General features: G+C 40.0%; 3 protein-coding genes and 1 long non-coding RNA gene across 8 annotated transcripts in view; 3 read left to right on the top strand and 1 right to left on the bottom strand.

Annotated features, from left to right (window-relative positions):
* The window catches only part of mlip (muscular LMNA-interacting protein), a 51267-nt gene extending 45860 nt beyond the window's left edge, over window positions 1-5407 (top strand). For all 4 annotated transcript variants that reach the window (XM_084093591.1, XM_084093594.1, XM_084093592.1 and 1 more), the window contains one exon: window positions 4108-5407. In XM_084093591.1, coding sequence (XP_083949717.1) covers window positions 4108-4263 — 156 coding nt within the window. In that variant the 3' untranslated portion in view covers window positions 4264-5407. The remainder of the gene's footprint in view (window positions 1-4107) is intronic.
* Window positions 5408-50270: 44863 nt separating this feature from the next.
* fam83b (family with sequence similarity 83 member B) lies at window positions 50271-89134 on the top strand. Its single transcript, XM_084093590.1, has 5 exons — window positions 50271-50471; window positions 54648-55140; window positions 75138-75302; window positions 82266-82390; window positions 84557-89134. The coding sequence occupies exons 2-5, from the start codon at window positions 54694-54696 to the stop codon at window positions 86580-86582; spliced, it is 2763 nt and encodes a 920-aa protein (XP_083949716.1). The 5' UTR covers window positions 50271-50471; window positions 54648-54693; the 3' UTR covers window positions 86583-89134.
* A 9471-nt stretch (window positions 89135-98605) lies between these two features.
* Window positions 98606-99121, bottom strand: LOC311069971. The gene is made up of 3 exons (XR_014603591.1): window positions 99020-99121; window positions 98880-98944; window positions 98606-98716 (listed from the first exon to the last, which is right to left on the bottom strand). It is a non-coding gene; the product is annotated as an uncharacterized lncRNA (long non-coding RNA).
* Window positions 99122-106773: 7652 nt separating this feature from the next.
* hcrtr2 (hypocretin (orexin) receptor 2) lies at window positions 106774-143786 on the top strand. Of its 2 annotated transcripts, none has more exons than XM_084093596.1 (7): window positions 106774-107046; window positions 126823-127001; window positions 129153-129396; window positions 135543-135658; window positions 138723-138943; window positions 141244-141365; window positions 142632-143786. In XM_084093596.1, the coding sequence occupies exons 1-7, from the start codon at window positions 106776-106778 to the stop codon at window positions 142799-142801; spliced, it is 1323 nt and encodes a 440-aa protein (XP_083949722.1). In that variant the 5' UTR covers window positions 106774-106775; the 3' UTR covers window positions 142802-143786. The 2 variants fall into 2 exon arrangements, with proteins under 2 accessions (XP_083949722.1, XP_083949723.1); XM_084093597.1 differs by lacking the exon at window positions 142632-143786 and adding an exon at window positions 141473-142241 and having other exon boundaries at window positions 106778-107046.
* Window positions 143787-144179: the final 393 nt, after the last annotated feature.

Below are 144179 nucleotides of genomic sequence, written 5' to 3'. Positions count from 1 at the left end.
TTGCACTAACGGTCAAATAGCCTACACACGAAAACATTGTCACAACGTCCGTCTTGCCGCGTATTCACAAACACATCGGTTATGTCCGTACTGTTGTCAACGGTAACGCGTGCGATTCATGTTTTTCAGTTTAACGCGTTAAAAATATTTAACGCAATTACAGCAGCATCCGTTTTTTTCTTTCATCCTTTGGCTAGCGTTACATTATACAATCACGTTCTTCTTCATGCAAATGCTTTTAAACCATGCAAGCGAGAAAACACAAAAGAGAATGCGCTGAACGCAGACGCACAGAACGATGCGCGCCAGAATCGACTTCTCTTTCACGGTTTCGCTTTGAGTATCCTCATGAGAGCCGTCTTAAACTAGTTAAATAAAGTCTTAAATGAACGTTAAGAGTTGTGAGAAAATGGGACGCGTGTGGGATCCACATGTGCAGCACTGACATCAGAATCAAATAACACTTCATTCATAAAAAGATGCCATTAAACAATTATTTGAAATATACTGTCTTTATGTTGTTTCTACATTAATTTGGAGATTAACTGTGAAATTATTACATAAAATATATTAAAAACAAGCTATCTTGTGCAATTATAACAAAATTATCCCAATATAAAAACACAAATACACTGAGTGAGCAAACATTTAGGTGAGATTTGCAATGGTAATTGAGCAATGTTTATATATGAATAAAAGCCTTAATTAAATATGTCATCATGTAAAGTGATCTCTTCAGAAGAAATTAATGATTTCCTAGACTTTAAATGGATGGACAACATTTTTTTATAATATTAAAAATATCTATATGACAGTAGGCCTATATGGCAGTTCTTTGTTAATTAATACATTTCAAGGTATAGTATCGTGACAACACTAGTGTAGGGTGCCACACATTTCTAAAAATTTTCAAAGGGTGCCTTGACTGAAAAAAGGTTGGGAAACACTGAACTAAATTAATAACATTTTTACAACAAAAATGAACCATCACTGAACTTACTTAAGCTGGACTTACTATTTTCTTCTAGAAACAAACTTTGTTGCATTATTTCCCTGTTATCACTGTAAAGCTGCTTTGAAACGATCTGTATTGTAAAAAGCGCTATAAATAAAGCTGACTTGACTTTTACTAACCGCCACTAACCGGACATTTCAATTCAGAACTGCGTTGATACGTACAAACACCAACGTAATGAAGCGTTGCCATATTCATGTTCATTTGTTCCGGAAAAAACGAAACATGCTTTTGGCACCACTGGACATTTCACTTAGAGACTGTCGCGAAACGCGCACAATGTTGTTAAATGTTGTATACTGTAAAATGTTGCCACAGATATGTTTTTCTAATGAGCCTGGGCTGTGAAAAGTATTGTGCTTTTGAGACGGCGGTGCCCAATTACATCTAGGAGAAATTATATATTTTTAAATTATAATTTTTATTTCACTGTAAAGGTAAAAAAATATAATAATAATTTGTTCCATTTGTTACATTTATATAGCGCTTTTCTCAGCACTCAAAGCTTTAAGCTTTTAGTAAGAATAATGCATCTCTTTGACAAATAAATGGTAAATTAAATAAAAAGCATAATTAAGAATATTTCCTTATTATTATTTCATATCAGGGTTCAGTGACATTGAATGCTTTTTACAGCTTTTTGATGTCTTTATGATGATATTTCTGTGCTCACAATGCTGTCATTATGATGCAGACAGAGAAATCAATATGTGATTGTAAATGTGTCATGAAAAGCTCCCAGTATCAGATCCCTCTTTGACTCCCTGTAGGGCTCTGAGGTTGAGATGTGATCTCATTACTCCTGACTGATGGCTTGGATGACATGTGGCTGAGAAAGTCTGATAAACAGCTGGTGAAGTGGTGCTGTAATGAGGGATAAGATGGATAGGGAAGGAGAAGAGTGATTGATAGCCTCTCAGATTGCTCAGAAGTCCATTTAGACACTGGAAGTAGGTGAACAATATTCAAGAATAACTTGTGAATATTATATTAGTCAAAGATATTAGAGAACTGAATTTGACAGAGAAAACTTGCACTGAAAAAGCAAATGCATGATTTATAATAATTATAAAAATAATATAATTTTGGCGGCTGCTGTTATGCAGTATAGGTCTAAATGAGTCTTTATAAATATATTTATAGAATAGTAATACTTACTTATAAATAAATAAATATAAATGGAGCTATAATTCATTATAAGCATGGACTTCACAGAAAGTGTTGCCGGAGGGGCCAGAACTCAATCAGAGTATTTCAGTAAACTGAAGTGCTCAGAAAATGTATAGTTTGTTAAAAAATATACTTTTTTTATATTATAGAATGTTAACCTATTCAAGTAGACCCAAACAAATAATAATGTTTTTTTTATTTTATTTTTTTATATCATCATATGGGCTCTTTAAAGTTTCGGTTCTAAATACATTTGCGGTGTATGAAAAGTTTCTGCATTTGCTTTACTGTAATCAGTCCTGTAGCTGAACTTCTGAGAAAAGGCATTTATTCCTATTGATAATTCTCACTCTCTCGCTCAAAAAAAGAAAGAAAGAAGCTATCTTGCCTCTGTGTCATGTAATAGAAAGATGTCCTCTGTTATGTAAATGTCCAGGTCTCTCATTATTATTGAGTGTGTGAATATTGGTGACGGCTGATATTCTCAGGCCACTAGAGATGGAGATGAGGAGCGCTGAGCTTCTCTCGAGGATTAGCTGATTAAGTGCTTGTGGATTGGCTCAGAACGAGCGACGAGAGCCGTGCCCAGTGTCTTTCTTCAGCCGGACTGAGGGGTTTCAAAGAATTAGAGGGACACTCTTTCTCTGTGTGAATGTTTCTTCCTTTTATACTTGAATCTTTCAGAAAGACTATTATATATAGTCCTGCTGCTATTTAATCTTTTGTGTCACCAAGAAGAATATAGAGTGAATGATTCAAATTTGCATCAATAACAAAACAGTTTTTATGTATAAATGAAAAAATATTGGTAGCATCATGGTAGTCTTTGATGTAAATACTGGTACTTGTGTTCGATTATACTTTCTGCACTTCAACCTCGGGTTATCATCGTTCTAAACCCTGCTTTTAACCCCACGTAGAGGAGCGTTTCACACTTTTAATGTAGAAGAGGGTTAGCATTGTGTTTTACCCGGGGTTATGAAACTTTTGTGCTGTTAAACATGCATTGCAGTGCTAAACTTGTACAGTGTGAAATATTGTTACGGCTTGATGCTTAGCAACCGACAGCCAATCGCGTGCCTCATATTCACGTGCTCTGGAAAGTCACAGAAACACCACGCTTTGTATAACCAATCGGCTGTGATTCAGTATTTGCACAAAGCTAGAACCTTTATGTAAACATATCTTTTACAGCATTCATCCAATCAATGACACTGACACCGTAAATAAGAACGTCAAAGATGTAGTACTTCAGTTCACATTTACACCCCCCCACGTCATCCAAGATGTTCATGTCTTTCTTTCTTCAGTCAAAAAGAAATTCATGTTTTTTTCTCCATATGGTGACTTCAATGGGGTCCAACGGGTTGAAGGTCCAAATTGCAGTTTCAAAGACTTTCTCTCAAAGACTCTGAAGCTGCACTGAAACTCACATTTGGACCTTCAACCCGTTGGACCCCATTGAAGACACTATATGGAGAAAAATCCTGGAACGTTTTCCTCAAAAACCTTCATTTCTTTTCGACTGAAGAAAGAAAGACATGAAAACATTGGATGACGTGGGGGAGAGAAAATCATCAGGAAATTTTGATTCTGAAGTGAACTAATCCTTTAACCCAGGGTTTAAGAGTCTAGCGTGAAATGGCAGCGTATGAACACCCAGAATTAATTCTTAACCCCGGGTGAATCATGAGCAACGTGAAACATGTATCATGGTGTTACCATTTGCAATCTCATTAAATATATCCCAGGTTTATCAATATTTGCATTATGGCATGGTTAATTTATTAATAGGTGGTGTGTTAATGTCACAATCCAAGCGTTATTTTCTTTTTATAACATTAACGGTTTTGTGGTTCAGTGGTTTGATGATACACAGGCTCTTGATTAGTAAGATTAGTAAGCAGTGCGTGTGTTTTCAGTTTTCCAGCGGTGGTGAACCCCGAGCAGAAGCTGGAGGAGCTTGTGGAGAGCGGAGAGGAGACTGTAAGACCAGGCTGACGTCTCTGATCACGCAGACCAGGATCTCCACACAAGATCCTCCCACTGCCATCAACACCCAGGAGACGCACATTTGATGCCGACAGCGGAGCCTGATCTGACTGTGACTGTGACCGCACATCAAGACGGCTGTTCAATGCAGCACACGCCAAGCATTCATTCCACTATTAAAGGTGCACAGAAGCAGTTGAGATGAATTGTCCCTTCATGGTGGAACATTTAAATCAAAAGGCAATTTGATATCATTGACAAAACACCAATAATCTCCATCAGAACCTCATCAAGAACATGTCAAGTTCAGATTTCATCTTAAAATCAAAATAAATATATATTTTGCTAACAGAAAATTTAGATTTTTTGGTAACACTTTATTTTACAGTGTTCTTGTTACATATGTTACATGTACTTACCATAGTAGTAACTGTAAATTATGCATAATTACATCAACTAAACCTCAACCAAATCCTACCCTAACCCTATAGTAAGTACATGTAGTTGCTTAATATTACTCAGTACTTAAATATATAATTACACTGTAACAATGACACCTTAAAATAAAATGTAACTGATTTCTTTTTTTCATTTTTTTTTCATATTTGATACAATTTAATAAGAGTTAAACACCCTTTTCTCAGTTATCCTTTTCGGTAACACTTTACTTAAAGTTTTATATATAATGCATTATAAAGGTATTTTTAATGCAGCATTTTTTTATGCACCTTATAATGCATTGTATAATCTCATTAATAATTAAAACCACAGTTATAATACTAATATATTCATTGTTACTCCTTTAGAAAGTGTAATGCATTAAAACTCAAGACAAACAACCAAGTCTGCAAATATTATAATGCATTTTAACTCTGGTTACAATTATTTATGAAAACATGTAATGCTTATATATTGTATAAGCATAATGTTTACACTAATAATAATTATTGGAATGACAGGCTTACATTTATTATTATTTTTTTCTTGTTGCTTTTGCTGTGAAATGTGACTCATTTTTGTAACATTCTCCGAATAAGAGACTTTAAATGATAGACATGTAATTACAGCCATCCAGGCGAAGAGAGATTGCTCTGAAAATGGCCTTACTGTCAGCATCACATCTACACAGTCAGCTAATAATGAATATATGCCATGTCTAAGACATTTCTTTGTACTGTTTGAACTCGAAATGCAAATTCATATTATAAATTTTATTCTCATGCCTGTCTAGTTTGTGGTTTAGATTCGTTGGGTTTTTACATCCATTTCTTACGGCTTCTTTCTCCAAGCACTCAACTCAAAATCACCCTTGCTTGCAAAAACCCCAAAGACATTTCATATGTATCGTATGATTTTTGTTTTGGTTTTGACCTTACCATCAATTTTCATTTAGAGCACAGAATAGGTCTGATATTTGATTTGTTAGTAAGCCATTTACTGCAGATATGCAGTTCTGTCAAAACCTGCATTAATGGAGCCTGGAGAAAATCAATATCAGCCCTGTCAATACTGGACTTACTCTATAGGGTTTCCTAACTGTGCATTCTCAACTATCTACAGAACATTTTCCCAGAAGTGTTGTGGACCATCCAGACTTTCACAGTTTGTAGTTTTCTGGAGGTCAACATGATCTCAGTTTTGTTGCAGTCTCACACATCTGTACAGGTAAGTTTAAGCCATGATGGATCAGGCACACATATTTTAGCTTGTTTAACAGAGGCTCAGTGGTGTTAAGGTCAGGTAAAACACTAGTATATATGATGTATAGAGTCATTGTCATGTTGAAAAAGTGCCCAGCAATGCAGGGAATGAGGAGAGGGTATACCATCTTCTGTTTCAAATTTTTCATTACATGTGTAAGCTCGCGCTCGATCATCACGGCATCCGACCAGCGCGGAAGGTCTTTACGTGTTACTGTCTTTTCTCGTGGCAAAGTATTTTTGATTAAATGCAATACATTTTCTCATATGTATTCACTCGTTATTTCATCATAAATGAAAAAGTTTTAATGATATCTTGTGCATCATTAAATGTGAGCAAATGTGACTATTCTTTTTAACTCTTTAATGAAAATGTCAAAGTCAGTTAGAATAATCAGTGTAACAATTTATTATGTCAGGTAAATGTATCATGCCAATTACATAATTCAAAGATAATCAATACAAAACATCAAAAGCTCTGGATTAAAGAGAAGAGATGCGAACCCGACATTAAGAAATACATGAAGCTGAGAATCTCGGCCGCTCTCAGCCTCACGGGCTGATCTGAAGTACAGAAAAAAGCCAAGAGCCATTTGCTGCATTTCATTATATAGACAGAACCTCTTTCACATGGAAACATCTGCTAACAATGGTAATTTGCATTCAGAGGTTACACCTTTTGGGGGTAGAAGACCATTTGCCTAGAGACCACCTTCCTTTGTGTGCCATGTAACCCACTTCAGAGTATGTACACCCTAGGTTCGTAGGAGCTGAGAAGTACAGTAATAACCAAGCAACACAGGTGTAACGTTTTGAAATGTGTAAACTTTTTAGTTCAACAAAATATTTCAACACTTCACAACAATTGTGTGCACACTACCTATGCGCCCAAAATAAATGTAGAATAAAATAAAATAAAAATGTCCTTTTTGAAAATGTTCCTTGGAAATTGTTCTTAGGGGTCCCAGAGTTCAATCCAGAGTTCGAGTCAGTTAGTCAAAAGGGGGATAGTCAAAGTCAAGGGTAAGTATTCGAAAGGGAAAATCTCGTTGGTGTCGGTTTGTTGAACTGACACAATCCTACCACAGGCTTCCGGAATGCTGTGGTGAAGGTTCACAGTTCATTGGAAAGGCTCGCCATCTATGGTTCAATGGTTCACCTGGTATGATCCAAGGACTGGAGCTTCTGGAACTTCTGCTCGCCTCATGAAAAGACCTGACCAAGAGAGGATTTTCAGTATGAAAAGCCAGGACAGATAAAAGCGATTTCTGGATGGCTCTCCAACTTCTTTTCTTCTCAGTTTTTTCAACTCGTGGGAGAAACCGAAGCAGTGCTCCATCTGATTTTAGCGATGTGAAGCTAACGGAAGTATTTTAGCGCGCTACTTCCGGTTTCCCACAAAATAAAATGTATTTTTCAAAATAAAACCCCCATTACTCATAAACTTGAAGTGTGGACAAATAATGATACAATTATGATACAAATACAATTAACTGGTTAACCACTTTTTAGGCGGGTTACAGCCAGTTATCTCTAAACTCTTAAAAACCTTATTACCTTTTGTTTTACTTATTTGGAAATGAGACATTTGTACCAGTCGCACTGAGACATTTCAAATGATACCAAACATGTTTAATACTCGATGATAATCATTCACATTAAACCATTTAGATTCTTGGGTGAGTTTTTGGTGATCTTCGCATGGGGGGGAAGGAGTGGGGGATAAGGGAAAGAGATGTAGATTAGTATCGAAGGTGAGACTTTCGTCTCGATAGTGCACAAGGGTGAGTTCAAATGTTAATTTACAGAGAGGTCCTTTGTCCTTTCAGGGCCTCAAGTAGACTGCCTGGCATTTATCTAATTTCTCAAGTCTTTCAGTCTTACACATGTGTGAATTCAAGACGCCATTGATACAGCACACATCTGCTCCCAACCTTCAACACTCATTCATCCCTATAGTTGAAGCTCGCTACAGAAAGCATCACTCCAGGGTGACTTTGGTGGCTTTCGGCATGCTGTGTCATCGTCACATGCGTTTTGGCAATGTTTTTGATGTAAACATCAAGAGTAGGAAGATATGGAGCAGGAGAGATGAGAAAAAGATAAGTTAGCAATATCAAATTTTATAAAAATGGGACAACTCCACTCACCTATTTTTACACTAATTTTGTGCATAAAAACACTGGATGGAAGCGTCAAGATGTGCATAAATTCTAAAAATTCTGTATATCATTTGAAAAAATTCCAAGATCTGATTTGGACCCTGTTCATGTAAAGCTGATACAAATAACATTTGTGAATTTCTGTTCATGCAAATGAGCTAATCTGACAATTATTAAATCTCAAATTGATTAAAATAGAACTTACTCCACAACCTGTGTGCCCTCATAAACGAAAACTCTACATTGTTGAACCAACATGATTTGAACAACGAATGTGTGACAGATACACAATGTCAGGAATGGTTGTGACTACACAGGCAATTTTTTTCAATGATCGTACTATGGTGTTAAAACACCCTGGTCTTGAGTTTATGTTTTCTAAAGTGACTTGAATTTAACATTTATCTTGAATTTGACATTATATAATTGACATGAAATGCAAATGAGAAAAATAAAATCATATGTGGCCTTGTAGTAATCTATATAAATTAATTTCCTTTCTTATTGTGGTATTTTGAACAGGTTACAGATTTAATTTTGAGTCAGTGATTAGTCATTAGCACTAGAATTAAAGTCACACTAAGTAGAAATTGTGTTTTTGTCAAACAACGACCCCTAGAGTCGCTGTGGAATACTTGAACTGTCGTAAATATATTATATTATAACGTTTTTACATGATTGCAGCTAAATCACAAGTAAATAGTCTATAGTCCAGGCCTACTGTATAATTTAATTTGTGTTGTTTTTATTGGAATGTAAACATTACAAAATGCCAGATAACATCAATTAAGTTAAATGTAGCCTACGTCGCATTATTTCATAACATTGGCCGTTATGATGTCATTAGACATGATTATTGCAATTTATCATAATAGTTTGCAAATTGTGCTCGTTTACACTATTTACAACCTCTACGTTAGGCTTATTTATGTCCTGATAATTATGTGAGATATTGAAAGCTGTTCTCATGATAATCGCAGGAATCAACGTCAACAGCGTCGTCTGATATCCCTCAGGACTACGTGATAAATACACCTCACAACACCTGAGTTCAGCTGGCAAACTAATTCGTGAGGCATAGCTATCTGATTTATCAAAACGATTCCATTTACACCTGGTCACATAAATGTATTTTTGCGAAACGGATTTAAATTCGATCTTCAATTCTCGCGCTATATGCAGAATTAATGAAGTGCACGTCACCGAATATGAGCTGCATTTTATAGATCATCAGCTAAAATTTCAAAATCAAAGACCGCAATAAGAGAGAGCAGTAACAACCCTGGTAAGATCATTTCGTTTTGAAGGATTAAAATTTAAGAATATGTTTTTAGATCTGCTGATCCTATTTCCCTACATAACATCACATAAAAAACTAAGGTGAACTATACTGTATTGGGCATTCAAGGTGAACATGAGGGCATCCATTTACTGATTAGATTTAACAGTTTCCTTTGAAGGGGTTTTGTTAGTCTTTGATCTTTCTACTTAGAGTTGAACTATGTGTGAATGTTTACCTAGTCTTGGTTCTCGTGACCATGTGTTGTTTATACAATTTGGGGGTACCATTATCTCAGTTGGGGGTAATTGCCTCTATTGTCTTTAGATGATTAGATTCAGTAGTCATCTCTAAGGCTGTGTGTAAGTTCAGCACCTTTAAGGACAGCCCACTGAATGGCCTATAAGATACCATGTAAAGTTCCCTCAGTCAGATCATGTTGGAAGTTTCTACAGCCGCGTACAGCAGAGTTCTCAATAAAGAATAACTTCTGTTGAACGCGATCCCGACTGTCTCACTGGTCTATGCTTCGAACAAGAAAAACTTTACAACAGTTTCTTTACTTTTAATGATGAAGATTAAGCGTCTGCGACTTACTTTCACTTTGATTTGCGATAGTTTACACGTTGGCTTGATGCAGTTGCTCATCTGCGGTGATGCGTGTTCCAGCGCGTCGTCATATCTGGATATAACATATAGCCTATAACACGCTCTCACACGTTTTTTTTTTTTTTTTTTTTTTAGCATTTTTGGGAGGAGTACAATTTACATATGTGGTTTCAACAACCATATGCATTTACACTTGTCCAGTTTCGTCTGGAATGCTGCACAGACCTCCTCCTGAAGTGGTTTGAGGGATCGGATTCAAATCTGTCTCAAATCCGTTTCGGAGGGCATTTAAACCTGGACTTTTCACGATCGGATAGCTATCCGATTTGAGAAAACGCATGAAGTGGCCAGGTGTAAACAACCCACATGACAAAAACATACGCACGAAAGCCGAAAACAAACGCTGGTTGGCCTCTCACGTCCAAATTTAACGAAGTGGTGAGGGAAGTGACGTATGCCGTAAAGCAGTCGAATTTTGTAGTTCTTTTTGTGCTCTGGTTACTACCCGAACCCCGAAGTTACATAGTGCCAGTAAAAGCGATACAGACCCTGTCAGGCTATGGCAGACGTGTCATTCAACCTATTGTAAGTCGATGTACCATCACAAGGATCTTGGAAATATATTATGAAGGTTGAAAAGCTACATAGTGTTGCTTTAAGAGTCTGACTTGCAGTTGGATCTTTTCAAATGCTCCCCACGGGGTCATATCTTAGGCCTGGGACACACTAGACGATTTTCACATCTTAACCCATTTTAAAACTGTGGGAGACCACAGACATTCGTTATAATCCTACGAATGCACACACTAGAAGATTCGTCCGGACCGCGAGACCACACACCTGTCGTTTTACCATTTCCAAGAGTTGGGAATAGATTCCAAAAATAATAGATAGGCCTTGGGAATTGAGAGTCGATTCCAAAAGTTGGATTTATTATTAATTCGCCTCTCGCTCGCTAATAGTGATTAGAAGTCTGATTCATTTCCACGAAAAGGTTGTTTCGGTGAAACTGGTTATGCTGTTCACAATTTTGAGCATTGCACAGACTTGTACGAGATAATAGATCATGACATGATCGAGGGTCTTGATCTTATTTCTATTTGAAATATAATGTTATTTTTTTTATTTATTTTTTTAACCTTTTTGTCTATTAGCAAATGATAATTCTTAAAGGAACACACTGACTTTTTGGGACTTTAGCTTATTCACCGTATCCCCCAGAGTTAGATAAGTCCATACATACCCTTCTCATCTCCGTGCGTGACTCTGTCTGACGCACCCACTGCTAGCCTAGCTTAGCACAAAGACTGGAGGTAAACGGCTCCAGCTAGCATACTGCTCCCAATAAGTGACAAAATAACGCCAACATTTTCCTATTTACATGTTGTGATTTGTATAGTCACAGTGTGTGCAAATAACAAGGTCACATGAGACACAGCCATCTTCTAACCGTATACATACTGGGAACTATATTCTCAGAAGGCGAAGCACTGCTACTTCTGCGGAGTGAACACAGATCTGTGGCAGAGAGCCTATTGCTATAGTAAAAAACACAACTTCCACATGCATCTGATTGACAGATAAACCACACCTTATATCAGTGTTGTTGTTAATGTTATTTTATTTCAGTGTACAGTTTAACTGTGTAAAGCATACAGTTAAAGTAAACTTCATTCAACTGAACTGTGCACATGTATTTTAGACACTTCATATCTTGTTCCATCCATGCAATAAATGCATGTCCACGAACAAGTTTTTTTTTCTTCAGGATTAGGATCCTGCAATCAAAAAAAAAAAAAAAAAAAAAAAAAAAAACAAGAATCGAAAAAGAATCAAAAACAACAGTGAGGAATCGATTCTCTGAATCAACTCCCATCGGTTCAGAACCAGGAATCGGAATTGGACTCGGACTCGATTCCAAAAATTTCGGAATCTAACAACACTACTATTTCCACAGCAAGAGGAAATCTCACGGAGACTCACAGGATCAAACGTGACTTGAGAAGAAAAACAAATGGAGGACAATCGACATCATCAGCTGAATCTGGTTAGACAGCAGACTCACATGGAAAGGGCATACTGAGAAGATAGAAGATAAGTGTAAAGGAGTGTTGAATATAATGAGATGTGTGGCCGGGCAAGACTGGGGGGCAGACAGGCTGGCATTGAAAACTATTTACATAACATTAATCAGATCAGTAATTGACTATGGAAGCATAGTATATGGATCAGTGGCAAAAACTTGTCTAGATAAATTAGAGCGAATTCAAGCAAAGGGATTAAGGATTTGTTGTGGGGCATATCCGTCATCCAGGGGCAGAGCTACGGGTGGGCCTTGTGTAATTAAAATGTATTAAAGCTGAAATCCTAAAAAAAAATAAAGATAAAACATAGGCTAACTTTTTCTCGCGTGTATGTAGCCTAGCAATATGGCCAGGCCAAGATTGAACATTTTCGGTTTGTTTCTCGTCAAACCCAGTATACATTCAGAACAAATATAGCACAATTTGCATGGGATTATTTTATGACATTTGAATCCTCTTTTTTTTTTTTTTTAAACTGCATGAAAGTGCAGCAGGGATTTTTTTTTTAAAAAAAATGTATTTTTGTGTTCTGAAAAAAATGTAAAGGTAAATAAGGCTTTAAAACAACATCAAGGTGAGTAGGCTAAATAATTAATGAATTTCCATTTTTGTGTGAACTGTCCCAAAGACAGTTACAGAAAAATAGTGAAGGGGTAAATAAACTTTAAACATACATTAAATACATTGTTTGCTAAGTGACATAGGCCTATGCAGTGGCTTTTAAACCAACCGAAATCACTTATTTTTTTTTATTTTTTTATTTTTTTACTCCTTCATATAGCTGCCTGTTACAGGCACGGCGCCAGGATTCCAGTTTTGGATGTTTCCTTCAGCAAACGGCCACCAGCTGCTTTTTAGATACATCCTTACACTCGTCTGCTAAAACAGCATAGAAAGATCCCTCATGCAGTTCACCTTTAATCCGTCGCAACAGGAGAGTGCACGCAGCATCAAACAGGTCATTCTGAATTTCGTGACTGAGCATCTTTGCATTGCTAGCATCTAGTCGCTCTTGAGTTGCTCTTTTGGAGCATGTTTTACTTGACAGATGACGTTGTCAATGAACAAGTTCTGTGCCCGAGTATTGATTGAAACTGTCGGGCAGTGTTGTTGATCTGTATTGTTGAAAACTTAAAACAATTAAACAGAATTAAACAGGCATAAAACACAAATACAGATGCATCAAAAAACCCAGATAATGAACACGTAGGGGTAGCATTTGTCATTCAAAAAATTCAAATATACAGAAAAGTAAGGATCTCAAATAAATTATCAGTTTTTTCAGGGGAGTTAATTGCAATAATGATGGCATTAAGATGGATAAGTGAGTGTCACGGTTTATGAATTCACTGTCTCTCTCTCGTCTGTGTGTGTGTGTGTGTGTGTGTGTCTGTGGGCGTGGTCACTGATCATCAGTGATCAGTAGTGCCAGCTGGATTCAATTGTTTGTCCCTTTATATGTTCAGTAACTGGTGTCTCATGTTGTCAGATCGTTGTGGTTTCCCGGTGTGTTTCCTGTGCCTGTTCCTGTTCCTGTTCCTGTTCCTGTGTCTTTCTTTGTGGATTTGGATTCCCCTTGTCTTCGTCGTGTTCGTCTACAGATTCTCTGCACCCTGCACTGGATCACCGCGCACCATCACGAGGGATTATTCACTGGATCTGAGCACCGTCACGAGGGATCATCACTGGACTAGAGCACCAGCACCTGTTGTCCACCGAGGTCCCTGCGTCACCATTCCACCCAGCGTTTGTGTCCGTCCGCCTGTCATGCTGTGTTGGCAGCCGACTGTGTTATATGTTCTGACCAGTGTGCTGAGTACCAATAAAGAGCGTTATTGCATTTACATCCTGTTTCTGTCATCCGTTACAGAACGATCTGACCACATTATGGATGTAGCAGGCGCCACGTCTTGGAACGAGTTCGCGATGCGAAGCATCGCTAGAATGGATACTCGTGTTGGAGAGCATCTCCAACACAGGACGGGCGGTCCAAGCGCTTGTGATGCAGGTGTCCGAGCTCACCCTACAACTACAACAGCTAAGAGTTCCCACTGCGCCACCCACACCGCCCGTTCATCCCATTCCACCAGAGCCGCACCAGCAGCGTGAACCGAGACTGCCGACACCAGAGGGATATGCAGGTGAACCGGAGTTTTGTAGAGCATTTCTGACCCGATGCTCTATGCACTTTTCATTACAGCCACTGACGTTCAATCAGGAACAGACCAATGTGGCATTTGTCCTAACGCTGCTATCAGGCAAAGCGGCTCTCTGGGGAACGGCGGTGTGGGAGAATCAAGATCCTTGCTGCGCCTCGTTCCAGGCACTCTCCGAGGAGATGAGAAGGGTTTTCGATCGTGCGGTGGCGGGTAGGGAGGCGGCCAGACTACTCGCGGATCTCCGCCAAGGTAACGGCTCGGTGTCGGAATATTCCATCCAGTTCCGCACCCTGGCTGCAGAGTGCCGATGGAACGAGGAGGCGCAGTGGGATAGATTCCTGCATGGGTTGGCTGACCATGTCCAGAGGGAGATTTATATGCTGGACCTTCCTCCCAGTTTGAATGGACTTATTGAGCTGGCGCTACGAGCTGATGCTCGGTTGAGCAGAATGGGTCGCTTCCAACAGAACCATCCGGTTCGCGGCACGGAGACCCTGCGCTCCGACAACCTGGACACGGTCAGTCTCGTTTGCGATCCCGAGCCCATGCAGGTGGGTAGAGCTCGGCTTTCCCGGGAGGAGAGAGAACGGCGGAGATCCCAAGGACTGTGTCTATACTGCGGGAAGGCGGGTCACTTCATCCACTCATGCCCGTTTAAAGGATCGAGCCCGGTAGTAACAATGAGGCTACTATCGGGTGGGATCTCTGCCGAGAAGACCTCATCATCACCATCATCATCTACTCTCCTTCCGGTAAGACTAAGGTGGGCAACCCACACACACGACACCAAGGCTTTACTGGATTCGGGGGCAGAGGGAAATTTTATGGACTCAGGACTGGCTCATCGTCTTCACATCCCTGTCTCACCTCTCACGTACAAGATTTCTGTCAATGCTCTTAATGGACAACAACTTCCCAACATTTCACACGCTACTGAACCCATCACTCTCATTACATCTGGCAACCACACTGAGACAATAACATTCCTCCTCATGAACTCCCCCTCGCACCTGTCGTACTCGGTCACCCCTGGCTGACACAACATAATCCCAGAGTCGATTGGGGTCACAATTCTGTTTCTATGTGGAGTAATACGTGTCACGAGTCTTGTCTAGTGTCGGCGTGTTCGTCTGTACCTGTGTCTGTTTTCCAGGAGGAGGCGGTGAATTTGTCTAACGTGCCCGAGGAGTACCAGGACCTGAGAGAAGTGTTCAGTAAGTCTCGTGCTGCTTCTCTTCCTCCTCATCGTCCCTATGACTGTGCCATAGACTTAGTGCCAGGTGAGTCTCTGCCTAAAGGCAAGTTATATTCACTTTCTGTTCCAGAGAGGGAGGCTATGGAGAAATATATTTCTGATTCTCTAGCATCCAAATTCATTAGACCTTCCTCATCTCCAGCGGGGGCGGGGTTCTTTTTTGTGGGGAAGAAGGATGGGTCTCTGCGACCGTGCATTGATTACCGAGGGTTGAACAACATCACGGTAAAGAATACTTATCCTTTGCCGTTGATGTCTTCAGCCTTCGAGCAATTACAGGGAGCATCCATCTTCACAAAATTGGATTTACGTAACGCTTATCATTTGGTTCGCATAAGGAAGGGTGATGAATGGAAGACCGCGTTCAATATCCCCAGGGGCACTTTGAATACTTGGTTATGCCATTCGGGCTGTCCAACTCCCCAGCGGTCTTCCAGGCACTCGTCAATGACGTGCTGAGAGATATGGTTGACCAATTCATATATGTCTACCTGGATGACATATTGATTTTTTCATCTTCTCTCCAGGAACATGTTCAGCACGTCAGACGAGTGCTTCAGAGGTTGCTAGAGAATGGGCTTTTTGTCAAGGCGGAGAAATGCGTTTTTCATGCACAGTCTGTTCCTTTTCTAGGGTACATCGTCTCGTCTGAGGGAGTGCGTATGGATCCTGACAAGGTTAAGGCTGTGATAGATTGGCCAAGTCCAGATTCCCGTAAGGCCCTACAGAGGTTTCTGGGGTTTGCCAAATTGTATCGCCGTTTTATTCGCAACTTCAGCCAACTAGCCGCACCTCTGACTGCCTTGACCTCCCCCAGAACGACGTTCAGGTGGTCCGATACAGCGGAGGCTGTATTTGCCAAACTCAAGAGCCGCTTCGTTTCGGCTCCCATCCTCGTTGCCCCTGATCCATCACGTCAGTTTGTGGTGGAGGTCGACGCGTCATAGGTGGGTGTAGGAGCAGTTCTTTCCCAACGTTCTTCCACAGACGACAAGATGCATCCTTGCGCGTTTTTGTCTCATCGTTTATCACCTGCCGAGCGTAATTATGACATTGGTAACAGAGAATTGTTGGCAGTCAAGTTAGCGCTGGAGGAATGGCGTCACTGGTTAGAAGGGTCAGGGGTACCTTTTATTGTATGGATCGATCATAAGAATCTAGAATATATCAGAACCGCCAAAAGACTCAACTCTAGGCAGGCTCAGTGGGCACTTTTTTTCGGACGTTTTGACTTTTGTCTTTAGTACCGCCCGGGTTCCAGGAACATCAAACCCGATTCTTTATCTCGTATTTTTGACCAATCCGAACGCCCCTCTACTCCCGAGTGTATTTTACCCGAGACATTAGTGGTCTCCACTCTCAGATGGGAGGTCGAATCGAAGGTCATAAAGGCCTTAGAAGGGGTAACGCCTCCGCCCGATTGCCCACCGAATCGTTTATTTGTGCCAGAGGGGTATCGGTCCGACGTCATTCAGTGGGGACATTGTTCCAGCATAGCGTGTCATCCAGGGGTTAATCGCACCAGTTTTTTGGTGAAGTAACGATTCTGGTGGCCATTAATGGCTCGCGACATCCGCAGTTTTGTTTTGGCTTGCTCGGTTTGTGCCACTGGTAAGACTTCCAATCGACCCCCAGATGGGCTACTCCAACCACTGTCTGTCCCTTCGAGAACCTGGTCCCACATTGCACTAGATTTTATTACCGCCCTCCCGCCCTCCCAGGGCAAGACGGTCGTTTTGACCGTCATGGACCGGTTCTCGAAGGCAGCTCATTTTATTCCCTTGCCCAAATTACCCTCCGCCAAGGAGACAGCGGTAACTGTCGTAGATCACGTCTTTTGCTTACATGGCCTCCCGACGGACGTGGTTTCCGACAGGGGACCCCAATTTGTGTCCAAATTTTGGCAAGAGTTTTGTAAGTTACTGGGGGCGACTGTCAGTCTCTCTTCGGGGTTTCATCCCCAAAGCAATGGTCAAACGGAGAGAGCCAACCAAGATCTGGAGAGAGTGTTGCGATGTTTGGTTTCCAAGAATCCTTCCTCCTGGAGTCAACAACTTTCTATGGTGGAGTACGCCCACAATTCGTTACCAGTGTCATCCACGGGCCTTACTCCGTTTGAATGTAGTTTAGGTTACCAGCCACCAGTTTTTGCCAGTACGGAATCCGAAGTCACGGTCCCCTCCGCTCACGCCTTCGTCCAGAGGTGTCACCGTACTTGGACTAGAGCCCGTGAGACTCTACTCCAAGTGGAAGCGCGCACCAAGGCTAAAGCCGATCGCCACCGGTCGAAGCCTCCCGTATATGCCGTTGGTCAAAAAGTGTGGCTTTCAACCAAGAACATTCCTCTCCGCTCCGTTTCTAATAAACTTGCTCCCAAATTCTTTGGCCCGTTTCCTGTCACCAAGATCATTAGTCCGGTGGCAGTCCGACTCAAACTTCCTCCTGCATACAGGAGAATTCATCCCGCCTTCCATGTGTCAAAGATTAAACCTGTGTTTCATGCACGCATTAATCCGCCAGTCCTGGTTCCTGGAGGGGGTACTGTCATGGTTTATGAATTCACTGTCTCTCTCTCGTCTAACGTGCTGTTGTGTGTGTGTGTGTCTGTGGGCGTGGTCACTGATCATCAGTGATCAGTAGCACCAGCTGGATTCAATTGTTTGTCCCTTTATATGTTCAGTAACTGGTGTCTCATGTTGTCAGATCGTTGTGGTTTCCCGGTGTGTTTCCTGTGCCTGTTCCTGTGTCTTTCTTTGTGGATTTGGATTCCCCGTGTCTTCGTCGTGTTCGTCTACGGATTCTCTGCACCCTGCACTGGATCACCGAGCACCATCACGAGGGATTATTCACTGGATCTGAGCACCGTCACGAGGGATCATCATTGGACTAGAGCACCAGCACCTGTTGTCCACCGAGGTCCCTACGTCACCATTCCACCCAGCATTTGTGTCGGTCCGCCTGTCATGCTGTGTTGGCAGCCGACTGTGTTATATGTTCTGACCAGTGTGCTGAGTACTAATAAAGAGTGTTATTGCATTTACATCCTGTTTCTGTCATCCGTTACAGTGAGATAATTAAAAGATGTGTTGGTTTGTTCAGACTCCAGTTCTGCTCTTAAGAGCACTGAAGCACAACAATCAGACACGAGACAGGATTTAGTAGTGGAAATTCTGCAGGAATTATATCTATTACAGCAGAAAAGTGTAAGGATAATATTCATGTGGGTTCCAGCTCACGTGGGGGTGAAAGGGAATGAAGCAGAAGACAAACTGGCGAAACAAGCTCTGTAGGACACTAGAATAGAAATGGAAATATCATATAGTAGATATGAAATTAAAGCTATAATTAAAAAATAAATAAATCAAAGATGGCAACAACAGTGGGAAACAGGAAGTAAAGGTAGACTTATGTAATACAGCCAAAAGTGGGGAAAAGTAGGTACTCAGGTGAAAGTAGAAGAGAGGAAAGCATTTTATCCAGACTTAGGCTACGTTTACACGGAAACGATCTGAAGAGAAAACGCAAATGTGATCACTTTTTATTCTGCGTTTAGACGAGCGTTATCGGGGGGAAATCTGCGTGCATATGGTAACGCAAAAGTGTGTGAAATTCAATGTAGTATGCACTCCAGGCGGCTAGGTGGCAATGTGAAGCACTGATCGGTGCCTTCACTGTCTAGCAAACTTTTGCGTTTTTACCATTTAGACGGAAACGCGACGGTGGAGCATTTTTAAGATTTCCACTCTGGAGGGTGGTCGCCGTCGCCGTCTAAACCAGGGTTCACCAATCTCGGTCCTGGACGGCCGCTGTCCTGCAGAGTTTAGCTCCAACCCCAATTAAACACACCTGAACCAGCTAATCAAGGTCTCACTAGGCATACTAGAAACTTTCAAACAGGTGTGTTGGAGCTGGTTGGAGCTAAACTCTGCAGGGACAGCAGCCCTCCAGGACCAAGATTGGTGAACCCTGGTCTAAACGAAAGGCACATCTGATCAAATATTTTTACGTTTTCACCCGCGAGCATTCTCGTGTAAACAGGGCCTCAGAATAGGACATACAGGACTTAATAAAACAATGCAATTAATGTCAACGCATTAATAAAGCGATGTGAATGGTGTGGAGAAAACAAAACAGTAGAACACGTATCATGTATTGTGAAAAGTACAAAGATGACAGAGAAAAGTTATTCGAAGAGGTTCAGAGGGAAGAGGAGATTGATAATAATTTGAGGTACCTATTAAACCCCAAACAAGACGTAATACAGGTTTAATTAACAGGATTTGAGAAATTTTGTGTGTGTTTTTTTTCTCAAGTCAGAGAAGCTGAACTCGCAGCGCTGGCTGAAGCATAGATTTGTATTGAGCAGGGGAGGATGGGAAGTGGGGAAGTGTTAGAAGTGTAGTGGTTAGAGTCTCTTGATCGAGTTCACAGTAGGTGGCGGTAATGCGTGAAATTGGTGCGAACCGCCAAAAAAAAAAAAAAAAAAATGGGAAGAAGAAGAAAAAAAGAATATGGGTGATCTTCTTTCTCAGTACTCCACTTTTGTGGCATGTTTGTGGCAGCCAAGTTCAGTTATAGAGGCATGCAACATCCGGTAGGTGATGTTTGCTTGCTCTCATTGGCTATCGCGGGTATCAGGCAGCCCGATCAAGAGTCGTAATATCAAACATGATCATGCGGGCTACGATGAAATCGGGAGCAGTAAAATAATCGTAATGACACCATTTCGAGGACACTTTTTCACCACAGTTGAGAATTTTTTTGGACACAAAGTCGGTTGCGAGAAACCTCGAATCAGGCTACGCCCCCGATCGTTTGGGGCGCAAATCGGGCTTAAAATATCAGAGATGGGAAGTAACGAAGTACAAATACTTTGTTACTGTACTCAAGTAGATTTTTCAGATATTTTTACTTTACTATTTATTTTTGTGCTGACTTTTTACTTTTACTCCTTACATTTTTAACACGAATATCGGTACTTTCTACTCCTTACATTTTACAAAATTGGCTCGTTACTTTAGTTTAAAATAATTTCAGTGGAGTTACCGTTATTATTTTTTGCATCATCAATATCGAATTCAATCTAATTGGATGGGAATATACGTTGCACATGGCGCACCACTACAAGACGACTCGACAGATTCGGCGGCAAATCATTGCAGCTTGATGCCGGTAACGTTAGCGCATAGTATGGACGGCGACATTATAGAAAACGGAGATCCCAGAGATTCGGCAGACAAGCAGCAAGACATTCCCAATCATCCATGGCCTTATCTTGAGGGAGATGTTTGATATAGTAGGCATCAAGAATGACTCCTGGCGAATGTGCTGCAAATTGTGCCAACCGAAATACCACGAACTGCTGGCTTTCAAGAATTCACCATCGAATTTGAAAAAACACATAGAGGTAAATGCATCTTTTTGTTGTTATCAAAAGCTATTTGTTGTTTGTTTCAGTAAATTTATTAAGTTTATGTTAATCGTTAGTTGCATTTGTTCTCCTGCTAGCAATGACGATGCATTGGTTCGCTAGCATTTAGTTAGGTAACCAAAGTAACGTTAAGGTTAGCGAGTGTTCAGTTTATTTGAAAATAATCTAATACTAGCTGATACAATATCTGCATGTATAGAAATTAAGAAATTATTAAGAAATAATTATGGGCTATATACTGTGATATGTTGCTAGTTGAAATTATAGCATGATATAGGTTTTAGGCCATGGTGCCTAATGTTTCACATTTCATAGTAAGTTATAGTGGTGTGCACAATTTTTTTTAATATTCGATCTATAATTATTATTCAAAAAATAAAATACTATTTGAATTTGACTATGTCGCAGTACATGTGAATCCATGATAAATCCCAAGCACTAACTCACAGTTATAATTAAATGCACTGGGTGGTGCTATATATACTATATACTTTAATATATATTGTATTTAAGGCCGTGTGTATATTGCCTAATCGTAAGCTTCTTCAGAAATGGTGACAAAAACGTAAAAAACTTCAACTTAAAAAATAACGTCTTTTTCGTTAAACATCATTTACTCATTCACTCATATTCGATTTTTATGAGCCCGAATATTCGAATGCAATATTTTAGAAAAATGCCCATCCCTAGAAAGTTATGTCAGAGGGTCTTGGCTACATCACTGAACAATTTGTTGTGTGTGTTTGTCTGTATTTTCACTCACAGAGAAAACATGTCAATCACATGGAGAGATACAGAAATCTCACTTCAGTTGTTCAGAAAAGAAAGTCAACCCCGGATGCAGGCCCATCACCCAAACAACCAAAGTTATGGGAAGCCAAGAGAGTGTCACAGGTCTGTGTGGATAAAGGAATCATTAATTTGTCAATTAGAGGTCTACACCCACTCAGTGTAGTTGAGCAGCTGGGATTCATAGACCTTCTGCTTCTCCTCCAGCCCAATCTAGCAGTGATGTCTCGTGGCACTCTTAAAAACAAAGTGGAGAAAGCAACACAACAAATGAAAAATAATCTGAAATTGGCCTTGAATAAAGTTGAGTTTATTGCAACCACCACAGATTGCTGGACCGTACACAGACGGGGTTTTATAGGTGTCACTGCGCATTGGATAGATAGTGCAACTCTGCAGAGGTGCTGTGCTGCCCTAGCGTGCAAACAGCTAAAAGGGTCACATACTTTTTCTGCCCTTGCTAGTGCTCTCAACGATATACACATGGAGTACAACATCCGTGAAAAGATCGTTTGCACAACAACTGACAATGGTTAAAATTTTATAAAGGCCTTTAGAGTCTATGGTGAGTTGGATGAAAATAACACATCCAAATACTGCACTTCAGGGTGCGAGGGCAAGTACGGGAGAAGGAGAGAGTGATGAAGAAGAAGAGGGGGGAGATATGGCTTGGAATACCAGCTGCCGAAGCATCAACGTTGTGCCTGCCACCTTCTCAACCTGATCTCCATGTCTTGAAAACAAATGGAAATCCAGTGTACAAGCGGCTGTCTCGTTCAGCATCCTCCAAGTGTTCAAGTCTGTGGAGCAAAAGCTCAAGATCTTCCACAGCTGCTGAAATCATAGAGGATAACTGCAAGCTTCAGCTCCTGAGGCCCAATGTGACACGGTGGAACTCCCTGACACTGTGAGAATCCTAAGGGAACAAGGAGAAGGAGCAATTACAGCTGTCTGCAGTGCGCCAAAGATACCTATGTATGTACCTGCCTTTTTATTTTGTAGATTTATTGACTGCAATATGAGGTAGCCTCATATAATTAAATTAATGCAGTTAAGGATGGGTTTAAATTGGCTTAATGAATACTTTCCCACTATGAATGAAATGCTATATTCATTAATCGCTCAAATTTTCTAAATTCTTACTTTTTTTCTCGTCAGGTTCACTCCTGTTGAGCTTGCTTTTCCAGCAGAGTATACAAAGAGCATGAGCCCATTTTCAAATGCGCTTGATGTTCTTCAGCGAGAGGCCAATGTGCAGATGGGATGGTTGGTACCTACAATAACACTTCTCCAGGCGAAGCTCCAGCACTTCTGCATTTCCTCCAAGTCCTGTAGGCCTTTGACTGAAGCACTTCTAGCAGGCCTTGAAAAACGTTTTGGACAGATGCTCACAGATCCAGAGCTAATTGCCGCTGCCATTCTCGTCCCCAAATTCAAGACCTGCTGGACAAGTGATGAATGTATCCTAAAACTGGGTAAGTCTTGCACTGTTTGCTTTACGCTTATAATAGTGAAAAGTCCGGCATTTGAAGTATTCCTAACTTAGTGCAAACAAAATGACAATATTTATTAAATCCTTATATTTTGTGTTCAAAATAATGTTATAAACCATCTTAGAGAATGTTGACATCTAATTTGGTTTTGTAGTCCATAGGCTTGGACTATATCAAAAGTCACCTGAAGGAACAAGTTGTGGTGAATGAAGGTGATACCTCCCATTCTTCTTCTTCTTCGGAGGAGGACTTTTTTTCTGCAATCAAGCAGTCCAGTTCCCAAGAAAATACAGTTGGAGACTTACCTGGGGTCCACAGGTGATACAATGGAGGTACCGAACTCTTTCCCGGCAGTATGCCACCTGTCATTGAGGCTTAACACTGCACTGCCAGCCTCCGCTGCCGGCGAGAGACTGTTCAGCACTGCAGGGCTGATTTTTACACCAAAAAGGGCATGTGTTGATTCCAAGAACTTTGAAAATCAGCTTCTTTTGAAGCTAAACAAAGGTTTCTGGTAATTTTGGATCATGCAAACACACATTCACACTGATACTCATGTGTACATACATACACCCACCCACACACACACACACATTGATGCTAAAAAAGAAGGTTCTGGTTGTTATGTTAAGTATGCCTTGAAAGTTATTCCACAGGTTTTGAAGGGTCTTAGGGTTTCACCCAACATCAAGCACACACAGACTTTGAGGTATACATTTGATCACTTGCGGTCTCTCTCTCCCTGTCCATCCTAGACACACACACCCGTTTTTTCACTCACTCACTCACTCACTGTCCTACGTTATGACACGTTACGCATTACAGAAGGTGTGTATATCTGTCCTATACACAATTACGTTATGACACGTTACACTATACAGAAGGTCTGTATACCCTAGTTGCTCCCAAGTTCTTGAAGGGATTCAGGACAAATCCATGCACATCTACAGATTTGAGAGCATACACCACTTGCCATTTTTCTTTTGCTGGATGTCTATTGTCTATTTGCATATCAATAAAGATTTTTAAATACAATGCACATTGAATTTGTAATTTCTCCAACTTTTAAATTGTGAGCCTGACATATTACATTTATTATTATTAGCACTCCATGTTCAAAGATTTACTAGCTGTCAGTTCATTTCTTATACGCTGCTGTATAGTGGTTGTTAGTTGTAACTCTAAAAGTATGGGGAACTTCTTAATTAATGTCTGTTTAGTAATTCATATTTTATCCTTTATTTTCTTTCCAGAAGCCATATTTGAGCACACACACATACATGTAGATTCATTTAAATGTTAAGGGGACGATTAAAAAAGAGAAACTGGATCTGGATCACAATTGAATTCATATCTTGCTACTGAGTCAGAATCTTATTACCGGTAACCTGGAGTCTCTGTCACAATAACCATATATGTGATGTTTTAGGCCTATTGGCCATACCTATGTATGTACCTGCCTTTTTATTTTGTAGATTTATTTACTGCAATATGAGGTAGCTTCATATAATTTAATTAATGCAGTTAAGGATGGGTTTAAATTGGCTTAATGAATACTTTCCCACTATGAATGAAATGCTATATTCATTAATCGCTCAAATTCTTACTTTTTTTCTCGTCAGGTTCACTCCTGTTGAGCTTGCTTTTCCAGCAGAGTATACAAAGAGCATGAGCCCTACTATTGGCAGACATCCATTTAAAATGTAGGCAATGGCTTATAAAGAACCTTTTTTCCAAATCCACTTAAGTTTCTCAGCTTGCACTCTAGTAACATTTGTGTGGTCCAGGTAGCTTTGCATAAAAAATGGTTGTCATTCGCAAGGCTATACTTTTACTTTTATACTTTAAGTAAATTTCCAAGCCTGTGCTTTGTTACTTTTACTTGAGTAAAGAAGTTAAATCAGTACTTCTACTTTTACAAGAGTATTTTTTAACACAAGTATCTGTACTTCGGGAAGTGAGTACTTTTGCCATCTCTGTAAAATATTACAGAGTTACTGTTTTCATAAACTTCTCCATCATTACACAGCTAAAAACAAGTGAAGTGCACAGTTGATCAGGCTGGTGATTGCCCACCCAAGCAATCAGGACCCAGGTGGGCCAAATCACATTTCTGCCAGAACAAATTAAAGAGCAAGAGTTCCTGGCACCACTTCAGTGCACACTGAGCTGAGACACCTCCCAATACTTACAGCAACTGACTTTCAGAAGCTACACTTCAAGTCTTCGTAGTCAGAACTGTGGACTGGTGCCAAACCTATAATCACATTTCTTTGCTTTAATCTGCTAATTACAGGTTGGCCATAAGAGCCCCAAAACCAGTTTGAAGCTGACATTTCTGACATCACTCAGCGGTAAAGTAGCTTTTCATGATAACCTATTTTTACAGGTGGTCAAGCCTGCCAAAAAACTTTCTAAACATGTGAACTACAACTTGTAGTTGACCATAAAAATCATGATGGCATCCCACATGAAAGTAAAGTCTTGCTACTGTAACTTTTTTACTGTAAAAATCATGATAAATCATAGCAACTACAAACATTATGAATGTTTTCTTTAAGAAGTCTCCACTCAGACTTAAGCAGCTCCCTTGCATGTAATTTTGATCTAATTACAGGAAGTGTTTATTGAGTGGACGAGAATCTCCAGTGCTTCTCAGTTCTCATTAGCCCTCACGAACTGTCTGTTTCATAACAAGCCCTTTAGACACAGAAGCAAGTCGGCAGCTCGGGTGCTTGAACAGACCAGATTAACAACATAATTGTCTCCATGGTGTAACGAAAATGTCACTGATATTTAAAATGTCTCATTGTAAGTGTGTACAAGTGAACCTTTTCTAATGGATAAAGGACAACCTCTCAAGTACCTTCTTTAATAAGCTTGTATTCAGTTCACCTCATTTATTGTCCTCTAAGTAGAAATTCAGATTTAAGCATTCACAGTTTCTTTGTGGCGTATTGAAGACGGCAAAATAAGAAACGGTCTCTCAAATACATGGGTCAGTCAATAGAAGAGCCGGTCGACAGATAATGAGGAAGATGCTGAGCGTGATGAACCTGCGAGAGCCAGATTTAGCGCTTAAGTCTGAGCTCAGACAGATCTAAATAAATCAATAAATCAATTGTTTTCCCTGAAAATACTTACAGTACTTTGTACTTAAGTACAATAAAAATCAAGTATACTTTTGTACTTTTACTAAAGTTGGAAAGGAAAAACTTTTACTGAAGTAAGATTTTATTAGGGTATCTGTAATTTTACTCAAGTGCCTGATTTCTGTGCTAAAAATGATGTATAAAACAGCTAAAAATGAAGTATAAAAACATAATTCCATCAGGTAGGCTAAAGCATAAGCATAAAAGGTTCATGGCTGTAGGCTACATGACTTTACAAACATTTGACATATCAAATAAATATCCTTTAGTGTCTATTTTAATGTGCAGCAGCTTTTTCCACATAGTTTAATGCTGTTTTCACAAAATTAAATGTTCTCTAATCCAAACTGTTACGTTTCTTAATTAGTGTAATGAAATAAACATTTAACATTTGACTTCTACTCAGCCAACAGCAAGAAGGCAGAGGACCTGCAACACCACCTCTGACAGATGAAGAGGAGATGGCCACAAGTATTGGAAGAATATTCGGTTTCACTTTATTTTGATGGTCCCTTTAACACGTTCTGTTGACTATAAGTAACGCTGCACCTACATGTCTACTAACTCTCATTACAGTGTTAGTTAAGTATTAGTAGACTGGTAGGGTTAGGGTTAGATTAAGTTGACATGTAGTTGCGAAATTACTTATAGTCAGTAGAGTGTCTGTTGGAGGACCATCACAATAAAGTGTTTGCAGATATTAAGCAGACAGTCTACTTATACTCCAATGAAAGTTAGTTGACATATAGTTGCAAAGTTACTTATAGTGTTAGGCTCAACTGGGAATCGAACCCGGGTCTCCTGCGTAGCAGGCGGGAGCTCTACCTCGGTGCCACGAGGTGGTGTGTTGAGACTCAAAATGCAGAGATACACGTTAACTCAGTTCAAGGTCTTTATTTGAAAAGCAGTGCTGAGGTATCCAACAGGGAACAGGCAAAAAATCCAAAGTCACAATCCAGGCAAAGTCCAAAAATCAGTCAGAACAGAGAACAATCCAAAAGCAGCAGGCAAACTTGTAATCCAAGAAGCAGGCAGGCAAGATCAGTAACAAGCAAACAATCACAAGGAGAACACTCACAGAAGGATTAGTCTACAGGACTGCACCAGTGTTAACTCAAGACTGAGCAAAGAACTCAAGACAACAGGGGGTTTAAATAGGCAACATAACAAGGCTCAGGTGAAACTAACAAATCAATAATGAGAACATGTGATCTGAACATGTGACAGGCATCAAACAAAAACACTAAGGACCTCACATGGCCAAAAAAGGAACAACAGTCACATAAATCATGACAGGACCCCCCTCCCTATGAACGTCTCCTGACGTTCCTTCTGGGGCGATCAGGATGTCTCTGATGGAAGTCTTTGATGAGGTCTGGGTCCAGAATATCTCGAGCTGGGACCCAGGATCGTTCTTCTGGGCCATACCCCTCCCAGTCCACCAGATATTGAAGACCTCGTTGAACTCGACGGCAATCCAAGAGGCGGTTAATCGTGAAAACCGGCTCACCATCGAGGATTCTAGGGGGCGGTGGTGGTCTTGTTGCAGGCGCTAGTGGGCTGGTGACAACAGGTCGAAGACGGGAGACGTGGAACGTAGGGTTAATCCGCATGGCCCGGGGAAGTTGAAGACGGTAGGAGACTGGATTAATTCTCCTCAAGACCTTGAAGGGTCCCACAAACCGAGGCGCCAGCTTGCGGGACTCCACCCGCAGGGGAAGATCTCGTGTCGACAGCCAGACTCTTTGCCCAGGGCGTAGTGGTGGAGCAAGTCTGCGACGGCGGTTGGACTGAAGCTGGTATTGTCTTGTAGATCTTTGAAGAGCCGACCGGACCTTACGCCAGACAGATCTGCACCGCCGGACGAAGTTCTGGGCTGAAGGAACCCCAACATCTGCCTCTTGGTCTGGGAACAGTGGAGGTCGAAACCCAAACTGGCACTCAAAGGGCGAGAGACCTGTAGAAGAGCAACAAAGAGTGTTATGAGCGTATTCTGCCCAAATGACATACCTGCTCCAAGATGAAGGGTTGGTGGAGGCCAGGCATCGGAGGGTGGTCTCGAGGTCTTGGTTGAGCCTCTCCGTTTGACCATTTGACTCTGGATGAAAGCCAGAAGAGAGACTGACATCAGCCCCAATCAGTTTACAAAAGGCTCTCCAGAACCGAGAAGTGAATTGGGGCCCACGATCCGAGACAATGTCAAGAGGGAGGCCAAATGTTCTGAAAACCTGCTGGCACACAATCTCAGCAGTCTCTTGAGCGGAGGGGAGTTTAGGTAAGGGGATAAAACGGCAGGCTTTGGAAAAACGGTCCACAACAACTAAAATGACCGTGTGACCCTGGGAGGGGTGAAGTCCCGTAATGAAGTCCATGGAAATGTGGGACCAGGGCCGTTTGGGTATGGGCAGGGGGTGAAGCAGGCCATGGGGGCGGGTGTGGGGGCTCTTGTTTTGGGCACAAACAGGACAAGCAGCAACAAAGGACTTGACGTCAGTATTCATCCTGGGCCACCAGAACTGCCTCTTCAAAAACTCCAATGTTCTGCCTGTGCCTGGATGGTTAGTCAACTGGGAGGAATGTCCCCATTGTAGAACTTGTGTGCGTACAGAGGTGGGAACAAAAAGTCGTCCCGAAGGACCATTACCAGGATCTGGCTCCAACCTCTGGGCTTGTCGTACCAGCGTCTCAATTCCCCATTGCACAGGAGCCACAATCTTGGAATCCGGAAGGATTGTTGCCGGGGTGTTTTCATGGTCAGTGTTCTGGAAGAGTCTGGACAGAGCATCTGGCTTCTGATTCTTAGAGCCAGGGCGATAAGATAGCACAAAATTGAAACGATTGAAGAAAAGGGCCCACCTTGCCTGTCGAGGGTTGAGACGCCTGGCCTTCTGCACATATTCCAAATTTTTATGGTCCGTCCAAACCAGGAAAGGGTGCTGGGCCCCCTCAAGCCAATGCCGCCACTCTTCCAAGGCCATCTTGATCGCCAGAAGCTCCCTATCACCCACATCATAATTCCTTTCAGCGGGTGAGAGACGAGAGGAGAGGAAGGCGCAAGGGTGGAGTTTGCCATCTGCAAGACGTTGGGAGAGGACCGCACCCACTGCCACATCCGAAGCATCTACTTCAACAACAAAAGGGAGACAAGGGTCAGGTAAGGTAAGTATTGGAGCTGAAGTAAACCTCACCTTCAGAGCTTGAAAGGCCCGCTCAGCTTCTGGAGACCAGACAAAAGGACCCGATCGCTTCTTGGTTAGGTTGGTCAGTGGTGCAACCACTGAACTGAATCCTCTAATGAATTTCCTGTAGAAATTAGCAAATCCAAGAAAGCGCTGGACCTCCTTGACAGAGGTGGGTTGAGACCAGTCACGTACAGCTAGAGTCTTCTTGGGATCCATACAAAGATTCCCCTTGGACAGGATGAATCCCAAAAAGGACACCTCGGAAACATGAAACTCACACTTCTCCGGTTTCACAAAAAGGTGATTGTCCAGCAGACGCTGGAGAACGAGTCTGACATGATGAACATGCTCATGTAGGGACTTGGAGAACACGAGGATATCATCCAGATAAACAAAGACAGACCTGTTCAACATATCCCTCAGGACGTCGTTGATGAGTCCCTGGAAGACAGCAGGAGCATTGGTTAATCCAAAGGGCATGACCAGGTACTCATAATGTCCTGTTGGAGTGTTAAATGCTGTCTTCCACTCATCCCCCTCTCGAATCCGAACCAAATGGTAGGCATTGCGAAGGTCTAGCTTGGTGAAAATTGTTGCCCCCTGAAGCAACTCAAAGGCTGTAGACATTAATGGTAAGGGATAACGGTTTCTCACAGTCACCTTGTTTAGCCCACGGTAATCGATGCAGGGTCGGAGACCGCCATCTTTTTTACCAACAAAAAAGAATCCAGCTCCAGCGGGAGAAGATGATGAACGAATGATTCCAGCTTCTAAGGAGGCTGTGATATATTCCTCCATGGATTTGGTCTCAGCAGATGAGAGAGAGAAGATTCTGCCACGTGGAGGGAAGGCCCCTGGAAGGAGATCAATCGCACAATCGTAAGGTCTGTGAGGTGGCAGTGATGTGGCTCTCTTCTTACTGAAAACCTCACTCAGGTCATGGTACTCGGAAGGGACTCGGGACAACTCGAGAGGACCAGGAGACTTAGGAGCACAGGGGGAGACTCTGGAGAGAAGACAGGTAGCTTGGCAATTAGGGCCCCACTCAACCACAGTTCCTGAAGACCAGTTGATATGGGGACTATGGTGATACAACCAGGGAAAACCAAGCACAACAGGGAACCCAGGAGATTGAATGAGGTTGAACTGGACCTTCTCATGATGTCTTTCACCCACTGACAACAGAATCGGAGTAGTAACACGGTCAACAGTACCTTTTCCCAAGGGTCTTCCATCAAGGGCAGTCACAGTGAGAGGAACCTCCAGGTTGGTTACAGGGAGATGAAGGTCACTAGCTAGGGAGGAATCCATGAAGTTCCCAGCAGCACCGGAGTCCACGAGAGCCTGCAGGGTGTGGTGATGTTGTTCCCAAGAAATCTTGACTGGAATCTGCAGGCACGTGGTAGTAGTTGTGGGAGTAAGAATTTCTCCCGTCACAGTACTCCCCCTTCTGGACGGGACTGCACTTTTCCCGAAAGCTCAGGGCAAGACGAGCGAAAGTGATCTGGCTTCCCACAGTAGAGACAGCACCTCTCCGTCATCCTGCGGTTTCGTTCGGCCTGAGAAAGTCGGGTGCCTCCTAACTGCATTGGTTCCTCTGGACAAGGGGTCACATTCTGGAACTCTTGTAACCCCTGCAGTGAACTTGAGGCTGGGGTACTGGCTCTATGAGTGGACTGAAGCTCTGGTTGTCGTTCACGTCGCCTTTCTCGCATTCGGTTATCAAGCCGAATAGTCTGGTCGATCAGGGACTCGAGATCTGTGGCCGGATCCTTTGTAGCCAGTTCATCTTTAATGCCATTAGACAAGCCATGATGGAAAGCGGCAATGAGCGCTTCCATATTCCACCTGCTTTCTGCTGCCAAGGTGCGAAAGTGCACAGCATACTCAGCCACACTAGAGTTGCCCTGACGCAGCTGGAACAACCTGTTGGCAGCTTCTCTCCCTCCAACTGGATGATCAAACACTCAACGCATCTCAGCAGTAAAGTCCTGGTAGCTGTTACAGGAAGGACCTTGCTGCTCCCAAATGGCAGTAGCCCAAGCTCGGGCCTTACCTGTCAGAAGGGTGATGATATAAGCAATCTTGGCACGATCAGTAGGGAAGGTGGAGGACTGGAGCTCGAAGGTAAGCGAGCACTGGGTCAGGAAACCTCTGCAGTCTCTTGGGTCACCGTTAAATCTCTCGGGAGTAGGCAGACGAGGCTCGAAGGCAGGCTGGACTGGAACCGGTGGAGCTGGAGGCACAGGAGGAGCTGGAGGTGGAGAAGGAAGGTTGACTAAGGTGGTCAACGTCTGTTGGATCTGGCGGAGAAGTTGTTCATGGCGGCCAAAGGCACTGTCATGATTTCGCAATAGCTCTTCGTGACGAAGCACTGTAGCGTCATGACTGACCACCGCTGCATACATCTGATCCATGGTTGAAGCATTGGGAGGAGGTGTCTGCTGCTTTGGCTGCATCTTCTGGGTCTCTGCTGAGTCTTTATCCATGGCTCAGTCTTGCTGTTAGGCTCAACTGGGAATCAAACCCAGGTCTCCTGCGTAGCAGGCGGGAGCTCTACCTCGGTGCCACGAGGTGGTGTGTTGAGACTCAAAATGCAGAGATACACGTTAACTCAGTTCAAGGTCTTTATTTGAAAAGCAGTGCTGAGGTATCCAACAGGGAACAGGCAAAAAATCCAAAGTCACAATCCAGGCAAAGTCCAAAAATCCAAAAATCAGTCAGAACAGAGAACAATCCAAAAGCAGCAGGCAAACTCGTAATCCAAGAAGCAGGCAGGCAAGATCAGTAACAAGCAAACAATCACAAGGCGAACACTCACAGAAGGATTAGTCTACAGGACTGCACCAGTGTTAACTCAAGACTGAGCAAAAAACTCAAGACAACAGGGGGTTTAAATAGGCAACATAACAAGGCTCAGGTGAAACTAACAAATCAATAATGAGAACATGTGATCTGAACATGTGACAGGCATCAAACAAAAACACTAAGGACCTCACATGGCCAAAAAAGGAACAACAGTCACATAAATCATGACATATAGTACTTATAGTTACAGGACCACACCCCTAAATGCATTGAAGCAACTGCCATGTGATTGGTTGATTAGATAATTGCATTAATGAGAAATTGAACAGGTGTTCCTAATAATCCTTTAGGTGAGTGTATATCTCTACCCTTCCATCTGGCATCCATATAGTAATGTTTCATTTTCGGAAGGTGTGATGATGAGAATATGCGTGTCATCAATTCATCCAACCACATTAGAAATCCTATAAAGGAAATTCAGATTATTAAGTTACGGAGGTCGCAGCAAGATGTTACCAAGTGAACGTCATTTATCAGATTATCCTCATTTAAAATGATTTCAACACCACTGACCTGCAATCCTGTGAATCTCCTCTTAGACGGTGTCTGCGTGATGAGAATATGCGCAGTGAATGAATGTATCTGCACTGCAAAAAATGCTTTTCTTACTTAGTATTGTTGTCTTGTTGTTTCCAGTAAAAATATCAAAAAAGTCTTAAATCAAGATGCATTTTCTACAAACGAAAAATTACATGAGGTATTAAGTCTTGTTTAAACTATTTTACTAATTTTAATTATTTTGATTATTTTCCCTCATTTCAGGGTTAACATAACATAACATAACATTTCAGAGTTTTCACTCAACCTCCCCTCCCCCCCTCCCTCCCCTCTTCCTCCCCTCTTCCTCCTCCTCCTGTTTGCCCTTGCCTTCTACCCTGTTGTGTTCTGGATTGTCTGCCTGTGTTTATGACCTTTGCCTGCATGTTTTTGGACATTGGATTATCCCTTTAATAAAATACGGCGTTTGGATCAACCTTCGTGCATGACAGCGTTACTTTACTTGTTACTTGAAAAAGTAATCTGATTACGTGACTCGCGTTACTTGTAATGCATTACCTCCGACATTAATAATGATTGTCTTTATTAATTTACTTAAAATCACATGTTCCACGAGGTCCTTGTTTGTGTGAGCATGAATATACAATTCCACTTCGGCTTCAATTAGTTCCAATTTTTTTTGGTCTCTTAAAGTTTCAGAACAATTGCTGAATGGAGGATGAAATTACCTGAGGAAAATGTCATATTACTTACAAGTCCAAACCACTGCACCATGGATTTACACTGAAGAGAAATCTGAATTTGCACCATCGTTCATCACCTATACCCCGCCAGGTCTGTCCAGTCTCTCATGCTGAGCCAGAGGCAGTTAACAGTTAATGAAAGTTAATAACAGTTTGTTTATAATACTGTCTATTTTAAAGTTATGTTTGAATATAGCAAGAATTGATTAAATTATGTTATGATTTTAGATTTATATGTGATCTTGAATAAAAGGCTTAGCAGTTGAACTGGCAAAGGTCCACTATGCTCTGTTATGAAAATTAATTTTAGGGGCCCTCAACAGTTTCAGAAGAATGATGTAGGATACAGTATAATTCTTTTATAAATTTTTGGCCATTAAAACAAAATTATTCACAAATCTTGCTCTATGTGGTGCATTATTTCAATTCATGGTCCCTCTCCAAATAAATAATTTGATCCTTCACTCGGTTGAACATTCGGAAACCGAACAACTGAGAGAAGTTCAGATGGTGAGCGACTTACTGGGAGACTTATCTGCTCACAGAAAGAGAAAAGGGTAAGGGAAAGATATCTCTTCTAGGTGAATTTATTATTTATTCACCCTCAAGTTGTTCCAAACCTGTATGGATTTCTTTCTTCTGCTGAACATAAAATAATATATTTTGAAGAATGTGGGTGACCAAACAAGCTGTGGGCCATTGACTGCCATAGTATTGTTTCCCCCATACTATGGAAGTCAATGGGGCTCATCAACTGTTAGGTTAGCCATATTCTTCAAAATATCATCTTTTGTGTTCAGCAGAAGAAAGAAATCCACACAGGTTTGGAACAACTTGGAGGTGAATAAATGATGAGAGAATTTAAATTTTTGGGTGAACTATCCCTTTACAGTAATGCAGGTCAAAATGAACAATAATAAGTATTCAAAGAAAATAAATTTAGAAAAAAAGATCAGGAACAAGGAACAGAAAAACATAGGTCTTTGATTAAAGAAATACTGAGAACATGGCATGTAAGAGACAGTGTTCCTGTCTGAACTTAAGTACAACATGAGGCATATACAATCATGTGAGTTGAAATTGGCACTCGAGGATGTGATTTCTTTTTTCCTGCAATTGTGATTTCTTGAGGTAGCATAAAAATCTGTTAAGAGCAACCAAATATGTGTTGCTTATCTTCTTTGTGGTGTAGAAGTGGCTGGATTGGCACATCTGAGCAGAATGAAATTGGGTGATAATGCCATGAAGGGACTTCCGCAGTACACCAGTGAGTGCAAGTCAATCCTGAAGACTGATTCATATGACCTCAGCACAATTTTTATTCAGAGCTATGACTCTAGAAGAAGTTTCCACTTTATTTAGTTCAAAACGAGCTTTCAAGCCAGATTATAAGGCTATCTCTCAAAGACATCTAAAACAACTCAATAACAGTTATTTTATCTTTTGTAGTAGAGAAACAGATGTGGGTTGTAGATATTCTTTAGATAAGATGTTGTGACTGCAGAGGTTTACTCATCACAATTCCAATGTGTGGTTGCCATGGTATGAAATATTTAAGCCAGTGTCTGTGTTATTTGTGATACCAATTCACATAATATTCCTCTTAAAACAATCATCTGCACAACTAATTTCTTACCCAAATCATACAGTAAGTGTGTGCGTGAGTGTGACCGAGAGAGAGATTAAGTGTGTGAATTAGCTGAGCCTCTCAACAGAGATTTAACGCACCGTTTTTGAAGAGTGCGCATGTATGTACGTGCAGAAAAACGAGAACTGAGAAAAAATTATAATTAGTCCTCAGATGTCATTTCCGTAATTTATAGCAAAACATCTAGCATTAATTCGATCTCAAACAGATTCATTAAAAATAGTTACTTCTCCACCACCTGCGTGACATCATTAACCAACGTGGTTGAACAACAAATTTGTGACAATAGAGTTTCGGCAAACAGTCGTGACTAGCTAGTTGATTTTTTCAACAATGCATTGTACTATGGTAGTTAAGTAGCGAGTTACGTCGTTGTACGGGAAACGCACCCCTGCCTGTGTCCTCTGAGTCTGCGACGTCACCTTGGTCTCCACCTCCTCTGACTCTATACCTCAGTCTTCCGACCCACTGGCTCCACCATGGATCTTCATGCCTCCACTCCGCCAGTTCCATTGTGGTCTTCTCCTCCACCAGCTCCTCTGTGGTGAAGGCCTCCATTCTGCCGGGAGTTCACTGTTACATATTGCCTGTTACGTAGTGTTTTAATTTTAGTATGCATTCCCTATGTTTAATCCTTAGGTCCTTTTTTTCCTTAGTGATTGATTTGGTTCCCATGGTATTTGATTTTAGTTTCACCTATGTCTTGTTAAATTTCACATTTAGCCCTGTGCATATGAATAGTTCATTTTCAAAAACAGATAACAGATTCATAAGTCATGTTTTTTTTTATTATTATTTTTTTTTTATTGTGCATTCCAAGTAATATCAATCAAACTGCAGTTGGGTCGTTTTGATTTTAATAACTAAAAAACATTTTTTTTATATATATATATATTAAAAGTTTGTTATTTAGCAAAAGCAGATTACTCCACATTTCATGTTTCAGAGTTAAACAAAACCAAGTAATTGCTATGATATACAGTAAAACACTCGGTTAATCTTTGTAACATTAATCTCCTCAGCTAACATAGATGCCTGATCCTGACAAACTTTGTTTTTGTGATTACACACAATACAGGGAGCTTTTCCCTCAACTCTGTAACGTGCTGCTTTATCAAAGTTCCATGAAAAAGTTTCAGCTTTTATTTTCCTCTTTCGCCCCGAAAAAGATATCACAGGTTCATCAAGTTCGTTGAAATCATCCATCCTCGACCACTTTTAGTCAGCTTTGACGAAACTCCTCTCAGCTAGAGCGTATTTTCGAAGTGACTAGCAGCCTTGTCACCTGACCTGAATACTGCGCGCTGATTTGCTACACTGATTCGCTATGCGCTGGGACTTATCGGGTTGTGTTCACAAACAACAAGGGTGCTTGTCGGTTTCTGCTGTAAAACATGAACATGCGATGCCTTGACAGTGGACAATACCGGCTTTTATGACAAAAAGTGTTTAGGGTTCAGAACGTGCTATATGTGGAGAATAACACACAGCAGTCAGTTCATTTTTTATTTTTAGATGTGGCGTTTATCAGTTTTTGCAGATGAACTCTTCAAATATAGACCTGTTTTTTTGTGTGTGTGTTGTCGATTCTTGTTTATGTAAAGTGTGGTTTTATTGGTGTTCCTGGAAAACTACCTATGATCCCAGTGTTCCAAGTGTTTGTTTTCATTTAATAAAAATAAACTGCTTGTGATTAGATCCATGCTTAATCTCTCTTTGCCTGAATCGACCATGACAGCCAAAGTCTGAAGCAAACCCGGTCGTTACCTGGATGTCTGCAATGAATTTGATTTGCATGTGTTAACTGTGACGTCTTCCAAAAAAGGCATAATCTAGTCAGAGACCAAAAGGGCTATCTGTGCACACAGATAAAATCACTCACAAGGCAGCTCTGACAAGCATCTATCACGTGTTTCAGTCTGTGTGCGAGTGTGTTTCTGCACAGTATGTGTGTGTGCATGCAGAGAGAGAGAGAGCAGGAGAGAGATAAAAGGTAATTTAGTGTGAAAAACAAGGAAATTGTTTATAACTTGGATTATAAAGTTTTTCGAACTATAAAATAGTTTGTTGTTTAATTTTCTAGCTGAATGAACATTCTATTTGGTGTGAATGCTAAATACAATCATAGCAGACAGAAAAATGGCAGTTAAAAGCTTTGTTTCGTAAGGTTACACGCTGCTTATTTAAAAGTGCTGTAGTTGAAGAAACACCTATGCGTTTGATTCAGAAGATGCTTTCATCCGAAGCAACTTACAGATCTATAAATACATATCCATACAAATCATGACATATCATTTATACTCATCATGTAGGTCAATATGAAAAGATCTTCACAACAGATGCAAAGAAGTTAGTGCTGTGTAGCACTGAGTATGCATTAGGTTATTAACAGGGTGGTTGTTTGTGCTTTCAATTTATTTCTGTGTTCTAAGGATTGTTCATCACATGGCATAGCATGGCATTTGTCATTTTAAATTGAATTAAATAATTGGTGGCAATTAACCACATTGTAAAACAAAATGCTACACAACAACTTCATTGCATCTGTTATTAGAATTAATGAAATGGTAACACTTTAGAATAATGGCATGTCATTAATAAGTAACTATGCAGAAAGTAATGCAGGACTAATGAGTAGTACTACATTAACACTACACATAAAACTATTAAAGCTGCAGTCGGCAAGTCTGGCAGATTGAGGGGACTTAGCCACAATTTTTAATGTTTACAACTCTCATGCCCCTCCCCCACTACCAGCGAGCACCCTCCCATCGAGTTCGTGCTCGTCAGTGCGTGTGCACCAGATTTTCTGTGAACGCACCCGTCACTTCAGCATCGAAGCATCATTTTCTTTTCCTTGGTTGTTTTGGAGCTCCTAGCTCTGGTTGTTAACCGAGGAATTGGAAGCTTGATTTTCTCTCCGCCATCACTCTTCGTACAATCCAACACATCTGCGAACTTCAGGCGTGTGCATGTGATGTTATAACGTGCGCGAAAGAGGAGGGGGAGATCTGTGGCATGTGCACAAACTGTGATTGACAGTCAGATCTCACACAGCCCTGTGCTGATTGGACCAGAAGAACCAGGAGCGGTGGATTTTTGCAAAACAAATAACAGGCTCCAGGTGGAGGTAGTAGTGCAGGTTTTTTTTTCTAAAACCGGCTGATTTATGTTGTTCTGTCGGAGCATAGTGTCGGTTTCAGTGAATATGATCATAAAAATCTTGCTGACGGCAGCTTTAACTAATATGGAAACAAGCTTCTAAGAGATGTTGGGTGACGTCACTTCTTGTTGCCGTTCAAAGTATTGTCAAACAAAATTGGAGGCTAGCTCGACCCTTCCTCCTCCTCATCCCGTCCCCCCACTCCCCAATATGAATATGTCAACCCTGAATATGTCATGAACCAGGGTTGATCTCTCTCTATCTCTCTCTCTGTCTCTGTCTCTCTCTCCCTGTCTCTCTCTCTTTCCCTCTCTCCCTTCGTTCCTACCACTTTCCCCCAGCTGATCATCATCACCTGTTTTCTCTTCAGTCTAATTTTGCTCTTGGGTCCTCTGTTTATCCTGACAGAATAATCTGGCCATCATGGACCCAGCGAAGGAAGCACCCTTTCGTGCAGCGGTCGAGGTACAGGAGTAATCTTCTGCCAGACATGCAGTGGAGAGCCTGGCTGCGCAGGTGACTGACTTATCCACGCAGTTTCACCACTTTCTCCTGGACCCGCCATCTTCCCAGAGGATTCAGAATTCTCCCGAACCCAGGATCAACAACCCACCGTGTTATGTGAGTGAGACCACTGAATGTCGCGCCTTCCTAACGCAATGTGAAGTTGTGTTTTCCCTTCAGCCCACCACTTATGCTGAGGGCTGCACCAGAGTTGCCGTTGTGGTTTCCTTGCTAACTGGACGGGCGCGTGAGTGGCGAATGGCCATCTGGGATTTGCAGACAGACTGCTGCGATTAATACATGCTGTTTAAAGAGGAGATGATCAAGGTGTTCGATCGATCTGTTTATGGTCACGAAGCCTCACGTCTACTCGCTGTGCTGCGTCAGGGGAAGCGATCCATTGCTGACTTCACCATAGAATTCCGCATTCTGGTTACCACATGCGGGTGGAATGAACCTTGGTGGCACGCTTCCTGGAAGGGCTGAATGCAGACCTCAAGGATGAGATCTATGCTCGCGAACCTCCAGCCCATCTGGACCAGCTGATTTAGTTGGCTATTCGCCTAGATAAGCACTTTGAACTGCGCCGTCACGCTCAGTGTATGATGACTGAGCAACAAGCTGCCACACCCACTGCTACTTCTCCTCCAATGGGCGGTCTGGAGCCGGAGCCCATGCAGGGGGTATCCGCATCTCTGCTGCTGAATGCCAACGACTCTGTCTCTACTGCGGCTCCGCAAGTCACTTCGTCTCGACCTGCCAACTAAGAGCCAGGGCTCGCCAGTAGACAGGGGATTACTGGTGAGTGCTATTGCCTTTTCCCCATCGCCACCACCTTTTCTGCCATCCTCCGCTGGCCCAGTTCCACAACCTCTTGCATGGCCCTCATCGATTCAGGAGCTGAGGGAAGTTTCATTGATGAAACATGGGTGCTCGAACAGGGCATTCCCTTAGTTGATCTAGAGGATCCTACCATGGTCTTTGCCCTTGATGGCAGTGTTCTCTCTAAGGTCTGTCGAACCACCATCCCGATGATTATCACCGTCTCGGGCAACCATCAAGAGACTATTTATTTAAAAAATTTTCAATCACCTTTTACTCCTGTTGTTTTGGGTCATCCTTGGTTAGCGCAGCATAACCCACAGATTAACTGGGCAAAGGGGACTATCCTTTCTTGTAATTTGTCTTGTCATGTTGAATGTTTAGTATTTGCTGTCCCTGCCGTTTCCTCTCTTTCTGTTTTTTTCCGTTTCCTCTTTTTCGGTTAAAGAATAGAGGAGACAGAGCCTTTGCGATTGCTGGCCCTAGGCTGTGGAACAGCCTTCCATTTCACATCAGAGCGGCTCAATCTCTAACTGTTTTTAAATCCTCTCTTTAAAACCTACTTTTTTTCTTTAGCTTTTAATTTATTGTGAGCTTTTGTCATGAATGTGTGGTTATGTCCTTCTGTCATGAATGTGTGGTTCTGCATCTTGTGTATTGTTCAGCACTTTGGTCAGCCCTGTTTGCTGTTTTTAAATGTGCTATATAAATAAATACAAACTTGAAACTTGAAACTGTGTTTCAGGAGGAACCTGGTCATTTGTCAGGAGTGCCTGAGGAGTACCACGATCTGCGATCGGTGTCCAGTCATTCCCGGGCCAAATTCTCTCCCTCCTCATCGACCTTATGACTGCAGTATTGATCTCCTCCCGGGTACCACTCCACCTCGCAGAAGGTTATATTCCTTGTTGGCGCCGGATCGCAAGGCACTTGAGAAATATCTCACTGACTCTCTCGCTGTCGGTACCACAAAGTTGGATCTCCGCAACGCATATCATTTAGTATGCATAAAGGAGGGAGACGAGTGGAAAACAGCGTTTAACGCACCTCTAGGGCACTTCAAATACCGGATTTTACTGTTCGGGCTAGTCAACGCTCCTGCCGTCTTCCAGGCTCTTGTAAATGACATTTTGAGAGACATGCTTAATATTTTCATTTTCGTTTACCTGGATGACATACTTATTTTCTCCCCCTCTCTCCAAGTGCTCGTTCAGCACGTTCAACGCGTACTTCAGCGCCTCTTAGAGAATCGTATTTTCGTTAAAGCGGAGAAGTGTATGTTCCATGCCCAGTCTGTTACGTTCCTTGGTTCGGTCGTGTCGGTGGAAGGGATCAGTATGGACCCCGCTAAAGTACTAGCCGTCACGGATTGGCCATTTCCCGAATCACGAGTAGCGCTCCAATGATTTTTGGGGTTTGCCAATTTTTATTGCCGCTTTATCAGAAACTTCAGCCAGGTAGCCGCCCCCCCCTGACAGCGCTCACTTCGGTCAAGTCTCGTTTTGCTTGGTCCGAAGAGACCCAGACCGCTTTTGAGCGCCTCAAGACTCTATTCACCACCGCACCGATTTTAATCACTCCTGACACCAAGAGACAATTCATCGTCGAAGTGGACGCTTCGTATATAGGCGTGGGGGGTGGTGCTTTCGCAGCGTTCTCCGCTCGACGATAAGGTTCATCCATGTGCGTTCTTTTCTAATCGGCTCTCACCCACGGAACGCAATTATGACGTGGGGAACTGCGAACTGCTGGCTATCCGTTTAGCCTTGGGGGAGTGGCGTCAGCTAAGAGGCTGAATGCTCGACAGACTCGCTGGCCACTTTTCTTTGGTCGTTTCAAGTTCACCATTTCCTACAGGCCCGGTTCTAAAGATGTTAAACCAGAAGGGCAAGGGTCCCAAGAGGGCCAGACTGGCGGTGTGCGACCCTGTAAAGCCTTGCACCCCTCAGCCCCCTCTTGTGTTGGCCGGCGAGTTTGTCCGGCGTCCGCCCAGTCAGCGATATTGAGTGAATGTGCCCCTGGCAGGCGCGCGGACAACACAGTCCTACTGGCCAAGGATGCGATTGAGTCGGTTCCTCCAGCTGATATGAAGACCGGCTTCTCTAGCCCGTACTTCATTGTACCCAAGAAAGCTATGCCTGTGTTTTTGCGTTCAAGGGTTCAAAGTCAGTACAAAGTCCTACCCTACGAGTGCTCCACAACCAGTTGGGTCTTCGGGTCAACTGGGAAAAAAGTAAACTCGCCCACGGGCTGAGGATCTCTTTTTTCTGTATGGAGATGGACTCGATCCAACACGTTTCTCAAGAGGAACGTGTCTGGTCTGTGCTATACAGATGTGAGAAAGGGTCCCACTGAAACTTTTCAGAGGCTCCTGGGGCATATGGCAGACGCAGCCGCAATAGAATGGCTTCCTCCATATGAAGACCGCTTCAGCACTGGTTTCACGGCCGAGTCCCGAGGTGGCCATGGCAGAGTGCCACGCTCCGTGTGACAATCACCCCGGCCTGCCTCCAAACCTTCAGCCCGTGATCAGACCTTTTGTTTCTCTGGGCCAGCTGCCCCTAGATCAACTGTCCACCAACACCGGCTGAGGGGCCACGTACAATGGGCATGCAGTAACGAAGGTCTGGGTGGGCCTCCGACTGCATTAGCATCAACTGCCTTGAGCTGCTAGCAGCAAAATGCCACTGCTCAGCAAGCATATACTGGTCTGTACAGACAACATTGCAACCATTGCGCTACACTTCCCTCGCATGTCGCAACTCGCCCGCCACCTCCTCCTATGGAGTCAGAAGCTTCTGAGGTCGCTTCATTCCACTTAATTTTCCAGCCTGCTCAATCGTGCCGCCGATGAGGCCCCGCGACAGCCTGTGGCCCGGGGTATTCCGGGACCACTTCGGGGCCGCACAGTTGTGTTTGCCTCTCCGGACTCAACCCGTTGCCAATTGTTTACTCCCTGACCGAGCGGAGAACCCTCAGTACGGAGACACTGGCACACAGCTGGCCCCGGGGCCAACGCAAAGATGCATTTCCCCAGTGAGCATTCTTGCACAACACTGTGCTAAGTCAGGAAGGAAGGAGAAGGAGCAGGTCTTCCTAGTTGCCCCTTAATGGCCCAACTGGACCTAGTTCCCCCGAACTTATTCTCCTCTCGACAGCCCCTTCCTGACCCATTCCTCTGAGACATATCAGGGATGGGGCACCGTTGGCACCCAAACCAGACCTCTGGAAACTCCATGTCTCGATGCGGAGGTTCAGGTATCTACCTCAAAATGATCGTAGATACCATCACTTCTGCGAGAGCACCCTCTAAAAAAGTGAAGCTTGCTTACGACCTGAAGTGGAACCTGTTTGTTGAGTGGTGTTCTTCTCACCAAGAAGACCCCCCGAAGGTGTTCGATCACTTCTGTGCTTTCTTTCCTGTAAGATGGGTCGAAGCGAGGGCTGTCTCCCTCCGCCCTCAAAATGTATATTGCCCTTATATTAACGCACATCATGATGCAGTGGATCCAAATCCGCGGGGAAGCACGACTTGATCGTCAGGTTCCTGAGGGGAGCAAGGAGACTGAATCTGCCTTGCCCCCCCTCTATACCTTCTTGGTACTTATCTCTGGTGCTACTGCACTCAGAGACCTCCCCTTGAGTCGCTGCAGTTCTCCTGCTTGCTTGTCTCTATCAAGAAGGTAGGGGACCTGCACGCATTTTCGGTCGATGAATCCTGGCTGGAATTCGGGCCGGCCAACTCTCAAGATATCCTGAGAGCCTGGCCTGGATGTGTGCCCAAGTTTCCTACCTCTCCCTTAAAACGGGACCAGGTGGTGAGCCTGCAAGCGCTGCTCCAGCCCTGGCTTTTCTCTGTCCCTTCCGCTACTTGCGGTTATAAGAGGACAGAATGCAAAGCCTCAGGACCTCAGACCAGCTCTTGCCTGTTACGGAGACCAGCAGAAGGAAAAGCTGAGGTTGGCCCACTGGATAGTGGTTGCCATCATCTTGGTGTGTTTAACCATGGTGCACCTTGCCCACCTGGGTAGTGAGCCTCTCCAAAGAGAGAGTGTAGCTCCTTCCTGGGCGTTGACACAGGGTACCTCACTGACAGATGTTTTTAAAGCTGCAGGCTGGGCGACACCAGCACATTCGCTAGAAAAATAGCCTATGTGTCGAGCCGGTTGCTTTCCGTAGGCTCCCTTCACATGAAACCAGTTTCACTGTAAGCCTGGTTCGAAGTGTCAACTTGCTGCGACATTCCTCTCCTATGGACTGGATACGTGCGCCATTCTTGCTCCAGTATAGGTCCTCTTTAGCCGAACCCTGTTGAGTTCCTCCATACCCTTCGGCATCGGACGTGGCAGAGTGTCCGAGGCCAGGCCTAACACTCATATGCACTGGTGGAACCTGTGTTAGGCTGGGTCCATATGTTGTGATCCCTACGGCGATCCCATATGTGTATTATTCCACGGTACGGCTCCCTGCGGTGAGCCCGTGTCTTCCCTTGGCAGAGCCTGCTCTGCCGTCACTGACTGGTGCGTCTCCCCCCTTCTTCTTTCGTGTGTCGTCATCAAATGTCCAGCTCAGTAGAACTCAGCCACGTTCTCATCTCAGGTCCCACGTCGAAGAGGCCGGCCTCCGAGGGTGGTTTATACAGTGGACAGGTGGTGATTATGTGCTCAGCGGTCTGCTCTGGCTCCCCACACTCACACACTGCTCTGTCCTCCAGGCCCCACTTCCTCATCGATGCTTTGTAACGTCCAACCCCAGTTCGCAGGCGGTTTAGCAGAGTCCATTGCCGGCGTGGCAGATCCTCTCCTTCAAGACCGCCTCCAGGGTCATAGATGTAACGGTGGATTCGTGAGGGCCCTGCTGACTCCCACTCCTGCTTCCAGGCTGCCGCGAGCCATGCCTCTGTAGACAGGTCCTCAGGGATGGACCTGAGCAGGTCTTGTGCCGCCTTGTTGTACGGGTGGCGGGACTTCAGTCTATGAGGAGGCAGTGCTGTTGTGGTGGTATTGTGCAGGATATGCCAGTTGTATCTTTGGGCTTTCCTTGCAAGAGCGAGGGTAGCAGCCTCTCGTCGGAGGCCGGCCGGGGCAATTCCCGCTAGTGTTGGCAGATGGTAGACAGGGGTAGATTTCAGGCATCCAGTTATAGTCCGAAGGGCGGTGTTTATGGCAGTGTCGACTTTCCTGACGTGTGGGCTTCTGCACCAGGCTGGGGCACAGTATTCAGCTGTGGAGAAGACGAGAGCTACTGTTGATATTCGAAGCACCTTGGCAGTTGCACCCCAGCTAGTACCAGCGAGACGTCGAATTATTGCGACCCTTGATGACACTTTGGCCGTCACTTCTTCAAGGTGTTGTTTGAATGTTAGAGATCTATCCAGGCGTACGCCAAGGTACCGTGGGGCTTGCTGGAACTCAAGGCGCTTGTTATTAACGAATATGTCCAGTTCCCGTCTGGCCTCACTGTTGTTCAGGTGGTAAGCTGCTGCAACTGTCTTGCCGATGCTGAGCTGTAAACGCCACTCACGCAGGTAGGCTGCCAAGGTGTCCATGTCCTGGTTTAGGCTGGCCTGCATCTGCTCCCATGTTTGTCGTCTCATCATAATGGCCAGGTCGTCAGCGTAACCATATTTCCGGGATGTTGTTTCCGGTAAGTCGTGGATGTAGATACTGAATAACATCGGTGCGAGGACAGAACCCTGCGGAACACCATTCCTCAGCCTTCTAAGCCTGCTGCATTGACCGTCACTGGTCTTTAAGGTGAAGCTGCGGTTCGTCACCATCTCAATGATGAACTTCACCATGTGCCGGTCGGGAATGATCTTTAGTAGCTTTAGGTGGAGTCCGCGGTGCCAGACGGTATCGTAAGCGGCTGTGAGATCAAGCAACACTACTCCAGCCTTCTGTTTTTCCTGAAAGCTGTCCTCAATGTCTTGGGTGAGCAGTGTCACCTGGTCAACCGTTGACCGACCGCGCCGGAAGCCAGCTTGTTCCCGTGGGAGTTGAGGGTCCACTATTGGCTCGATACGATTATAGATCAGCCTCTCCAGGGTTTTGAATGGGACGCAGAGCAGTGAGATGGGTCGATAGGATTTGGGGTCTTCAGCAGGCTTGTTTGGTTTTGGAAGGGCTATGACAGCAGCGCGGCGCCATATCTTCGGGAGCTTGGACCTCCGAAGGCATGTAGAGTAGAATGAGCAGAGCCATACAGATGTTCTTACACTCTGGTGAGTCACAAACTCAGGGTGGATGTAATCATGGCCTGGTGCTTTCCCTTGTTTGGTCTTACTCAAGGCAGTCTGGAGTTCAGCTGTTGTAAATTCCCCTGACAAGTTGGCGTCCACACTAGCTGCTCTACACAGGGAAGTCACCTGGTGTGATGTTGTGCGGGCAAAGTTCTTATCAGCATCAGGGAAACAGCTGTTCTTAAGGAGCTGGGATGCGATGACATTTGCTGTTATTGGGCACCGGGAGGTCGATGGTGTTCTACCTGTCAGCTGGTTTATTGTCCGCCACGCCTTACGGCTGGAGTGGGTGAAGTCAATTGACTGAACTACTTCTGTCCACCTTGACCTTCGGGTGGCATCTAGCTTCTGCAGAAGTACCGTTGCAGATTCTTCAACTTCCTCCCTGGAGCTTGCCTGCTGGTGGACATGCAGGAGGTGGCTGCATTCTCCATCCCAGCCCGGGATGTAGTTTGTGTTAAAGCCACGGGGGATGGTTTTCCTTGCTGCCCCAAGGAGTACTCTGCAGTAGGCTGCATACCCAGCGTCCACGTCGGCGTTGTCTGGGTCTGGGAGACCGGATGTTGTCTTTTCTGTCTCCTCAGTGAATGACTGCCAATTTGCCTTACGAAAGTTCCATCTCCTGACGGGTTTCCCTGCAACTGGCTGCACCAGGGATGGGACCTTTATGATGGACGGTCGGTGGTGTGAGCGGGGGAACCTATCCAGGACACGTCTCTCTGGCTTTTGAGCCGTGTGCCACACAGCGAAAGCCAAGTCCGGGTTGGTGTGGGTGTTCCAGCGTGCTGAAAAGAAGCTTGGAGGTTCTTTGGGGTCGAACAGCAGCAACGCATTGGCACTGGAGGCCCATTGGCTTAATGTCTCTCCATTTGGTGTAGTATGACTGTAACCCCAGTCTATGTGTTGGCAGTTAAAGTCCCCTGCATAGATGGCGGGTGCAGGTGCCGGTGGAAGTGATGCCATGGTCAGCATTGATGGTGGGTGCTTGTAGACATTGACAACCGTTGTGGTCTGCACCTTAGTGGACAGCCATTCGATACTCGAGCCTGGTGGAGATTGGCCAGTGGCTGTCCAACTAAGGTTGTTCCTTACAAAGGTTGCAAGTCCATGCTGTTTGCTGTGGGTAGACCCAGCAAGCTGGAAACCGGGCAGTTTGAGGATGTTATCACTGTCACGGTGTGTCTCCTGGAGGAGGATGGCTGCTACTTTGTGGGAGTCAGCGAGATGGTAGATGACTTCCATTTTGGCGGTGGTAAGGCCCTCTACATTAAGTTGGAACACCGACAGACCTTGGTACTCGATGGTCGGGATGGTCACTCGTCCTGACATGGACGCACCATGTCCCTTCGGTCTCTTGCACCTCGGTCTGCCAGCTAGATGATGACTGGTTGGCGACATTAGTTTCGCAAGCTGGTCTTGCACCATTTCTTGCTACTCACGGAGGAGGCCGCGTGAAGGCTGTCGTCATCTCCTCCGAGATCTCCCCCCTGTTATCGGCTAGAGGCAACTCAGTGACATTCCATTTGTTGTACTGCCCGGTAATTCGCTCAGTCCATATGTGTTATTCTCCACATGTTACCTCCCTACGGGCAAGATGTGGCTACCGCAGCATATTCCATTCCAACGAAAGGGCACGCTTTCCCAGTGTAAACAAGTCTGACTGAGTGGGTCTTGCAGAACAACAGTGACTTCCCTGGCCTAAGCCCTGTCCTATCTCCGCCTCAATAATGCTGGGATGCTAATGTGTAAAGCTTGCATGCTAATGTGTGCATTGGCTCGTTTTATCAATACTCGAAGATGACAGGCTCCCTAAGTGTGATCCCAATCAGTCGGTACACCCGAGTACGTCTCCATTCCCTCCTTCAGGGAACGGGGGCTACATACGTAACCGAGATGTTCTTAATGATGCCAATCTCATTAAGTAATTATTGATTACCTAAAAAGGAACTATTTTAGTCCTAAATTTGATAAAACTTACTGATTAGTTAAGTTTGTTTTTATATTAGTTAATAGTAGTAGCTGAAGTGTTAATGTAGTACTACTCATTAGTCCTGTATTACTTCCTGCATAGTTACTTATTAATGACGGACCATTATTCTAAAGTGTTAACAATAAAATTTAAAGTCATACTAGACGTCTAATACATTTTAATGCCATATTCTCACATACCTTTGCACACATAGCAGTTCACTTTCTACCTAAACAAATTATACCGCTGGAGAACTGCACATAAATATTTCAAGATGAACAGAATCACAGTTGAACCCTTGTGCAACACACAGTAGTACAACTGATATTATGACTCTCACACAACTCAACATTGTGCATTGCGACATCATTTTCATGACATTTTCATTCCAAAATCTCATTACTTTCGATTTTGGGGTGAAATATGACCCAGACATGTTCTTGACAGTTTCTATGAGACCCTTTTTTTTCTTCTTTTTTTTTTTTAAATCAGGTGATTTGATGAATTTGGAAACCTCGATTGTCCTTTAGGGCCATAGAAACGCAGATAAACATTCCACAAACATTGAAATAATCACATTTAGTCAGATGAGTAAGATTGTGTTCCGTCATCCACACTATTGAAGGATTGCTTGCTGGAACAAGCCGATGCATCTCAGGTGACGTATATTACAGTGTGGGCTGCTTGCATTAAGATTTTCCCTTTCGGATAGCATTACTCGAGTGTGATGCAGTTACCTCAAGGGACAGAAACCTGTTGTGAATGTGTAAATGTGCCTAATGTGGCCTGTAAGACTGCACCTGCTTCTGAGATCCTCAAGCCATGGCGGAACAATGCTGCCAAATGATATGCCTCGTACTTAAAAAGCCCCCTGGTGTGTTTGTGACATAGACAAGACTTTCCTGTGTGTGTGTGTGTGTGTGTGTGTGTGTGCGCGCACATGTTTTTCTATCCCGGTGGGGACTTAAACCTGAATGCACACAGACTCATGGAGACTCGTGTCACTGTGAACCTAAATTGTAGGTTTAGGGGTCGGGTTAGTGTGTGTGTGTGTGTGTGTGATGGGTAGGTTTAGGGGTAGGGGTAGTGTAAAGGGACAGAATATACATTTCGGACATAAAAACCATATGGAGAGTCCCCACAAAGATAGTGAGTGAGTGAGTGAGTGAGTGAGTGAGTGAGTGTGTGTGTGTGTGTGTGTGTGTGTGTGTGTGTATGTGTATGTGTATGTGAATGAAAGAATGCTTTTCCTTGGCAAGAGGAGGTAATAACAGGGTTTTTCCCAATTATGTAGAAACCAGTCTGGCATGTCTCAAAGACAGCTGATATTTGCTGCCGAATTTAAGGTTTTTACAGCGCCTGGTCACATGTCCGACCAGTTAATTACACTGATTTGTGTTTCACAAGCCTTAAGTACACATGCACTAATAACACATGCATTTGACAGATTGACATTTTTTTTAATTTTTTTTTAATTTTTATTTTTTTATAAAAAAAAACAGGATAAAAATATGTTGTTTCACTGTGGTCTCTGTATTGCATTGTTTGTATTCTGGTCTTTTCTCTGGTGTCACATTTGATTCTTACAGCACCCTGATCCCTCAAGACAAAGCAATTATTAGTATTTTTCACAGCACCACAGATTCAGAAGCACCTTCAAGTTAAAACACTGAATAGCAGAACATGAAACACTTCTGTCTTACATCGAGAACAGAACATGAAAACCATTCAGTTATTTTCTTCAGAAATGTTCTCAAACTCAATTCTCAATCCTACAAGTGAATCATCACAATGACAAGGATGGTGAAATGTTACAAAAGAGCCTGTATGGGGATAAACCGACCAAACCACCCACATGAAAACTCCCTTTGTTTTTCTACATGAAGAACTGAAGTCGAGATATGATCATTTATGGCAAGCACATACGTCCCAGAAGCTTTTTGACAGCCTCCTTGATCTTTAGAGGTCTTTTATAAAAGTCTGCAATTCACAGAACGTAAATAGCATCAGGATTGTGTTGATATATCAAAAATAAATGACTTGATTCATAAAACGGTTTCCTCTCAGCAAGATGCCAACATTAGAATGCTTTACCTTCCTGTACCCAGCTGTGAAGCGCTTGATTTAGTGCAACAAGAAAGAAGTCATTGAAACATTGTACATGTCACATTTACAAAACATCTCACGCTGTCAGTGAGAAGAAAATAGAGTCTGTCAGAAATAGAAACTGTCAGCCTTATCTGAGTGAACTATGAACTGAAAGGATAGAGACACAGGACGAAAGATAGAGGGGAAGAGGTGTGTCCTCGGTATGTCAGACAGGTTTACTGCCTCTGGCCAGTGAGACGCTCTTATTATTTGCATGTGAAAACTTGAGTCCCCACCCTTCACCAGGTTCTCAGCACTTCGCATGTTAAAACACATTCAGTTTTTTTTTTTCTTTTTTTCTGAGTCTAATACTTTGGCTTGTTACATACCTCATCTGCACTGGAACAACACAGGATAAGAATGCTAAGAGACACCGCATGATGATTTCCTCTTGAGTAAGTAACTTTTTACAAATGGCATAGGCTTGAATGTCATCCTCAAGTTTTCATGAAGTAGATGCTGAATATTTTGGAGGTAGTTTGCAGACAGTTTACTTTGCTATATATCTGCTTGTATTGTTTTTGCATATTGAAAGAAACGCTTCAGTACTTAAGCACAATGCATGACGCAATTACAGACTAGTTCTGAAAAGGTATAGGATTAACTAAGGGTTCTCACAGACAAACAATCTTTTCTAAACATGGATTTTAGTTCTAGTTTTATCTTGGAATGCGATGATGTCTTATTTTTTTATTTTTTCATTGCAAATTAGTTCAATAGTCAACAAGAAAAATAACATAATTTACCTATTGAAAATGATTTGCCAAGAGATGTAAAAGAAAGAAAAGAAAAACAAAAAGAAAAGAAACAACAAGGGGGGAGGGGGCAAAAATTAATAAAAGCATATTATGAAGAGCTGATGTCGTATGGTCTCTTAGACGAACAAATCTTAGAAAAGTTGCCTGAAATCTCTGTTTTTATTTATTTATTATTCTTGTTTTGAATGAAGTGTTTAGTGAAATTGTGCTTTTGCAAGTGAATGAACTTTTAAGATCTTTTGAATATAAATATGCCTGTATGCGTATAAAAATGTGAAATTGCATTTGAACACAATCACGTATACTTGACACAAGACTTCATTGCATCTGTTGTTAAAATTAATGAAATTTAAAGTCGAACTTTACTGTCACTATTTAATGCTATTGCACACAGATCAGTTCACTTTCTAGACAAATTATAATACTGTAGAACTGTATATTTCAATATAGAAAATAATCGCAACCCTTGTGCGATAGTCTCTCCCACACAACTCTCATAAACTGCATCAAACCATTATTTTCATTTTCATAAAAATGTGCCTGTAATCTCTCAAAATGAATTGTTTAGTGAAACTAAACTAACTTTTTCAAGTTATATATAAATATACAGTATAATTATAATATAATTCTACACCAGTGAAGATAATATTATTGCAGAAACAAGTTTCTCTCACAGAAAATTATTTAACACCCAATATTTAGTTTTGGTTGACTAAACCTGCCTTTGTTATTTAGTCAGCATATTAATCAGAGCAGGTGGGGCTCAGATCGACTCCAGCGTTGAGCACCAACCCTATGTGATTGCTTTAGGCCTGTGGAGATCCCAGCACCTGCTGATCAAGTCAAGTCAAGTTGAATTAATTAATTATGCCTGATGGGATGAATTTGAAATATGATAAACACTGACGGATTCTGGGAAATAACATTTAATGGCATTAAGGTTTTCTAGTGTATGGTTTTCTGAATGCATGGGTTTTGTTCACCTGTCCCTAATTGGTACATTCATTCTTGAAAATAAAGGTTCTTTAATGGCATTGATGGCGTTCCATCAAGAACCTTTAACATCCATGGAAACTTTCCATTGCGCAAAAGCTTATTTATAGGGAAAACAAGAAAAGAAAATGAAAATGAAACAGAAAAACACCAATGTAACGTGACAGACAGTTTCCAAATTAATGATCTGGTTGTTTCTGAAGAACTCTTAGTGACTATTAGTTAATTAGGTTAATTAGGTCCACAATATTCTATGAAATCCTTAATGTTGACTAATACCACATCAAAGGTCTATTGACTTGCGCATTAACAGTTTCATTAACAGTCTTAATTTGTTTCTTTGAAGGTGAAGTACATAATTTCTATGCCAATAGATTTAAAAAAAAAAGCCTCATACGAACTGTAAATATATCATTATATTAGAGTAGATGTTTTGCCAAGTTTTTTTAAGTGACCGACTCTTAAAAGCGTGAAATGGATATAGTCACTATAGTGAATTAAGGGTTTGGTGGCACTGGAAAATCATCTTTGTCATAACATAATTCTCCTGCAGCTCCTGAGTAATTATCAATGCCAAATGCAGCTAATGTGATTGTTTCTGAGTGTCAATGAGTAAAAAGCACCAGTTGAGCAACCATTGGAGATATAACCATTGAGATACAACCATTGAGCGATAACTTTAGGCCGTGGGCAACATTTAAAGATTTTTAACTATCTACGAACTGTCCTGCACCCAGCAAACAGAACATACTGAGTTGGAAATTAAGGTTCTTGTTGTTTAAGAAGCCCTGACTTAGTAACAAAGCAGTGTGATGCAATAACATTAACATTTTCTCACATTTTCAGTTGAAGAAATGTTAATTACAGAGCAGCTTTCTCATTACAGGAACAGTGAGTCACTCAGTTTCATCATCAGCAGAACATGTTACATCTGGAGACTTTACTCACTGCTGTTACTCAGTGTTTTATCTTTAAATGTGGACTCATTAAAAGTTTTACACATAATTAACAGAATAGTTCCTGACGAAAATGTTCTACTTTCTATTGCAACTTGGTGTCAGGTGGTTTAGGGTAGGGAGGATTTTACTGGACAAAAAAAAATGATATTATGGCCACATTTACATTTTATGATTCAAGTGACCCAATTCAGATTTTTTAGATCAGACCATGTAAGCAGGAAAAAAGCACATGAATTCAGAAAATCTCAGATCGGTTTCAGTCCTCATTCATATGTGGAAATAAATCTGATATGAATTGGATACGTGCATTTGCATCTGCCATGTAAGCAGACAGATCGGAAAGTCATACGTTATTGAAAAATCGCGCATTTTTACTTCCTTTTCAGCCTAAGCTTTTCCAGGTCAGTCCGTCTACCTAGGGTTGTTTCATCATGTATGGATTGTAAATGCAGATATCTATGGAAGCTTGTTTCTGCCACAGAATAAAACATTTTTAAAGATAATTGCGACTTTGTATCTCACAACTGCATGTTTACATCTCAGAACTCTGACTTTATTTCTCAGAACTGGGAGATATAAAGTCAGAATAGCGAGATATAAACGTGCAATTTCGAATTATAATGTCCAATTCTAAGGAAAAAAATACTGACTTTTTTCATCAGAATTGCGAGTTTATATCTCACATTTTCCTGACTTTAAAACACGCAATTGCAACTTTATATCACGCAATTCTGAATTCTGAGATGTAAACTCGCAACTGTGAGAAAAAAAGTCAGAAAAAGTTACAATTACCTTTTCTATTTTTTATTCTGTGGCAGAAACAAGGATATGGTTCACTTTTAAAAGATATAGTCAATAGATATAGAATCAAGACCTGCAGTGTGAATGCGTCCCATGTCTTTAAAGGCACATCATATAAACAGCTCACAAGTGTGACGGTATTGATGTATGGGATCCATCATTTCACACCAAATAAGTGAGGAGAAATAACATGTTCAAACAAGCAGTCCCTGCAATGAAAAAAAACATGAATGCCACAGAGGTGGGAGAAGTGGCAGGACCTCAATCTCAAAGCTACAGTATATATTGGGTTGTATAATAAAACTTGTCTAAGCCAATGAAGAATGTCCTTCGAGGGTCTAATTGGAGGCATTTGAACAAAGAGTGGTGCAGTGATGATATTTTTTTATAAGGCCAACCCGTAAGTTTGCACCACCCTGGTTCCCTTGACTAACACTTAATAGCATTTTTCCATTGGCTTTTGGATTATAGCAGAAAACAAGCTCCGTGACCAACAAAAGTTTATGATTCTCACTCAAGGCTTCTGACAACTCTTTCAGCCTTTATTTAAAAATTCTAGAAAGTTTGAGTTTGAACAGGCATTTCACCAAATCCTCATTTAACCCAAAACCTGTTGACGATGTAACCGGAAGTCAAGTCACCTTTATTGATATAGCGCTTTTTACAATACAGATTGTTTCAAAGCAGCTTTACAGAAATAACAGGAAAATAATGCAACAAAGTTTGTTTCCAGAAGAAAATAGCATCATAGTCCAGCTTAAGTGATGGTACAATTTTGTTGTAAAAAATGTATTAATTTAGGAAGTGCTAAAATGCATCTCGTTTCTGGCTTTTGCCCTACAAAAGTATGTTATCCTGCAACACTCTGTAAGTGGATGAAACCAAAAACCTAATAATATGCAAAGCTTGGAAAACCAGGCCTTAATTGCAAAGATGAAGCTCCAATTTATATTGCAACAAAATATCTATGCAAGATGCAATTATACATGCCTTAGATGATTTGTTATATTATTGATGTACAGAATTGTCCCAGATGAACATGATGTGTGTTGTTTCTTAGGTGGCGAAGGCTGTACGGCGTTTGAGGGATCCAAATCAACACCGTGATGGAATCCGATTTCTCACTGCTGTCCTCCTCAAAGGGAGAGTTCAAGGCAGAAGATTTCATACAGCCGCATTACAAGGAAGCGTATCGGTTAGCCATCGACTGCCTAGTCAAAGAGGGAGAAGTTTCTTATCAAAATTTCATCAAAGAGGAAGGCATTTGCAGTTTCCTCTCAGAGGAGGAAATCAAGCATATTACACAGAGCGCGGTACAGCCGCCCACAAGCAACCACTCAGAAGAAGTGGACTGTCCGCAGGCCGACACGTCCTCCACGGGCACATACTGGCCCACACACTCAGACACTGACCCACCAAACCTGGAGTTAGGCTGGCCAGAAGTCCCGCACCGAAGGCTTGAGACCAGCATTGACCTGCTCTTCCACCCTCCGAGGCAGAACAGCCCCACTATCAAGGAAGTGATCCGCAAACAAATACAGGATGCCAGGCAGGTAATGTTGATAAAACAGCATGCTGAAAAGGGTGTAAATAAACGCCTCTTCAAAACCAGTCCTTCAGATCATGTGCTTTTGAGCTGCACTCAGAGTTAAGAAACAAGCAAGCAGGCATGGGGCCCTATTTATCGATCTAAGCGCATGGTTTAAAGTGCACTTAGTGCACTCCAAATCCACTTTTGTTAGTTTAACGACAGGAAAAACGGTTGGCGCTCCCGGCGCATTGTCTAAAAGGGTCGTCTCTATTCTCTTAATGAGTAATGGGTGTGTTTTGGGCTTTATGTGCAATAAACCAATCAGAGTCTCATCTCATCTCCCATTCCCTTTAAAAGACAGTTGTGCTCGCGGCATGGCGGATTTGCTATTTTCATGACAGAATTTGCAAGCGGAAACACTGAACGCTTCTCTAGCGAGGAAATGGATCTGCTCGTGCGCGAGGTAAAAGTTGTGTGTGTGTGTGTGTCTGAGGTTAAAGTGCAAGCAGAACTTCTACGGGACAAGCCGGATTCCACCATAACTTTATGTACACAATAATAATCTTTTACATTTTAATAATGTATGTGTTGTGGACCCGCCTATAGGCGCACATTACTAATGCGCTCTTTAAAAAAAAAAAGAAAAAAAGATTGGCTCAGTCTATTTCAGTTCCTCATAATAGCAACGCTCCAACAATGCGCCTGAACACACTCGTTCTCAGACCAGCAACCCATGGGCGCACAGACAGGCACAAATGCATTTGCTATTTAAACGACGTGGCGCAGGACGTGAAAATGAAAACTGCGTCGGGCTGAAACTAGCAGAAAACACTTGCGTCACGCGTATGATAGGGTCCATAGTGTAGAAATGCTTCACACTTCAGTTGTTACCTTAAAGCGCTAACTGTTCTAGGGTGCATTTCTCTAAAGCATCGTGAGCTAAGTTGATCGTAGAGATCATCGTTGCCAATGGTTCTACAATCTACTCCGGCTTGCGATGCTTTTGAGAAACGCAGCCCTGGGGTGGTGTGTTTCCCAAAAGCATCGTTAGGTATGGTCCATGATCACAAGTTCTGTCGTTATCAGCAGTTTAACGAATCTGTGTTTCCCAAAACTATAGTTTCAACGAACATTCACAAACAGCATCACACAGTTGTGTGTTTGGAGTGACAGCTCTCGACCTGTGGTTAGAAGCAGAGTTTCTTGTTTTTATGAAACGTGGACTCAATAATTAAAAAAAATAAGCAAAAATAAGCAAACTGACATTCAGAAAAATCTGTATCTTTTATTTAGAATAAATAAACAAAACACCAACGGTTTCAGGAAACAGTCATGGCTAGCTAGTTGATTTCTTCAGCTATGCATCGTACCATGGTAGTAAAGCAGCAAGTTACGCTGTTGTATGGGAAACACACCCCTGATTGGTAACTGAAAGGTTGTGGGTTCAAGGCCCACAAGAGCTGATCCATGCCCGTAACAAAGCACTTAACCTCAGGTTGCTCCAGGGACAATGTTTCAGAAGCTGTAAGATATACATCACTATCAAAGATGGTGCAGCATGTTGATAAAGTCACTCTTTGGAAAAATCGTTTCGCTGTCACCGTGTTGAGTGTGTGATAAATAAATGAACAAATCTTTGAAGGGCTGTATAGAGTGCACAGCCAGATGTTGGATGTCCCATTCATTTTCTTTATAGAGAAATAGATTTTTAGAAATATTGTTTAAACAAAATTTTGAAACAGAATTGTTTCAAGAAAGGCCTGCCATGAGCTCTAAGGCTTAAGCGATAAAATATGTGTCTGTAGAAGCCACAAGCCAGTGTTTATTTAGCAAATTCTAGTGAAGAGCTACACTACCCACAATCCTGAAGCAAAAACTGATCTCAAACAACATATATATTTGTATAAATTTAGCATTTTACAGTATACCTATTATCAATGACTTAAAGCGTAATTTTGCCGCTTTGTATTGTTACGATGTAGGTAGTATATGTAAATGAACAATGTTTACTCATTCTCCATGTTATCTGGGCCGAGAAATTCATGTTTATCTTTCGACAGCTCCAGGGCTTTCATGAAAACTACAGTTCTCGGTAACAATACAAGTAAGACCAAAAGTTTACTAAGTAGTATTTACTACTAAATCAAGGCGGTGTTTGATTCTGGTAAACATATCCATAGCAGACTGCATGGCAACATGCCCAGTGCATTATGGGTGTTGAAGTTTTCCTACCTTTTTGGCAAAAAGGAAGACAACAGCCTTTTTCTCTGTTCTGCTTTTTCTCTGTTTTCTCTGATCAGCACTGATTTAAAAAAAAAAAAGTTTCACCTTTCTACTGTATAGGCAGACAAGTTTTATTGAAAGCCCATTTTGCCAGCGGTGAAGTACCACTTTAAAGTCAATACTTGTATATTGTGTTAATGTTTATTATTTGATTACATAATTCATACTGCTTCATGGAGTGAGTGGTTCATTCACTCATAAAAAAATAAATAAAAATTAAGTACAAAAAAAAGTGTTTTTCTGAAAATACTTTTTTGCTTTATGTTCAGAAAAAAAAAATGGTGAAAACGATCCAGTGTAGCTAACAAAGGGGGACACCACTAAATGTAAAAAAATTTAACCATTAGGCTGGTCATAACAATTCACGGAATATGTTAGGTTAAATAGTTTATCTCAAATAAAGTCTCTTGCCATCATTCTAGATAGTGAGTTTTTTTCATCTTGCTGTTTTTCTTCAGGGCCTAACAGTAACAGATCAAGGCAACATGAGCAAAGCTCTTTTAAATGCAGAGATAACGTACGTCTTTGATCTACACAGGAATCACCTATCATATAGACATGCTTTTTTAGCCTAGCAGACAGCTTCTACCTTGAAAGTAAAGTGACATTTTTCTTTAAAGATATGTCTTTCTAAATAAATATTGGTATGCTACATAAAAACATCAGGCTCTCAGAGTACTCTGTGGCTGAAATAAAATCAATTATTACATACATTGTTTTCTAAATTGAAAGAAAAATAATAACTTACCTTTAGTGCAATGTGCCATTATTTTCATGACAAGCATATTTATTTCATGCCGACTTTAATGCAGATTTGATTTTTTTCTAAAGAAAGGAAAAACAAAAGAAAGAACTGAGTATAAATAAACTACATTGACTTATCATGGTTCAATATTAGTTATTTTAATTACTGTATTACAGTTTTTCTCAGTCGCTTTGGTGCATTTCTCACATCACTATTTACATTTGCACAACAGTTAATGCAGTTCTCAAAACAATTAGTACAAACTGCAAAACCTAGTTGATAACCTGCAAAAGCGTGTCACTTGCTCAAAATGGATAGCTCATTCCTCAAAAGCAAGTATTCATGTCAATGAAAGTGTCAGTGTCATCAAGATGAAAAGTCCTGACACCATTGTTTATGAACAAGATAATCAAATGGCTTTGTCATGTTTTCAATGCAAAAAAGTCAGATCTTGGTGACACTACCTGAAAATGCTCAAGACAGCACTATATACTATTTGCACAGCCATTTGAAAAATACAGTAAAGTTACACATTACTGTATTTAGTGAGGTAACTGAGTACAAGACACTGAATATATATGTTTCACATTTTACTGCATATGCTCTTTGCAATTCTAATTTGTTCACAGCATTGTGCAAAAGAAAAAATACACCCTTATTTACAACAAACATAAACTCCCTTTGGGTAGAGCTGTGCACAACTGTAAACAATATTGCAGTACATATTGGAACTGAACATACAACATACATAGTACTGTAATCATTCATGCACATCCAGACATTCCTCTCTGTCTGGCCACATAATTTCATCTACATCACAGCGAATATCATCTCTAGCTCAACTGCAAATTGTTCAATTTAGGAGACATTTTCAGAAAAAAAAAAAAGATAAAAAAAAATGTGTAAAATTTGCTTGACAGATTTTGACAACTAGTTCAACATTTTTGTATGTAATGACTAAAGCAATGAAATGAGGACTATTAGTTTTATATGGAATGACTATTCAGCATTCACAAGTATAGTTAATTTTGACTGACATGACATAAGCAAATGATAATGTTATAAAACAGCAGAGAGTATGAAAGCAATTGATGCATGTCCAAAAGCATCTGCAATTTGTTGGAAGGAATGAGAAACTGCTACTATGATGTGCACAAATGACTAAATGTTGTGGAGGTTTAACTAACTGTTGTGCAAATGTAAATAGTGATGTGAGAAATGCACCAAAGCGACTGAGAAAAACTGTAACATGCACACATACAGAAGAGGACTAAAATAAAAGTTCTGTTTTTATGGTAACGATCATTGTAAAGATTTACGGTAATGAGCACTGAGGTTTGAATGTGATTAATTGTCATGAAAATAATGGCACAATGCAAACAAAATATAATTTCTTATTTCTTTCTTTTTTAATTTGGGTTTGATTTAAAACCTTAAACTGGCAATGTAGTTCTGTATTCGAATTAGGGCCATGTATTGCCAAGAATCTGGCGATACGATACCTATCATGATACAGAGGTTACGATACAGTATATTGTGATTTATTGTGATAAGAAAGGGGATATTCTGACATATTTTGAGATGTTTCTTGGTCTAATTTTAGAAAAACTATCGGAAAGAAAACACCACCATATGCATAAAAACTGAGTAAAAACGATTTATTTTAATCAAAACAGTGGGATCTGGATTTTCATTTATATCACTAATCACTATTTTAGATAGATAGATAGATAGATAGATAGAGTAAGGGTTTATACAGTCTAGGACCCAAGGACCAGATGTTTGAAAGAAGACCCAGAGTCAGAATTATTATAAACTGAAGAAAAGTTTTACTGAAGATAGTTTGCAGTTTCATCAGCAGAAGTTCAGCTTCGAGACTCACACAGGAGTTCATAGGCTACCCTGCTTACAGTTACAAAGATCACAGCAGTTATACCCTTCACCACACACACACACGCACGCACGCACGCACGCACGCACGCACGCACGCGCGCACGCGCACACACACACACACACACACACACACACACACACACACACACACACAGCAGTTATACCCTTCACCAAGGTCCTACGTCCTTGCTTCAGGCTGCAGTTTCTGATTGGCTAAGAAATAGATAAACATAGTCATTTTCCACACATATACAGAGAGAATGAAGCATATCTGCAACGATTATGCGGCTGACACTCGGACCCTGAAGTTAGGCACTTCGTGATCTTCCAGGTCTCAGATCTGCATTGCTGGGCACCAACATATCCAGAACAACAACTCAGTCAATCTCCAATAATGCCAGTGGTTCCTTAACCTGTAACCAAGAAGACTAACACACACACCAACACACAGCTTTTCCAAGGTTGGATTTGGCCAGGCTCTAACTATAAACAGGAGAGTCCTCTCAAAACATCAAGATAACAAGTTCTTTCTCTCAAGGAGAGCTACACTTTAGTCTAACTGGAAAGTAAGGCTTTAACAAAGAAATGGTCCCTTAAACTATTGGCTTCAATGACCCCTATATGTTTTAAAACGCTGAAAACCTTTCTCAAACACAAAACCAGTCCCTATTTCATTTCTGGAAGTGTAATACATGAGAATACATGAAAAGAACATTTCAGTGATCACACTGGTGACTTCTATAACAAAGTAAAATCTCTAGAGAAGTCATTCAACTCATTTGATATTTAGAAGGAAAAATATTAATACCTTGATTATAATCACACATATACATATACATTGAAGCAGCAGTGGATTCCAACCCCCCCTCCCCCTCCCCCTCCCCCTCCCCCTCCCCCTCCCCCTCCCCCTCCCCCCTCCCCCCTCCCCTCCTCCCTCCCCCTCCCCTCCTCCCCTCTCTCTCAATATATACACCACTGTAAAGCTGCTTGCTCTAAAGCATCAACATCTGTTGTATAAAGTGCTGTAAATAAGCACACCTTCACTGGAGCGCTTGAATTGGAGAGCTTGTATATCCACATCACTATGATCTGATCTTGCTGATGTTTTCTCAGCGCTGTCATTTTTGTTGTGGGTTGATTTTATTATTTAGAGGAAAGCGTGCAGTTCATATTTGTCTATTGAAACGCCACTCTCAGCAGCGTGGATAAATGATCTCTCAGATTCAATGCATTTCCTGAGAAGCTATTGGATTTTGTCATGGCTTATTTTGCAATCAACACTTGTCGATCTCCTTAGTGGTTTCTTTATAGTGGCAGCCAAAATGAGTCCAGACTTCAGCTGTGAACATGGCGAAAACTGAACACAAAGCCACTGACACAAATCTTGCTTGGATGTAAGCTAATAAATAAATATTGATACAGTGTTTTTGAGATTCGAAGTATCGACAAACATAATATCGCAATATTCACTAGTATCGATATTTTCTTACACCCTTAATTTTCTTCATTTTTAATGAGTCCATAATCTTTGCATCACCTATACATTTTGTATAAAGGAAGTCCTGATGAGACCAGCATTATTGTCTGTCAGAGAATTGCACCTCTCATGAATATAGGAAAAGTGCCAACCATTTTCCCTGCCCTGCCTGTCTGTTCGTCAAGAATCCCTCATAATCACAGAAGAGACTGTAGATTGATTTCCTTTAAATCACAGCTTTAGAAACCAGCCCCACACGTGTTGAACTCTTGCTAATGATGCGATAAGATCACATAGGCTACATCACTTTCTCCCTCAGGCATCAGTCATGTACAATAGTCTTTCCCCAGCAACAGTGGCTGCTTAACCGTGCTGAACAAACACAGAGCAAACAATGAAGTTTTGCAATATGCAATTCTGAAATGATCGCTCCCTTTGCAGTTGATGACACAGGAGTGCCAGAAACATCTAGGTGTGCCCATGAGAAGCCAGCTTACCACAAAACAAAAAAACAAAACAAAAAGAAACATTTTGTCATGCAAAGAAAGCTCTGCTATGGGGTGTGGAGCTCATTAGTTATGAGTGAGAATGCAATGTGTTCCATCTGAGCAATGCAGTATTTTTTGTGTTTTGATTATGAGAGATGATTAAAGCTGTCTAAGAGCTTCTGTTGAACATGGCACACTGAGGGACTGAGATAGATGTGATTGAGTACAATATCGCCAGCATTGGATCTCATCAATATAGCGCTGACCAACCTTTATGGTCGACAAGAAATGGCAAACAAGGAAGTGATCATTTCATCTAAATAAGTGTAACGTAGGCCAGTAAGAGCTGTGCGTGTAAACCTCACTCCCCTGGTCTCACACACTGGAGACGCCGGTTTGAATCCCTTATTCGTTGTTAATGTTCATTTCACCATTTACTAATACATTATGAAAAAATAAAAAGTTGTATCTGTACAAAAAGTACATGAAAAAAGTAAGGGATAATCCATGTGCATTAAACTATTTTCCACCAATAAAATAATAGAGGCTCTATAAAAGGATTTCTGTTGGTGTAACTTAAATTTGTTGCATTTGGACAAAATTAAATGGTCACAAAAATCTTAGAATATTATGTATCACTTTAAATATATACACCACTGTAAAGCTGCTTGCTCTAAAGCATCAACATCTGTTGTATAAAGTGCTGTAAATAAGCACACCTTCACTGGAGCGCTTGAATTGGAGAGCTTGTATATCCACATCACTATGATCTGATCTTGCTAGTTTGAATCCCTTATTCGTTGTTAATGTTCATTTCAACATTTACTAATACATTATGAAAAAATAAAAAGTTGTATCTGTACAAAAAGTACATGTAAAAAGTAAGGGATAATCCATGTGCATTAAACTATTTTCCACCAATAAAATAATAGAGGCTCTATAAAAGGATTTCTGTTTGTATAACTTCAATTTGTTGCATTTGGACGAAATTAAATGGTCACAAAAATCTTAGCATATTATGTATCACTTTTCAACAAATTATTTCCAGTGCAGGGCCAGACCCAATAGGCGATCTCTTGGGAGACATGGATTTATCAAACCAATTTCAGTGTGTCGAATGAACTGCCTCGTGTAGTCCTGGCGCTCTGATTACATGTATTCTCTAGAGTAATGAAACACTTGACGGATGTATACAGTATCTTCTCAGGGTGTGTTTGGGGAGGGTGTTCTCATCTAGCGTGCCAAATGATATCAATTGATATACTAGCCTCTGCCAAGCCAAGATTCAAGTAAACTAAAGGCGGTTTCATCATAGAATGTAACATGCAACCGAATATATCAGCAGCACATCAGCATTGTGTTCAGTGAAGCTCCCAGGAGTTTTACTAACTTCTTCAGTAAAAGAGTGCAAACAGGTGTGAGAAATTAAATTTTCTTGGAAGCTTCCTAAATCACTGTAATTGCCATAATACATGTGTACTTGTATTTCCAAGTGCTGTGTTGTGTACACTTTACTTGTACGTGTGTTTTCAGATTAAGGCATTTTAAAAGCAGTAGTCATATTATAGCTTTGATTGTGCCTGGTAGTAATGATGCCCTTTCTGTATTTCAATGCCTCATGAAGAAGTAAATTAGAAAGGCTGAACGGCTCCTTCGGGATGAGAGGATACACTTTGAATAAGAATGTATGAGCCATAAATGAAAAGTACATGTAGAAAAACACATGAGTTATTATAATGTCTAAGTAAACAGGATATCCTTTGGATAGTTTGAAAATGAGCAAAATTCCTTCAGTACTCCATCTGGGTTTAAGGTATATTCATGGGTTTTCTCCGGCCAAATTTGTACTATTTTTACCGGTCCAATCAGCGAACAGGGGGAGTGGCTGAGAACGATGACGTTGAGGTCATGCGCTAGTTTGAGTTGTAGGATTACGTCACGACCAAACGTTAGTGATTGGTTATGGCAGATCAAGAGTTGCTCTGGGCAGATCCAATCGTTTTAAACTTCAACTGAATACCCGCCTTCAAGGAAGTTAACGCTTGTCAATGGAGAGTGGCCAGACTCTCTGTACAAATGAAATGTACGAGATTCTGGTAGAACCAGGCTATGATCTTCCCTCATTGCCCTGTGTTCTCCACCTCAATACCCCTCCTGCCCTCATCTGCTGGACTTTATTTATTTTGTTATAAGGCACATAGTCGCTCCTGCTTGATTTGGTGGAAATGTAAGGGATTTCTGAGTTTGGATTTGCTTTTGTCTTGTGTGTCTTGCTTGTGTTCATTTCGTATTGGTTTTGCACAAGTTCTAGTTCTGTTTCCTGGGTTTATTTTGCTTTCTATGGTTTCTTGTTAACTTTATTGTCACGCGCACCTGTTGTTCATTTCTTTAATTGGTTTTGTTGTTTTTTGGCTAATATGTTCTCCTTAGCTAGTGTGTTCCAAAACAATGACAAAATGCACATTTAGAAAATGGAAACGTACAGTCTCTCACTTCCGTCATCAATGATTTTGATTACGTCACCCTGCACTTCAACTTTTCATCAAATTTTCTGTCCAGTCAAAAGCTCTCGAGAATCTGAAGAGTCCCGTGCAAAAGGTCATGTTCAAGCTAGATTTATTACATTATAATAGTTGTACAGCGTTCTGTTTGAGTGTTGCATCTGCAGAGTTGGAGTGGATTAATCTCTGAAGTCTCGCGAGTTAGGAGAAACTAACGCGAGTTTTGATACGGCAATGGAAAGAAGGTAGAAATGTGGTACGCATTATTGTAAATAATCGTGTCAAGGTGGATTAAGGTCATCATGCGGTAGCCTGGGCATAGAGTGCTCAGGTTGTTCAGATTGAGATATGTATCTATGAAATATATGAGATATTAACTGTATCTTTTGAACCAAAGTCTAATTCTGTTAAGTTGTTTGTATATTAGTTGCGCAGGCCTGCGTTATTTTGTATTTTATTTGACACATATTTATACTTTCATTGAGAAATTGTGAATAATGAGTTCATTCTGCATTGCCTAATCAATATATTGAGTGAATCTGATCCATGACTCTGGCTTCTTTACCCCTCTCTAGTTACTGGACATTAATTGGGTAAATACTCCTCTAGGGTGATTTAGAACCGTAATAAGCGCATTATACAGCCTTTAATACAGTATCGCCCCCTACATTAAAAACAGACGCTGAAGCTGCGGCTGAAATCGGTCACTTGTTCACACATTTACTATTTTCTACATGGTGAATGGTACATGCACTATAACGATTCAGACAGTGTAAATATGGCACATAGTGCACTATATAGGGGATTGGGAACGATTCAGACAGTGTAATAATAATAATAATAATAATAATAATAATAATACATTTTATTTATATTGCGCTTTTCTTAGACCCAAAGCGCTACAACAAATACAGTACAAAAGTAGAAAAAAGTAGAAAAAAAGCAACAACAGGTAGAATCAATATACATCCAGTGTCTCCTATTAAGACACAAACACTGTCTTAAAAAGATGGGTTTTTTAACTGTTTCTTAAAACTACTTAATGTTGGGGCATTCCTAACAGTTAAAGTAAGTGCATTCCACAACCTAGGGGCTGCCACAGAGAAGGCTCTTTCACCCATAGTTTTAGTCTGCAAGAAGACTGTTTAATGAGAAAAGAGTTGGCGGAGCGGAGAGATCGAGAGGGCATAGCGTAATTAAATCACATATATATGATGTGCAGTTCCTTGTACAGCTTTATATGTTAAAATAAGAGTTTTAAAATCAATGCGGGCATGGACTGGAAGCCAATGCAGGCCTAAGCAGCCCAGAGATATGCTGACGAGGAGTATGTGTAAGAACACGTGCAGCTGAGTTCTGTATGTGTAGCAGGCGCTTAATAGACTTTGAAGGTAGGCCAAGATAAAGGGCATTACAATAATCAACCCTAGAGGTAACGAGTGCATGGACAAGCCTTTCTGCATCAGGTAATGAAATAAAAGGCCTAATCCTGCCAATATTCCTGAGATGAACAAAAATGCAGATTTTGAAATGCTCTTGATATGTGCTTCAAGTGTCAAATGAGAGTCAAAGATAACACCAAGATTGCGAACTTGAGATGATGGGAATACTACATTATTTTCAAGGTGTGAACTGAAAGTTCTACCAGTACAGGCAGCTGCAGGGGTCCCAACTAAAAGGACCTCTGACTTTGTACCATTCAATTTAAGAAAATTGTGGTACATCCATAATTTAATTTCCTGCAGACAGTCAGAGAGTGTTGCCGAGATACCTGTGATATTAGTTTTCGTGCTAATATAAATTTGGGTATCATCAACATAAAAGTGGAACCCCAATCCATGCTTTCTAATAATCTGCCCTAAAGGAAGCATGTAAATATTAAAAAGTATTGGGCCAAGGACAGACCCCTGAGGAACACCATGACATACCTGTCTGACATTAGATTTATTGTTTTCTAAAACAACAAACTGGGTAGTTTAAACCACTCCAACACTGTCTCCGAAATACCAAGCCAAGTCTCGAGTCTCTCAATCAGTATAGAGTGACACACCGTGTCAAAGGCTGCACTCAAATATAACAGCACCAAGAAAGTAAAGGCATCAGAGTCAGCAGAGACAAGGAGATCGTTCATAACCAAGGCAGTCTCAGTACTATGTCCTGATCGAAACCCAGATTGAAAAGGTTCTAAAAGCTCATTCAAGGACAAGTGAGAATGAAGTTGTGACAAGACAACAAGTTCCAAAACCTTCGCCAAAAAAGGAAGATTAGATATAAGCCTGTAGTTAGACCGATCAGACACATCACACCCAGGCTTTTTAAGAACTGGTGTGATGGCAGCAACCTTAAGGGCTTGGGGAACAAGTCCAGTAATAAGGGAAGCGTTAACAATGTTCAAAATGAGAGGACTGATAGATGACAGACAATCTTTGAGAACATGATTTGGAATAGGGTCCAGAGTACAGGTAGTAGAATTCATCGTCATAATTAATTTAGAAATGTAATCAATGGTGACAGTTTTAAAACTAGAAAACCAATTTAGCAGAAAATTGAAGGGATGAATCTCAAGAGGTGCACACAGAAAGACAGAAGAAATATACTGATAAATATTCTCAATTTTTTAAGCAAAGCTTTTCAGAAATGTATTGCTCTGCTGCACAGAGGAACAAATAAGTGAATTGGTAGGTTTAAGGAGTTTGTTGATTATCTTAAACATCTTATTTGGATTTGCAGTACCATCATTAATGACTTGAGAGTAGTATTTAGTTCTTGCTATTTTGAGGGCATAGCTGTACTGAACCAAATGCTCATCGTACATAAGTTTATGGACAGTGAGACCTGTTGTTTTATATTGTCGTTCCAGCTACCTGTTCTTAGCTTTAAGAGCCCTAAACTCAATAGTAAACCAGGGTGATGATTTCGTAAATGACACAATACGTTCCTTCCTGGGGGCCAGCACATCTAAAGTTAATGATAAAATTAAGTTAAATTGATCAACAGTATTACCTGTAGGAATATCATTGATCATGCATGAAAACTGAATAAGATCAATATTTTTAAGATTTCTAAAACTAATAACCCTCTTTTGTAGTTTTTGTAGAGGAACAGATACATTGAAACTCAAGAGCTTATGGTCACTAATGCACAAATCTTTGCCTTCAAGCTGATTGATATCAGCACCAGCTGTACACACCAAATCAAGAGTATGACCTTTTCTATGAGTAGGAAAGTTGACATGTTGAATCAGGTTAAAACAATCCAGAATCTCTATAAAATTGGCAGTATGATTACAACTAGGATTATCAACATGAATGTTAATATCTCCAATAAGAATCATAGATGGACAAAGGGAATTCGGTAGAGTACACAGATTGAGATTTAAAAAGTCATTTTGTTGGTGCCAAGTTTCAGAAATACAGAAGACATCAAGTTTTTTGTCCAAGATGATGTCATAGAGTAAATCAGTCTTTTTGTTTAATGAATGTTCTTTGAGGTGCGTGAACCTGAATTCAGGATGTACTTTGTCAGAGTGTATAGTAGACACTTGTGGATAGCATAAGTTCGCAGGGCAAACACCACGAGAGATATTTTGTTTAATATCAGTACACATGGGACGGGAACATAAGACCTTATATCAGTCCCTGTGATGTTAAAGTTCCGCTGTGATCCCCTATAAACATATTTAGACCGACGCATAAGGTGAAGTGATCGTAAAGTTTAATGGACACGTATGTTGAGCAACAATGGTGTTTCTGTGAAAGCAGTTCAGGCAGAGAATACCTTATCCTGACGTGGTCCAGGTGTTTGAGTTTCCGCTCTCCACAGAACCCAGTCAATATCAAAGGCACACTATGCAAGATCTGTACCTTAATATAACAGCTTCGAAGTCATTTCGATTGTAAACAAACTCGTAGTAGGGCGAATCATCCCGATAGCAAAGAAGGGGATCTCGCGAGAATCACGGCTTGCTTTATGGCATGACGTCACATACATCAACAACATATGAAGCAGCCTCTATGAAAGACACTAGCACGCATTTCACACGTGAATCATGGCAGAGTCTATGAAGAAAACGAAGAAAAGACGGTCAGAAGAGTCAAGGAAATGAAAACGAGAAACTGAATACTGTGGTATTTACAACAGTAACATTAAATACAAGTACTCCACAGCGACTCTAGAGGTCGCTGTTTGACAAAAACGGAAACTGCATAGTATGCCTTTAAAATACAGATGACAGCAAATAGCAATCTAATCCACACAGTAATGTCCAAATAAGATTCAAGGCGTTATGATGAGATGAAGATCCAGACACTCTGCTACACGGGACACGGTTAGATCCAATCCAAAGTGTCCGGGTAAAATCCAAAGCGTTATAATAAAACAGAACTTCTGACATGCTGTTGTACAGGAACATGGAGAGTAGGGCTGCACGATATTGGGAAAAAATGACATTGCGATATTTTATTTTTCTGCGATATATATTGCGATATGAAATGAAATCTAATCTAATTTTTTCTTACAAACAAATATGGGGTAAGCACACTTACATTCTCATTTTAAATTATTTAAACATCAGAGTATTATTTAAATTAGAGTAAATGATTTGTTTGTAACTTTAGGATATGGTTTGAATTGTTAACATTAGTTAATTAATCTAATAACTAACATGAACTTACCATGAGCAATACTTCTGTATTTATTAATCTTTGTTTATCTTAGTTTATAAAAATACAGCTGTTCATTGTTTGGTAATGTTACTTCACAGTGCATTAACTATGTTAACACATACTGTACAACTTTTGATTTCAATAAGGCTATAGCCTAAATGTTGAAATTAACAATGTTGTAGAAGTGCAGTTTACTAATATTAAATGTTAACTAATGTAGTTAAATAGTTTAATAAATAGAACATTATTGTATAGTGTCACCGATTTTTTTATACACTAATTCAGACGTCTCGTGAGTTCAGTGTTGGACAGGTCAGTTGTTTAAACCATAGGTTTAAACCATTCATTAAATTGAATCGGTTCAAAATAATCATTAGTTCGCGAATCGGACATGTAGTCTACGGCACACGTTGTATAATTATCTCAGCAGTTTAGGATATCGCACAAGATTTGTCAACACAGAAAACATTTCATCACTGGATAGTTTGTTTTTTTCGACACCATTGTGTCAATTGATTTTGATTAATATGCGCGAGGGAGAGAGAGCAAGACAGCGCGTCCGGGGCTCTCTCGCTCTAGCTCTGCTCGTTCTTATGCGCCCTGTTAAACTGACAGGACTTAAAAACACATGCAAATGATAAACTTTCACTCTATGATGGTTAAGATGTGCAATTAATCCGCGAATCACATGCGTCATGGGCCGGGGAGCAGTTCTTGGCCCGTACGGTTAATGAATAACGGATCAGCCTACATCGCACATCCTGCGATGTGACTATCGTGGATTCGCACATCGCGATATCGATGCTTAAACGACACATCGTGCAGCCCTAATGGAGAGCACAAGGGACTGAGAAATCCAGGCACACCACTAGAGTACACAGGCACAGGCAACAGTGTTGTCCGATCCCAGTCCATGAATGTAGAAGCACGGCCAAATAACAAGGAATCCAACAATAAAGTATATAAACAATAGAAAACAATAGAACCTCTGTAGCTTCGGTCCAGAGCATAGACTGTAAAAAATATGGACAAAGCGTCTGTGACGTCACCCATAGACTTTCTGAAGAACGGGTTTGAAGCCGTTTATGGGGGGTATGGGTGGCGCCATCTTGGAAAATCTTGGGAACTCCTAACCCCGCCCACCTTCTGACGCAGCGCGCGTCACTCAGCTCGCTCTGCTACTCCGGTTATCTCTGTGTATATTTTAGGCAACGAAATATGTTATAAAACACCATACTAACTCTTTTCGTTTTCATTTAAAGAAATCTTAAACATTATAGCCACACAAATGTGGTTCAGGCAACGCGTATTGATTATATTCACTGCACATAACGTTTGCCTATTTATAAAAAAATATATATATATAAAACACAAACCTGCCTCTTTTCGTTTTAAATATAATATAAAAAATATTAAACATTTTAATATGGTCCAGGCAATATGTGCATTTGTACTAAACAACAGATTTTGCAGTAAACAACTTTACAGATCATATTCGTTGTATTAAAATTTAAAATGACAAAACTCAACCCAGTCTCTTTTTGTTAAATTTCACTTTTATCAATATTAGCCATTATAAAAGTAAAAGGTAAAGTTACAAGAAGCTATACAAATAAAGCAAACAATTCAGTCAAACATACAAAGTAAAGTCAGCGCTCTAGTCTAACCATACAACGGTAAAGTTAAATAGCTTATAAAGTTATGAAACTTCCCCTCAGCCAAAACGATTGGCCAGGGAACAAATTATAGATTCACGAAACCAAAAATCGCCCGTTAGATATACACAAGACGAATTATATCTCATGTTTAACCACTACAGAGACACCAGAGACAGCGGCAAACCTCAGAACGACTAGCCGAGGAAAGGCTGTTCCAGGCGGGGTACATGAATGCCGAGCGCCCGGACATCGCTGGATCTCACAACTGGATACAATTTTCATAAATCTTTATAAATAAACCACAGATTTGAGCTTTAAACAACTACATTCTCACCTGAAAAACTCTTAAAACTACATTTCATGATACAGAAACAGTAGTATTATATGTCAACTGTATTAAAAAATTGCGCTTCTTATGTTGTCATTCTCTGTGGCGCAGCCTTGTCAGCTGTCAATCAAGCTGTCAATCAAAGTTAACCACGCCCTTATTGTCATACATTTTATATCTAAATACGATCGAAACTAACGAGTTAGAAAAAAATTCACAGCCCTCATGGTTGTCAGGCACTCGGAACCTATCGAAAAATACAATAAAAGTCCATGGGACCAACCTGTAAAAACACAAATTTATGCTGTGAAAACGGACATTTTAACATGGGGGCTATGGACATTTGCTCCCTTTTGGGACCTGCCCCTAGCGGATTTTCGATGTATTGCAGTTTTTCGCACTTCCGGGTAGGCTTCATTTTTCAGAATCAAATGATTTTGAGCGCTTTTCTTGTGCTTTTGGGTCAGTTGTGGTGTTCATCTTGGAGTTATAGCATGGAAACCGCATGCATTTAATACGCACCTTACTGTGCAAGCTGAAACCTCAGTGCCTGTTGTCACCAAGACTTGCTTCAGGTCTTTTACAGTCACTCTAGTTGTTTTTTTTTAACCTGCCTTCTCAGAAATGTGGTTGCAGATGTTGATAGCTTCCTTTTTCTGCCCTGTCCGGGAAGTGTAACCACTGTTCCTTTAACTTTGAACTTGATAACTATATGTCCAGCGGTGTCTCTAGGAACATTTAGTGCCTTCGCTATCTTTTTGTATCTTGTTTCTTGTTTATTCTAATCTGATTCTGATCAGGGGGTTGAATAATTTTGATTACAACTGTAACTGCTGTGAATAGATCCTGCTCATCTCGTCTTGTTTTCAAGCATGCTGACAGTATTTGAATATATCAATGTTTGTTTTGCTACCTTATAGCATATGTGTCCACACTTTATATTAACTACTTACATCATAATTGTTAGGTTCAGTGATCTTATTGTGTTGATGTTGTATTGAAAAAGAATTGTGCTGCTATTGAGCTGGATACAGGTAAGGTTAGGACAGGTTTGCTGGTTTGGGTAGGTTTAAGGGTGGGTTATATTATAAGGGAGGGTTATATTATAAGGTAAGGTCAACATTATAAGGTGTAGTTATAGATGTATTTACATAAATGAATTCCAGCTGTAATTACATGTAGGTATTTTTTAAATATTAGCACAATGTAAAAACATGTACAGTTTGTACCTAATAAGTGCACTGTATCTAATGATTAATTTAAATGTTTGTACATTCAGTTACAGTTTAACTATACATTTAAGTAATGAGTAATATTAACAACATACTTATTATAGGGTTAGGATTAGGGTTTGGTTTAGGTTGCATGTAGTTATGTATAATAAAGTACAAAATGAAATGAAGGTTGGAAGGATCTAGGTGCAGCAACTACTTTTAATTAGAAATAAACTCAAATCTTTACAAAAACACTCAAGAACATGAACAAAACAACCAACGATACGATAGCAGGCAACTAGACAGGACTAAACACAGAGTTTTAATACACAGCAAACCGAGGAACTAATGAGACTATTTAGCGGGACACTGGACAGAACAATCTCAATCAGTAACCAAGGAGACAGATAAGCAGGGGATGGAGGAAGACTGAACTCTTTAACAAACTGACAGCAAAACATAAAAACAAACTCAGCATGTGACAAAGATAAAGTGTTACTATACGTAGTAGTTAAATGGGAAAATTTAAAATTAAATGGGACTGCATGTGTATTGTTATACAGTAATAAGAATCTAATGAGAATGAGCAGAATACAATTCTTAAAGCATTTTAATTTCCTTCTGTCAACTGTCATTCTGTTGTGTTTTTAGTTTCATTTTCAAGGACTTTTATTTTGTTATTCATCATTTCATTTACATTTACATTTAATCACAAAGCGACTTACAAATGGGGAGAACAATAGAAGCAGTTAAACTAACAATAGGACAACAAAATGTTAGTGCTATGACCAGTCCCAGTTTAATCTAACGCAGTATATGTAAAAAATAATAATAATAATAATAAAAATTATTATTATTATTATTATTTATTGATATAGAATAGAAGAGAAGAGAAAGTGTTAGTATTAATCGATCAAGTGCGTCTTCAGCCATTTCTTGAAAACGGCAACGGAATCATCAGTTCGAGTTGAGTTTAGGTAAAAGGGAGCCAGTGGTCGCTCTGTATTTCCTTTGTTTCCGTTCTGTTTTAGTCTGTTGTCATAGAAACTCATTGTCTCATTGATTATTACACACCTGTTCCTCATTTGTTCAGTAGTTATCTGTGTATCAGGGGCATTTCCTCCAAAGAGGCAAGGGAAGCAGTGCCTCCTCAAAAAATTGGATGAGAAAATAAACAATGCAAATATTACAAAATGTGACATTAAATAGTGTATAAATCACTGGTTTTTCTAAAGTAACATTGTCCAACAGCGACACCAGCGGTTAAAGTTGCAGAGGGACGCAAAGTTTTAACAGACCGCTGGGTTTGATGGGGGTAATTGAGAACGAATGGGGGAAAGTCACTTGAAATGCCTCCATTGTGCTATGGTTGGATATGATTGGTTATGGTTGGATATGATTGGTTTGTGCGATAAATCCTGCCTCTTGTTTTCGTGCGCGTTTTCGAATTGTTCTGAATGAACAAAATGATGGTGTTTAATGGGAAGACTTATTAAAAACTAAGTAAACAACTCAGCCACTGAGAAATCACCACTTTGTCACATCAAAATCAAACTTGAAATGGACTTGAAACATGATGACTGGGGTATTTTTAGTGAGCGATGACCTTGGTGAAATTAAAGGTGCATTTTCGTCTGTGACGGTGTTTACCGAGCTTGATAACCAAAGAAAATAAGTTGACTATTAAAAAGAATAGCTGAACCTCAGTTCACAAATAAAATATAATGTTTAAATTGTGCCTTTATTATTTTGGAATAAATGTAAAAATTCTTAAACTATATTGATGAGATTTATATTTGTTTTTAATCAATAGAACATTAATTACTTAATGTAAAAATACAAAATAGAATTTATTTGGTTTCTCTTTTTTATGTGATGTTTATTTAAGCAGGAAGATGTGACAACATTCAGTGTAACTGGGAGATGAATTTACATTTAATTAACAAAAAGGACTTTGCCTCATTTCAGAAACCCACCGCACACCACTGCTGCGTAATGCCATCAGTTCTGTCAGCTCACTGTCTGGTGTTGTCTGTGCTCTTTTACATTGCCTTCATTTGTTTGGATTATCTTCATGTTGGATTATGCTCTTTAGTTTTATAAATAAAGACTATCTTCATCTTCAGTCAACTGAAGTCAACATGTTATTGCGAAATTCACCCAAACAGCCTACAGTTGATGCTAATGATGAACTATTGCTTTATTTGAAATGCAAAACTGTAAATGTCACAGTCAGACTGGAATCAAGATTATGTATTCTATGACATTATTATTCAGTCTCATCAAATTCTGTAGAAATTCTCGATTTAATCATTTGTTCTACAGGGTGTGGTGAGATACAGCTTATGCTAAGACTCGCTGGCCTTTAGCTTTAACAGAACATCTTCAACCTGTCAAGGCTTGAATCCTGGAATGCTGGTCTTCCTGAAACACAAATGTCTAAATCTTTTAATAATAGAAAGTGAAAAGTCTTCTCCCCGGACTTCTCACTGTTTAATATTAGGCACAGTGCCCAAGAAAATGCAAATCCCCTGTCAGGTTCATTAAAGCCACCTCTCAAGTTATTGAAATCGACCTAGATTTGTTTGACTACGCAGAAAAACGAAGGGTGCCGTTTTAATAACACGAAGCTGACACCTCTGCTTCTTCAGCTCTGTGTAACAGACAGGGATGTCTTTGATTTAAATAAGAGAATGTCAGCTATTGAATGCCCAGAAATCCTCTGAGACTGATGTTTCTATTATGCTTTCCTTTTTTTGTCTATACAGGTCATAGCAATCGCAATGGATGTTTTCACCGATGTGGACATCTTTAAAGAAGTGGTAGATGCCTCAGTCAGGGGTGTTCCTGTCTACATTCTCCTCGACCATAATCACTTTAAAAGCTTCCTCGCTATGATAGAAAAACAAGACATCCAGCTCCAAAAACTCAGGGTAAGTGTCCATATTCTACTGTATATTAATGCACAGGTCACATTCTGCATTCAAGTCAAGTCAAGTCAGAATCAAAATGCCCTCCATCCCAAGGAAAAATGCATGGTTACACTTTATTCCGATAGTCCACTTTAGACATTCTACTAACTGTGAAACTGTGTCACCTAATTCTCATTATACTATTAGTAGACTGGTAGGGTTAGCAGAATAAGTTGACATGTATTTGCAAAGTTACTTATAGTCAGAAGAATGTCTGTTGAGGAGCATCAAAATAAAGGGCCCTATTTTAACAATCTGAAACGCAAGTATCAAACGTGAAACGCAAGTAACTTTGTGGGCGGATCTCAGGCGCTGTTGCTATTATACCGGCGGGATAAATGACTCTTGCACCCGACGCAAATCTAAAATGGGTTGGTCTGAAGTAGCTTCATTACTCATAGGTGTGGTTTGGGCGTAACGTGAAATAAACCAATCAGAGCGACATCTCACATTCCCTTTAAGAGCAGACGCGCTTGTTCCATGGCGGATGGCTATTATAACGGCGGATTTGCCAGGAGCGGTTCACAGCCGAGGAGACCGACGTTCTCGTCAGGGCCGTAAAACACAGAGAAGTGACATTGGGGATGGAGAAACACACCCAAATTAGCTTCGGTTAAACAGGCGTATAATAATTTGGGTAAATGTGTAAGCTAGATTTATGCCTATTTCTTCACATCTTCATGGACACCACAATGATTTCCTTCAGGTGGAATATTTTTCCTTGTAGTTATGTATGGTTTGCAAAAATGTCAACTGCTGCGTCTGTGTGTAGATGAGAGAAGCAAAGTGTATGTGCGTTGTGCACACGCTACATTATGGCCAAGCATGCGCCCTTAAAATAGCATCTGAACGCACCACTGAAAACGCGCCACTGACTTTAGATTAGGTTTTTCCTGGTCTGTGGCGGAATTGTTTTCTGGAACTGCAAAATAGCACCAGGGAACGTTTGCGCCACAACACGCCTCCTCTTTTCGCTGAACCACCCCCAGGAGCACAAGTTCATTCCCTAATTTACCGACGTGCGTCTGTGGAGGGAAAAGTCCGCTGTGTGTCGGGTGCAAAATTGGAATGATACATGCGTGTACACAACGCATTCTCATCCCAAGGCGTCATATACTGACGCTTTTGAAATTTCGTCTACATTCGACGCACATGGCACCCTTTAGCGTCAATATGTGGGTGCCATGTGCGTCGAATGTAGACGAAATTTCAAAAGCGTCAGTATATGACGCCTTGGGATGAGAACGGGCTGGTGTACAAAGTGTACAAAGTCAATTGTGGGTGCAAGATAGAGCCCAAAGTGTTAACAGATATTAAGCAGACAGTCTACTAATACTCTAATGACTGCTAGTTAACATGTAGCTGCAAAGTTACTCATAGTTAATAGAATTTCTAAAGTGGACTATCGAAATAAAGTGTTACCAAAAGCACAATTTAAAATATTAACAGTTTTACTTGCATTATATTTACTAGAAAACAAAACAACGCCTTCAGCTGATATATGGACAAAAATATATATTTGTCCACCAATTAAGAATTAATTTCTTTGTTTTAGACAAATCGTGGTCATGTTGTACCAATTCGTTCCCTCATTTTGATTTAACTAAAACAAGGGGACAAATTAATACAGAGTGGGCACAATTTAGTAGAACAAGGGAACGAATTCTTAATTTGTGTAGTGAACTCTTGATTCGTGGCCACGATATATATATTTTTGTGCATATGTCATGTGCGGGGCTACGTACAAAAAATAAATAAATAACACAATGCATAAAATATACAGATGGATAAATATTTAAAAACACTAACACCTTTATGTATGCTTTGATCCAGTGGGATGATTCTTGCTTTGCCGCATATACAACTATTAAGGAATATCTTCAGCCAGTCAGTAGTTAACCTTGGTAAAGGTGGCGTATTTGTTCTCGTGAGCAGAATGAGACACTGCGTCCCTGTCTCACACACTCTGTCTGCTCTCTGCTTCAGTGAAATCACACGATGAAACGCATCCAGATGCACCACACTTTCTGACATATATCCATTGACATGCAGTAGCAATGTTACTTGGTTTATTAATGTATGAGCCTGTGCATGAAAGATGATATAAGATATATATTTGATTTCAGTGTGTGAACAGATTTCTTCATTTATCTGCATTATACTCTTCTGGTTGATAGCTGAGGCTGATTTCAGTTTTAAAATTTGACTGGCATAACACATAACCAGAAAAACAAAACGTCAGCAGCAATCTGCAAACCTGTCATGCGGTTACTCTTGTTTTTTTACAGAGCTCTCCTATCTCTCTCTTTTATTTCTTTGTTTCAGTGCGCTAAAAGAAATGAAAGTTGTTCCCAGTGAGTTATTCTTTGAGAGACTTTGAGAAACATATACATTATTGAAATTAGAAAATATTTTCAACTGAATACTGTTTTTGCTCTTTGTAAGCAAATCATTTACTGCTTCATTCATACTTTCTTGTGAAGTGATGATGCCTTGAAGTGATGAGAAGCCATATAAAGAAGCTCTGAGCTGGAAACACTGCCCCTCCCTCTTCTTCCCAGAGGGTATTAACTATTATTATATTAAAAACAAGATGCAATTATGACTTTTCTCACCACACCTCACTAAGGGCCATCATCAGAGCATTTTTCTGCGACTGACATTTATTCTTTGAATAACTCAGTACATTCAAAGGTCACTTAAAAAGTTCACTTAGTTCACCCAAAAATGAAAAGTATTCTCGTCGCTTGATAAACTTAAGGATGAGCCACTGTAGTCACTTGGACCATTTTGGTAACCCTTCCTTTTACAGTCCCCTAATTACTAGGTATTTACCTGGTAAATATATGGTAAGTTATAGTTGGTTATTGGTAATTACCACAGGTAACAATAATGTAAATGCAGAGAAACTACAAACTAATTACTAGGTATTTACCAGGTAAATATATGGTAAGTTATATTTGGTTATTGGTAATTACCACAGGTAACAAGTATGTAAATGCAGAGAATCTACAAACTAATTACTAAGTATTTACCTGGTAAGCATATGGTAAATTATAGTATTTTAGTGTGCAATTACTTAAGGTGATTAGTATGTAATTACAGAGAAACTACCAGGGAAAAAAACACCACTGTTAAATATCAACTCAACAAAGTACTGTGTACTTGTTACCTGTTTAGGTTGGTAATAACTCAGATTTAATTGTGTACTTCCTCAGAATGTAGGCAGCCATTTTTTAGAAACACCTCCAGTATTACCCATCCATCAATTCAAGTTAGTGTCACGGCAGGATAAATGCAAAAAGGTGCGAGGACTCAAGTGCAGAGAATGGTGTTTATTTATAAAAGAAAAACAAATACAAAACAAAACCCACGAGGTGGGGTGGGGGGTGGGGTGGCATAACTAGAAAATACAAAACCAAAAACAGAACATGAACTTACTGGGGAATCACAGAGAACAGGAAACATAAAACAAAGAGGGGACAAGAGGGGACTTCTAAAGGGAAACTAATCAGGAGGGAACAGGTGGAAGAACTCAAACAATAATCAGATAACAAGTGGGAGGGATCAGACAATGACATGAGCACATGGCCCAAAATAACAAAACACCCATGTGCAGCACAAGACAGGACAGGCATGTGACATTACCCCCTCCCTACGGAGCGGCTACCAGACGCTCCATAAGATCAGGGCGGGACGGGAGGGACAGACCAGGGCTGGACAGGCAGTCCATCGGGCGGCCATGGAAGAGACGACCCCACGGGCTGCCAGGGCGGAGACGACCCCTCGGGCGGCCAGGGCGGAGACGACCCCTCGGGCGGCCAAGGAACAGCCACCACCGGCTCAGGACCAGACACTACTGGCTCAGGAACAGACACCGGCTCGGCGGTGGCCATCTTGTCCGAAGACACAGGCTCAGCAGACGTGACGTGAACAGGCTCTGGATCGGCAGACGTGACTTGAACGGTCTCTGGATCGGCAGACGTGACGTGAACGGTCTCTGGATCGGCAGACGTGACGTGAACGGTCTCTGGATCGGCAGACAGGGTGAGCAGCTCGGGCGGGGCCGGCAGGGCGAGCAGCTCGGGTGGGGCCGGCAGGGCGAGCAGCTCGGGTGGGGCCGGCAGGGCGAGCAGCTCGGGTGGGGCCGGCAGGGCGAGCAGCTCGGGTGGGGCCGGCAGGGCGAGCAGCTCGGGTGGGGCCGGCAGGGCGAGCAGCTCGGGCGGGGCCGGCTGGTTGCGCCCCTTTTCTCCGCTGAGTCCTCATGTGGTCGGTACGTTATGTCACGGCAGGATAAATGCAAAAAGGTGCGAGGACTCAAGTGCAGAGAATGGTGTTTATTTATAAAAGAAAAACAAATACAAAACAAAACAAAACCCAGGAGGGGGGAAAAACATAACTAGAAAATACAAAACCAAAAACAGAACATGAACTTACTGGGGAATCACAGAGAACAGGAAACATAAGACAACGTACCGACACAGACTGCAAACAAGAGGGGACTTATAAAGGGAAACTAATCAGGAGGGAACAGGTGGAAGAACTTAAACAATAATCAGATAACAAGTGGGAGGGATCAGACAATGACATGAGCACATGGCCCAAAATAACAAAACACCCATGTGCAGCACAAGACAGGACAGGCATGCGACAGTTAGGTTTGTAGTTATCCTAGGGTTATGTTGGTAACAGTCCATGTTTATTTATTACTATCTTGAAATAAACAAGGCTTCCTTTTACAGTACAGTTTCACTTTACTTACTGAGTAAATTGTCATGTTTTCCTTGGTAACGTTGCAGGACATACGAGGTAAAAAATTGTGACTATATGGAAAAGGGAATGATCAGGTAATATGGTACAATTCCGGTAATACCATGGAAATAAACAAGGCTTCATTTTACAGTACAGTTGCACTTTACTTACTGAGTAAATTGTTAAAACATCTGCAAGAACATACCCAGTATTTAAGATGTGCCATGACATTAGGGAAAACTGTTCCTGCGGGGTAGTTACCAGGTAAGTGTAAGGTAAATGATTTGATAAGCCCTCTATAAATGGGTGTAGCAATGAACAACAACTATGTAAGACAAGGTAATTTATTGGAAACTACCGTCTTAATTTCAAGATAAATAAACATGGTAATAAATAAACATGGACTGTTACCAACATAACCCTAGGATAACTACAAACCTAACTTGAATTGATGGGTAATACTGGAGGTGTTTCTAGAGAATGGCTGCCTACATTCTGAGGAAGTACACAATTAAATCTGAGTTATTACCAACCTAAACAGATAACAAGTACACAGTACTTTGTTGAGTTGATATTTAACAGTGGTGTTTTTTTCCCTGGTAGTTTCTCTGTAATTGCATACTAATCACCTTAAGTAATTAAGTAAATAGATGAACGAAAGTCTTACGGGGTTGGAACAACATGAGGGAGAGTAATTACTGACAGAATTTTCAGTTTTGGGTGAACTAACCCTTCAACAGCACAGCAACAGCTACTGAAGCAGATCCTGATTTCTATGCTTGATTTACTTTGTAAAAATTGTAAATTTTAAGTATCTCTACAATTTCTCACTCTTGCGGGAGGCAATTTTTCACAGCATCCAATCAAGCTGGCAACAGACTTTCCTCACTGTAGACCAGTGAGCACACAACATGCACACAACATGCCCACTGTCGCCAGTGTTGTTTGGGTGTGCAGATGTAGTCAAACAGAAGGGACGACAGCCTTGTTGCTTTAGCAGCAGTGATAAGAACTAACCCTTGGCTTCAACAGACAGGCTTGCTGTCATTATCTTTGTTTGCAAAGCAATAATGAGGTTTGTTTGCCTATCGTTTTGTTTTTTGCTGAACAGTGTCTCTGTGTAATTTATCATGAGACATGAGACACTAAATACAACATGAGCAAAACAGGATATGGGGAAAAATGTTGGAGGGGACTTTATTTGATCTATTGGGAACTGACCGGATGAAAACTTTATCTCATCTCATCTCAAATAAACATTTCTGATGTCAGCAAGAAGGAAAATTATTTCAGAGGCAGTAGTCTGAGTAGTCAAACCAATTGTCAGAGTCATGTTTACATTTACATTTAGTCATTTAGCAGATGCTTTTATCCAAAGCGACTTACAAATTAGGACTACTGTAAATTAAGCGAGTCATCGTGAAGAGGCAAAAACAATGCAAGAAGTGCTCAAAATACAAAGTGCAGGCATTGCTCAGAGTAGCATAAGCCAGATAAGGGAGTATTAAGGTTCAGTAAAGTTAATGTTCAGTTTTGGCATTATTAGTTGACCTTGTTTCGCTGTGAGTCTGATTAATTACTCTGTTCACCTGTTGTCTAATTAATTATTAGTCCCTTGTTTGGTTTAGTATAGTGCTATGTTTCCTGAGTTCGTTTGTCCTGTCTGTGGTAATGTTGAGGTGTGTGTGACCCATTTTCCTGCGTGGTCCTGTGTGAGTTTTATATTAAAGAAAAATATTAAAGTTTTATATTATTTTCCTTATTCCTTCGTCTTCGTGCACTACTTATATATAACCACCCGTGACACCAATCATGTTTTCATACTTTTCATAGTACACCAATCATACTTTTTTAATAATAATTTGAGAAATCTCTTAAAGCTAAACTATATTCAAAACTCTTAATTACATTTGAACACACAGGCTGTGGCACTGATATTTCTGCTGCACAAAACAATAAATGTGTTATATAATTAAATTGGACTTGACTTTTGTGTCTTTGTAACTGTTCATAACTAAAATGTAATGTGTATTTTTATACAATGTGCATCAATGAATCATGCACATTAACAATAGGAATTTGAGTTAAAAAAAGTTAAGATGTAATTTCACATTTACATTTGCTTGTTTTCTTGCTAAAAGTTATCTAAACATTTTTTTTTCTTGAATGCAGAATATAAGGATACGTACAGTGAAAGGCCAAGAATACCTTTGCAGATCTGGGGTAAAGTTCCACGGAGCAATGGAGCAGAAATTTCTTCTTATTGACTGCCAAAAGGTGTTTTATGGATCATACAGGTGAGGCGGCATTATTTATTTATTTATTTATTTAGCTCAACCAAACAAATGACTGATTGTAAAACAGCAAGCAGTGGCAGTGTTCCCATATAGATGCCCCCTAAATAATTGCACGATATCTCACATTTACATTTATGAATTTCATTGCATTAGATTAAAAAAGAAAATCAAACCAAGCTGCATATCGATGTTAGTACTTTCTTCAGAACTAATTTTGCTTTTCTAGTTTTCAAGGTTCATACAGATGTCATTGAAGAATAACCACAGTTAGTTCATCACATCCATTATATTACAATCATATACTTTTGTATTCATTTTGAACAATATATCTATTTTGTAAATATAATGTTACACCTAAAAATTTATATAACCCGGGTTCCCCGAGAAGGGAATGAGACGCTGAGTCATGGCATTCACGCTATGGAAAATCTTGAGCGTGAAGCATGTCAACACACGCCATTCTCATTGGCCGAACGCCTGGATGTTGTGACATAGAGAAAGTGCGTCACAGAGTCCATAAATAGATGCCAGAAATGAGCATTGACAGTGCAGAAATGTCAACTGCTGCGTCTGTGTAGATGAGAGAAGCAAAGTGTATGTGCGTTGTGCACACGCTACATTATGGCCAAGCATGCGCCCTCAAAATAGCATCTGAACGCACCACTGAAAACGCGCCACTGACTTTAGACGAGGTTTTTCCTGGTCAGTGGCGGAATTGTTCTCTGGAACTGTAAAATAGCACCAGGGAATGTTTGCCGACGAGGGAAAAGTCCACTGTGTGTCGGGTGCAAAATAGGAATGGTACATGCGTAGGTGTACAAAGATTAAATGATACATTCCTTCTCAGGGAACCGTATTACATTCGTAACCTACGATGTTCAAACAGGAACTTTGACGCTGAATCATGGCCAAGCTGCAACCTTCCTGTCTCTCTCTTGAATCCAACACAGAAGTGACTAATCCCGCATTTTTGCCCATTTTCGTTTATCCGGGAGTGACACGCTAACAAGATGGTGACGGCCGGCTCCGCCCTCTTTGGCCTTAAAAAATGCTCTTCAGAATCCTACGGGTGATGTCACAGACACTACGTCCATATTTTTTACAGTCTATGGTCATGGTGTTGACACTATCGGAAATTGAATATCAACGTCGCCACACCCAAGGTAACAGAGCCCACAAGGCTGTGTATGAGCTTGTTGAGCGCAGACTAGACTTGGGTCAACTCTGAAGGACTTGAGTTCCTGGGGTTGAATCCACATTTAAACTGTAGAATCTGATGAATGTGTGCGGAGAGCACCACAGAAATCTTATAAAGGTGCACCCCTCGCAAGAACTCAAGACTCTACACTCCTAGTGGAGTGGGTCCTGATGCCTAGAGGTGGAGCCATCCTGCGTGCCTCATAGATGACAGAATCTGAAATTCAATGTTAAATACGCTGCTTGGTGACTGCAATACCTCTATTGTGACCACCTAAGCATCAGAAGCTGAGAGGATCTACGCCACTGGCCTGAGCGGTTGCACGAAGGGCGAGATCTGTGGCACATTTGGTGTGAGTCATCCGCCGAAATACAGCGGTGGTATAGTGTTAACCCCGACATGTTTAGAAGCTTGACTCCTGACTTATATCACACACACACACAGGATTGAAGGCAGACACATGCTCTAACATACGGCTTCTGAGGACAAAGCAGCTGCCGACACACATTTCTGGCGTCTATTTTCGGACTCTATAACGTCACTACGTTCGGCCAATCAGATTGGCGTGTAGACACCGGCTCATGCGGAAGCGTTTCCATAGTTCTATAGTTACACTTCGAAAGGGGTTGTTTTCTGAAATTGAGCATGTTTCTTTAAAATAAATTAAATAAAATAAGTTTTGAAATGATTATATAATCCTAAACCATTTAAATGGGGCTTTAGTGACCAAATACGTTTTGGAACACTTTTTTATAAGGACTTACTGCATTTTGCGTTTTAACTTTTTACGCTTAACATTCAGCACGTCAACATGCAGTCATGCTGTCAATCAAATGGCTGGCTTTTAAAGGGCATTTATTATGCAATTATTTACACCATACCCAAGATAAACTGCATTCCAAAGTATTTGCATATGTGGCCAAGGCTGAATTGAATTGCTATATTTATCTTCATTTCTCGTTTGGCAGCTTCATGTGGTCCTATGAGAAGATCAACCTCAGCATGATTCAGGTTATAACAGGCCATTTAGTGGAGACTTATGACGAGGAATTTCGGACGTTGTACGCCCGATCAACAATCCCAGCTCCGTTTCAGACTTTCAGCGTGAACCAGTGTGAGATGGAGCCTAATGGCAAAATGGATGGCTATTCGATTCATTCCACCAACCCCTTTGAAAGGAAAGATCATTTAAGGCACACACTTGACGCTGTTTACCGGCAAGCCTGTGAAAGGAGATCAGGGATTTCGCCAATGAGAGAGGTGGAAGAAAGGCCGATTGTTACACCGCATGCTCGATTCCTTCAAGACACATCAGAGTTTCACAAAAGACACAGCTACGCGGGTGAACGTCAGGAGCCTGTATATCTGTCGAAATTGTCCAAGTTTGGCTCTAGTAATTGGAACGTGGCAGCAGAGAGCAGCCGTTACAGTGGTTTCTCCAACAATGTGAACAACCAGTATGAAAGTTACGTCACCAACCCGGTGTTCAGAGGCTCAAACATGCGGCAATCGTACCATGGCCACGACAAACAAATTCTCAACATGAGGCAAAACATGCCCAGTTTAGCAAGTACTTCCAAGTCTTTCCTTCGGACGTGGAGGTTAGAGTCTTACCTCCAAAACCATAATGATGCACCTTATGGAGAGAACTACGATTATCTGGACCAATACGAAGATAATAAATTGGCTCCTCCGCAACACTCTCGCATTAGGTCATCAGTTGTTTTCACGCCCACCATACCGGAACAACCAGAGATGAACAGCTACTCCAGTAATTCAGCGTCCTCCAACCACGATCCAGCACGAATTCAGCCAAATGCTCAGATTTATTCTTCAGCACACTGGAATCAGACAGCACAGCATGATGACTTCATGCTAAAAAGGCGCAGTTTACAGATTTTAGAAAACTCAGGGAGTAATGCAACCTATAGCTCCGGAAGGGATGCAATATATGCAAGTTTAAACCGAGCCAAAAGTAGATTTCCAAACACTGAGCAAGAGGACAGATTCAAGAGGCACAGTGTGGCCGATCCCAGGTGCAATACATATAACAGTGACACAAACGGGCCTTCCAGCTACATGTACGCATCTTTACCTAGAAAACAGAGAAACTGCAATGCGTCTGCACAGGAGAATCCCAGAAATCAAGTGTACACTCCAAATTTCAAAGAGGACCAAAGGTCCGTCTCACATCATGATTTCAAAAAGGCAGATGAGAGCACAACTACCTCAGGAAACACATGGCAAGATCCTCCCTTGAGAACTGTGTCCGCATCGCTTCTGGACCAAGAGGACAGTCCACCTTCGAAACCAAACAGTGTATCATCACAACGCTTCTTGAAAAGGAGCACCAAGAAAATAAAATCCCTTCTAAACATCCCACAGAAGGGGGACGGCTCACCGAAAGGGAAGAATGCACAAAGTCTTAAAATGGGAAGCAGCACGGATACAATTCTCTCGGATTATGATGACACCGTGGGAGACAAGAAACACCATGGAAGCACTGCCAATTCCACCAAGTCTGTTGAGAGCATCCGACTGAGGCGAGCTAATGGGAAGATCCCTGGAGATGAAGGCCTGGCGGGAGAGACATCTGCGCCTCGCTTTAGCACTGAAGAGCTTCATCCGCCTCACCCACCTGCAAGTGCAGAGACTTCCAACACACAGGAACAATCCTCGGTTATTGCTCAGAAAGAGAAGACAGACTCGACACTAACAAGATCAGATCCGTTGCCAAAGCAACAAGTACCAGCAAACAGGCTGTATAGCAGATTTGAGCCGCTTTATTCATTTGAAACCAGGCGTCCCACAGCGGGCCAGCCTGACTATGTGTCTCCACAGAGCCACGTAAGCGAGAAAACAAGGAATACTGTCTTTTTAAGAACACAACCAATGAATGACCATAACACTTACCATACAACACAGGGGCAAGACAACAGATTTGGCCGGTTCATTCAAAGAGTTGGAAATTTATTACACAAGAATAAGTACTGAAATTAATAGTGAACTGAGCTGAGATGTGCACCACTAGACTGACCAAATGGATTTGCAAATATTGCACAAATAATTGTTTTCAAACAGTTTTCTCAAGCACTACCATTCACCTTCCATTGGTCAGACTAACAGATCGTCCTGCCTCTAACTTATGCCATTGATTGAGCCAAGCTTGTTATGTCAGACCGGTTGGGATGCTCGTGCTCGAATGGTTTGTTTAAATTGGCTCTGCGTATTTAACTCAGATAGGAGAGAGTATTTTCAGATCCAAAAATGTACACACTTCAGCTTAAGTAGAACAGTGCTGTTTACATGCGCCAGTGTTAAAGGTTGGCAATATAACTGGTGAAAAATACTGCAAGGACTATTACACTGTTACTTTGTAGTAATATTTTTCACTTATGGTAAATTTAAAAGCATGTCTGGAGTGGGGATATAGGCCGATTGGCTTTATAATTTCTATCACTTGAATGAAAGCAGTTATGAAACATTATCTAAGAACAAAACCTCTAATTCGGTCTGATTAAAAGCTTTAGTCAATCATCCATACAACCTTAAATTGCACTTCAGCTTGTTCGAACACTTCCAAAATAACCCAGATTGTTGTTGTTTAATTGACATTGAAATGCTGGAACAAATGCAAGATAAATAAATGCTGGCTTGTGGGTAATTGGTGCTTAGATATCTTTAAGGGTGACTAAAAATACTGGCATATACTGCACTGGCTTTGCACTATATATAGGTCATGATTTTGTGTTTAGATTGTGTTATGAAACTGTTTTTTATTTAAAAAGTGCACATGTAAAGTATATTGGAAAGGACAAACAATATAAACATGCCATTCTCTTACAATATCGGGTCTTTTTTTGTAAACACTATCACTGTTGCTTGTAACCTTACAGGGTACTTACCAAATAAATTAATGGTCATGAAACTAATTTGACTTAAAACTATTGTATGATGTGAGAAGAAAGAGGCCATGAAGTGCTATATGAAATACTGTCATTTTACTACAAGACAATAAACGTAATATTTTGACCTATATGAGTTGACAGGCAGCAAGTAAATTGATTACAGCTTTAGTCAATGTGGTCAGTAGTCCTGGAATTTATACTGACACCTATTGGTGAGGATTAAGCATCACACAAAGGCAAAAGTATCTGGTTACTGAGATTTGGCTGGTCATGTGACAATCCACTGAGGCGGTTTACGCCAAAACCCAAACAGCTTTTTCTTCATTTCATGTGCACATCAGTTTAAGCATATCTGTCCAATTTGCGGTTACACTTTATATTAGGTGTCCTTAACTACTACTATTATTTTGTTCATTTTGTATTGTAAAACACTTGTGCTGTTATTGAGCTGGATATGGGTACGGTTAGGACAGGTTTGCTGGTGTGGGTATAGGTTTAAGGATGGGTTATGGTATAAGGGAAGGTAAACAGTGTAATTATAGATGCAATCTACAGCTGTAATTACATGCAGGGTTTTTTAATATATATATAACTACAATGTAAAACATGTACACAGGTAGTGCATGGTATTAAATTATTATTTTAAATGTTAGTACATAAAAGACACCTGATATAAAGTGGGACCAAATGTAGCCTACTTAAAATTTCTTTAGAGGTAAAACATTTTAATAAGAAAAGTGTTGTCCATAGTCTTCTTTTGTCATTATAAAGTCCATTTGCGGAAAAAGCTAATTGAATTATCTATTTTAAGCTGAAACTGTAGTGCTTTAGCAGGTGCATTATTCACATTATTCAACACTCTCAGGTGTCATTTTGTATTTTACAGTTTTTTACGATTGTTTACACACTAAAATAAAAATTTCCACACAATTTGCAAAATTCTACTCCAAGGAGCAAAACACCTCCACAGATTTGCACAACATTACACACACAATGTCTGCTTCACCCTTTTTGCAAAACATTACACACAGTGATTTGTAAAACTCTACACACATTTTCACACCTTAGACACAGTTAAGGATTGTGAAGTTACTTCCTTGTCATTACAAAGCCCCGGATTGCCAATGACCACACTAATGAACGAATTGGATAAACACAACCACCAGGTGTGGAAGCACACATGTGCTAATTTGAAAACGCAGCACTCAGGTGTGCTATAAAAGGCAGCAGGTGAGTTCACCTGTCTTCAACAAAAATGGAAGGAGCTAGAAGAAAAAGAAGAAGAGTGAGAATGAGAGGGGGAGCTCAAAGAGGAGATGAAGGAGGTAGAGGAAGAGGAGAAGGAGGTAGAGGAAGAGGTAGGGAAGGACTTATGCCATTGAAGACATAGCCTGTGATGTGGATGAAATCTTATGGCCTGATCCAGCCAGACGGAGAGATGATGAATAGTTACAGTATTCTTGTTGCTTTTACAGTAGTTTTTATTCAGAGTCAAAGTGTATGTACTTCATGCAGTAATTTTTATTTGTCTACAGATTTTATTTGTTTCATTGATTTCATTGTTGGTTGATTACTGTAACTGATTATGGTAAGAAATACTGTGTAAGTATTGAAATAAATACTTGAAATATTCAGTCTACAGCATCAGTGTTGTGCAGTGCTTTGTAAGTTTATAGTAGGCCTATTTGTGTACATTCTCCCTATATCTCAAACTAATCATGAAGAGTGTTGTGGGTATGTCACTATTTTTTTTTTTTTTTTGTCATCTAAATTATCCCTTACATAACAATGTCTGGCCAAAAATCTAGCACATGCTATTTCCTAAAATTAGTTTTTTTACAAATGTGTTTTATATTTATCACAGCTGTGTGTAACTGGCTGCAATAGTGTCTGATCATTGAGGACTGTGTTGGTTAAATGAAAACTAATAGCATTTTCACAAATATGTGTATATGTTTTGACTGAAGTGTGTCATTTTGCAAACAATCTAGGAATTATGCAAATTGAGTGTGGTGTTTGGATAATTGTGATTCTGTTTTGAAAAAAAGGAACCCGGTTTTCAAAATTGCGTGTAAACAATTGAAAAAAACTGTAAGATTTGACAAAAAAAAAAAAAAAATGACAGCACATTTCACATTACACATGGTTTTTATACTTTTTAATACAATTATACTTTATGTGTTTAATCTAATCTTTAACCATACTAATAAGTAAAATTACTTAAGTTAAACATCACAATTGTGTTTCTTTCTGTGGAGAAGAGAGTGTTGAACTCTCTTCTCCTGTTTTCTATTCTTCTGCCATCCAGAATGAAGCACAGCTAAAAGGTTTGTTTGAGTCATTTCCCTTTTGGCGAGAAATTGCCTTTACTTTTGCCAAAATACCAATTTTTGTTTTGCTATCATAAAACAAACAAGCAAGCTCAGCCCAGGTGAGAAAAAGTAATAGAAAAGTAACGTAACGCATTATTTTCCATGCAATCAGTTGCTTTTTTTACGGACTGACTCAATATTTTAATGCATAACTTTTCTTTCTTCCAATGCTGGTGACAAGCCTGATTACTTGGTGATGTGCATCACTACTACTGGTAAAAACACATATAAATAATGGTGTTTAAGATTTTGGTAATATCATCCACCCCTAAAATGTTAACTGAAAGTCATGTCATTATACATAAAATGTAATATAGTTCACAGAACATAATCTCTTTAGTCCCCTGGTGTGCAAGCCATGAAACTGTCCGTTTGATGTTGGATACCTGAGGGAAAAGAAAACCTTTTGGATAATCCATGCAGACAACTAAATATGTTATTATGTGGATAGGGTGTAAGTGTCTTTGAGGTCCATCGAGGACTGAACGGTAAAGACATCAGGGTAGATAGTGAAACAGCAGCAGTTCATCATCTGAAGGCTGAAGAGATGCAGGTGTTGATCCATTGAAATGCCAAGTGGTTTCTTGGCAGAGGTGGCGATTTGTAGACATCAGACAACAACACTCGCATGTTGTACAATCTAGGGCTGATCCTTCATGTTTTAACAACAAATCTTACGTTTTCATACAAGTACATATTCTCATGAGATCGGTCAGTGTCATCATGCAACCCTAACCCACAGGGTTATTATAGTTATACAAATAATAAAGAAAACTATAGTACCTTAATGATACTAAAATAACACTGCTAACTTAGATGATCGTCTCAGATGAGTTTGTGAAATGAAAATATTTTAATTAAATATGACAATTATGCTCATAATGATACTTTGCACAACCTTTACTTTACAAAATAATAATGTTCCAGGTGGGAGCCAAGAGGCAGGTGTTCTGCACAAATCTGTGAACCTTTCTGCTAGATTCAATAACAGAGAGAGACACAGATAGTAAAATAATTTCTGCTGGGTAAGCCAAGGGATAATGCATGATTCATATGAACACCAATCTCCAGGATGAATGTATCTGTTCTTGAAAATGGAGAAGTGTAGATTTCACTTGCACTTTCAACTGTAAAAAAATATTTATTCATATGTAAATGATTTAAAAGGGCAGAGTTTTAATTTGTGCTTTTTAAAGCCACCCTCATGTGTGATTTCCTCACAAACATATCTCGTATTTCTATACTAGAAACATAAATGTTTGCAAGGTTGACCTTGGAGTGTCACAGAGGTCATGAATGCATTGACTGATTATCCCTCCCTAGCATGAGATCGCAGCCTCTGCTCATTTTACCTGGAAACCTTCAGTGTGTTTCGCATTTCACAGTTTCCCCCAATGCCACTCTCTATATGACTGCTGTAACCATATGTTGGCTGAGGCAAAATTTAAAGGGATATTCAAAATTAATTTACAAACATATATTTAAATGATTAAAATTACTTAAATATATAAAAACATGCTGTTCCAGGCACTATGAAATTCTACTTCTCTTGATTTTTTGCTTTCATATTGGTTTTAATAGAGCTATAGGTAGTAAAAGTAAAGCAGTGTAAAATCCAATTTGTATTCACAGCATACAGTGGTGGGCCACTTAAGGACCTTGTACCAATTATGTAAATATCCATCAGTCTTAATTGGATATCTCTTTCTACAACATATATTTTCATTGAATTTCAACAGTTTTGTAGAAAATACCTTGAGGCACACATGACATTAGCTGGTTACATATTTGTGCAATTAGGTGATGCACAGGGTTCATGCTGGCAAAATGAGCTTTCAATAAAACTTGGCTGCCTATACAGAAGAAAGCCTTTTTTTTTTTTTATCTGTGCTACCTGACATGAGAAAACAGATAAAAAGGTTGAAAAACGGCATTTATACTTTAGATTTTCTCTTGAGCAGCTGAATAGTTTTATGGAAGCCCATTCCCGCCACATAAGAAAAAAAAAACGAGCATTCTTAAGTCATTATTATGACAAAAAAAAAATCGAATTTATGATTTACTAAGTCGAAATTATGACTTTAAAAGTCATAATTATGAGATAAAAAGTCAAAATTTTGACATAACTAAATCGAAATTATGACTTGTCGACTAAGCTTACTGATCTTCAGGCTTCACCTGCCAGGACAGGACACGACCTGACACAGGATGACATGCACGCTTCCATAGAATTGTGAACACATTAAGTAGGCTATTTTTTATCGTAGTTGGATTTTATCGAAGCGGATCTGAGCAAACTCACGGAAATAATTGCATCACCCCAGGTAAGTCACAAAGTAGGCTACACAGAAGTAGACTATTGCACATAAGTAAAGAATCACAAAATGAAGATTATAATTTGCATAGCCTATATATAGATGTGAATATGAATGATCCTGCGTCATATTTGTAATTAAATCACATTTAGAACATGTTATGGCTTGGGCACCTAAACGTGAATATAGAATATATTACAGAATATAATATAATACAGAATATAGGCTAAGGGAAAATTAGAACTCATGTTAAAGTTTCAGATGTATAGGCCTAATAAATGATAACATTTTATGGGCGAACCAATATAACATTTTATTTTATGTAGGCGACCATAGTCAGCCCTCCCTTAGTGAACGAAGCTGCTTAGGGCCCCGCCGCCACTAGGTGGCCCCCAAACTATGGTCCGACCATAGACCATGACCGTGACATGTTACGCCCGTTTCACACATACTCCGTTTGCAGTGCGTATGCGGTGCGTATTTTTTTCCGTACCCATGTTAACAGGTCAGAGCTTTCACACTGCACGCGGATGCGGTCCGTTGATCCGTTCCAGGGGCCGGTTGCACCAACTGTGCGTAAGTTACAACTTAGCCTAGTTTTGACGTAAATGGACACTAAGTTACGACTAACACACTTCTAAATATTTTTGCGTTGCACCATTAAACTTAGTTGAAGCGTAACTCTACGTATAAACTAAATATTTACGGCAGCCTCCGATCAGGAGTAAAATATTAGACAGACTGAACTGCATCAATAAGCTCTTCTTTTACCTGACAGACTTCAATTCTTTAGACATATATGATAATGTTGACATTTACACTCGCTTACATTTTAAGAGAGAGAACACGGTGTAAAAAGATTACTTTGTTAGCAGCTCTTTAACACGAACCCGTCCTAAACAGCACGCCGCTGCGTGCATCGGTCCATGTTGTGCATGTCAAATATCAGTCATAATCAATAAACGTAATTTCTTGTTTTTTCGTATCAATATTTATTTATTGATCCTTATTCATTTCATTTCAAATACAGTTTCTGAATGTTATTTACATATAAAAAAACTTATGTTATTAATGATCAGGCTATCGTATTTAATGGAAACTTATTTTTACCGTTAGTAAAGTGAGGCAAAAGAAGTTAGAATGAAAGATAAACGACAATTTACCTCAACAAGGCGACATAACGAACAACACTTGTTTCATTCATGGAGGTGGAAAAACAAGTTCTTTGTGACATGCAAGATTTATTGTATTAAAATTTAAATGCAAAAGAAAAGGCATGAGAGTCAGCTGTTTTTGTCAATTTTAAGTTTTAATTTAAAATATTTGTGATTTTAATTACAAATAGAGAAATAATTTTAATTTTAAGTACATGGTTAAATATTTGACCACTTGCTTGAGCATCCTAATATAAGTAGAATAGGTCTACGTTGTTTAAATTGTGTTTAAACGTGCATACGTCCATTAAAGAGTGTATATGTGTACAAAGAGAATACTTTTTATAATAAAAGTTGCTGCATAACTTCTGGATTTGAAATAAAAATAGTAAGTATGTGTTTGTGGTACAGCCGCGGATCAGTTATGCACTGCTAACGCAGCATATGTGAAAGCACCGCATACGCACTGCACACGGAGGATGTGTGAAACGGGCGTTACTGTAGGCTACAACTCGATGTACATTCACATCACGTTAACGCGGCGGTAGAGTTACACTCACAAGACAACAAAATAATAACAAAAGTTGATTATTTGCTTTTTTTTAAGCATAGGCTATACATCCGGAGCGTGCGCACACTAAAAGCCTGTCAAACAGCACCCGATTATTGGACACACAATGTTTACATAAACACAGTTGGTTATATCTAAAGTGAAAGTAATCAGTTGCGTCTGTGTGTTAGAAGCAGGGGGGCAGGGTTTCATAAAATATTGAAGCTTCCCCGGGCGCCGCCATTGATTAGCAGACCATCACCTGCTGTTAGCATCCCATTGACTCCCTTTCATTTTGGCGTCACTTTGACAGCGAATAACTTTACATCTGAGGCGTTTAAAGACTCCATTTGTCCATTATCCATTTCTAAAGAAACACGAAAATGTATAATAGGCTCCATTACCTTGTATCTTACGTTATGGCCCCGTAGAAGCAGTTTTTGTAAAAATAGGCTAACGATTGCGTCATAACCACGCGACTCTCTGTCGCACAGTAGAGAGATTACCGTATGGACAGGAGGAGAAGCTCGCGGGCAATCGGGGGGACGTGGAGGCAAAATGACAAAATAATTAATCAGAATACTTAGCAAAAGTTGCTCCTGCTCTGGTTTCGGGGTTTAGATTAAGCCAGGATTAGGCCTTAGTTCAATTAGGTCATTTAAGTAGGCTAGCTTTAATATACGTGCCTTAGAAAAAAAACATTAGCCTATGGTCTGCATCTTGAGACGAACAATGCCACTGACGTATTTTAAGATATATCAGTGCAAGTTGCTTTCAGTTAAAAAAGCTCAATAACGCATTTTAGTCTGGGACTAGCTTAATTTGTCTGTGAAACCATGATTGTTTCAAAGTAAACTTTACAGTAAGAAACGGGAAAATAATGGTTGTAAAAAATATTAGTTGGTGTCATTGTTCAGCTGAAGTCAGTTAAGTTCCGTTCAATAACTCTGTAAGATCACTTATGAAATGAGTTAAATTCAGCTATAAAGCAGCTCTGCAGAAAACAGTGATGCCATCGTCCAGCTCAGTTCAGATCTCATACAATAAGTTACAGTTCAGTCAAATGTAATTATACACTGTTAACCCTTGCTGTAAAAAAAGGCCACATTCTCTACAGTATCATACCATTTTCCATTAAAACAGTAATATACCGTCGAAAAACAATGCATTCTGGATAATATTTGTCATTTTCGAGAAAGTAGCCTACAGGAATATACTGTGACTTAACAGCGCTCAAAGTCGACACTAAGAGACTGTGTTCCAGATCACACCCTATACCCTCATTCACTATTTCCTACATTAGGTCTCTAATATAGTCCACTAGAATGAAAATAAATGAGTGAATTGATACAGTGATGAACACCTGATAAGCAAAATCACTGAAAAAATAACTACAACTGACTACCAGCAACACTGAGTGTGAAAACAGTTTACAAACCAGTTAAACATTATTTATTCCATACATGTACAAAAGTTCTTGTTGAGAATGAACAGATTAACATATTTAGTTGTTGATGTTTTATTAAATATAAATTAAAGTTTGTAGTCACCATGATGGAGATCAGTGTTTGCTTTAGTTGGTCTTTTGACTTTTTACCATTATATAACGCACCATGTTTTATAAAGCACATTTTTTATGGCAAGAAAAAGTCAAGATGAAGTTGATCAGGTGTTTTTGGCTGTTGAGATGATGCCATAATCATCCTGGACATGATTCTCTGTTCTCTTCGTGTGTATAAACTTTGAATTTATGGGTATTCAATATTTATCATATCTGTGAATCTGCAACATGAAATTTAGCAATGTTTCTGTAATCAGTTATTCTGAAGCATTAAAACATTTTGAACTCCTGCTTTCTTTTGACACACACAGACATCAACAATCAGAATATGAATCTCAACAATGGTGACAATCAAAGGTTTAATGTTGCAATGCATGCATTGATTATAATCAATATAACAAACTACATTCACAAACCATGTGTGTGTGCGTGCACAAGTGAGGCTTGCAAAAACACAGTCAAGCAGCCAGACAAAATCTAATATTAAAAAGTGAAGGGTCAGCGTGTCAGGATCTGGGTTGCTTCTCTCTCACACTACCAGACACACTCATCTCACTCACACACCAGCGCACACACACACTTTCATGTTTGCACTCTGTCATCACCTGTTGATCATCACAATCAGCGCTCGCGCTGCTTTGCGGTGACACCTGTTTCTTGTCTTGTCTGATTTCTCGGTCTACTTCTGGTGTTTGTTCTCTCTGTTCTGTGTCGGATTATTGTGTGAGTTACGCGCTCTCATCTTGTCTACAAACTCTTACCTTGTCTTGTGTAGCAGCATTCGCCTTAGTGTGCCCTGTTTCCAGTCACCTGCTGTGGTGAGCCTCAACTAAGTTTACTCTGCTCGAGCTGCTTTCTACAAGGACAAGTTCCTACTGAGAGAGAGAGAATTTTTCTGTTCAACGTTATCTCTCCTGACAAAGTACCCACTGTGTAGCTGTCTTCCTGGAGAGCTGCTTTTGAGTTCCAGTTCTGAGCTATCTACTACAAGCCGCATTTTTGTTGAACATTAAAGACTTTGAACTGAGTTACCTTTGCTTTTGGATCTTTTTGTTGCACTCTGACACCGCGGCCCAACTAAAGAAAACACTGATCTCTATAATGGTAACTTCAAACCAATCATTTTCAATTAAACATTTCAATAACAACTTCTGTAGATATATGACAGAAATAAAGTCATACTGTTAATAATAAGTGCAATAATGTGTAATGGCTGGAAGTCAGTTGTAGTTCTTGTGTTTCTCTATTTTCTGTTCTTGTTGATCCTCTTTCCTTCAGTGATTCTGCTTGTTAACAGCAGGTGTTCATCACTAATGCTTAACAATCACTTACATATTCACTTAATTATCTCACTGCAACACTGTCTCAATGTTACTTTTTACTCTTTGTAGTGTGGATTTTCCTGTGGGGTTGAAAGGGTTAACAGTGTAAGATTAAAAAGACACACCCACGAAATGTATTTTAACAGTAATAAACTAAGTTATAAAACAGGTATATACAGTTTACTGTAAGATTTTGTTTTTTTGGGTCACCATTGTGCTGAAGAGTAGAGCCTGTGCTTCAGTCCAGGAGAAGATCTACAAACAGTGATGATATGCTGCATGTTGCTTTATTTAACAGGCGGTGACTGTGTAGTTGCTGGTCCAGTGGAAGTCTCTTTATTTACAATACTTTGTTAGTGGTCTCAAATGAAATAAGTTCACATTAATTCTTTGCTCACATTATTAGTGCATTATAAATTTTAGTTAATACATTTAAACGACAGTTGGTCAATTTAAGGCAGTCGGTTTCTGCAAGTGAAATGAGTTAACTCGAGTTTCAATTTAGTGCATTGTTACAGTAACATACTGTAGATTACAGTAAATAACTGTACAATTAACAGTAAATTACTGGCAACAGTGTTGCCAGTATTTTACTGTAAAAAAAAGCCTGGTAAGATCTAACAGTGTACCTCACAGGGTCACTGTCATCAGATAATTGTAAACTTATATCTAAAATGTTATAAATTGTATTCTTTTTGCAGATTGATTGCAGTGTCATACAGCTTATGACAGATGACCAGCTGAAGGAATACCTGCCTTCCTATGGTGACCGACTGGCTATTCATGGATACTGCAGGCGAAAAGAACAAGATCCCAGAGGCCGAAAATCTAAACTTTTTGATCGGCTGAGAACCAGGCTAGCAAGAAGCAGAGGTGACACTGACAATGTATGTGAAAATGCTCAAAGAGTATGCGAAATATTGAAATGGGATGGATGCATTTTCGAGAAGGGAAATTTATTCAGGTCCGAACAAAAAAAGGTGGGGGTACACGTAAAATTTGCATGTCAAAGGACTGTACAAAAAAGGATCTACTTGAAAAGGCTGCCGAGGTAAAAAATGTTCAGTGGGAAGCTTCACAGATTTTGTGGTCGATGTAATAAACTTTCAAGAGCAAACAATAGATGACCAGATTACAGTTGGAGAACTTTATAAGATGAACAAATTACCAATCTTGCGTTTTTACTTGACAACCAAGAAGAGAGCCATCGCCAGAGACGCACAGTTAGACACACAGTTGAATTTCAACAGGGAAACAATTGCGCAGGGAGGGGGAAATAGGCAAGATTCCAGATCTCCCTCACGTATCAGAGTCAATGACCTATGTCAATGTAGAGTCAGACCTAATTTATGTAGGGAGTAGCACTTTTAATTGAAACAGGCAGTGATGATGTTTTATTGTCAGACTCCATAATTAGTGTAACCCCATCATCTCGCAAGGGATGAGGAGAACTCAAGAGAGGGCCACAACCACAGTGTGTTTCGTTGCAAATATCACAACGTATATTACACAATATTCACAAGGAGAACATGGGGTAATCAGAGATGGCAAAGAGAGAAAACAAACAAAATTGTAACCGTTACAGACAACAGGGTTCCCAATCCTGTCCAATGGAAATTGCTCTGAAACTATGTGCACACTCACAAGTTAAATAAACACAATTTCACTCCAACCTCCACAAGTGTAAAGTAAATCAAACCACTACCATCTGTTCCCCAAACCTTAACAGAGTAAACCATATACAAGAAAATGGGAACCCCACCGTCAGTTGTAGGTCCAAAACAAACAAAACAAAACAAAAACAACAAACAAAGACAATCTCACAAATTAAATCAATCCCTTTGCCACTTCCATACACAAGACCCAATTCAACATTAAAGTCATCTCTTCAGACACCCATTAAGCCACCAATGCTTTCAATAAAGTAAACGGCAATCATGCATCATCTGTAAAGAAAACAAAGAAAGAATACAAATTGATGATTGCCCTATAAAATATTTACAAGGATTAAAAACCTTAAAACCATTAAAACATAAAACACAAATTACAAATATAAAATAAAGCTTAAAACCAAATCTCCCTATTCAATAATTCAATTAAGATCAGTACCTGTATTCTCAAATATATCTGCTTAATTCTCTGAGGCACCAATCAACACCATTCCCATAAGAACACTAAAACAGAAAACAAATACAAACATGTTAAAAATAGACAAACTCACTATAGTCCTCATAAATCACAACCCTTACCTTCCCAATTCAGTTCTATGCTGCTCATTAATCAACTTGGTTTTTCATCTGCTATTACACAGCCTTGAAAGACACCAAACAGTTTTTCCTGCTTGACACATGGTACCACAAAGAGGAAGTCTAAACAGTTTGGTTTCCCTTTATAGCGTCTTAACTCATGGGATTTGTAGTCCTTCACCTTCTACCCCATTACATTAGCATGACTGATGCATTAAGTGCGTTTGAAATTGATGCAGCCAGAGGTGAATAATTTGGAGGATTAGTGGCACTGTAACAATCTTCACAGGACTTATCTCTGGGCTGGAAGACACTGCGCTTGATGACACATTACCTATTTTAGAGGAATCATATTCTGTACCTTCTCCAATTGATAACTGTAACGTAAAAATAAGCAAGAGATGCAATAGCGAGAATAAATGTTTATTGACCACAAGTGAGAAAAGTTTCAAGTGAGGTGAAGATCACAGCAGGGTGACGCAGGGACGTTGATATGCAACCCAGTAAGAAGTAAAGGTGAAGACGTGTGCTGAATCCAACGATCGTCAGGCACAATTCACAGATATCCAGGAAGGAATAATCCTCAAAGGAATCCAGGAACAGAATCAAAATCCAGGAAGACAGGTGGCTAAGAGGTCAGGAAACAGGACTCAACACCAGGGACATCAAACAACGACCTGACAACACAAGATAGCAGACAATCCTCTCTCAGCTTGTCAAATAGGTCCATCTAAAATTGGACACATTCACTTCGCAAAGTGAGCTACCATCTTTCGATGCGCTGGTTTCTAGTGCTTGGCCCAAAAAAATCCTCAGAAAAAGTCAAAAATCTTTGCTTCTCAGCCACATGAACATTTTCTGGTCTTTAATGACTGCATCCATGAAGTATCCAGCAATAAGTCTTGGATCATTGTTGGTCTTGTATGCCTCAAGCCATATCATGCTCCTGGAAAATCTATCGATACATCCACTTATTCCAATTCCAAATGTCTTATCATAACCATCTATATGCCGCACAAAGTTGGGACCACGGCTATGATACACACGCCGCTTCAACCCCTTCACCATCTAAAAGCCACAGCAGAACTCTCACTGTTTCCCTATCAATCCCATTCATCCAACATTTTTGGTGCATCCATCTATAGCCATGACATTGGCCAGATGTTTGAAGTTGTTGTTCTATGAAAGCTGCCTTCTGCGCCAAAGTTTGTTCTTGCTTAAAATCCTCTCAAGAGTGCGTTTGCTCAGAGCTATTTCATGCCGTTCCGCTAGTACGGCAAGAATTTCATCATTTGTAAAACCACGACCGAAATACTCCTTAATCTGTTCATAATTCATCATGTGTTGGGTCGCGTATGTCAGTTCAATGAGCGTGCCAGTCGGCAAGTCATAATTTCGATTTAGTTATGTCATCATTTTGACTTTTAAAGTCATAATTTCGTCTTTTTAATCTCATAATTTCGACTTGGTATGTCAAATTTTTTACTTTTTATCACATAATTATGACTTTTAAAGTCATAATTTCGATTTAGTAAATGATAAATTCGAGTCTGAAATACGATGATGGGATCATCGCTCTCACCTCAATGGCTGGGTGAAGTCCCAGCCGCCTATTTGAGGTGATGGCCAACACTCACGCATTACAAGTCCAACCTACTGAGTTTTGTGGTGTGGGCCCAAGATGCTTTCTTTGGGTCATCAGGTTCGACAATTTATGTCATAATAATGACTTAAGAATGTCATAATTTTGAGTTTTTATGCTCGGTTTTTTTCTTATGTGGCGGGAATGGGCTTCAATTATATGGCCCCTTATCATGTTGAAATAACGAGTTATTATTTCGAAATAACAAGATATTTATGTCGAAATAACGACTTATTGGGCCCTATTTTAACTATCTGAAACGCAAGTATCAAGTGCGAAACGCAAGTAACTTTGTGGGCGGATCTCGCTGTTGCTATTATACCGGCGGGATAAATGACTCTTGCGCCCGACGCAAATCTAAAATGGGTTGTCTGAAGTAGCTTCATTATTCATAGGTGTGGTTTGGGCGTAACGTGAAATAAACCAATCAGGGCAACATCTCACATTCCCTTTAAGAGCAGGCGCGCTTGTTCCATGGCGGATTCCTATTATAACGGCGGATTTGCCAGGCGCAAGGCAGGAGCGGTTCACAGCCGAGGAGACCGACGTTCTCGTCAGGGCCGTAAAACACAGAGAAGTGACATTGGGGATGGAGAAACACACCCAAATTAGCTTCGGTTAAACAGGCGTATGATAATTTGGGTAAATGTGTAAGCTAGATTTATGCCTATTTTTTCACATCTTCATGGACACAACAATGATTTCCCTCGTGTGGAATATTTTTCCTTGTAATAATGTATGGTTTTCTAAAAATGAAAACTGCTGCGTCTGTGTGTAGATGAGATAAGCAAAGTGTATGCGCGTTGTGCACACGCTACATTGATTATGGCCAAGCATGCGCCCTTAAAATAGCATATGAATAACATGCACAACGCGCCACTGACTTTAGACTAGGTTTTTCCTGGTCAGTGGCGGAATTGTTTTATAAACCTGCAAAATAGCACCAGGGAACGTTTGCGCCGGAACATGCCTCCTCTTTGCGCTGAACCGCGCCCGGGAGCGCAAGTTAATTTCCTAGTTTACCGACGTGAAATAGGAATGATAGGAATGACACATGCGTCGGTGTACAAAGTCAATTGCGCTGGGTGCAAGATAGGGCCCATTATGTCGAAATAACTACATATTATGTCGAAATAACGACTTATTATGTTGAAATAATGAGATATTATGTCAAAATTACGACTTGTACGAAATAACGAGATAAGTTTTATTTATTTATTTATTTATTTATTTATTTATTTATTTTCACCTTGCGGTTCAGGGCTTCCGAAGTAATTTGATGAATATTAAAAGTTTTTATGTCTGTTTGTTGATGGCTGATTTGCGGACACAGTTATTCATTGATATTTATAGAGTAAAGTTTGAAGTGAAAAGTTAAAGTGAGACCCTTGGGGTAAGATGAGCCCCTCAGAATTGGGCCAGAAAGCCCTCGGTAGCATGTTGTTGCTGCTGTTTTTGCAAAGAAAAAATAACTGCTCACTCTCTTAAGCACATTTATTACCAAAGTTTCGGCACAACAATAGGTCAAGGTACGATGGTGATAAATGTGCTTAAGAGAGTGTGCAGTTATTTTTTCTTTGCATCAAGTTTTTTCCCTTTGAAGTGGGAAAAACTTGCATTTCATAAGATGTGTGTTTGCTTTGCTTTTTTATCACTTAATTTAAAAATTATAATAATAAATTAGTATTTATTAATGAATTAGATGTTATTAATCATAACATATAGCCAAATTGATTGAAACCATTCCATCTGAATTCATAGTTCTTTATTGGCATTGATGGTTCCATGAATAACCTTTAACTTTCATGAAACCTTTACATTGCACAAAAGGTTATTTATTGTGGAAAATGGTTCTTTAGATTATATAAAAATGTTCTTCACACTTAGAAAAAAAAAGTTTCTTTGAGAACTGTTGAAATAGTATACAACTGGTGTTTATATTGCATCGCTGCAAGAACTACTTTTTGAAACCTTTGCTTTTAAGATAATTTTAATTTCAGAATTATAGTGTCATTCGGAAGGATTGATTTGATTTGTCTGTCGTTATTCAGTTATACTAATTTGTACTTTATTTTGTTATACTGATAACTAATTTGTCAAACTGAATAAATTTACTAATTCTACTGATTCCACCTATAGTGAAATTCAGATGTATCTCTTCTAAATTGGAATTTACCTAAATAATCAAAATTGATTGATGAATCATCCTTCTGTACATGCTAAAATCATCTCAATATGTTTACACACTTCCTTAAGTACACTGATAATCATTCATTATTAAGCCTAAGATTAATGAAGTATTAAAAATACTGATTGTAATATATGTAAAGATAATGATTCATTTGTAATCTACTAAATATATGTCACGTTTAAAGAGGATGAAGATGCAGGTTAAGAGTTCCAATTTAGTAACAAGGTTTATTAACAAAAGCGAAGAACTCGAGACAGACACCAACAATACCGGACAAATACAGAAAGTAAAATGAGGAACTTAAATACTCAATGATAATGAACTCAGTAATGATCAGCTGTGATAATTAAATAAATATCCATGGTAACAGTTGACTGGCGGGAAAACTACAACAAAGGAAACAGGACAGAGGCAATAAACAAACAATGGCTGCGTCAAAAACTGCTGCATTTGCAGAATGCATTAATGCACATCTGTTTAGCTATGCATTTAATGAATGAGCACTGTGCCACTGTTCGTCTGACTGTTTGTGCTATACCGCATTTTATTTTTTTAGTTTTAATTATTCTTATTTTTTATTTTAATTTCTTCTATGTAAAGCACTTTGAATTGCCATTGTGAAATGTGCTATATAAATAAACTTACCTTGACTAAAAGTAGAAATGCATCAAAATGCACATCATATTCAATTGTTAGTTTCACTTCCTGTCTCCTGAGAAACCTTCATCTGATCAATTTTTAAAAGGGAGCATATGCATCATTCACTGCCTATGATATCCCACAATCCAACGTTTGACCAACGTTTTCCACTTCTGATGTCATTCTAGCGAGAAATTATTATTGTGTTTATTAAATATTTGCTTAGTTATCACCAAAGCTCAATCTGTTTTGCTGTAGATCATTAAACCGTTACACTGCTTCAGAAGTATGTCCGAAACCAGTTTCATGAGGTATCTTCATGCGCTAAAGCTGTCAATTGCCTGATAGGGCAGAGAGGAAAGTCAGCTTCCTAAGGGTATGTTTACAGTGATGTAAGGGAGAGTGGGACACAACCTAACACTTTTTGACTCTCTCAGTTTGTGTAAATCCACTTAGGGTTCAGAGATTTCACGCAAACATTTCACACAAGTCTAGTACAATTATGTGGTTTTGTTTCATTAATACAGTGTGTAGTTTTTTTCTTGATTTACCCTGAAAGAACAGAAGTGAATGTGAACAACATGCCCCCAATGTTATCTGATCTAATCAAAAAATATACAAGACAAACTAAAACATTTTGTCAATAAAATACAATTATTAACCTTTTCATATAAAATAAATGAAAATGAAAATGAAAATAACAGCATTGTTCAAAACATTATAATAATTAATCATTTCTGAACACCGACTCAGTCTTTATTCACCTTTTTCTCAATGGTTTCTCAATAGAATTCATAAAAATTCAAATATTGTATATCGTAGTTCTAATAGGGGCTGAGAAGAGAAGAGCCAGAGAAGCTCCGCAGAGAGTGGATCGTGCGATGTCCACGATGGTGGTCCAGGAACGCCATCTCTGGCTGTGTCTTGTGTTCCTTGTAACTCCACCGTGTCCCAGACCGGCCTCTTCGGCCTGGTTATGTTGGGTACACACCAAAAGATTTTTTACATCTTATAAGATTTTCAAAATGTGATAGACCACAAACATGAGGACAAAAAATCCTAGATTTAAGCGTGTTGCTCCTATAGTGTGTGGTGTGCCGTGACAAAGACAGCACACGAAGAGATTTTCAACAAGAGTCTCGACTGTGAACACCTGCAAAATCACGCGAGACCTCAGAATAAGCATGGCGGACTTATTGCAGGAAGAAATTGCGATGATAGTGTTGGGAAAGGTTTTACACGACACGTTGTATAAACATTTGTGCTGTTGCCACAAATCAACAAGCTGATCCTCCATCTCTGCTGTCCACATCAATTTCACTTTGTGCTGTGCCATGACTGGGTTTGTTATGCTTCCGTCTTCCATCATCTCGCTTTCTGATTGGATATTGTTTCGTTTCACGTGATAATCTCCAGAGCGTGCGCGCGTTTGTCCTCGGGGTTCCCCCCACACATCAGGATTTCTGATCGTAAATATTCAACATGTTGAATATTAAACATGCTCCGACGTTCTTCCGATCAGGTTCGGACACTCTTAACACACCTCGCACCAAGGGAAAATCTAGTAAGATAATCTGTAGAACCATCAAGATAATTGGGACATAGCTAGGATTGTCGGAAGGGGGGAAATCGGCCCAAAATCAGCCCGATTATCTTTTGGTGTGTACCCAGCATTAGCCTGGTTAGCGCTCCCCAGTCCGTCTCGCTGGCTCATTCAGACCATCAGGCTCGGCTACGCGATTCAGTTCGCCTGGCGTCCCCCCAAGTTTCAGGTCATCCACTCCACTTCAGTGAGAGCAGCCGATGTCCATGTCTTGCGAGCAGAGGTCGCAGTCCTACTGGCGAAGGACATGATCGAGCTGGTCCCTCCCGCCGATATGAGGTCAGGGTTTGACAGCCCCTGCTTCATTGCACCACCCAAGAGAAGCGGTGGGTTACTACTGATCTTGGACCTGCGAGTTTTGAATTGAAGTCTCCACAAGCTACCGTTCAAAATGCTCACACAGAAACGCATTTTCGAATGCATCCGTCCCCAAGATTGGTTTGCAGCGATCGACCTAAAGGACACGTACTTTGAAGTCTTGATTCTCCCTTGACACAGACCGTTTCTGCGCTTTGCATTCTAGGGACGAGCATATCAGTACAAAGTCCTGCCCTTCGGGTGCCCCTGTCTCCCCGTCTCTTTACAAAGGTCACAGAGGCAACCATGCAGCGTTCGCATTCTCAACTATCTCGACAACTGGCTGATTCTGGCTCAGTCTCGGGATCAGTTATGCGAACACAGGGACCTGGTGCTCAGTCACCTCAGCCAGTTGGGTCTTCAGGTCAACTGGGAAAAAAGCAAACTGGCCTCCGTGTAGAGGATCTCTTTTCTCTGTATGGAGTTGGATTCGGTAGCACAGAAAGCGCGCCTCACAGAGGAACGCGCTCGGTCGGTCCTGAACTGCTTGAATACGTTCAAAGGCAGGACGGCGGTCCCACTGAAATTGTTTCAGAGGCTCCTGGGGCATATGGCAGCAGCAGCAGCCGTGACACCGCTTGGGCTGCTCCGGGCAGTTATCCGTTCACACGGATCTGAGAAAATTATTTAAAAGGCTGTATTCTGCTGTCAGGCCAGTAGATGGTGATGTCTCTGTCAAGAAACACCCTGCTATCACAATACACATGACATCACCATTTGCACAAATTAATGTTTTTGTTGTTTACATGGAGACAGTAAAGGTCTCGTTTTCAAAACTTTGTAGTTTGAAAGCCCTTTCCCAAAAACGCTGTTGTCCTGTAAATGAACGGCCAAAACGCATAAAAACTTTTACATTTTTTAGTTGAAAAAAAGTGTTGTCTAAACTAGTTTTCGGACATGCAACACTATTTGGCAACCATTATGTGACTTACTCCTCTTGAGATATAAACCTCCATGCATCATTAAAAGTAATGTCCAAAATCTCACTGTGTTCTACTTTATTATTTACCATAAAGCATTATAATTCAACATGATGAACCTGTCACAAAGAAAAAAAAATATTCTAGTACATAATAAGATTGTTTGACTGTGGGTAGGCTATAATTTATTATACGACATACACCTGACAGCTACACTTGAATAAACATGAGTATCCTCACGAGACCGTGAGCAAGTAATCGATAGAATCTATAGCTTCTCTGACTTCAGAACGCTTCTCTGTCTTGGTAACTAATTGATAATAGGCTGAGAGGTGCACGTTGCGTCACGACGCCATCAACTCTGAGTTGTATCCCCCTTCCCCTCTCTCTCTCCCCCTCACACACTCATGCGGTGTCAGTCATCCGCGATGCTGGAGAGAGAGCCCGGCTCCGCGCGCAACATGTCCGCGATCACCGCTAATGACGCGTGCGATGCCTGTTCCACACCAGCGCTGCATCTGAACTCCACGGAAATTTACTCGCATTCTCATGTTGATGACGACGACGAACTTCTCAAGTACATTTGGAGGGAATATTTGCATCCTAAACAATATGAATGGGTGCTCATAGCTGGATATATCATGGTTTTCCTTGTATCTCTGGTCGGAAACACCTTGGGTAAGTAAGTTTGCAGCGCGAGAGAAACTCAGAAAATGTATTTCAGAAGTGCTTTTAAAATGTTTTACACTCAGTCGAATAGCCTAGCATTCCACAGCTCTGTCCATCATGTTGCCTGCCTTGTTTTGCGCATGGGATCTACATTTATGTTTACGCATTTGGCGGATGCTTTTATTCAAAGAATGTACACAATGTATTTGTGCTTTCTCTGGGAATCAAACCCATAACCTTGGCGTTGCTAGCGCGTGCTTTACTCTTTAATTTACAGGAAGGCATCTCACAAAATAATCATAAAATATTATATTTTACTTCTCTGACTGCTTACCAGATAAGCGAGGAAGCCAGTAAAAAGCAAGCCTGTAATATTCATTTACAGTTAGTTCCGATTTTTAAAATCATTAATGCAACTAATGTATTATAAAAATGCAATTAAGCTGCACTTGCTTTATTTATTTTGTATTATTTGAGTTTCTGTCAATTTAAGAATATATTCATGTATACACAAATGCCTACCTTAACAACATTCCAAGCCTCTAGCTTTCTTTCTTCCTTGACTTGATATCTTTAGACCTTTGGCAAATCAAATCACGTATTGCATTGCTCTTTTAGAACAAACTGTGATGGATTTGCTTTCTGAATGAAAGACATTATGGATGTAATACTGTGCTTTTAAATGTTTTGTGTGCCACTGAGGATGGAGGACAATCACATTTGAAGTTTTTCAAGGAATTTAGAAATATGATTGACCTTCAAATGATCTGAATCAAGATTATTGGTTAAGTAATTTTAGCATATTATTGTGGGTTCTTTGAAATGTTACTTGACTCATGCTTTAGTGACATATTGAATGTGCTAATCTCTTTAAAGATGCAGTGAGAGAGTATTTATTTATGTGTTTTTTTTTTTCATCAAACAGAATTGCAATCTACCTCAACCAGTGAGTTTTGGACAGAGCTATCTGTTTTCCAACAGGCAGGGTTTAAAATGACACACTTTACAGGATTTTTTTGCACACAAAAAAAACAACAAGAAAGAAAATAAAACATTATTTACTCACCATCATGTTGCTCGAAACCTTTATGCTGTTTTTTTTTTTTCTTCTTCTGTGTAACATATTTGAAGAATCTTTATACTGCTCAATGCTGTTCGTGACCATGTGGTTCAAGTCTCAAAGAAGACAACAACAACAAAAAAGGCACCATCAACATAATCCAAGACTATATTGTAAATCAGGGATGGGCAACAGTCCTGGAGGGCCACTGTCCTGCAGGGTTTAGCTCCAACCCTGATAAAACTCACCTGCCTGTAGCTTTCTAATTATCCTAACAAGCTAATTAGCTTGTTCAGGTGTGTTTGAGTAGGGTTGGAGCTAAACTCTGCAGGACAGTGGCCCTCCAGGACCGAAGTTGCCCATCCTTGTTGTAAATCTTCTGAAGATGTCAATGTATGAGACTAAAAGTCGTTATTTGGAAATAATCTTTCCCTTCACCAGAGCTCTCAAACCAAATATGATTATGCAACATTTATTCTGTATTTATTCAGGAAAGTCTAATTCTGATTTTCAGGACAGTAGCAGCAGTTTCATATAAAATGTACAATTTCACATATTAATAGATATACAAAGCATACAAGCAACACAGGAGAAACAGAGAAAAGAAGAAAGACATACTGGCCATACAATAGATTTCACCTCAAGTCAAGGTTTATGGAAAACCTGCTGTTACAAAGTGTAAGCATGACATGCAGAATCCAATTCCCAAGAAGTGATGCAGTTGTAAATGCTCGTAAATCCCATAGATTAGTACAGATAGAAATGTGCTTTGCATTTTATCAAGCATTTTATCAAACTTTGATAATTGCTTTAATCTTTTAAACAACTGAGAATTTAGTGATCAAACTACATTTTTTTAAATAAAAATCAGCTGTCAATTTTATATATATATAAAATAATTGTCATTAATTGTCATTTAAGTGAAATTACTTGACTTAAATATACAAGCTTTATAAAAATGGTCATTCTAGAAGAAAATTTCAGATGGCACTTAGAGGCTTTTGCATCTGAACTCTTCATACTGTATATATTACTGTCAACGTTAATGTATGCGATTATTTGTTTGTCAAGTTTAACACGGTTAACGCTGATCCCGCTCGTATTCATACAAATGCTTTTAAACCATTCAAGCGTGACAAGAACGCGCTGTCTGTGAATGTTCTGTCTATGTGAGTCACACACACACACACGACACAGAAAGACACGCGCCAGTATCGTGTGCACAGACTGTGCGCCAGAATACAGTTCTCTTTCGCACTTGAACGAACAATAACACGCACACAATTATGCCAATATGTCCGTTTTGTTGTGTATCCTCATAACATAAGAGCAGTCTTAAATGAGTTAAATAAAGTCTTAAATGAAGAAAAGAGTTGCGAATGAGGTGCGCGCGAGATCAGCGGCGGCTGGTTTTAAAGTGACAGCAGCCAATAAAGTTGTCTATCAGTAAAGTTAATCAAAGAACAGAGGGAACAGAGACAATTACTCCCTGCTCTTGACTAAAGAACTTGTGTAGCTTTAGGATTAGTCTATATTTAATGTAATGCAGTGCAGACTGATGGATCACTTTATTCAATTACTGTATATTGTTCATGTGTTAGACAGGAAGGAAGGCACAGGTAAATATGACATTTATTATGGGTTTATGTGAGGATTGTTTGAAGTTTAAATTTAAAGTTGTTATATTTTTTGAAGCCTAATAAATGTTGGACTCTTATACAATACTTTGGGAAAAAACAGCATATGGTTTCGTAATGATGTGTGTGGGTTCATTAATGACGGATTTTACATTGCTCTATCTATCCTTATGACATATCAATATGGATACACTGATACAATATTACAATAGCTTTGATACAGCCATTTCTACAGGTTATTATTTTGATAAATGCATGTGGAAGCAAGATAATGTCAGATCAGAAAAGTTCAGAGTTATTAAATGAAATTGAAAGTACTACATTATTCAAATGCATTCACAATGAATAAGTGGAGAAGATTTTAAAAGATATGGACTTGGCAGTGCAAAGACCATTTTCTTTTGAAATTAATTTCCTTTACATTATGAAGTTTTACGAAAGTCAAACAAGTTTTAACTTAATATGACTGAATCAAAATGAATATGTCAGGCTACACCAGTATAACAATAGCAAATATATTTATACATGTGATGCAAGTGGAACTAATAAAAGTCATTTACATTTTTTTTGCATGAATGATGAAATAATTAGCACACACAAAGTTGTTGAGTTGGGTTGATGTCACAATGGTTCTTACCATTATCTTTAAAAAATCACACAGGACAGAATGAAACCCTGTCATTATCACAAAAATGGAAGTGTGTTTAATACACATGAATGCAAATGAGATTATGCTCAGATGATTTAGAGTATCATCAGAAAAAAACATAAACCAATCATAATTTCTTATGCAATAATAGTTTGATTAGATGAATCAAATTAGACAGCTTCTGCTGTGTGATATCTGGAGGTAGCAGTAGTCGACATCATGACTTCTGCTCAAAGCTGACTCTCTTGGTGACATCCAAATGGTAACATCCAAATTAACTCATTTTACTTTACTTACAAATATAATTTACCACACTAAATATATTAATATGTACCAACAAAACATGGGTTATGGGTTAAATGAGAAATGCAAGTTATCTTTTTTCTTTTTTACAGTGCATGTAAAATTGGAGTCTCAGCATGTCCATTTCTGTGATTGATTCTACTGATAATCCCATTCCAACAGGTATAATAAGCTATTAGCATAATGACTCTACAGGGGATTGGATTATTGAGTTTTAAACTGTAGTTCATCTCATTCTCTTCCCTCTCTTTAATGGTTATTATATCATCTTATATCAATTGTGCCAGAGCTTCTGTTGCAGAGCAACTGCATACCTTTGATAAGTGTCACTAGTATTCTTTTCTTTTTTTCTGGAAGTGCATGGATGTGCTGTGGGGGATTCTTCAAACAACCAGAGCACGGATGGTCATGTGATGAGCACATGAAACAAGCGGAAAGACCTACAACCACTTTGAGGATGCTTTGAAAATGCCCTACATGCAATAATACTATCAAAGTGTGTTCATGCACCAACTGGAAATCCTTAAACCTCAAGGGAAAGTCCAGATTTTCCTGGCAGGAGGCTGCACTATAGCAAAGCCATAATCATGTCCTGAATATCAGGAGAGGAGGGAGGAAGGGTTGTATTGGCCTTTTTATTTAAAGGAATTAAAAGTTATTTGCACCAAATTATTCTCCATCCAAACGGAAGTAAACGATTGGCTAACACCATGCCCTCCATTACAACATGTTGTGTGTTTTACGACATGTCTACACTCACCTAAAGGATTATTAGGAACACCATACTAATACTGTGTTTGACCCCCTTTCGCCTTCAGAACTGCCTTAATCTACGTGGCATTGATTCAACAAGGTGCTGAAAGCATTCTTTAGAAATGTTGGCCCATATTGATAGGATAGCATCTTGCAGTTGATGGAGATTTGTGGGATGCACATCCAGGGCACGAAGCTCCCGTTCCACCACATCCCAAAGATGCTCTATTGGGTTGAGATCTGGTGACTGTGGGGGCCATTTTAGTACAGTGAACTCATTGTCATGTTCAAGAAACCAATTTGAAATGATTCGAGCTTTGTGACATGGTGCATTATCCTGCTGGAAGTAGCCATCAGAGGATGGGTACATGGTGGTCATAAAGGGATGGACATGGTCAGAAACAGTGCTCAGGTAGGCTGTGGCATTTAAACGATGCCCAATTGGCACTAAGGGGCCTAAAGTGTGCCAAGAAAACATCCCCCACACCATTACACCACCACCACCAGCCTGCACAGTGGTAACAAGGCATGATGGATCCATGTTCTCATTCTGTTTACGCCAAATTCTGACTCTACCATCTGAATGTCTCAACAGAAATCGAGACTCATCAGACCAGGCAACATTTTTCCAGTCTTCAACTGTCCAATTTTGGTGAGCTCGTGCAAATTGTAGCCTCTTTTTCCTATTTGTAGTGGAGATGAGTGGTACCTGGTGGGGTCTTCTGCTGTTGTAGCCCATCCGCCTCAAGGTTGTGCGTGTTGTGGCTTCACAAATGCTTTGCTGCATACCTCGGTTGTAATGAGTGGTTATTTCAGTCAAAGTTGCTCTTCTATCAGCTTGAATCAGTCGGCCCATTCTCCTCTGACCTCTAGCATCAACAAGGCATTTTCGCCCACAGGACTGCCTTTTCCCTTTTCACACCATTCTTTGTAAACCCTAGATATGGTTGTGCGTGAAAATCCCAGTAATCCCAGTAATCCCAGATTGTGAAATACTCAGACTGGCCCGTCTGGCACCAACAACCATGCCACGCTCAAAATTGCTTAAATCACATTTCTTTCCCATTCTGACATTCAGTTTGGAGTTCAGGAGATTGTCTTGACCAGGACCACACCCCTAAATGCATTGAAGCAACTGCCATGTGATTGGTTGATTAGATAATTGCATTAATGAGAAATTGAACAGGTGTTCCTAATAATCCTTTAGGTGAGTGTAGATGTCAAGAACTGTGATAGAGCCGTATTAATTGCTTAGTTGTGCATAAAGCACACGATAAGAGGTCTCAGTAAAACTAGCAGAAGTGGGGGTAACACTTTATAATAACTGCATGCTATTAATCATTAGCTATGCATTAGTAAACAGTAAATTTATAATTTATAAAGCATTAATAGACATTAATAAGTTTATAAATACATCTATAAATGCTTTATTCTTGATTTCATAAGCATATCTATAATATGTTTAATAATTGTATTTTCATACTTTATTAATGATCTATTTATCATTTCTAAATGAAGTATTGCATTATTTACAAAGCAGTTATTTAGGAGTTGTCAGTGGTTAATAGGATCACTTAGAAAGTGTAAGTTAATGATTAATAAACTATTTAAATGTGCATTTATACATCTTAAATATTTGTATGTTCTGTATCACTGTGTTATGTTTGTTTCCTTTTTCTGTTTATAAGATAACTGAGCCTTTAAATCTCCTTTGTAAATGATTTACGAGGCATAACTAGTCCTCACTTTAGATGAGCTCACAAAAATAGTTCACTGACCACTACTAAATGCTTTATAACTACCTGAATTAACCATGAATTACAGTAGAAATACATGTTAATAAAGCATTTATTAACACACTAAGTATCTATTACTATATGTCTGAATAATAAGATGTATGAATGTACATTTAAATAGTTTATTAATCATTAACTTACACTTTCTAAGTGATCTTATTAATCAATGACAACTCCTAAATAACTGCTTTGTAAAATAATGCAATACTTCATTTAGAAATGATAAATGATCATCAATAAAGTATGAAAATACAATTATTAAACACATTATATATATGCTTATAAATCAAGAATAAAGCATTTATAGCTGTATTTATAAATTGCTTATTAATATCTATTAATGCTTTATAAATGATGAATTAACTATTTACTGCTTAACTAATGATTAATGGCATGCAGTTATTATAAAGTGTTACTGAAGTGGGACAGTAACTCGATTTACGCAGCGCCGTCACCCTCCTGTATTACGTTGCTTCCTGATATCATGTGTGCAAACACATATAAGCTATATATATATATATATATATATATATATATATATATATATATATATATATATAAAACAGTTAGGTCTTGTCGAACGATGTACTAATTAAATTCAGATTGGATTATGTTGGTAATAGGCACTTCTTACCTAAGAAGTTTCGTGCCTCTAACAAGTGCTTTCGACCTTCTTTTTGATCTGAATGGTGTGTGTAAAACACTTGAGGTTTGCCACAGGTTTGTGCCACTGACTAGATCGCAACTGAATGCTTCATCAAGCGTCTGCATACTTGGAAAAATGTGGAAAACTAATTTTAAACTGGAAATGACAGACTACTTACGTGCATATTTACAGCGGGGCCATTCGCACAGGATCAGTATTACCTGAGGTCATTTTTCCAGACCATTTTCCGGAAGGTAAAAGTCGCTGTAATCTTTAATGACATTGTCTGTAATGATTACTAAGATGCACATTCAGACGGGACTAAAACCACTGAGAAGCTCTGGTAATAATGACTTTACCCCACCTCTCCATGTTAAACTAGTCCCGTCTGAATAGGGCTATAGACGAGTGTTGTTAGACTGCTGAGGCGGACCGGCCTAAAAATGTAACTTTTGAAACCTTTGTTATTCTAACAACAAACAGAGCAGCATCAATATCAAAAACTGAGGGGGAAAACTGGTCCATTTCTCAGTGTCTATGGTGTTTATGGCCCTGCACTTTAGTGTTGTCCATAACACCCTGTAAGCCTGGATTCACAGACCGTTGGGAATGTCCCTTAAGGATCAGGAGCGCTGGCAGCCAAACCGAGAAATGTGCCAGCGTTGATATAGCCTGGGGCTTCAGGTCATTATATCACCTCGTGGTCTACTCCCTCCAGGCCGAAGCAACAGCTGGGACATCTTTCATTATCAGGCAGCTTCAAGAGTCCACACTCTGGAGACAAAACTGTCAATTGTCAAACTGCACAAACCTCTCTGTAGTTTTATGGTTTTTACAAAAGAGACCGTGATAAGAAAAGACCAAATTGTTCTGATAAACTTGACATTTCTATTATAAACTTGAATTTGACACATATCATTCATTAGAGAAGAATGGCTTATCGAGACATGCTCGTGCACTGCAATTAATCAGAACTGAGTCACAATACATGCCATTAATAATGAAAGCACTCAAACCAGGCAAACTAAAAATGTATTTGTCAGTCTGCGCTTTTGGGAAAGACAATCTTCAATTCCTCGATTGTCGAGAAACAACCCAGCCATCATGTATGTAAATAGTCTTCTCATTTCTCATTACATGTGCAATATAGGCTAGTTGTCACACTTTTTATTTCTAAAGGTTAAGTCCATTTCTGTACAATAATTTTAGGCTACAAAAAAAGCTATTTAACATTTTCACTGTTATTACCCATGGAAAGAGCATTTAGCTCACTGAACAAACAATAGTGTGGGTTTTTTTTTTTTTTTTTACAAAAACCTCTGAATTATTCATTTCAATAAGTTCCACACTAAATATGCTAACAGAATCAACACTGATCCACTGTTGTCACATGTCAGCTTATCTGTGACTCTGTGTGAAGGCAGTTTATCCACAGCTATTTCATGTCTTATTCTTGAGCCACTCAGACCTATATTTACATATATTACTGCACAAATGTTTTCTAAACAAAACCATTTACAGGAAAGTGCATATGTGTCATAGCAATTTCTCATCATCAGGTAGAGTAAAATACCAATCAAGAGAGTAGAGGTAGTCTTTGAGGATATGGGGATGAGTATTTTCAATCAGATCACATACAGGCATGTGATCAGCTAAAGACAATGAAGAAGGAAAATCTGAACGCCCAGGTAATGATTATATATATATATATATATATATATATATAATCAAATTAATAAAGATATATCTTACTATTGCAATAATACATGCTATTGAACTGTAAAATAAAAAAAATGAAATGAAGTCAAGAATTTAATAATCATGATCATAATATATTATAATACAATGTGTTATAATAAAAGTAATAATATAAATGTTATTGTTATTATTGTTTTAACAACGAACAATCTTATTATCATTTTTTTTAATTTTACTTTACAGAACAACAGTAAAATTACAATTTAAACATGTATGGGTGTTTCGGATGGTTTAATGTTTGCTTTCAAACGTACAAGATACAAGCAGTATTCCAAAAATATAAAGTCTTTACTAAACAAAACAAAACATGCAGTAGATCACAAGAGCAAACATTAGTTATGAAAACCACACTTAATGTCAATAAGAACCGACCAGGAGTAACTGAAACACAAGGCTTAAAGGGTTAAATCCTTTTTTTGTGAAAAATTCTTTATAGCTTAAAATATCTTGAATGTATCTCGACACTCTTGCCTCATTTAGTATACGCGGTTCTATGAATATGCAAATGAGCCCCGCCTCCACTCACTCACTCAGCTCAGAGATCCACTCATTGACGACCACACGTTGGTCTGATTGGTTACAAGGTAGTTTGTGACGTCAGAAACACCAGCGATTTCAAAGCGTGTTTTTGAGACTGTCTTTGGTTCACTGCAGTTTTAAAGGAGCCGTATGTAAGATTGTGGCCAAAACTGGTACTGCAATCACTTTCAAATTACTGTAGAGCAGTGTATCCCCTCCCCCTCCCCCCTGACTCGAGGTTGCCAGATAGGCTGCAGGATCCAGCAGGAACGTTTGTAGCTGCAGCTGTGGTAACTAGAGCAGAGCTGGCAACCCGGATGCCGAAACACTACTGACTTCGTGATTGGTAGATAGGTGGAGGGTGGCGCTTCAGGCCAAAACACAACATGACAACATCAACATCAGTTGAGGGCTGCAACTTCACTTTTTAAATGACAATATCCTGGCCGGACTACTGTTGTCAGTGATATAAGTATTTGAAATGAACATGATTTCTTAATGTCTAGTGACATATCAGGGCCATTTTATGATTAATTGAAATACATTTCTTACATACAGCTCCTTTAAGGAAAAAATACTCAGCAATGGTGTCGACTTATGAATTTACACATAATGGGCCCTATTTTAACGATCTGAAACGCAAGTATCAAGCGCGAAACGCAAGTAACTTTGTGGGCGGGTCACAGCCGAGGAGACCGTCGTTCTCGTCAGGGCCGTAAAACACAGAGAAGTGACATTGGGGATGGAGAAACACACCCAAATTAGCTTCGGTTAAACAGGCGTATAATAATTTTGGTAAATGTGTAAGCTAGATTTATGCCTATTTTTTCACATCTTCATGGACACAACAATGATTTCCCTCGTGTGTTAATATTTTTCCTTGTAATGTATGGTTTTCTAAAAATGAAAACTGCTGCTTCTGTGTAGATGAGATAAGCAAAGTGCATGTGCGTTGTGCTCACGCTACATTGATTATGGCCAAGCATGCACCCATAAAATAGCATATGAATAACATGCGCAACGCGCCACTGACTTTAGACTAGGTTTTTCCTGGTCAGTGGCGGAATTGTTTTCTAAACCTGCAATATAGCACCAGGGAACGTTTGCGTTGGAACACGCCTCCTCTTTTCGCTGAACCGCCCCCGGGAGCGCAAATGCATTTCCTAGTTTACCGACGTGCGTCTGTGGAGGGAAAAGTCTGCTGTGCGCGGGTGCAAAATAGGAATGATACATGCGTCGGTGTACAAAGTCAATTGCGCTGTGTGCAAGATAGAGCCCGGTGTGTCTTAAAGCATATTAAAAACACGACATAGACATATAAACAATATTAAAAGCTGGATTTTCACCACAGGGGGACTTAAAGGCTATTTCACGATTTCAATCATCATACCCAACCCATCAATTTTTTGTAAGTCAAGAAATGATTCACACTTTCACCTTTTTGTAGCAAAATGCTTTTTAAAACACGCCTGTGGCAACATTTCTGCAAAATGATATAAGGCTACTTCTTACATTTGGTCAGAGGAGAACTGGCCTCCCAACTGAGCCTGGGTTCTCCCAAGGTTTTTTTCTACATTTCTGTCACTTGATGGAGTTTGATTAACTTGTCACTGTCGCCTGTGGCTTGCTTAGTTGCTTAGTTTAAACGACACAATATTTACAATATTCTCAAAACGTCATTCAGTATTATCGATTTGACTGCACTGACACTATTGAATGAGAACAAATCTTAAACTGAATTGAGATGAATATTGACACTTGTCTTCTTTAGAACTGCATTATAGCTGATTCAAATTTGTTCAAATAAAAATTGTGTAGAACATCAGCACTGTTAGTAAACTGAATCAACACTGAACTGACTCAAGCTGAATAATGGCACTATCATCTTCTGTAGAGATGCTTATAGCTGAATTTAACTGATTTCATAATGATGAACTTTACACATTTATTGAGCTGAATAAAGACACTATCTGACTTTTTAGAGCTTTTTAGTCTTTTTTTCCATCCACCTTTTACGCAAACGTTGAAAATGCCAAGATGTGCATAAATTCTAAGAATGCGCATAAAAAAACTTGAGGCAGATATTTATCTAATATAAAACTCTATATAAAAACAACATTCTGGATGCACAACAAAAAGTTCACATGACTTTGCCTCAACTGAGGATTTTAGATCACTTTGGAAAAATTATGGGAATGTTACTTTTCAATGTTCTCTAAACCTTCTGAAATAAGAAGTAACATTAAAAAAAAAGTTAACTAAAACATTTCAGGAAAAGAATGTTCCATGAATTATGAATCAACATTTGAACAAACATTCAACGTTACTGGAAGAATATTTATTCATAAATTTTAAAGAACCTTGCCAGAACATTAAGGAAGTTCTGAGAACTGGGTTACAATACTTGTTACCTGTAGTTCCCCTTCGTCAGCTCACTATGACGTGAGTCAGAAGTGATTCTGACGAATGGGGATCGCTTGCGAGAGCCTATCTACTTCGAGTGAAACTAAACGAACCAATACACATTGGCATGCGATAATTGCACCAGCTGCCGTGCAACGCAGCGCGAGCATATAACGAGCAGCAGGTGCGTTCGCATCCTTGTCTTTTGCTTCGGAGCCAGACGGTGTATGCTGTTCTTGTCTCCTGCAAGATCTACTGAGTGTCTTCGAGTCTCTGCCAAGAAGAAACTCTTATTCGTGGTGTTGGTGTGACGGCGCTGACAGCAAGGGTCGCGATCTCTCTGCGTCTTTTCTCTCAGCATAAACAGCTGTTTTCACAGCTTTGTCGGTTCGGTGGGAGTGACGATTGAGAGTGAGTGCTCACACTGTGGTTGCATTCCTGGTGTGTAGCCGCGGCTATCTCCCTGTGCATTTCAGCACCTCAGAGCACTTCTAAAAGAGCTAACATGATCTGTCTGCATGGTGAGTCTGAGTCATTTAGATTGTGTGTTTCTGGATGCGGCCAATGTTTGACTCCGGCTGACGGGCATGATCGCTGTATCACGTGCTTGGACTATAGGCACGCTGAAATGGCACTCATGGATGACTCATGTTCTCATTGCGGGAACATGACCATCGCGGCGTTACGGTCGAGACTCTGATACCTCGAAAGAGGTGGAGCCCCTTCGCTTATTCCCCAATCTAGCGCTTCTTCTGCCCAGTAGAAGGTTAATAGCCTTGGTGACCACCAAGGTTAATAGCCTTGGTGACCTGAGGATCACAGTCATCGCCGAGCCGGTCTCCTCGGGCCCCTCACTCCTCTGTAACGCCACCCGCGGAGCCCCCAAGAGAGTGCGCTGGGTCATTTCTTTTGGAGCTCCACCGGATGATCAAATGTCGGTCGCTGCATCTGAGGGTGAGCTAATGTCCTCTGGGGATGAAGACTCAGCTGCGCTACCTCCTTCGGGTGTGCCAGCGTTGTCCGAGTCAGACCCAGAGCTCACGGCTATGCTTTCCTGGGCCGCCACAAGTGTCGGACTCGAGTGGAACCCTCCACCGTGTCCCAAACCTTCGCGGCTGGACGATTGGTATATCAGGGCGGCCTGTGCTAGTTCTCAGAGCCCTGCCCCAGTGCCCTTCTTTCCGGAAGAGCATGAAGAGGTTACCAGAGCATGGACGGCACCTTTTTCTGCCCGAAACCGTTCTGGTGCCTCTTCCTCCCTCACTACCCTCGACGGCGAAGCGGCAAAGGGTCATGTGGGGATCCCCCCGGTGGAGCGGTCTGTGGCAATGCAGCTGTGTCACAAGACCGCTACCTCCTGGTGGGGAAATCCACACCTCCCCTCCCGGGCATGTAAGTTCTCATCCGCTCTCGTGGACAAGGCTTACTCAGCCTGTGGAGAAGCTGCCTCCGCTCTGCATGCCATGGCGCTCCTGCAGGTCTACCAGGCCAAGGCACTCAAGGAATTGCACATGGGTAGTTCCGACCCAGGCATTATGCAGGAACTGTGTACAGCGACGGACCTCGCCCTCCGGGTGACGAAAGTCACTGCACTGATTGCAGTGAGCGATGCTTCCAAAGACCTGAGGACTGGTGTGATATATAATATTTTCTGGTTCTGCTCAGAATCCTGGCGGCACCGTTCTGTATGAGCTGCAACTGTCTTATGGTCTTTTTGGGAAGGCCAGTGAGCAGTACATTACAATAATCCACCCTGCTGGTGATGAAAGCATGAACACGTTTCTCTAAGTCTTGTCTGGAAACAAAGCATCTAATTCTTGCAATATTTTTCAGATGATAGTATGCTGATTTAGTTATTGCTTTGACATGACTACTGAAACTAAGGTCTGACTCTAGTGTCACACCAAGATTCCTGACTTGATTTTTAGTTGTTTGACCCCTAGAGTGAAGGTATGCATTCACCTTGAGAACTTCATCTTTGTTTCCAAACGCAATGACTTCAGTTTTGTCTTTGTTTAACTGAAGAAAGTTTTGACACATCCAACTGTTGACTTCATCGATGCATTGGCACAGGGAGTCAATGGGGCTGTAATCGTTAGGCGATAGGGCTAAGTAAATCTGTGTGTCTTCTGCATATCTGTGGTAAGCAATTTGGTTCTTTCTCATTATTTGGCTCATTGGGAGCATATACAGGTTGAACAGGAGTGGCGCAAGAATTGAGCCTTGAGGGACTCCGCATGTCATGGATGTCCACTCAGACTTATGATCTCCTATACTCACATAATAACCTCTCCCATCTAAGTATGACCTGAACCATTTTAGGACTATCCCAGAAAGCCCCACCCAGTTTTCCAGCCTGTCAAGAAGTATGTTATGATCGACAGTGTCAAATGCAGCACTGAGGTCAAGTAGTACCAGCACTGATAATTTGTATTTAAATAATCAGTATTTAAGCGAATATCGTTTATTATCTTTATGAGCGCTGTCTCTGTGCTTCCACTTCACCTCTGTGCGGAGTTGCGATGCCCCTGTCTTGCGGGCAGAGATCGATGTTCTACTGGCGAAGGACGCGATCAAGCCGGTTCCTCCAGCCGATATGAAGACAGGGTTCTACAGCCCCTACTTCATTTTACCCAAGAAAGGTGGTGGGTTACGGCCAATCTTGGACCTGTGAACCTTGAATCGGTTCAAGATGCTCAAGCAGAAACGCATTTTCAAATGCATCTGTCCCCAAGATTGGTTCAGGACACGTACTTTCATGTCTCGATTCTTCCTCGACACAGACCGTTCCTGCGGTTTGTGTTTTAGGGTCAGGCATATAGTTACAAAGTCCTGCCCTTCGGAATGTCCCTGTCGCCCCATGACTTCACGAAATGGCAGCGATGGCAGCCATTGTTCCACTCCGGGTGCACAGCATTCGTATTCTCAACTATCTTGACGACTGGCTGATACTGCTCAGTCTCGAAATCAGTTGTGCGAACACAGGGACATGGTGCTCCATCACCTCAGCCTGTTGGGCCTTCGGGTCAACTGAGCAAACTCTCCCCTGCGCAGAGGATCTCTTATCTTGGTATGGAGTTGGACTCGGTCAACCAGACAGCGCGACTCACAGAGGAGTGCAGCCGGTCAGTGTTGAACTGCTTGAGTACAATCAAGAGCAGGACAGCGGTCCCACTGAAACTTTTTCAGAGGCTCCTGGGGCATATGGCAGCCGCAGCAACGCCGCTCGGATTGCTTCATATAAGACCGCTTCAGCACTGGCTTCATGGCTGAGTCCCGAGATGGGCGTGGCAGAGCGGCACGTTACCGGGTGCACGCCACCCCGCACTGCCTCCAAACCTTCAGCCCGTGGTCGGACCCTTTGTTTCTACGGGCAGGTGTTCCTCTAGAACAAGTATCCAGGCATGCTGTGGTCTTCACGGATGCCTCTGCCACCGGCTGGGGGGCCACGTACAACGGGCATGCAGTTTCAGGTCTGTGGAACCTGCATTGGCACATCAATTGCCTCGAGTTTCTTACGCCTTGCGCTGGGCCGCCTCAAAGGGCCGCTACATGGCAAGCACGTACTGGTCCATACGGACAGCACTGCGACCGTTGCATACATCAAACGTCAAGGTGGTCTACGCTCCCGCCGCATGTCACACCTCGCCCGCCATCTCCTCCTATGGAGTCAGAAGCATCTGAGGTTTGATGCTGGGCTTATCTTCTTCTGAGGAAGTTGATGTGCTCAGCGTCGAAGGTGGTGATTTGGATGATTCACCAGCCTAATCACCACAGTATGAGGAGTTATTGGAGGTGATAACTCGTGCTATGGCCAGGTTGAACATCGAATGGCCGGCCGGGAAGCAGGAAGCGCAGTCAAAAAGCAAGCCGTTTTTCCAAGATTTCCATACTGAGGTATTGAGATCCTGGAATAAGCCATATTCAGCCAGGGTTTCTAGTCCCATTGTTCACCATTATGCTTCAATAGTGGGGCAGAAACAGAACGGTTATGGTGTTATGCCCAAGATAGAGGAAACATTGGCAGCTTATTTATCACCAGACACTGCGTCCTCATTAAAAGCCCCGGCATTGCCCTCCAAACCATGCCGCATAACATCTTCTTTGGTGGGCAAGGCGTACATGGCAGAAGGTCAGGCAGGCGCTTGCCTTCACACCATGGCTATTTTACAAGCCTACCAAGCCGACCTGCTGGGAGATTTAAACAAGGGGGAAAAGATTGAGGCTGAAGATATTAAAGAGCTGAGAAGAGCCACCGATTTGTTTCTCCGCGCTACCAAGGAGATGGCCCACGCTATTGGCCAGTCCATGGCAGCCAAGGGGCAGCCCCAGCCATTTACATCTGGCTCCTCATACAGGCAGACAGAGAGAGAGTGTTGCTAATCGAGCCCCTCCACAACGATCTCAGGGCTCTAGGCAACACTCTCAACCGAAGCCCGCGAGCCAGAAAACGGATTTGAGGATCGTTATTCTGACAAAACAGGTTTTTGTAAAGAGGTCCTGATGGTCAGATCAGGCCTCTGAGGGTGCCCCTTCCTAGGCCAGAGCAAATTACCCCGACTACAATCCTCGAAACAATCCCGACACAATACCCCCAACACAATCCTCATCTTCCACTCGTCAAGCTAGCGGTCGTGGGGAGTTTGTTCTCCATAGAGAGGCCTGTAGAAAAATGTACCTGGTTAGTTCCTGCCGGAAATTTGATTCAGGACACCGAAGCTGCTCTTTAAAATACACCAGTGATGGAGGGCCGCTCAACCCAGGGTCTGTGGAAAGAACATGACAATAACAACATGACAATCATAACAACAGAGATGTTAGCTGTACTGCTAGCCTTAAGGCACTTTCTCCCAGACCTCAGGGGTCATCATGTTCTGGTGAGAATAGACAATACGTTGATGGTCTCGTATATAAATCATCAGGTATATAAATCATGAGATTGTGCCCTCTGTGCAGACTGGCGCATCAGATCATCTTATGGACCCAAGGGAGGATTCTCTCGCTGAGATCAATCTATATCCCAGGGCATCTAAATGTGGGAGCAGACATCCTGTCGAGGCAGGGGCTGAGGCCCAGGGAATGGAGACTACACTCTGGGATGGTGCAGTTCATTTGAAGGTAGTTTGTCCAGGCGGACGTGGATCTGTTTGCATCACAAGAGAACTCGCATTGTCCACTCTGGTTTTCCCTCACTTATCCAGCTCCTCTGTGACTGGATGCCTTGGTACAGCCGAGGCTTCATCGACGCAGCGCAAGTTCCTTTGAAAGGGAACGTCTCAGGTTACCTACAGTGGGGAGAACAAGTATTTGATACACTGCTGATTTTGCAGGTTTTCCCACTTACAAAGCATGCAGAAGTCTGTATTATTATTTTTATCATAGGTACTCTTCAACTGTGAGTGACAGAATCTAAAACAAAAATCCAGAAAATCACATTGCATGATTTTTAAATAATTAATTTGCATTTTATTGCATGACATAAGTATTTGATACATCAGAAAAGCATAACTTAATAATTGGTATAGAAACCTTTGTTTGCAATTGCAGAGATAATACGTTTCCTGTAGTTCTTGACCAGGTTTGCACACACTGCAGCAGGGATTTTGGCCCACTCCTCCATACAGACCTTCTCCAGATCCTTCAGGTTTCGGGGCTGTCGCTGGGCAATATGGACTTTCAGCTCCCTCCAAAGATTTTCTATTGGGTTCAGGTCTGGAGACTGGCTAGGCCACTCCAGGACCTTGAGATGCTTCTTACAGAGCCACTCCTTAGTTGCCCTGGCTGTGTGTTTTGGGTCGTTGTCATGCTGGAAGACCCAGCCACGACCCATCTTCAATGCTCTTACTGAGGGAAGGAGGTTGTTGTCCAAGATCTCACGATACATGGCCCCATCCATCCTCCCCTCAATACGGTGCAGTCGTCCTGTCCCCTTTGCAGAAAAGCATCCCCAAAGAATGATGTTTCCACCCCCATGCTTCACGGTTGGGATGGTGTTCTTGGGGTTGTACTCATCCTTTTTCTTCCTACAAACACGGCGAGTGGAGTTTAGACCAAAAAGCTCTATTTCTGTCTCATCAGACCACATGACCTTCTCCCATTCCTCCTCTGGATCATCCAGATGGTCATTGGCAAACTTCAGATGGGCCTGGACATGTGCTGGCTTGAGCAGGGGGACCTTGCGTGCGCTGCAGGATTTTAATCCATGACGGCGTAGTGTGTTGCTAATGGTTTTCTTTGAGACTGTGGTCCCAGCTCTCTTCAGGTCATTGACCAGGTCCTGCCGTGTAGTTCTGGGCTGATCCCTCACCTTCCTCATGATCATTGATGCCCCACAAGGTGAGATCTTGCATGGTGCCCCAGACCGAGGGAGATTGACCGTCATCTTGAACTTCTTCCATTTTCTAATATTTGTGCCAACAGTTGTTGCCTTCTCACCAAGCTGCTTGCCTATTGTCCTGTAGCCCATCCCAGCCTTGTGCAGGTCTACAATTTTATCCCTGATGTCCTTACACAGCTCTCTGGTCTTGGCCATTGTGGAGAGGTTGGAGTCTGTTTGATTGAGTGTGTGGACAGGTCTTTTATACAGGTAACAATTTCAAACAGATGCAGTTAATACAGGTAATGAGTGGAGAACAGGAGGGCTTCTTAAAGAAAAACTAACAGGTCTGTGAGAGCCGGAATTATTACTGGTTGGTAGGTGATCAAATACGTATGCCATGCAATAAAATGCAAAGTAATTATTTAAAAATCATACAATGTGATTTTCTGGATTTTTAGATTCCGTCTCTCACAGTTGAAGTGTACCTATGATAAATATTACAGACCTCTACATGCTTTGTAAGTAGGAAAACCTGCAAAATCGGCAGTGTATCAAATACTGCTGTAATACCCCACTGTATGTAACCATGGTTCCCTGAGAAGGACACTGCGTCCCTTTGCCATGCTTCCTGCACACCTGGGAGCGGCTTGCTTCAGCCAATCAGAAGCTGACAACAGCTGTGATACGGCTCCTTTATAGCTTCTGCATTCCGCCGGCACGTTGCACCAATCAAGTTTGGACTAAGTTGCACATGTGATATCAGGAGCGCTGACACTGAAGGGATTCCCCAAAGTGTTGTCATCGACACAGCATCTCGTTCCCTTCTCAGGGGTAACCTGAGACGATTTCCAGAAATACGATTTGAATAGGATTTCAAACCACATATGGATGTAGCTTGAAACAGATTTGTAAAAATCGCATTAATGTTTTTTTTTGCTGTTCACATTAGTTAATTCTGATCCGATTTCAATCAGATATGCACAAAAATCGGATTTGGACTGACAGTCTGAACGTAGTCTTAGTCTGATCCTTGCATGTCTCACCCTTTTGAATAGAAGTGTCCTGATGCAATCTGTTGAGGCTCCAGTTGATCTTTACTGAAGTTGTCTTGATGAAAGAGAACCAGTTTAAGTCAGAAGGTCTTTGATGAATGGAAAGACAAGGCCACAGCCTGGCAGAAATATAAGGGTCCTTGGAAGACTTCTAGTTCATCTTCAATTTCTCAGAATTAGCATAGGGGAAGTAGGGGAAGGGCCTGATCTTGTGATCAGGGATCTTTTAAAGCATTGATATGTCTCATCCTCGGGAGAAGAGTGAGCCAATAAGGAGTTGTTCCTTTGAAGGGAAACTTTATGATCCTTTGTCTTCTAGCAGGGTGTTTTGCAAATGAAAATGGATTGGGTGTTAAGAGAAGAGACTTTTAAGATTCTTATAATACTGATATGTTACAGAGTTAGACATAAATGTAATGTAAATGAACATTTAAATCACAGTTCATAGATACCACACATGCTATGTATGTGATCTTGGTTTACAACAGTGTGCCATTCTGAGTCATTCCTTCAATAGCGTTTGAATTAATACATGTGCAAAACAATGTAAAAGAACATATCAGTCGTTACAATTTTCTTTCTCTTTGAATTTTTATATCAATATGGTACAAGATTATCCTATTCAAATCAATGTGATAAACGAGTTAGGTCAAAAGTTATCTAAAAGTAATCTAAAAGTAGTCAGATTATATTACCTTAAATGTGTAATGTAATGGATTGTGTCACTAACTTAAATTTTCGCCATGTAATTTGGAATCAGTAACTGATTACAGTTTGTAAGTAATCTTTGCAGCACTGCTTGTTGGCTGGGATTCTGCATTTCATGCAACAATTTTTACAGCCACATTTTCTTGAAAACACTGTATTCCTCATGGCATCTTTCATTTCAGTTTGTTTTGCAGTTTGGAAAAACCATCACATGCGCACTGTGACCAACTACTTTATCGTGAACCTGTCCTTCGCAGACATCCTAGTCACAATCACATGTCTTCCTGCAAGTCTTGTGGTGGACATTACAGAAACCTGGTTCTTGGGACAGACCCTGTGCAAGATACTACCTTACTTACAGGTAAGGCAACGGATAACGTATGGACTTTTATCAATTAATTTGCCACTGTATTTTTTGGTTTCTTTTCATAGGAAGCCATTATGTATCTAAATACAGTTTCAAATGTTTTGATACATTTGTGAATTATGATATGTTTGATCTTGCACATCTGCAACTTCTGACACATCAGTAGAACTAACACAGTTTCTACTGCTCAAGGCTGCTTGCACTTTTTTTAAGTTATTGCTTTGCTTCGCCGTCAATAAATCACATAAACAGCTTAAGCTCTTTGAAAGTTTTTTTTTTTTATTATTCGATTTTTTGAGATTAAGATGCACTGCCATAAATGACATGCTTGTCAACACCATTTGAAGGAACTGATGGAGTTCCTGAATGACAACATGCTCTTCTGGTCATTTTTAAGGAACACATTTACTCAAGGACCTAATGGATCATCTGTAATATTTCCGCTGACATACCCTTCACAGTTTGAAAGCTACAAGTACTGTTGTTTCTTCTCTATCCCTGATGGGCATAGCAATCTTCCCTTGTTGGATAACTGAATATTAATGAGAGTTTTGAAGTTATCAAGGCTGAAGAAGCAGCTGTGAGCCATGGCTGCAGCTCCTTCAAGTGTTGACATACTGTATGCCTGAATAAAATCAGTTGTTTCCAATCACATTCATGCCTTTTGACCCTCAAATAGAGTAATGTTTGATTGATGCCAGTATAATGTAGGATTGATTTAAATGCATCCCAGACACTTAAGCTCAAAATTCTTCAAGCTGACATTTAGAGTAAAGCCAGAACATCACAATAGTTGCTATGCAGATGCATTCAGACATATTCAAAGAGCACTTCAAAAAGCATATCTGTTGGAAATTGAACAATTTGCACAGAACACACGCATTGAAAATCGAGCAATAATCATGTCATCTGACGTCCTGTTGTTTTTAAATAGGGTACTGCTATTTTATAAATGGAATTTCTACAATATACTCCACATTTATATTGACTGAAAATGGATATAAGTGAGTTTCAATCTGATCCAATCTGGAATGCTTCATCTACATCAGTGCAATACATGCATGCATTCATTGTTTTTCTTTTTTTGTTTTTTATTGGGAGTGTCTGGTATCCACTCCTTAAAGGAGGAGCTCTGTAACTTGTTCCCTGTTTAATTATTATTAATAATATTTATTATTGTGATTTACTTTGATTGGGTTCCTAAAACTTCCTCTCAATTATAAAGAGGTTCGATTCCATAAAGTCCAGCTACAAAAACAAAATAAAATACTTGCTAATATTAGTAATTGTAATATTAGTGAAGATTAAATATTTTATTTATTTACTTGCGACCACTAACCGATAATACGACGAACATGCAAATGCGTCATTCAATTATTGAAATATCAACTTAAATTCTCTATGTCAACTAATTATTTCACAGCTACATTTTGTGGCAAAAACAACATTTGTTGGGTCATGCCTGTTCCACAGTAGAAATTGTTCACACTATTTATTAATTTGTTCAATTGTGACCACGTTATATTAATGCGTTTCCTCGTTTTAGGTAAACCAGAGCCACAGTACCTTGTAAAAAAAAATCCATTGCTAATACTTGCCGTACTTAGTTGTAATACTTGTAATTCCCATCAAAGATGAACCAAAGGAATTGTACAAAAGACAATGGAAATTGATATTGAGGATATAGTTAAAACCTATACATTATTTACCAACTCAGGTTTCTAAGAAAGCATGTTTTATTTTAAACATTTCAATTTCAATTAGAGAAAGGGAACAAATGAAGAAATGAATTCTAATGATTAGTTTTTCACTTCACAAGTTATTGGACATAGCAAATCTGCGAAGTCTGCAAGTTTTTTAATTATTTTAAATTCATCCCTAAGTTCACTTAATCGTGATATTTTGATAAAATAAAACTATTAAATTGTGAGATTGATATTTCATCTAGTATAACAATTAGCATATGACAGTGTACAGAATAGCAGGAATTACTTTCTTACATAATTATATTACTCAGTACTTAAATGTATAACTATAATGTAACAAGGACACCTTCAAATAATGTGTAACCATTCCTTGTCTGGTCATAATTCTTGTTTCACACTGTGGTTTGTGGGTCTCCATCTCCTGTCTATTGCTTTCTAGACGATCTCTGTGTCGGTCTCGGTCCTGACTCTGAGCTGCATTGCCCAGGATCGCTGGTACGCTATCTGCCACCCGCTGAAGTTCAAGAGCACTGCCAAAAGAGCCCGCAAGAGTATCGTTCTGATCTGGCTGGTCTCCTGCGTGATCATGATTCCTCAAGCTATAGTCATGGAGTGCAGCAGTCTTCTGCCAGAGCTCACCAACAAAACCAGTCTGTTCACCGTATGTGATGAACACTGGGCAGGTAAGAGATCTTCTGCTACTTCACCGTCTCCTCTCACTAGGGCTATATATCATTTTAAACAGGCCATTTATTTTTGCTATGGGAACACAGAGAGATAGTAAGGCTTAATCGAGTATTGACTGCAACCTCAAGAACATAGTAAATGGCTGTTTTATGGCTAAAATTGTGTTCTCGTCACAACAGTGTTCAATTAACCCTCTGGAATTTGAGGCTTTTTTTGACATGACAGTTCAAACACCGCCTCAGGCCCAATTCCCTTGCCCTTATCCAGGTCTTTAAGCAGAAAATGGAAGACTCTGATGCAGAGATTGTAGTCTAATCTTCTAATGTAATTTTTCTATGAACCTCCTGCTCCACCTCGAGAGCTGACTGTGCATTCTCAGCTTCTATACAAACTGCACAAATGGAGACGCACACTTGCTGAATTGTTTGCTCACCATTCCATTTTTATTTCTTATTTTGACAAACAACAATAAAAAAGGCAAACAATTTCACAAATAACGCTTCCTGAAGACAAACAAGCTAATGATGTCTAATGCGGCACCATTTTATAGTCATAATGGCGCACCATTTCACGTCTTGTGACTGCCGTTGGCCAATAGAATTGGCGTGATTTCACACATGCTTCAGAGACTGAATGACATGGATTTAGTCATACTTTTTTTGAGAATAATCCTTTGTAAGGCCTTTTATGCGAATAAAGTATTAACATTAAGAGATTAAATTAGTAATATTATCAGAATAAAGTTTTGAATATTAAAAATATGCTGTGTACAATACAGTATGATTTGTTCAGTAATTCCAGGTAACAGTACTGGCAGTTGTTATTTATCAGTAATGTTTCAGTATATTCTCCTTTCAGTTTTATAAATGGAAATTTGTCAAAAGCGGAAGCCCAAAGGTACATTTCCCCCTTTTTCTCCCAGTTTCCCAACTGTTCCGTACTGCGTGTTGTTGGAGTCAACATTAATCAGACTCAAACGTTTATAGTGCTGCGTGGCATATTCCCTTACAAAGATTAAATCTGTCTGCATTGATCGTTCCCTTGCTGAGCAAAAAGACACTATGAGAGATGAAAAGACATGAAAGGCAGAGCGCGGCCCCCTGATGAGAGACGTGGGCCGTCCTCCCCGATGAGTCTCACAATGGCCCCGATGAGTCAGGGATCCAGCAGTGAAAGCAGCCCGTGTGAGGAGGTGAGGGCCCAGCGGATGAGCACTGGGTCAAACACTAATCTCCCTGGTGCCAGGCAATTTGTTGAATGAGAAAAATTAAATCAATTTAAACTTTTCCAATATCGAACAAATAGAATTTCACATCACCAAGTCAGGATTTCATTGCAAGATTTGCTGTCACACAACAAAACAAATGAGGTCTAAATGCAGGTTACTAAACAGATATATGCCAATTTTAATTGGGGAATAGAACAAATTAGGTAAAGGGATAAATTATGCAAAAACTTAGAATTGAATTAAAATTGTGTCATCATATAGGTGTGAGCAGGGCATAACGTAACACAAGGCTAGTTGTAACACACTTGTTTTAAATACTTCTACACATGCCAGTATGACAAAACTTAGTGTATTTACCAGTTGCCATTTCAACACTATATAGAGAAAAAAAAATCACCAAAAATCAGAAATCTTTGGGAGATATCACTGAACATTTATTGAATCATAGCAAAAGTAGTTTTTTTTATTAACTTTTACTAGCTGGGTTTAAATCCCAGTTGCGCAGGTGGGGCATGTTGTCACACTGTGTTACAATGAGCCCCTATTAGAACTATGATATTCTATTCTATTCTATACTTAATGAATTCTATTAAGAAACCATGAGAAAAAGGTGAATAAAGACTGAAAGTCAATGTTCAGAAATTATTAATTATTATCATGTTTTGAACTATGCTGTATAGCTGCGTTTTGCGGTGTTTGTTGTCAAACTCAAAAATTAGTTTATTTTTAATTATTAAAAAATGCCATTATTTTATATATAAAAAAGTTAATAATTGTGTTTTATTGAGAAAATATTTTAGTTTGTCTTGTATACTTGTTAGATTAGATCAGAAAACATTTTAATCTGTCATATGGTTATGTTACAATGAATCCCACCTATGGTGCATGTTGTCACATTTCACTTCCATTCTTTTGGAGTAAATCAAGAAAAAAGTATACACCGTATTAATGAAACAACACCACATAATTGTACTAGACATGTGTGAAATGAATACTGGTAAAAATAAATACTCTGAACCTAAGTATGTTTACACACACTGAGAAAGTCAAAAAGCATTAGGTTGTGCCCCGCTCTCGCCTACTCACCCTCATGTTTTTCTAAACCCATAGGACTTTGGTTAATCTTCAAAAGACAAATTAAGATACTTTTAAGGATATTTGAATTTATAATTCTTAATTTTTTTTGTAAAATAAATCCCTTTCTGAGCGGATATGCAATGGGAAAAAGGAGAAGAATGAGTTCGGTAAAAGGTGGATTTGAACTCGGGTCGGTCGCACCAATAGCTAACGCCATCCACCTTACACTCTACACCACTGCATCTGTTATCAGTGGATTTTGATTGGCTCAATCAGACAGTGGTGGGCGGAGTCAGTGTAAATACCCTCTGCCAATAACACGGACTAATTTCACTTGGTGTAAATAAACATTTACATTTATAGTATTGTAGAGGTTTCTGTCCCTCCATTGAAACAGCAGGTAACCAAAACTTCATAAATCCATATTAAATGCGTGGATTAATCCAAGTATTGTGAAGAGATATGATTGCTTTATGTGATTATTTAATTTAGGCTTTTATTTACATCTACACAATACCACATTTTAAAGGGGTGGTATAATGCCCTTTTCACAAGATGTAAAATAAGTCTTTGTTGTCCCCAGAGTGTGTATGAGAAGTTTTAGCTCAAAATACCCCACAGATATTTTTATATAGACCTTCTGTAGCTCCGCCCCTTTTCAGCGCTGCACTCGCTGTCTTTTGTCTTCCGGTCTGTATTTTCACAGCGATCTTACGTATTTATGAATGAACGGCTCATTTTAAAATCTTCCCGGTCTACTGACATTTGTTAAGACATCTGCTTTAAACATTATAATCCTCATGATAACTTTCGTTAACTTTACAATAAGTAAATCCACTTCAAAAGCTAATTACTCCTGGACAGCAATGCCATAGAAATATACAGAGCGACCGCAAAAACGGAAGTTCAAAGACAATATTCGAAAGATGGCGGCGCCCTCGTTTCTCTGGCGCATAAGGTCTATAGCATGTAAAATTTGACATTTTTGAGGGTGAGCAAAAAACGCACCATTTTGTGTCTGTTCCTTTAAATGCAAATGAGTTGCTGCTCCCAGCACAGGGGGCGGAGCTTCAATAGCTTCCACTCACACAGACATGCACTGAAAATTTCAAAAACTTTTAGCCTTTTATGTTCAAACCGGATTCAGACAATGATGGAGAGACTCAAGAAGTGACAACATGTAGAAGCAACAGGATGTTTAGTTGATGAATTTATGTAGGTTATGTGTAGTCATTGATTAGCATATTCTGTTTTGATAATCTATAAATCGTGTTCCGGGGGCGGGGTTTATGTAAATTTTAGGGTTGGTGATGTCACTAATCCGGGATGAATGTGGTGTAGTCTCTATCAGCCGTTTGTTGTAGACCTTAAAAAGTGATTTCTTTAAAAGCAAATATCTCCCTTTGCTTTGAACTTTGAGCGTCGTAACTTTGCAGATGTTGTTTATGCTCAAACAGCAACATTACACACTAACTAAAATTAGAAAAGTCAAATCATAATCAACCACCCCTTTAAACAAATATGATAAAGAAAATTGTGCATGCATCGCGTTCTCACAAGTGTCACATTCTTCAACTTTTATATTAAAACATGGAGAAATGACACGCTTATTTAACTTTTAAGTTAAGTTTCATGAAAGTATTATAATGCATGCCCTGAGGCTTCTTGCTGTGCTTAATATATTACATAACGTTGATCAATATATATGGACATATAAATCAAATCACTATAGTTAACATCATTGCATACACCATTTTAAAATAAACATATTTTTTCAGATCAAAGATTCCAATTTTGATTTCAGCTCATTGTATATTCCATAGCACTATAAATATGAGATTAAAGTGAAATCAAAAGTGGATCTCAGAAGTAAACATCTCGCCAACATTAAAAGTATTTTAAAAGAGTCTTCTCAATAATTCTCAATATTTTGATGCTCTGTCACTTTTTTGGAACAGCTCTCCGTAGGCCGTACAGAATTACATCTGTCGTGAAGCTGACAGATTGACAACCAAAGCTATTTTTGGCCCTTTGTGAAGTCGTGCAGCAAGTCATGGGCTTGGGTTCAGCCACAGGTGTTTGAGCAGATCACTGCGCTCAGAGAACATGCCAGTCACAATCAATTCAGTCGGATTTGCTAAAGTGTCTGGTTGTCATTTCTTACCACTTTATACCATTCTCCCTAGGGCTGCCAAACATCACAGTGATAAAGCCCAGCTCTGCTAAATATTACAAACCTGGGCTGTCAATCTAAGGCATGAGATGCTTTTGAAGAATATATCACTCTCCACCAGATGTGTGATGAAGTGGGAAGAGTAATTTGGTTATAAGACTCTTAACTCCTGCTTCCACAGCACACACAGGACATGTAAATTCAGCGAGCCCATTCTCAGAGATAATCACAGTGTCTCAAGAGTCTAACAGGCGTCTCTGTGACAATGGGGAGACGATTCAAAACACATTTCTGTCTCCATTAAATTATTGTTTGTATTATATGTTATTAATCATACTCATTTGTTGCTTTTCAGAAATGTGTGTCTATGAATACCACATTTCTTCTAGCTGTCATTGCTCAAAATCCCATGCCTTCACTTGTGATTTCCCTTAAGTTCATGTGTTTGTTTTTGCTGCTGATTATATATACATTTTAAATAGATAGTGCTATAGCTGGAGTGGAAATCAAGCTTAGTTCTTAGATCTTTGTTTATTTCCAAATGGTTTATGCAAAGATTTGAAGTAAAAATCGAGCGCAGGAAATAGTATTTATTTATACTCGCCCTCATTTCTTTCTTTATACACACGCTTCCTTTCTTTCATAGAACACAAAAGAAGAAATTTCTAATACTGTTTTGTTTACATACAGTTACAATGAATGGGGAATGAGGTTTTCAGAACTATAAATGTGCAATAAATAAAAGAAGCAAAAAAGATGCTGTTCGCAGGCAGCCAATGAAGACCAGAGGCTGGCATTATGCAAATGTGTTACATTGTTACATAGGTTTGTAACAGGAAGTGAGACTGGAGTTATTGACGACTCATTTCGGCAGTTCAGAATCGATTACTTCTTACTTTTAGGAGACAATAACTTTATTTATTGTGCACTTTGATCTTTGAAACTTTGCAGACCTTTTACATTCTCAAACAGCAGCTATATTACACACTAAAGGTAAAGGTAATGTCTGAAAAAAGCATAATGGGGAACTTTAAGTTCACTGAAAATATGTGGAGGTTGTTAACTTTCCCCAAACATTTTCAGTAATAATTCATGTTTTACCTTCCAGGGATTAAGGTACAATATATATAAATATATTTCTTCTTTTTTTCAGTTTGAAAGCCTCAGGTCCCATGGATGATCAAAGGATCCCATTTATATCAAAGGAACATGAAACATAACATCTCTTCTGCTCTGACTTGAATTAATGCAATTCATATATTCATATACATACTGTAAAATACATCATGCAGGCCTTTGTCAAGGGAAATGAGTGTGCCTTTTCACATTTAAGCAATGGATGAAATTAGGTTTAATTGAGGAACATTATATTTAAATGAAAAAAATATATATATTGAAAACAAGTCCATAAGAAATCCATTTGAAAAGGTTTAATAAGGTCTTGCAACACTCAGTTAGTAGAATGTTCAAGAAAGGGGAAGTAATTAAGTATAAGTGGAAATAATGGATGCTGATTGATTGGTCAGTACAGCATTCCTGCTGAGATAAAATGTCCATCAATGCCTAAAAACTCCCTTTACTTTATCTAAAAACTCCCTTCTGCTTTTACTTACAGAATGCCAAGTGCATCTGACTGATTCTGCAATTGATTCTCTCTTCTACAGATGAAATCTACCCTAAAGTGTACCACACCTGCTTCTTTATTGTCACTTATTTTGCTCCATTATGTTTGATGGTCCTGGCGTACATTCAGATCTGTCATAAACTCTGGTGTCAACAGGTATGTACGCATTCTTGACTTGTTAACACATCATAGCTCAACAGCATTTGAACTGTTTATAAATGACAGCATTTTTCTGTATATTCTATAAGCGGAGTGAGCTGCATAATTTCCCTTTTTTAATGTGGTAACCATATTAACAGTTTAACAGTATTTTACTGTAAAATCACAAGAAATGTCCCGTTAGATCTATTACAGTTTTGGGTTACGCTTTATTTTAAGGTGTCTTTGTTACAGTGTAATTATACATTTAAGTACTGAGTAATATTAATCAAGTACATTACTAAAGGGTTAGGATTAGGTCTGTTGTAGGGTTAGTTGGATGTAATTATGTATACATGAATACATGTAACAAATGTAACAATGACCCTGTCAAATAAAGTGTCACCCAGTTTTCCCCCGTATACAGTAAGGGAACTTATTATTAAACAATTACCCAGCTAACAGGGAACGCTCTCAGAACTTCCCTAACGTTCTGTCAAGATTTTCTCAAAGTTAAGAACAAACGTTCTTCCAGTAACGCTAATAGAACGCTTGTTCAAGGTCATCTGGTCTTTCATAATGTTCTCAAAACTTTAGCATAAAAACATTCCCCTTTTTTTTTTTTCTTTCTGATACTGGATGTTTATCTAATGCTTCAGATGTTCAGAAAACTATCTAACTATAGAAAACTAGAAGAAACATTTCTATAATGTTTGCGAAATGAAATGTCCCCTTAAAGGGATAGTTCACTTTGAAATTAAATTTTGGTATGTTTTAGCTTACCTCAAGGGCATCCAAGATGTAGGTGTCTTTTTTTCCACAGTAGTTTCAATTTTGATATGTTTAGGTCAAACCGTTCTTGTCTATCAGTCATATAATGCAGGTCTATGGTTACTGTCTCAAAGAGCATGCACAGAGTCCAAATTAAAACAATTCCCCGTCGTCCAAATTAAACAATTCCCCATCATAAGTACACATTGATGGCCTAAGACACGAAACGAGCGGTTTGTGTGAGAAAACGAACAGTATTTATATCGTTTTTACCTCTTATACACAGCCACGTCCAAGTGATCTGATCTGACGTGTACGCAGACTGGTGCATAGAGATATACACTAGATGTCACCTTGTCTACGGCAGTTCATTGGAACGAATGTCTTTAAGGCGACATCTAGTGTATATATCTATGCACCAGTCTGCGTACACGTCACACACCAGGATGCGCGCGCGCCCTCAGATCACTTGGACGTGGCTGTGTATAAGAGGTAAAAACAATATAAATACTGTTCGTTTTCTCACACAAACCGCTCGTTTCGTGTCTTAGGCCATCAATGTGTACTTACGATGGGGAATTGTTTAATTTGGACGACGGGGAATTGTTTTAATTTGGACTCTGTGCATGCTCTTTGAGACAGTGACCACAGACCTGCATTAAATGACTGACAGACAAGAACGGTTTGACCTAAAAATATCAAAATTGAAACTACTGCGGAAAAAAAGACACCTACATCTTGGATGCCCTTGAGGTAAGCTAAAACATACCAAAATTTTATTTCAAAGTGAACTATCCCTTTAACCCTCTGGGGTCTGAGCTGTTTTCTGGGCCCTGGAGATGTTCTGACATGCTCTGACATTTGTGCTTATTTCTGTTACTTGTGACATTTTCATGGCTAAAGTCTGATTACACTGTATTTAGCACAAACTCTGCTACAATAATATGTCAGCAGCATGTATGTAAAAGTTTGCAGTTTTGAGATAATGACATTTATGCGTGGTTTGTGAAAATACAAAAAAAATATTGTCACTGAAATAAGGCCATGAAACCCATACTGATTATTTCTTCACAAGACTTTTGAAAATTGTATCACGTAGCCTAGAATATTTGCTTCAAAACTATGTGAAAATCATCCTGACTACTCATTCAGATAAGACAATATATTGATTTGATTTGTAAGACGTGTTTTGTGTAAGAAAGCTTTATGCGAGGAGGCGTGATCACATCATTAATATGTATTGTTTTCACACCTGAGAAAGACAAAGACCCTCCCTAATGGCCGTATTAGGAGCTATCAGGCCCTATCATTCTGAGCAACCTTGCACAAAGAATGAGGAGATTTAAAAAAGAATGGCTTTTTGATTGTTTGGATTTATTTACAACACAGCATAATCCAAAGATACACAACAAATGACAAAAAAGCACATTATTAAATTGTAAAAACTGGTCGTTTTGTCCGTTCAGAGAACACTCAGAAATAACGTTTTCATGACTTAAAGGGATAGTTCACCCAAAAATGAAAATTATGTCATAATTTACTCACCCTCAAGTTGTTTCAAACCTGTATTAAGTTCTTTCTTCTGTTGAACACAAAGGAAGATATTTTGAAGAATGTCGTAACCGAACAGTTGATGGACCCATTGACTTCCATAGTAGGAAAAAAAAATACTATGGAAGTCAATGGGGTCCATCAACTGTTTGGTTACAGACATTTTTCTAAATATCATCTTTTGTGTTCAGCAGAAGAAAGAACTTAATACAGGTTTGAAACGACTTGAGGGTGAGTAAATTATGACATAATTTTCATTTTTGGGTGAACTATTCCTTTAAGCGATTATCACACTGTACGATTTAATATAGTCCTTTACGATTGTTGCTTGTCAGACTGTACGAACATGATCATCGCTGTAAGTCATGTCACACTGTAAGATCTCAGTTGTCATTAATGTCAGACTGTAAGACAGTCGAGACGTGTTAAAAAAAAAATCACGCACGCAAGAAAATTCGTCCAGAGTTTTACATCATCATCCATGACACGTACGTTCACAGTTCGGTGACGGTGAGCTGCGTTACACACGGGATTGAAATGCTGGCTGCAACGAAATCTCTAATGTTAATTTTGGTCATGAAGCCATTATTTCTTTCTTTGTCTTGAAAAACAAAGACAATTTGACAGCCAAATCATGGCCAGTATGCACCTGGCTTTAATTGCAAAGCTAGCAAAAACAATCTTAGAACATATTTCTGTTGGCTGGGTAACTGTAGCATTTTAACAGTTAAAATGAGAATTATTTTCCATCCCTGAGCAGATTCCCGGGACGTCGTCGGTGCTTCAGAGGAAGTGGAAGTCTCTGCAGTGTTCAGCTCACGCCGTGGGCTCGGGAGAATCGGTGAAGGTGAGAACCAGCACCGTCTCGGCGGAGATCAAACAGGTGAAAGCCCGCCGGAAGACGGCCCGCATGCTGATGGTGGTGCTGTTTGTGTTCGCGCTCTGTTACCTGCCCATCAGTGTCCTCAACATCATGAAGAGGTAAGAGCCTATGCCTCCTCTGTCTCTGTGTGTGACGCTCACTACGGCTCTCAAGAACACGTCTGGCTAACAAAGTTAAAAAACAGGACATTATATTTCGATGACAATTAAGCTTATTTTTAGGACCATTCAATTTTTCTTTTTCATTGTGATGTTATTCTAATACCAATTAATGGCTTTTTGAAAGGGTTTATTGATTCTCATTATTCTCAACTGTGATCCACATTTTTAAAAATAATTTTTAGATCAGCATAAATAAAAGGCACACTATCATGAGTTAAAAATACCTAATTTAACTAATAATATATTAATCGTTTGGGTCACACTTTATATTAGGTGTCTTTACTATGTACTTACATCAACAAAATAATAATAAATATATTTTTTAGGTGCAAAGTACTTCTTGCCTTGATGTATTGTAAAACACTCGTGCTGCTATTGAGCTGATACTGGTAAGGTTAGGACAGGGTTGCTGGTATGGGAAGCTTTAAGGGTTTAAAGATGTAAGGAAAGGTCAAAAGTATAATTATAGATGCAATTACAGCTTTTAAATATAAGTACAGTGAAAAACATGTATGTACACAATAAGTGCACTGTATCAAATGATTCATTTAAATGTTGGTACATTGTAGTTAAAGACACTTAATATAAAGTTCATTGTTGGTCATGAAAATAATGTCAAAATGAATGGATGGATTATCCTAAAATTGGCTTCATTTTCTTTATGCAAATGATTTTTCTTTGTCCTTTTAATAAAAAACTATACACACACACACACACACACACACACACACATGACTTAACTCTGTAGGATGTGTATCATGCCTTGCAAAGTTTGGCATTTGGTTAACTCAACAGTAAACATTCTGTCATCGAAAAAAAAAAAAAAAAAGCTATATAATTTTTTTTTTTTTTTTTATGTCTTATGGTAGTATAATACATTGTCATGAGTAATGTGAGCCGTTGTTAAAGGCATGAGACAGACTGCTGAGATTATATCTGTTAATTATGCGGCCCTTTGTAGTCAGAGTTCTGTTCAAACCAAGAATCTGTAATGAATTTTCCTCTAGTAATGTTTTAGCAGTAATTCAAAAAATTCTCACTGTCATTATTTCACCCACAATAATAAATTGTAACTAGATTTTTGCATTGAAGAAAAAGTAATTAGCGCTTATCTATCATAAGCCATTAGTTTTCTGGGTGTTTATCAGGGCTTTGCTATGTGGTTATCAGATGTATGATCAACATTCAGATAATCAAATATAATCTTTTTTTAGCCACATGTAGTCACTCAATATAAATAACCTTTTAATCCGAAAAAAAGAAAAAAAAAGAAATGCTCAGTCTCAGCAGAATACAAATGAAAACCACAACTAAAAGACGATAACCAACAGAGACAGAGAAGTACAAGGGTTTTATCACAAGGTGTATTTTGAATTTATGCAATATTTATGCTAAGAAATTGATTTGAAATGATTTTATAGCATTTTATAAAGACAGTGCGAAGCGTCCAGTGACGCATAACTCAATCTCAGCTTTGCGTTCTGATCAACCAGTTGGTGTTTGTTCAGCAATAATGACATAATGCAAACTATCTTGTAGTGTTTTCCCCTCACTAGTTTAAGCTGCTTTCCAGACTGCATGTGTTGAGCTGAAATGAAGGCTGCAAATAAAATACATTTAATAAATTGTTAAAATAAAATCTGCTTCTTGTAAGAGGAGAGTCCCACTGTATTTGAAATATGTGCTTTATTTATTCAAAATGTTTTGTTTTTGATAGTTGCATTATGTTTACATGGAAATTTGTTTCCGCAACAGAATAAAACATTTTAAAAGATAATTGTGACTTTTTATCTCACAATTGCGAGTTTACATCTCAGAATTCTGACTTGATTTCTCAGAATTGCGAGATATAAATTCAGAATTGCGAGAAATAAACACTGACTGACTTTTCTCTCAATTCTTCCACAACTTTACTAACTTTATAACACACAATTGCGACTTTATATCACGCAATTCTGACTTCATAACTCGCAATTGCGACTTTATATTATGCAATTCTGACTTTATAACACACAATTGCGACTTTAGATCAGGCAATTCTGACTTTATAACACACAATTGCGACTTTATCATCAAGCAATTCTGATTCAAAAAGTCAGAATTGCAAGATGTAAACTCGCAATTGTGAGAGAAAAAAAGCCAGAATTGTGAGATAAAAAGTCGCAATCGCCTTTTTCTTTTTTATTCTGTGACGGAAACAAGCTTTCCATACGTTTATGTCTATTTGTTATCCGCAGAGTATTTGGCGTTTTCAAGAACACAGACAACAGAGAGACTGTCTACGCCTGGTTCACCTTCTCACACTGGCTGATATACGCCAACAGTGCCGCCAATCCAATCATCTACAATTTCCTCAGCGGTGAGTCTTTAACACGTTCAGCTACATCAGAGGTCTCCACGTCTGGTTCTGGAGACTCACCGTCACTGCACTGCATATTTTGAGTGTCTTCCTTCTTTACACACCAGATTCGAATCCTCATCTCGTTAGCAGAGAGCTGGCGTGTCACATCAGAGATATATTCACTCTAGATGACCCGAGTTCAGAAGCACTGCCCTCTGCTGGTCACATTCAGGCATTACACCTGTCATTCCCTTCACCGCCTGCAAACACACACAAGACTTCAAAGCTTTGAGAGGCTGTTCGCCCTCCGGAAACATCCTGTACCTTTTCATTCATAACGAGCACACTAATTATTTCTTCAGTAGCATTGCAATATTCTCTTTGTGCCACTCTGATAACTGAGTACATCGTTACCTGCTCATTTCAGTTTGGAGGATTCAGTGCACCTACGGAAAATAAATTAATCCGTTTAATTTTACCAGTCACCTTGGGACCAACATTTTTATTTTGGATTTTGAAAGGTCTAAAAAGAGCATTTGATGTTTTTAAAAAGCAGAATATAAAATACACTACCAGAAAAAAAGTGCAAAATTTTTATATTTAAGTCATCACTCATGCACACATAAGTTAACATACCTTGAATGTGATTCAAGGCCGGATATAGCTAATCAGAACTTTCATTCTCCGCTTAGAGGTAAAAAGAAGTTGGAAATACCTTTGACGCTGCTGAAAGTGACGTTTAGATGAATATGTAAATATGTGCTCCGCTTTCCTCTCGATAACAACATAAACACACAACAAAACTGACAGCGGTGAGGAAACATCAGTTCATCAATCCTCTGATCATAGAGATGTGGATATGTTTACAGCAGCTCTATCATATCCACAGATGAGGTGATTAACAGTTATGATAGTTTGAATATAACGTATATTTGAGACTATAGACTATATAGATCTGGCAATGTGAAAAATTAGTCTGCAGGCTTTCATTGACAACCTAGGAAGTCAGGGAAGGTCTCATTTTTAATTTTCTTTACAAGCTGTTCACACGATGGCAATAAAACAAAGTGATTAATATATTCAATTCTTACATATATCCCCTTTTTAATTTTAATTAAACTGTTCATTGTTAGTTCATGTCAGCTGAGGCCCATAAATAATATCAACAGATACTAGTACATGCTGTAATTAACATTAGATAATAAATGCTTTAGAATAATGTATCAGTGTTAGTTCAAGTTAACAAACGGAACCTTATTTAAATCAGATCCTGTTTTCTCGCAGGTAAATTTCGAGAGGAGTTTAAAGCGGCGTTCATCTGTCATTGCTCCAGTGGAGACGAGACACCGAAGGAGAGAGTCAGAGCGAGAACCAGTACAGACAGCCGCAAATCCCTGTCTACGCAAGTCCACAACTTCGACAACATCTCCAGGATCTCTGACCAGGCAGTGTAGATCAGTGTGGGAAGGCTTTTCTGGGAGAATCCTGTGTCACGACCACGAGACCAGAAGAACACAGTACGTTTCGACCTGCGAGGCTTATGGATGGAAGGATTGAATGGACATAATAACCTCAGTGAATTACACACACTTTTTGAAAATGACATTGTGTCTTGCGCAAGCGCACATTAACCTTCAGTGGAATTGATATTTTCACCCAGTGAGCCAAGAGGTTATTTTTCAGCTCACTGCTCGAATGGACGCGCAGACACAGGTGAAAATAATGGCATGTCTCAGAAACACAATGAGACTGCATTCAACTCGAGACTGAAAGACAATGATGATAGAAGGGAAGAAAAGATTTTCAGTGTTAGATGATGGTAAGCGATCTGTGGGTACAGTTCTCTGAAAACACTCGGGCTCCACTGAAACACCGCTCTGTTTGTTTGAGCATCAAATGATTCGGGTTTGAGAACAAACATTATTTTTGCATGCATAAACCGCTTCTAAGTACTTTTGAACAAAATTGATGTATATTTATTTTTATCCCATGTTTAAACAATGCACAGTTTGACATTTGTAATGTTTCTCTTAGAGTGCTGTTTTGTGTTATGTTTTTATCTTTTCAGGAACAGCTCGCTCTCTCGGTAACACTTTACAGTAAGGTTTCATTTGTAAGTTAACTACATTAGTTAACATGAATTAACATGAATTAATAATGTAAATTTCAACATTTACTAATACATTTTTAACCCTTTCATGCATGAATTATGATAACCTCAGTCAGGATTTTTTTCTTATGTGTTTTTATTGCTCTTAGGGCATGAAAAACAAGAATTGATTTTTATTTTATTTTTTTTACAAATTTTTCAAAGAGATCTTCAGATGTCCACTTGAGTGGACAGCATGCGGTTATGGTTTAAACTTAAGATATACTATATTAAATATAAGTAATCAATACAATTATATCAAATCATGTGAAAACTATAAAAATATATACAAAAAATATAAATGCAAAATATTGCAAAGGATTCATACAACTCAATGCAAGTTGCACTTCGCGTATCTTTGATATCAGAACATGAGGACGTGATTCCATCAGAATTTTCTACAGTCTGTCAAGGTACAACTGTGGAAACCACTCAGATGCTCCCTCCAGTGCACCAGAGTGTGGAGATTTACCCTTATTAGCTGATAATTCTGATTATGTTCAAGATGGACATGCACATTTCTATCATAGCCCTCCTCTGAGAAAACCTAGCTATACGTTTTTTCAATCTCATCTGAAATGATCAGTGTTGGGGGTAATGCATTACAAGTAACATGCATAACGCATTCAGATTACTTTTTTGATGTTACAAGTAAAGTAATGTGTTACAAGTAACATGCATTA

The sequence above is a fragment of the Abramis brama genome (genome assembly GCF_963993115.1).
Source record: "Abramis brama genome assembly, chromosome: 19".
Taxonomy (NCBI): Eukaryota; Metazoa; Chordata; class Actinopteri; order Cypriniformes; family Leuciscidae; genus Abramis; species Abramis brama.
The sequence above is the reverse complement of the archived record's forward strand: the minus strand, read 5'-3'. Positions and strand labels throughout refer to the sequence as shown.

Excerpts from the sequence above, each read along its gene's own strand:
- hcrtr2 (XM_084093596.1), top strand. The coding sequence starts at position 106,776 with ATGCGGTGTCAGTCATCCGCGATGCTGGAGAGAGAGCCCGGCTCCGCG. Across the intron at positions 127,002-129,152 it reads AGATACTACCTTACTTACAG|ACGATCTCTGTGTCGGTCTC; the intron begins GTAAGGCAACGG and ends ATTGCTTTCTAG. Across the intron at positions 135,659-138,722 it reads ATAAACTCTGGTGTCAACAG|ATTCCCGGGACGTCGTCGGT; the intron begins GTATGTACGCAT and ends ATCCCTGAGCAG.
- fam83b (XM_084093590.1), top strand. The coding sequence starts at position 54,694 with ATGGAATCCGATTTCTCACTGCTGTCCTCCTCAAAGGGAGAGTTCAAG. Across the intron at positions 75,303-82,265 it reads TCCAGCTCCAAAAACTCAGG|AATATAAGGATACGTACAGT; the intron begins GTAAGTGTCCAT and ends TCTTGAATGCAG. Across the intron at positions 82,391-84,556 it reads GTGTTTTATGGATCATACAG|CTTCATGTGGTCCTATGAGA; the intron begins GTGAGGCGGCAT and ends CTCGTTTGGCAG.